This window comes from Maylandia zebra, linkage group LG3 (assembly GCF_041146795.1).
Source record: "Maylandia zebra isolate NMK-2024a linkage group LG3, Mzebra_GT3a, whole genome shotgun sequence".
Classification (NCBI taxonomy): Eukaryota; Metazoa; Chordata; class Actinopteri; order Cichliformes; family Cichlidae; genus Maylandia; species Maylandia zebra.
Genome location: NC_135169.1, coordinates 9321684 through 9465862, shown reverse-complemented (window position 1 = coordinate 9465862; position 144179 = coordinate 9321684). Strand labels below are relative to the sequence as shown.

General features: G+C 43.5%; 4 protein-coding genes and 1 long non-coding RNA gene across 6 annotated transcripts; 2 read left to right on the top strand and 3 right to left on the bottom strand.

Moving 5' to 3' along the window:
• Nucleotides 1-3207: 3207 nt before the first annotated feature.
• LOC105940969 (uncharacterized) lies at nt 3208-10474 on the bottom strand. Its single transcript, XM_024800652.2, has 5 exons — nt 4295-10474; nt 3638-3698; nt 3490-3540; nt 3357-3402; nt 3208-3272 (listed from the first exon to the last, which is right to left on the bottom strand). Exon 1 carries the CDS (start codon nt 10472-10474, stop codon nt 4661-4663), a length of 5814 nt encoding a protein of 1937 aa, XP_024656420.2. The 3' UTR covers nt 3208-3272; nt 3357-3402; nt 3490-3540; nt 3638-3698; nt 4295-4660.
• A 1604-nt stretch (nt 10475-12078) lies between these two features.
• Nucleotides 12079-13241, bottom strand: LOC143414595 (uncharacterized). The gene is made up of 4 exons (XR_013095237.1): nt 13029-13241; nt 12854-12931; nt 12470-12635; nt 12079-12376 (listed from the first exon to the last, which is right to left on the bottom strand). It is a non-coding gene; the product is annotated as an uncharacterized LOC143414595 (long non-coding RNA).
• Nucleotides 13242-19023: 5782 nt separating this feature from the next.
• Nucleotides 19024-28303, top strand: LOC112429867 (uncharacterized). The gene is made up of 7 exons (XM_024800017.2): nt 19024-19175; nt 20169-20634; nt 24006-24482; nt 24569-24962; nt 25128-25202; nt 25308-25382; nt 25519-28303. The coding sequence occupies exons 2-7, from the start codon at nt 20191-20193 to the stop codon at nt 26427-26429; spliced, it is 2376 nt and encodes a 791-aa protein (XP_024655785.2). The 5' UTR covers nt 19024-19175; nt 20169-20190; the 3' UTR covers nt 26430-28303.
• A 3868-nt stretch (nt 28304-32171) lies between these two features.
• atp1b2a (ATPase Na+/K+ transporting subunit beta 2a) lies at nt 32172-46136 on the top strand. Of its 2 annotated transcripts, XM_024800014.2 has the most exons (9): nt 32172-32523; nt 42927-43055; nt 43154-43258; nt 43355-43434; nt 43518-43643; nt 43826-43885; nt 43968-43994; nt 44151-44246; nt 44345-46136. In XM_024800014.2, exons 1-9 carry the CDS (start codon nt 32418-32420, stop codon nt 44507-44509), a joined length of 894 nt encoding a protein of 297 aa, XP_024655782.1. In that variant the 5' UTR covers nt 32172-32417; the 3' UTR covers nt 44510-46136. The 2 variants fall into 2 exon arrangements, with proteins under 2 accessions (XP_024655782.1, XP_024655781.1); XM_024800013.2 differs by lacking the exon at nt 43968-43994 and having other exon boundaries at nt 32292-32523.
• Nucleotides 46137-90692: 44556 nt separating this feature from the next.
• On the bottom strand, nt 90693-137284 carry LOC112431891 (alpha-2-macroglobulin). The gene is made up of 36 exons (XM_076879295.1): nt 137157-137284; nt 136897-137077; nt 136646-136799; nt 132660-132712; nt 132534-132554; nt 131818-131983; nt 131659-131743; nt 131413-131563; nt 127437-127554; nt 127234-127343; nt 126970-127137; nt 126508-126735; nt 123409-123472; nt 123169-123314; nt 120781-120930; nt 119910-120053; nt 119680-119803; nt 119436-119577; nt 117250-117475; nt 116632-116758; nt 115611-115732; nt 115474-115525; nt 115165-115248; nt 98998-99174; nt 98672-98747; nt 97614-97770; nt 96961-97035; nt 93204-93366; nt 92946-93133; nt 92212-92424; nt 91594-91715; nt 91393-91483; nt 91238-91306; nt 91052-91157; nt 90862-90906; nt 90693-90759 (listed from the first exon to the last, which is right to left on the bottom strand). Exons 1-35 carry the CDS (start codon nt 137234-137236, stop codon nt 90869-90871), a joined length of 4371 nt encoding a protein of 1456 aa, XP_076735410.1. The 5' UTR covers nt 137237-137284; the 3' UTR covers nt 90693-90759; nt 90862-90868.
• Between the last annotated feature and the right edge of the window lie 6895 nt (nt 137285-144179).

Sequence of the window (144179 nt, the reverse complement as noted above, 5' to 3'; positions counted from 1 at the left end):
TGCTGCTCTGAGACTGAGAGAACTAATAGTGCTGCCTGTTGTGCAGTTTACAAAACACGTTATTCATGGTTACATACAGTTTTAGACTGATGTGGGCCAAAGCCTAGCATAGCCTGTAACGTCATTATGACGGACACATTTTATGAGTGAGCTTGAGTTTAAGTGACTCTATGAAAAATACTTTCTTATATCCAGGTTCTTCCTTTTGGCTGCCATCCTCCTCTCCTCCTCGCAGCGCAGGTTTGCCGCTGCTAAAAATAAGGAGAGTTCCCTGAAAGCACAAGAGCACCTGGCTGCAGCCACTGTGGAGCTCCACAGTAACCGGAAACACGTAACTTCAGTTAAATCGACTTTGACAGCGAAAACTAAATTGCGTTTTTGTTACTATTGATGCTGCTGAGAAATAAAAATGGTTTTAAGTGGGGGGTTTTTTAACACTCTGGGTTTGTTCAAAAAAATTCACCATCCCCTAAATTGTTCGTGGCCAAAAGTGTACAGTGGTCCCTCGCTATAACGCGGCGCACCTTCCGCGACACTTGCTGTTTCGCTGATTTATTTATTTGTTTTACAGTACATCGTGTTGTGCGTTCTGATTGCTGTAGACCATTGTCAATCAATCTAGTCCAGTGTCTCCTGTACAGGAGTGGTCCCTAATAGGCCCACGGACCGGTCCCGGTCCGTGAGTCCTTTGGTACCGTTCCGCGAGAGTTGATCCTCCGATGTGAAATGTATGGTTGTAGTTGTGTGTCTTATTTTGAAAGAACTACTTACGCGTTACCATAGCGACCAGAGAGCATTAAAAAGCAGAGAGGAGAATGTCACTGTCATTGTTGTTGGCGCACAGCTCAAGTTACGTTTATTATTATATTAACAAAATACCACAGTTTCTTTTTTTAATTCTTTTGTTGTATTTATCCGCGACACCTTAAAGGTCGTTCCCTGAAAATATTGTCTGACATTAAAGTGGTCTGTGGTGCAAAAAAGGTTGGGGACTCCTGCTGTACAGTACAGAATGCGTTTAGCTTGTCGAATTTACATAAATCTTCGATCGCTAGCAGTGTAACTCTGAAGTGCTGTACTGTATGTTTGTAAGTTTTCTCCCAAACAAACACAACAATGCCGACGAAACGTTTTGCACCCTCAAATGCACCTTTAGGTTTCATTCCATAATACTGGACTTATGTTTCTACGAAGGTTTGAACTCTAAGAGTGTTTAAACAAAAGAGAAAAGTGTGAAAATGTTCATGCCTGTCTGAGAAAAGTGTATAAAGCATGTAGTGAGGGGTTTTACAGTCTTAACATCTGTAATAATTGTAAAAAATAAAGTTGGCTACTTCATGGATTTCACCTACTGCGGGTTATTTTTAGAACGTAACACCAGCGATAAACGAGGGACTGCTGTATTATTAATAGTAGAGTCTGGGACATCTAATTGATTAACATCAACATTGATTATTATGGACTATTATTTTTGTTCAAGGAGAGCCAAAAATATAAAACTCTCTCAGCTTGTTTGTTGCCAAAAATGGCCACTTTTTGTGTATGTTCACAAAATGCTGTAAAATGTGTATTTATTAAAACATTTATCTACTTTTACCGACGTGACTCTTTAAAATAGCACCAGTCCTTTTCATCAAAATCAAAATTGTATCTAAATTTTTTACTCTTTATAGCCAGTTAGGTTATATATTACCATTAACTTTTCAGATAAAACGGTGATAAAGTCCTAATGTTTTCATGAAACTTCCTTTTTTTTTCCCCATCTGAGCATCGGGGAAAAGGCTGTCTTGCAATTGTTGAGGTCACTAGTGTGTGCCCCATTTCTTCCAGGATCACTCTCTTTATAGGTTTTAGTGGACTCCTAGTACTGCGAAGTGGTTTCATGGTACAAAGGCTTGTATTCCAAGAGCTGGGAGACTGTAGAAATGAGCAGTGATGCCCTTCCTACCATCTTTCCAGAAAAATAAGTGATCTGGAAGCTGTTAGGCTGACTTACAGCAGCAGCACTTTCTGCACCTGCAGAAACTCCAGGACACATTTACTAACGGTGTTTGTTGCTGTATGTGCAGCTTTGAATTTTTTAATAATATATATTTTGTTAATATTTCGGCTATGGTGTCTTGTTATGAAATGTACAAGAGTAAAAGTGTTTTTAGCAGGTGCTTCAAAGCTAAGTTTGACTGGGAAACTCAAAGCTCAACAGTCTGTATCTTGCAAATACATATTTGTGTGGCAATGTCATGCACAACACACACAACTATTAGATCCTTAAGATCAAAACCGTGTCATTGTTTTGGTCCACTGCAGTGCAGTAGTCAAAAAAAAAAGAATAAGTGAAGTGTCCACAGATGGCCAGGATAGAGCCCAGAGTGTTAATGTTTAAAATGTATAAAAATATTATTGATTACAATTCTTTACTATTAATATCAACCATATGCTTTTTATTTTGAAATTACAAGTTTAAAAAAAATGCTGTTACATTTAATGCTGTTACACTGTAATCCTTTATTATAAGTATGGACACAGAATCAAGTGAACAACATTTTGAAATAAGTTTAATTGGAATTTTGTACTACGCAAAAAACAAAAAAAACAACAACAACGACATATTAAACAAACAAACACAGCCAGTGCCTTCATTTGTCCATTACATGTCAAACATAGCACTGACCCTTAGCCCCTGCTCATCAGCACATGCTTTCAAAAAGAGCTCCATGTCCTCTGCAAACTGAAAAACAAAGAGGAACAAGTCCCTTGCTCCAGTGTCTTCTTCCTCTGACATGTCTCTTAAGACCCTCTGCTGGTCCCCTGGATTTAAGGACAGATATTTGGGCATTGTTACGTGTCCACGGAAAAGTGCCTTATTTTGGACAACCCACTGCACAGCAGGACGCAGATCTTCAACAACTGCTGGCTCCTGTGTCAGGCAAACGGGGATGAAAACATAGTTATTTCTCTGTTGCAGAACAGTTTTTAACAGTTATTCAAATGTCACTAACCATGTAATTACTGTTTAAAGTGAATACTGACCTGACTGACTTCCTGGAACTTTTTCAGTCTGACAATGGGCACGTGTTGTCCTTCAAGCACAGCTTTGGCTTCCTCTCTCCAGTGTGCAAAGCTTGCCAGAGCTTAACAGAAATTGTTGATATTGTTAAGGTGTGTAAACTTTGACACAACATAAAACAGAAGTCAAAATATAAATACCTCCTGAGATCAAAGTTCTCCATCAACAGCAAGCACCACCATTTACACAAGTAGGGCATGTCTGACTGTAAAATATTAATATGAAACATATTTAACAACTTTCAAAAGATTCAAGACTCCATTGCTGTGAAAGTAAATAGAATACTTACTACAGTATAGTCAATATGGTGCATCCAGTGCCACGTACAGAGCAGACTATTTGGAAGAAAAAATAAAAATGTCATTTGTTTAGAAGCTTAAATTAGCTTCTGTATGAATCTCAAGAAGAGAAGAGAAAATTACCATCAGCATGAAGATCCCACAGTCAACTCCATAGTCTTGGCTTGGAAAACCCTGTATTACATTGAAAATAAAGGCTCGTTAATAAAATCCCTTAAAAGAAGACTAGTGTAATTCATATCATTCACCATACACTTAAACTAGCACATACCTTCAAGTCAAAGCTCTTTTTTTCTGACCACTGCCCGGGAATGATCTTCACTGCAAGATTCCTTTTTTTTTTAAAGACAGTTACATTCACAAGTTAACAGATGTCATGATGATGGGTGTGAAATGTTTATTGCTAATAGCACCAACTGTAACTACAGGCCTTAGGAACACGACCTCAACAAAACAGCATAACAAAATGAAAAAGTACAGTCACATGCTCACAGTTGGTCAAAATAAAGCATTTACAGCTTTAAGTTAAGGTTGGCATATTTTATAAACTCATTTTTAATGGTCTTTTATGTTAAACTAGAACATTTGAAGACCCTATTTATGTCTGAAACTCATCTAAAGACAGCATCACTGACTTGATCATAATGTGAAGATGAGAAATAGAATAAAATGTTGAAGCATCATTATGCTGCCCTCACGACACGTGACCCTGTGAGGTTAGACAGCTAGCGAACAAACAGAAGAGGTCTTCCACACAAGGCTTGACTTTCTTGTTTTTATATAACTAGAATATGAGAAAAAATGAAAATGAATCGCTGGTTAACACACATCTTAATAACAACTTGCCGATTAGCCTAGCTTAACATGTACATTACATCAGCATACAGTTCGCTCCATAACGACTGTCTCTACACATGTCAATACTCACAAAGACGAACATTTTCCAAGGTGCGAACGTGTAGAGCACTCTTAGCGTGAACATGAACTAGTCCCTATTTAATAACTGCCGGAGCACTTTTTCACGACATCATAAGCGAAAGGGTACATCAAAGATAGGTTAGTGAACAGGACGCTCCCTCGCTCCATTTCCGCACATAGGATACAAAGATCTCTTGTGGAAATGATGTCTCACTCTGAGCTTATTTATCACTCTGCTTATGTGGCTCAATCAGCACACACACCAACCGCTGACTTTTGACTCAAGGGCATAACACTCCCCGCTTGATATACACACATTATATCACAATAAACATCAATACAACATATTCAAACATCATCTAGCATTGAAGAATATTCATTCAGTCTCTGCAAGCAAAACAACAATCTCTGAAACTGGTCTGAGAAACATTTTAACAGTCCCATCTTTTACAGTCCGCACTTCCACTTTTCGGACCTTCTTGTCGCTGCTGGGGAATGTTTTTACTATTAGTCCCATGGGCCATTCGTTCCTGCTGGCTTGGGGGTCCTTTAGCAGGACCACATCTCCTATTTTGACATTAGGTCTAGTCTCTGTCCATTTTGCACGACCTTGTAAGGTGGATAAATACTCTCCCTTCCACCTTTTCCAAAAAGTGTCAGCGAGGAGTTGAACATGTTTCCATTGTTTCCCAAACAGCTGCCCTGATGAGAAGTTCCCAAGTGGGGCGGACACAGCACTCATCTTCTGCGTTAGTAGCACTGCTGGAGTGAGTACTGCAGGACTGTCAGGGTCGGTGGATATGGGAACAAGAGGCCTTGCATTAATAATTGCCATCACCTCGGCCATGAAGGTACACAACACTTCATGAGTAAGACGTGTTTGTTCAGTTCGTAACAACATTGCATCCAGAATGCGCCTGGCAACGCCTATAAGGCGCTCCCACGAGCCTCCCATATGAGACGCATGAGGGGGATTGAAAGTCCAAACGCACCCTCTCTCTTGCAGGTACTTTCCTACTGCTTTGTTTCCTGAGTTTAGGTCTAATTCCTTACAAGCGCCCACAAAATTCGTGCCTCTGTCCGAGCGCAGAAACTTGGCCGGGCCCCGAATAGAGAAGAGCCTTCTTAATGCATTGATAAAACTATCAGCAGACATAGTCTCTATCAGTTCGATATGCACAGCCCTAGTTGACATGCATGTGAATAACACAGCCCAACGTTTGTTCTGGGAACAACCACCTCTTGTACGACGCGTCACAATAGTCCATGGCCCAAATACATCTAGGCCTACAGTGGTAAAGGGTGGTTCAGGGGTGACTCGGTCTGCAGGCAAGTCTGCCATTTTCTGGATCTGCATTTTGCCTCGCAACTTGCGACATGTGACACACCGATGAATGACAGATGACACAAGCCGCTTCCCTCCAATTATCCAGTACCCAGCACCACGGATAGCTCCTTCAGTTATGTGTCTTCCTTGATGAGCCACTCGTTCATGATAGTGAGTTACAATTAGCATGGCGATGTGGCTGGTAGATGGGATAATCAGAGGGTGCTTTTCATTCTCTGTGAGATCGGCAGCGGAAAGACGTCCACCGACTCGTAAGAGACTGTCTTTGTCCACTACAGGATTGAGCTTTTTGAGTGCATCAAATATGCCACTGACCTTCCTTCCTTTTTTAATGTTTTCAAGCGTCCCTTTGTAAGCTTCTTGTTGGACGGCTCGAATAATGACTGCTTGGGCTCGGGTGAGTTCTTGGACGCTCGGTGTCTCACTGAAACCTTTCCATCCCCTTTGTCCACTTGTCTTTTGTGCAAAGGATGTAACTACATGAATGAGTCTGGCTATGACTCTGCAAAGAGTGATCCAGTTTGAGTACTTTTTGAAACGGTCAGAACCCAACTGTGGCTCTGCTACAGTAGTTTTCATTACTTTTATTTCCGGATGTATCTCTCTGTCTTTTTCAGGTTCGATGAGCGTGAAAGGACCACTGTGTGGTTCTGTGTGTGGGTCAGAGTACAGAAAGGGTGGACCTGAGAACCAGGTACTGTTCTGCAGGTCTGCTGCTGGAATGAACCGAGTGGCCTGGTCAGCTGGATTTAACTCACTTGGTACATAATGCCATTGACTCGGATGGGTGGATGCTCTAATGCGCGTAACCCTGTTGGCAACATACATGTAGAATCGTCTGGAGGTGTTGTGTATGTACCCCAACACAATCCTACTGTCTGTGTAAAAAGTCACATTGTCTACTTTAATGTCTAACTCGTCTCTGATGAGCTCAAACATTTCCACCGCGAGCACAGCAGCACATAGTTCCAGGCGTGGTACAGTGTGTGCGGGGCGGGGTGCGAGTTTAGACTTCCCCATCACAAACCCAGTATGACACTGTCCTTCACTGTCAACTGTACGCAGATAGACTACTGCACCTATAGCGACAGTGGAGGCATCACAGAAAATGCAAAGTTCTTTCACTTTCGTTGTGCTTAACGTACCTGGGCTGTAGCACCTTGGTATTTGGAGGTTCTCAAGGGCTTGCAAAGAGTCTTTCCATAAGTCCCACCTCTCCTGTTTCTCAGGGGGTAAGAGTGTGTCCCAGTCTTTTCCATCAGATGACAGTTCCCTGAGTAATGCTTTGCCCTGCATTATTATGGGAGCAGCAAATCCCAAAGGGTCATAGAGGCTATTAACTGTCGACAATACTCCCCTCCGTGTGAATGGTTTGCTCTCATTTGACACCTGGTAAGTGAAGCTGTCAGATTGTAGGTTCCAACAGAGTCCCAAGCTTCTCTGAACTGGAAGAGGGTCTACTCCTAGGTCTAAATCTTTCAGGTCCTTTGCACGATCCTCAACATGGAAAGCTTCCATGACTTGACTGCAGTTTGATGCCACCTTGTGGAGGCGCAAGTTAGACTCTGCCAACATGTTTTGCGTTCTTGTGAGCAGGTTGATTGCTTCCTCTGGCGTGGCGACTGATGTGAGACCATCGTCAACATAAAACTGACGCTCAACAAACTGTCTTGCATCAGATCCGTGTTCTCGTTCTCCCTGCTGTGCTGCCTGTCTCATGCAGTAGATGGCAACAGCAGGTGACGGGCTGTTTCCAAACACGTGGACCTTCATTCTAAACTCAACTATGCTCTTTGTAATGTCATTGTCCTCATACCACAGATAACGGAGATAATCTCTGTGGTCTTCGCGCACAACGAAGCAGTAAAACATTTGCTGCACATCGGCTGTCAGGGCTATGGGCTCTTTGCGGAAGCGCAACAGCACTCCCAATAGGGAGTTGTTCAAATCAGGTCCGCCAAGAAGCACTTGATTGAGCGAAATTCCATCACATTCTGCACTTGAATCAAACACGATTCGTATTTGTTGTGGCTTCTGTGGGTGGTATACCCCAAACGTGGGCAGATACCAATGTTCTTTATTTAGTGGCAGAGGAGGGGCAGGCTCGGCTTGGTCGTTATCCAACATTTTCTGCATGAATTGGATGTAGTGATCTTTCATTTCTGGTCTCTTTTCCAAAGTCTTTCGGAGAGAGCAGAGGCGTTTTAGGGCTTGTTCTCTGTTGTCAGGGAGCCTCCTTCTCTGTGAGCGAAAGGGTAAAGGTGCAACCCAGCTGTTCTCTTGGTTTTGATAAACTTCACTGTCCATTATTGTCAGGAATGCTCTGTCGTCGATAGACATGGCTTGTTTGTTATCACCCTCAGATCTAACAAACACAGAGTGTCCCAAATCATCTGTGATGCAGGTTGCATTCATAGTGACCCCATAATTCTCTTTAACGTGAATTGTGTTTGGGCAAGGCTCAAAATAGGATGCACGTCCATTATCTAAGGTGTGTGTTTTATAGACATTGACCTCTGACTGACTGTGCGCTTTTCCTAAACACACCTCCCCCACAATAACCCAACCCAGGTCTAGCCTTTGGGCGTATGGTGCATCATTGGGTCCGTTGATTTGCTCACGTACCTTATGGACCCTGATGACGTCCCTTCCAAGGAGTAAAAGGATTGGGGCGTGGTGGTCGACAGGTGGGATGTTATCTGTCACTGGAAGAAGATGTGGGTGATGCTGGGCAATCTCTGGAGAGGGTATTTCAGATCTATTGTCCGGCACAGAGTCACATTCAATTAAAGGGGGTAGCTGGATGTTGACTTCTCCATCCAAAGACTCGAGGAAGAAGTTTACGGCTCTCCTACCTGAGGTTTGTTCTCTGCCAGAGCAAGTCTTTAAGGTGTATGGAGTGGGTTTGGCATTGATTTTGAAAAGGCTGAAAAACTCTGACTTAACCAGTGACCTGTTGGACTGATCATCTATTACTGCATACATTTTTATAGCTCTCTCTTTTTGGCCTGCGGGATACACTTTGACCAAACTGATCTTAGAACATGAACGTGGGCTATCACCTTGGCCACATACCTCTGTGCACTTCGACTCGACTGAAGGTGAGCTCTCGATTTGCTCTTCATTGTCGTTGTTTCCTGGTGTAGTACTCTTAGGGGCAAGAGTAGGACCAGGATGCATTGCAGATAAGTGTTTAAGGCTGTCACATTCAATACACTTAACCATTGCTTTACAGTTTTTTGCAATGTGTTGGACAGACCCACAGCATCTGTAGCATATGTGGTGCTCTTTGAGATAGGCTTGTCTTTCTTCAATAGTTTTGTCTCTAAAGAGCTGTGGTTTTTTGTGGATTGGGCACTGGCGGTCCGGTTCCTCCATTTTCTTTGGACTGAGATTATTCTGGTCCGACTCTGCCGTAATGTCCATTTTGTGTGCTGACACAGTAGGTTTGCGACTATAAGACCTCAGTTTTTCTGTTGGGGGAGAAGGGACATGGGTGTTGGCCTTGGACATAGCAAAGCTTGGGTCATTCCTCATTTTCGCTTGCCGCTGGACAAATTGTGTGAAAACTGAGAAAGGAGGAAATGACACACTATGAGTGTCCTTGTACTGTGTTCCTACAGTTGTCCACTTTTCCTGTAGGTTGAAGGGAAGTTTTTCCACTATTTGCCTGACTCCTCTAGCTGTGTCCAGGTAAGCAAGTCCTGGGAGTGCACCATCTTGTTTAGCACACTGTGGCTCCAATAAGATGTCACTAAGTTCCTGCAGCTTAACATTGTCTTTGTTTGTGAGTTTGGGAAAGTCCTCTACCTTTTTTAAGAGTGCGTCCTCAATAGCCTCAGGTGAGCCGTAGCACTCTTCAAGGCGTTGCCAGACCATCTTCGCACCTGCAGCAGGATTGAGGGTGTGTACAGCACGAATGCGCTTAGCCTGTTCGGATGATGTTGGACCCAACCATTTTGTTAGCAAGTCTAATTCCTCTCTTGGAGACAAATTTAGGTCTTTGGTTGCGCTGATGAATGAGGTTTTCCATGCCCAATAGTTTTCAGGTTTGTCATCAAATTGCAAAAGACCTGTGCTGACTAGTTCTTTGCGAATTAGGTATTTTGCAAACTGTTGCATTTCACTTGATTCAGGTACACAGTTGTTAAGGTTGGGGGTGTGCTTTGTGGAGTTGGACCAGTACGTGTCGACTACACCAGTGTTCACTGTTTGCTCCTGTTTCCTTTCTCTATTTACAGGTGGTGTTTTCGTCTGAGTGTTGGTTATAAAAGGATTAGTTATTTGTGTACTGTCTTGTGCATCTACTTCATTGCAATTTCCTTTAGGAGGCTGTGCTGAGTCGTGCTGAGTGTCTGGGTAGAGTAACTCACATTGTTGTTGAACATATTCGTTAGTGCGGTGCACTGTACTGATGGGCTCAGCTTCCTCACAAAGTTCTCCGTAGAGCTCCCCGCTCTGAATCTCTGCTTCTTCATAGGCTGAGGCCTCTGCTTCAGCTGCGGCTATTGCTTTTTGGCACTGGAGGACATGTAGATGAGCATCCAGTTCAGCTCTCTGTTTCATTGCATTAGCTTCCTTTTCAGCGAAGGCCAGTTGAGCTCGTGCTGCTTGAGCTTTGGCGTAGGCCCTTGCAGCTGCAGAAGCTATTGATGAGGATGTCCGTTGAGAACGCCTTGTCGAGGTTCTGGATTGCTGCGACTTGGTGTCGAATGGTTGAGACCGTTGCTGCGTTGTAGCTGGTTGAGTGGCAACGTCTGGTTGCTGTTCACCACCGGCTGCTTCGTCTAGCTCTTCAGCAGCGTAGTCTTTTAGGTAATTTCTTCCTGAGCGTAGACTCATGTTGCTTAAAGTAGCTCTGTATGTTTGAACCCGCTGAGTAGGCGTCTTTTCCTTCGTCTTTTTACTATGCTGCCCTCACGACACGTGACCCTGTGAGGTTAGACAGCTAGCGAACAAATAGAAGAGGTCTTCCACACAAGGCTTGACTTTCTTGTTTTTATATAACTAGAACATGAGAAAAAATGAAAATGAATCGCTGGTTAACACACATCTTAATAACAACTTGCCGATTAGCCTAGCTTAACATGTACATTACATCAGCATACAGTTCGCTCCATGTAAACACACATAACGACTGTCTCTACACATGTCAATACTCACAAAGACGAACATTTTCCAAGGTGCGAACGTGTAGAGCACTCTTAGCGTGAACATGAACTAGTCCCTATTTAATAACTGCCGGAGCACTTTTTCACGACATCATAAGCGAAAGGGTACATCAAAGATAGGTTAGTGAACAGGACGCTCCCTCGCTCCATTTCCGCACATAGGATACAAAGATCTCTTGTGGAAATGATGTCTCACTCTGAGCTTATTTATCACTCTGCTTATGTGGCTCAATCAGCACACACACCAACCGCTGACTTTTGACTCAAGGGCATAACAATCATGCTGATATATCCATCCATCCATCCATCCATCCATTCGCTTCCGCTTATCCTTTTCAGGGTCGCTGGAGCCTATCCCAGCTGTCATAGGGCGAGAGGCGGGGTACACCCTGGACAGGTCGCCAGTCTGTCGCAGGGCCAACACACAGGGACAGACAACCATTCACACTCACATTCACACCTAGTGACAATTTGGATTATCCAATTAACCTATCCCCACAAGCTGCATGTCTTTGTACGGTGGGAGGAAGCCGGAGTACCCGGAGAGAACCCACGCAAACACGGGGAGAACATGCAAACTCCACACAGAAACTTGCTGATATAGTTTATAAAAAAAGCATGTGAGTGTACTGTATGTGTGAACACTCAAGATCAGCAGAACATGATCTGGGATGCACTTAACCTGGAACACTGAACAGGTTCCTGAAAACTCCGGAACAAACCAAAAATGCTTATAAAAATGTGACCTCAAAAGTGAAACATATTGTTGGCCACCAAATCCTGCCTTGGTGTTTATTGGGTCAAGAAAGAGGATTTCTCTTTGAGGTGGCTTCAGTACCTAAAAGACAGTTAGCCATGACTTCAAACCTGAAAACAATGTCATTGCAAGCGATCACAATCAAAGACTTTTGAAACTGCGTCATAAAAGCTTGAATACATCTCAGACACATAGAAAAATTCTAACAGTTTGTACGTGTCAAAAAACAAGACTTACACACAACTGGAAATGACCAGGTGTCCAGAGAGGGAGAACTATGATGTCCATCCTCTGAGCATCAGTCTGAAACAGAATTGTTTTTTAAGTATCCTGTATATGAACTCTCACCAAAGTTATAAAAAAAAATCATTTGGATTACTTGCTTGTTTCTTTAAAGGACGGTACACTTACAGGAAAGGACTGCAATGGATCACAGCCATAGGGTGCAAGCCAAGTCCGGGTGACATACAGATTTTCTATGTAAATGCTTATCCCCTAGAATGTAAACAAAAACATTTAAAACAACAACTCTCTAAATTAAAGCTTGACAATCATCATATACAACATACAGTACCTTTGACTGGACAATTTTAGTGATAAGCTCAAAACAGCCATTTCCAATCTGAAACAGAAAAAATCATGAAAAAAATGAATGTACACTTTATTATTTCATATTCATAGAAAAAAAATACTTACAGTCGATTCCATTTGTTTGTTTAAACCCAGTGTCCAAAAGTCTGCCCGCATGAGGCATCCAGAAGACGTTTCAACAATCAGCTCATCTTTGGGTCTGCTGATGTCCAGAACATAGTTGAGCTAAAAAAACAGAGAGGTGTCATAGACTGTGGATGACCAAATCAGATAAGCACTAAAAGTTGCACTTTGCAACATCTGAAAACTTTAACATACAAGCTGTTGTTGGCCAGGGTGCGGTACAAAACACCACAATGAACGGCTGGCCAAAATGTTCTCAGGCTTTGTCAGAGCTTCGCACGGTGGTCCACACAGGTCAGGAAAAGTTGCATCTGTTGAGACCTTCTGTTGGCTTTCTTGTTGTCAACTCTTTCCTGAGGTCCTATAGGGATTTTAACAGGTTTCAGACAAAACACTACATAGAATGCACATTAAATGCATACAAATGCAAGAAAAATAAGCACTATCTATAGAAGGAAATTCATTTGAAACAGCATGTAACAAATTCGTTTATGAGCCATCAACTACAACAAGATAATGAATGCAAGATTATTATTTCACCTATATATGACAATCACTATTCAAAATAAGAAATTTTACCAGTGTCACCAGACATTGAAGGTGCTGGGTTCAACACCGTTTCAGTGATTTCTCTGGGTTTATTGCACACCTGTGGGGCTAGGTACACAAAGAAAAGAATATACTCACAGATAGGAACAAACCTAACATGTAAACAATGGTAGCGTTCTGGTCATGAGACAATGCATGTACTTACCTACAACAGCTTGACCCAGTGCCGACAATGAGATATTGATCTGTGTGTTTCTCTGCCATGGAGCACGATGAAAAAACATTAAAACAAGAAGGAATGTTGTTGTAACGCAAAAAAAGTGGCAACATGATCATTGTACGAAAACTAGATGATTCCTAGAATTATGAAATCACTAACGGCAAATTTATTTAAGAAAGACTCTGTCCCAACCTTTGCGATCAACCTGCAAGACTTCCACGGTATCCATGCGTGTTTACGGCTACTGTGGAGGTCACGTGTTTCCGGTTAGTGTGGAGGTCACGTGTATCCGGTTACTGTGGAGCTCCACAGAGGCTGTCACTACCCGATCCGTACAAAAGGAGCGTTCCTAAAGGAGGGTTATGCAATAATAGACGGTAAAAGGATCGATCTGTGAGATGCACTTGAAGAAGTCACTACAAGTTAACCAAAAAATGTGGGTATGTATGTGTATATATGTTTATATATACATATCTGTTAAAAATACACAAATAAAAAATAGGAGAGGGTCAAAAAGCAAAGTCGTAGTTAAATGTGAGCTATCCAGAGCTAAAATTGCCGCATATATAAAGGGGTAGTACTGTGATAGGGTCGGAGTACTGTTATGATTACATAGGTAGGACACTAGGCTTATTCCTCCTTCAAGCACTTTTTTTTCTTCTAGTAAGTGCCAAGGAAGCCGTTACTGTTCTTGTTTTGTATTTTGTTCTTGCGTTTTTGTTTTTGTTTTTTCTTTATCTTATAGATGGCTGTTCTATTAAGTTCCTTAAATGTTCGAGGCCTAAAAAACAATGTCAAACGTAAGGCCATGTTTTTATTCTGCAAGGAAATTAAGGCAAACATTTTGTTTTTACAAGAAACACATTCTGGTAAGGAAGAGGAAACATTTTGGAAACATCAATGGGGAGATAGTATTCTTTATTCACATGGTACTACTCACTCAGCAGGAGTTATGATCTTATTCAACAAATTTGCAGGGAGAGTTATTGATCATAAAAGCGACGGAATGGGGCATTGGATCATGGTGTTGGTAGAAGTCTGTGAACAGAAAATTATTCTTATTAACGTGTATGGATACAATAACAGGTCGCTAAATAGAAATATGATGTCTAACTTAAGTAAATTAATTGCAAAGTGGAGTACTACATATGGTTCTACCCAGGTAATAACTGGAGGCGATTTTAACCTGGCTCCTAACTCATGGCTTGACAGACAACCACAAAGAGGAAATCAACCAGAACACGATAGCATTATTTGTGACTTTTGTACGACAACCAATATGATCGATTATTGGAGGATGACAAACCCAAATACGAAGAAATATACTTGGTTTAGTCCATCAAATAAAAACGTATGTTCAAGATTAGATTATTGGCTTGTCTCCCAAACAGTATCATCATATGTTACGAAATGTGAGACCCAGTCAACCCCACTTACTGATCATTGTCTGACAAGTCTCTTATTATCTCTACGTAAACAACAAAGATCTGACAACATATGGAAATTTAACAATAGTTTATTACAAAACGAAGACTTTTGTAAACAAGTTAAAAAACTTAAATCAGAAATTAACTATATGAGCATGACTAATGTCAGTAAATGGGAATGGTTTAAATATAGTGTGAAACAATTAGCTATAGAAACGGGAAAGAAAGTGTCTGCCCTACGCGTATGTGAACAGAAAAATCTAATTGAACAAATTCATTTATTATGTGGTAAACCCTGTATGACTGCGGAAGAGTCAGAACGCTTACAATCTTTACAAAATAAGCTAGATGAGGTGTACTTGATTAAAGCTAAAGGAGCATATGTAAGGTCTAGAGCCAAGTGGATTGAACATGGAGAAAAAAATTCATCTTATTTCTATAGTCTAGAGAAGCGTAGACAAACAAAGAAAAAAATAACTAAATTGAGTAAGGATGGTACTATAATTGAGGAACCAAACAAAATAAGTGAGGAAATTAACATGTTCTATAGTAATCTGTATAAATCAAGAACTGAAAAAGAAAATGCAGATATCTTTTTTGATATGATTAAAGATCAGGTTAAAAAATTGGAAGAGGATGATAAAACATGGTTAGAAGAAGATTTGAAAATATCCGAATTAGATACAGCTCTAAAACAAATGAAAAATGGAAAATCGCCTGGAATTGATGGTCTAACGATTGAATTTTATAAAACCTTTTGGCAAGACATTAAAGATTTGTTATTTAATGGCTTTTTGGATTGTTTAAAAAATGAAGAACTATCCCCAACAACGAAAACAGGATTAATAACCTTATTACCCAAACCAAACAAAGATTTACAAATGCTAGACAATTGGAGACCCATAACACTTTTATGTAACGACTACAAATTATTAGCCTTAGTATATGCAAATAGGCTTAAAAGCGTCTTAACCAAATTGATTGATGAGTGCCAATCAGCGTTTATTAAAGGAAGGCAGATTCATAATAACATAAGATTAATATTAGATATGATTGACTATCGATCCTTTATTAATTCAGAAAGTTTAATACTATTTATTGACTTTTTTAAAGCATTTGATTCAATAGACCATAATTTTTTATTTAGATCTTTAGAACTTTTTGGATTTGGAAACAAATTTTGCAAAGTGATCAAACTGTTCTACAAGCAAATTTATAGTTATGTTTCGCTCAATCCAGGCATAACATCTAGGATAGACATATTCTGTGGAATTCGACAGGGTTGCCCAATTTCTCCAAAATTATTTATTCTTTGCACTCAATTAATGGCTTACCTCATTGTGAACCATTCAGACATCGAAGGAATAAACATTTTTGATATTGAACTGAAAATAAGTCAGTTTGCAGATGACACAGTAATATTTTTAAAGGATAAATCAATACTCAAGAAAGCATTGAATGTCATTTCAATTTTTTCTAAAGCTTCAGGCTTGTGTCTGAACCTAAAGAAGTGTGAACTTTTGCCACTTTATGATTGTTTGGAAAATAGCATGAGGACGATTCCAGTGAAAAATGAAGTTAAGTATCTAGGCATCTATTTAGACAAAGACATCAACACTAGAGAATCAAAAAACCTAAAAGACAAAATTGATGGCATGTCCAAAACACTAAATCATTGGTTGACGAGAGATATTACAATTTTTGGACGCAATCTATTATCCAAATCAGAGGGCGTCTCAAAGATGGTTTATCCAGCATATTCACTATACATTACCCCGAAAAGCATTAAAAAGATTAACTCTATAATCTATCAATTCATTTGGCGCAATAAAACACATTACATTAAAAAATCACAACTTGTCAAAGATTACGCTAAAGGTGGTATAAAGTCAATTGATTTTCAATCAATGGTTGGAGTATTTAAAATAAACTGGATAAAAGCCTTCCTCTTGAAACCTGACTCCATATGGTTCCATATCCCAAAAAATATTTTCAAAAAGGTGGGAGGGTTGGATTTTCTCCTGAAATGTGGTTTTGATATATTGAAGTTGCCTGTGAAACTGTCAGAATATCATAAGCAGGTCTTGTCTTATTGGAAGATGGTGTTTGCCCATAACTTTTCACCACATTGCTCCACCTTGTGGAATAACAGAACAATTACAATTAATAAGAAGTCATTGTTTGTTGAAGAGTGGTTTGAAAAAAACATAATCTTTATAACAGACTTACTTGATGAAAGGGGTCAGTTTCTCTCAGTGGGTGTTTTTAATGCGAAGTTTAACATTCAGTGTTCCCTTAGAGAATATGACAAGGTTTGTAAGGCAATCCCCTTACCTCTGTTGAGTTTGATTCAAGGTTATTTGTATTACTCTAAGGCACAAATTTGTCTACCTTCTTTACATCTAAACCAGATTCCTTTGACGGATAAAAACTGTAATAATAAAACCATGAACAAGATATTTAAAAACAAATTATTTCACGACTTTAACAGTAACACAAAACTAAAAGGGAGTAATGTTAAAATAACGAACAAATATACGCACTTTTTAAAATGGCCTATCCCCCCCAAAGTCAAAGAAATGCAATTTAAAATAATTAATGGATATTACCCAGCAGCTGAAATGCTTAAAAAAAGGTTTGGGTTTGAGGTAGAGCCATGTGGATTTTGTTCACAAAATGCGGAAAGTATTGATCATTTGTTTTTTTCCTGCTCAGTAACAACTGACTTTTGGCAAGATTTAGTAGACTGGTTGAGTATAAGAATAGATGGGATGACCCCACTGACTCTAACACAAGTTTTATATAATAATGGTGATCCATCTAAGGAACTGTCCATGCTACACAAGGTGGTGATAATTATGGGCAAATACCACATACACAAATGCAAATGGAAAAGTAAAAGACCTTCCCTAACTGTATTGAAAATTGAACTAAAATCTTTTTTGTCATCTTTAGAATTACTGAGGGATTCATGTAAAGAGGCTGCTTTGATATGCGACAATGGGACTCAATCTCTATCCTTTTAATGATTGTGTTTTTGGTGTACTAAGTAAGCCACATGTATGTTAAAGTGTTCACAGAAAGGAAACTGTTATATGTCATAAGAATGGCCTTCATATATATATTTATGTTTATGTATATGTGTTTGTTTTTTTTTGGTTTGTTTGTTTGTTTGTTTTTTCTGTTCTTGCTTTTAGTTTTCTCCTATTTCGTTTGGTTTCTTATTCAACCTTTTCAAGATGTTGTTGCACTAATGTTGTCTCCCAACGAGAGATTGTAATATGTGCATAAATTTAATTAAAGTATGAAAAAAAAAATAAATCTGTTGTCTTCCGGTATTTTCTCCGTAAGCGACCTTTCCTCGACCAATGAGATGAGCGGTAATCTGAATTGTCATACTCGAATTGTCATAAGTGTGCTGTCAGCTCATTGGTCACAAAGCAGGAGAGGGGCTGGGAATTATGTTTTCCAACAAAGCGTTAATTCCATAAACATTTATAGACTACTTTTGATTCTCACTGTATTACGGGACAAAGTGCGTCCCTTATTAGCTCAATACGGGACGATTACGTTTTTAAAGGGATGGTTGGCAACCCTAGCCGGAATTTTATATTCATGCTAGCGTTCACGGCGTTAACTACACATTTAAAGCGTCTAACAAAAACAGGCACAATGATGACAATAACTGAACTAAAATCACAATCAGAAACATCAGGTTGGCTAAATATACATTATATGTGTGTTTTACAGTGTTAGAAAGAAATGACACCCACCTCTCCCACAGGGGAATTGTAGAAAAGGGGCAAGGCCAAGGGGTACACTGTATTTATAGGGTTACACCAAGGAAGAAGAAGAACAATGAGGAGGGGCTCAGATAAGGAATATAACTACAGGCTTGGAGGTCCTAACAGTCAGGTATGAAGAACACATTTTGTGTAATTATAACAATGTGTAATTTATGACACAGCAATCTGTCTCTAATATTTAATGAAATGTGCTGAAGATGCTAATAATTAGTCAATTTTGTGTTAAACTAGTCTTTAATATGTTGTAAAAACTTTGAATCTCATGCAGATTTTCACATCAGTGTGCTTTATAATGTGCTAATAATGAAAATGACGCAGGGCCCTGAACACATCATGTGTTAACGCCTTCACTCAGAGCCTGCAGTGACCACAGAAAGTGTGCAGCTGATAAATGAGGGTCCACGTCCTCATGCAGACTGACAACAAGAACAGGGTTCATGAAGATAACAGGCAGCTTCAACAACGTCACATGTCATACAGCATCTCTAATCACAGCCTCAGAGGCCACAAAGCGAAGCAGACAGGTGCATCCAGGTGTAACCACCGCTAAAGTTCACATTTATCAGTGTTTACCTTTGTGTTTGTTCATGATTAGTGCAGCCGCCCTGTTAACTGAGCGTGCTCTCATCATTTTAATGCTGTGGTGCTTCAGTACAGACCAGTCATATAACACAGTGGTACAGGGAGACTCCTCTGTGTTTGTCTGACAGAAGAACATCAGCTTCATCCATCACAGACTCGAGGCTGGACCGCCTGACTTTAACAGGAATCTGTAGCCTCAGTGCTCCACGCCAGCAGGTGGCGCCAACGCGCCGGGATCACGCCCTTTCACCTCCGACAGCGAAGAAGAAGTGGTGGAGTAAAAGAAGAAGAAGGGAGCGCAGAGCTGGAGTTAGCAGGTGAGGAGTGTCCCGGTTCTGTACTCTCACTTGACGGTTCTGGTCGTGTTTGCGGTTTGGTCCGGTTCCCAGCAGCGCTCGGTTCCGGTTCTGGTTAGCTGCAGCTAGCTGCTCGTTAGCTCTCCGTGCTAACAGCTGCGTTAGCCTGTGTGCTGCTAGCTGTTAGCACCAGGCTGTCGTAAATAAGCTTCCATTATCGGACAGAGACGCCTGTCAGTCACACCTGAGCGTGGCGTGACTGCAGCCCGGTCACTGCACAGGTGAGAGCACCTGTCACACCTGCAGGCTGATGACGGCTGGCAGGGTCAGTGTGAGAGGCTGTTTGTTCTGGTCCTGATCAGGAGGTGGTTCCTCAAGGTGCTTCTGATGTTGGGGTAGATCAGTGTGTCAGCCTCTATAATCCAGATGTTTGTCACATGTGGATTCCAGCTGTAGAAGTGTGTGTGTTTGTGTGTCAGCGGGGAGCTGGTTCTGATTGGTCCAGGTGTTCTCCTCACAGTCACGTTAAGTGTGGAGGAGGCCTCGTGTTCATGTTGACTCCACCACAGCCTGAGGGCCCTGCAGGACCCTCTGATGCAGACACGTGTGCACCTTTAACCCTGCGATGGTTCCTCGGAGGATCACGCTCAGTGGCTCAGGTGAAGGATCCACAACACCTGCTGCTCCTCCTCCATGTTTAGAGTAGGAAGCTGAATACAGATGTTTCCACACTGTGGAGCATCTGAAGTGCAGATGTTTGAAACACGCTTTCTTGTACTTTAGACAGAAAATGTCGAGCATCGAAGTCGTCCTCACTAGAACCTGTGACTCACACACTGCCCCGCCATAAAGGAAATGCCTATACTGATGTGGTGTGCAGGTGTGGCTGCCTCCATTATGAAGACGAGAGTCCTCAAAAACACAGAGTTACAAAGAGTCCCTGAACTACGTGTTCCTGCTGAGGGACTGCAGGTGGAGCTCACAGCTAAAGCTGCTTCTTTGTTTTATCATCAGGGTGTCATCGAGGTCTGTTGCCATGGAGGACCATGCTGACGTTGCCATGGAGAACAAGACAGAGGTCCCAGCCTCCGACGCCCCGTCCTCTCCTGACAAAGAGCCGGCAAAGCCCGCTGCGCGTCAAGCACACCGCCGCACCTTAGGGAGGAGGGGCCAGAGAGCAAAAAGGCGGGGTCATATAGAGAAAAAGCGGGGTCAGAAATCGAAGAGGCGGGGCCAGGAGGACAAGAAGGAGGGCGTGACGGTGAAGAGGACGTGGAGCGGCGGGAAGCGCCGTTGGGACAAGAAGCATTACTGCGTGTTCTGCCGACGGCCACAGGTGAAGATCGCACGCCACCTGCTGAGGAAGCATGCTGACGAACAGGAAGTACTGGCTGCCAGCACCCTGCCGACAGGCTCCAAAGAACGCCACCTGCTGCTGGAGCACCTGCGCTGCCGAGGCAACTATCTACACAACATCGAGGTCAGTTTGTGTGTTTTACCGGTGTGTCAGCTACCGGTCAGTTTACCTGTTTCTTTCAGGTGCCTTTAGTTGTTACCTGTGCAACTAAATTAATGTACATTTGTCATGGCCATGGACTCCTGCCGTATCGAGGAGGAGAGATTCCAGAGTCTACGATGTCAGTTAATTAGGAACTGCCTTTTTCAGCTAAGAAATATCTCCAAACTGCAAACATTGTTTTCTAAATGTGAGTTAGACATGATTCTTCATGCTTCTATGTCTTCTCTCTTAGATCACTGTAAGTCTTTGTCTTTGAGCAAAAACAATGGTGACCGTCTCCAGCCAAGACACGTAAAAGAGCATTACGTTAGGGGTTCACATCAATTCTAGCTTGAATAACACGATATCGATTCGTTAAAATCCTGAATCGATTTTGGCTGAAACACATATTTGATCTGTTCTGACGGATCAGAACCAGTGAGATGTCGGCTTTCTCACGAACACGCCATCAGGTGAGAAAGCCGACAGCCCACTGATTGTGAGGCGCTGACGGGTGCGCGCTTTGTGTTTACGTCTTTTTTTGTGTTCGATTCTCAAGATGCAGTTTAAGTCAACTTTGGTTGGAGAGACAAAACCATCAAGAAAAGAAGATCCAAACTATGCTTCACATAAACATCGTCATGAATTCCCTCTTTGGGGACTTTGGCTGTTTTGCTGCCACCACGATAAAATCCCACTTCATGCACAGCTCTCTCTCTGTGTTGAAGAACAGTTTCCCATCTAAAAATCAGTTTTCTGCTTTATTCACTTGCTTATTACGCACAAGACTCATTTCTGCTGTTCAATACTGAAGAAATGTAAACTTCTTAAAATTCCAAAACTCCTGGCTGTGTCTGTAATCGTCTGTAACTTTGCTCTGCTGCACGTCAGCAGCATCAGGTAATGTTCACATGTTGATTCGTGACTTTCTTTCATTTTTGATCTACTGCAGAATATTTTTAACTGCTATAAAATCTCAGGCCAGAAAGTCACCTTCATGTTCTTCTGTTTTATCCTCAGGTTCTTTGACACAAAGACATCTGCTGTGATAAAGTCTCACATATATTTTATAGATATAAAAATGGTTATGTACTGATAAACAATCAGAATTATAATTTTTCTGACTGTCTGAGGCAAAAAATCAAATCGTGGATCGAATCGAATCAGGACCTTGTGACTCAGAATCAAATTGATTCTAGAAATCAGTGATGACACCCAGCCCTACAGTACACCAGTGTCACACTCATTACACTGGCTACATCTTAGAATTCATTTTAAAACCTGCCCTTTACAGCTCTGAATCATGTCCTGTCCATATTACTGATCTTTTAGAGCCTCACACTCCCTCGCGCAGCCTCAACCTGTTGGTATGTTTAAACCTGAGGGGACAGATCTGAGCGGCGTCCCCAGGTTGTGCAGTTCTCTGGATTCCCTGGATTGTATTTATTCTTTTAAACATCATCTTAAGACTAATTTGTTTAGACTAGCTGAGTATTTGATTGTGCTGTTTTATGTTTATCTGTTTTATATTATTCTGAAGCACTATGTGGTTTTTGTCCTGTGAAGAGTGCTATAAATCAATGAAGTAAGTAAACCAGGTGGTGGACAGCAGAGGGGGAGGGGCCCATCAGGCTGAAGGATCAGGGTTTGTTAGTCCGTGGTACCTCAGAGGCAGCCAACAGGTACAGGCCAAATGAGACGTGGCTCAGGCTGAAGGTAAACCTCAGGTGTGGGAGCAGTTTGGAGAGGTTTGGACAAAGCGTGATTCAGGAGGAGAAAGCAGTGCTCCACCTGCACTGTGTGTAGTTTAGGTGGAGTGCTGCTGATCAGCTGAGGACAAAATCAGACAGTGGAAGGAAACTGTAACAGTATTTCATTCAGCATGAATAACTGTCTGACTGCATCATTTTCTCATCAGAGAAATGTAAAGTGTACTCAAAGTGTAAAAGCAGCATTTCTGCGCCTCTGCTTCCTTACACCGCTGCATATTTGTTTCAGTCTGAGACACTCACTGCAGTCGTGACAAGGACCAAATCCACCTGAAAAGTAAAAGGATTTGGCCCTGTTCACAATGTCAGAGTTTTAAGGCTCAATCAATAGATTTCGAGACTGTTCACGTTGCTCTTTTTTAAAATTATTATTATTTTGCTAGCTATCAAACTCACAGGATAAATGATTGAAATGCAATAAAGCAACACTACTACAGCAGCAGTAATGTGAGTTACCTCCCTCAAGTGGAAGCTTTAAACGTTACAGCCCGATACAGGGGCGGATCTGCAGGGGCGGATCTACAGGGGCGGATCTACAGGGGCGGATCTGCAGGGGCGGATCTACAGGGGTGGATCTGCAGGGGTGGCGGCAGCAAGCGAGAGACAGGTTTTGAGATGTGGAAGATTTGTGATGCTTAGTGTGGAGTGTATAGTTAGCGTGTTGTGCAGTTGTTGTTGTGTGTCAGTGAGGGCACTAATGAATGTCACAAAGGCAGATTGCAGTGTAAAGACTGTCTCCACTGTCCACCTGCTGTGGTCGGGCCTGCAGGTTTTTCCCTGTGGTGGCTCCTCTGTCTGCTGGTGGACAGACACATTTTCTTTACTGACACAAATAATTATTGGGGCATCTTATTGTTAACTGGTTTTAGTTATAGTATTTTTCAGTAGTATTTTTAAGTGATTGTACAAAAAACAGCCTGCCAGATGCAGTGGGTGCATTTTTAGATAAATAGTTGTATATAACTTTGTTGTTTAAAATATAAGTTTTCAAAATGTGCAAGTTGTATTTGCAAGTTATGAAAATAATTTTATGGTTTTTACAGTTAAAAAGAAACTGCTACTAGGATTTTATGTTTTTGTGTGATTTCAGGTCAGTTGTGTTACTACAGTTTGTCAGTGAACACATATCTGTAAATTCAGACACGTGAGACTGAGCTGAAGAGAATGATACCAAACAAGGCAAAAAACATTTGAAGGTGAAACACAAGCTTTCTCTGAAAGGTGCCTCTCCTCTCCCTTAGAGATGGGGACTCCTGGTGAGGTGTTCTGGGCATGTCCCATCAGAAGACCCAGGACACAGTGGGGAGATTATGGGTGGGAATGTCTTGGTGGTTCCCAGGGCCAACTGGAGGAAGTAGCCAGGGAGAGGGAGGTCTGGGCTTGCCCCCAAGACTCGGCCCCAGATAAGCAGAACAAAATGAATCAATGGATGTATTTATAGCAGGAAGTCACATAAACAGTTGCCTCAAGCTTTATAGTTTAACTTAAAGATGCTACAATAACACCTGTGTTTACCTGTCTGTTACCGGTGAGGTTTTCTGTTCCTTACAGGTACATTTACTCCGCCTCCCTGTGTGTCCTCAGGTGATCCGGCAGGGCACTGGTGAGATTGTGCCATGGCGTCAGCCCTCTGAGGATGTGGATGCGAGGAACTACCTGCCGTGCCCATTGTGTCTTGGATTTTTCCTTCGTGCTGACCTGTGGAAGCATCAGGTGTCGTGTCGCAAGAAGCTCGCCATCAACCCGTCCAAAGCCGAGGCGAACGCTGACCCCGCCAACGACGCCACCTCTGGTTCCACAAGTAAGTTGCCCTGTGATGTCACCAGAGAGGACATACCTGAGGATTCCCTTGGTGAGACTGCAGAGACCGGGACCAAACAGCTTATGACCTCTGACCCAAGTGTCGATCAGAACACGACCTCTGACCCCGCTGTGAACCGAGCCAGGAAACGGACCAGAGTGCAGGCAGCAGCGTCGCGGCTCCTGCCGATCTCCAGTGGAGCGTCTGAGAGCTGCAGTGAAATCCTGCATCGCATGAACCAAGATAATGTGTCTTACGAGGTCAGCTCACCTGTCTGTCTGTGCACCTAACACTGTCTGCACTCTCTGACCTTTCTCTGTGGTAACTGGCTCCTCTCTGCCTCCAGGTGAAGTCTGATTGGCTGATCTGTAAGTATGGCAACAAGCTGATGGGGAACCAGGATAGTGGTCAGAGGAGGTACGACTACGTAAGCCAGAAGCTCCGGGAACTTGGCAGGTTGCTCCTGGCCGCTAAATCCCTTGACTCCGGCGTCCAGAGCCTGCAGGACCTGCTGGCCCCAGGTCGCCTCAGCCTGGCGCTGTCCGCGGCCAGGAAGGCAGCGGGAAACAGGTGGAGCCGCCCTCCACTGGCGGTGAAAACAACACTAAAGACAGTCTGTGAGATTGCTATTGGAGAGAGCCTGCAGGACGGAGACTGGGAGGCTGCTGCCAAGACCACCGACTTCTACCACATGCTGGGCCGGGAGTGGGACAACTTGGGCCTGCAGAACCCAGATCCAGGTGAGACCACAGTCCAGCCCCTCCTGCTTAGTTTAGCATCTTCAGTAACGTCCAGTAATGTTTGGGTTAGGAAGAACCAGGATGTGACTGTAGTTTTGGATTTTCAGCTAGAGAAGTTTGGATCCCAAAGTTTGTGTTACTGACCCAGTTTTTCTCCTTTTCCAGCTGCTACAGATGGAGGAACTAAACCAAAGAAACGACCTGTCCAGATAAGACTGGACAACGACCTCAGACAAGAAGGTGAGTCCACACCTCGCCGCAGGTTTGGATCAGTTCCCGAACTTCTAACTTTATAGAACCAGTTGTTGGAGCTGTTTACCTATCTGTGCCCACCTTTGTTCACAGTTCTGTCAAAGAGCTCTAACAAACCAGTGACCTCTGCGATTCCACCTGAAGCCAGAATGCAAACATCTGTCTCAGGTGAGTCCACCTGGATTCATGTTACTACTTTGACTTTAGCAGATTAGTCTCATCGTGCTCCAATCCAAAACAAATTTCCCACGTGTGGGACTAATAAAGGTTATCTTATCTTATCTTAATTCTGTTGGTTTTTCAGTCCCTGTGGCTCCCAGGAAGGTCCGACGGCGGCCATGGTCCTCTGCAGAGAAGGAGGCCATCTGGAGGCAATTAGGAGTCCATGTTCTGGTCCAGTCCGTACCAGGTAAGGAGGTCTGTCAGCGCTGTCTGGACTTAGAACCAGTCCTCAGGGGGCGGCACTGGAAGGACATCAAGAACCAGGTTCACAACCAAATCCAGAGCCAAAAGAAGCAGCAGTTCCACGCTCAGATGGAACTCGAGAAGAACCAGGATCACCAAGACCAGCTCCAGAACCAGAAAAAGCCAGAGCAGCAGCAGTACCAGCCTCCAGTCGATGAACAGGGAAAAGACCACCGTCTGAACCAGAAGAAACCACCATACCAGTCCCAGATGGACCAACATGATCCGGATATTTCTCGGAATCAGAAGAGATCACAATACCACATCAGCATACACCACCAGGCCCAGGATAGCATCCAGAACCAGAAGAAACAACAGGAGCACGCCCAGCTGGATCACCAGGACTATCTACACAACCACAAGAAGCAGCTGTGTACCCCTAGAGTGGACCACCAGGACCACAGCCAGGTCCATAAGAAGCAGCTGTATCAGATGGACCAGCAGGCCCAGCCCCTGCAGACCCTGGACCAGGAAACGTCTCTTCTAACCATCACAACCTACAGACCTGATGGGTCAAATCGAGCTCCTGGACATTTGCTGCTTGAGCGGGAGCACAACATTACAACCTACCCAGTTCTGCACAGACCACCGGGACCTCACATGGACCAGCTGCTGCCCAGAATAGACTGGGCCGAGGATGCTCCAGCCCCGAACTATCCTATCAGCAGGCCACTGGGCAGGACCCTGCTACAGGATGTGCCCCCAGGAGGACCACCCTCTGACCCACAGTCGGGACATGTACACTTCTGACCGGTCCAGGTCTAGAGGACTTAATGATAGGTTGGCCCTTCTCAAAGGGTGCATATCAGATTTGGTAGTAAAAAGACCTGCTTTTATGATAACACATGTAAACCTTTCTTAGAAGGTCCTTGGATTTCCTGTGTGAAATTAGTATTTGCCTCCTACAGGACTATATACCCTATACTATATACCCCCCCCTCCCCCGTATGTTCTGGCAATTCCAATGGGTCTGGTTCTGATATGTCAGTCTGGTCAGGAGATGAACCTGGATCCTGGTTGAGGTGCTGTTAGATAGGTGAAACAGTTCAGCTGTGATGTACCTGAGTTATACCGACTACGTGCCAGTGCCTGATCTTATTATAAAAGGCGGGTACCAAAAACCAAAACCAGCACCTTAGTGGTCCAGTGTTGGCCTTTGATGTTACCTGTTCTGGGAGGAGCTCCTGCTGAAAGATCACAGATGGTAGGGTCAGTCGTCAGATACTGTCTTCCATAATCAGAATTTGCCCCAAATGTATCTTCATAGGAAGATTCATATGAAGCAGCCCACAGCTCTACGTCTTAAACCTGTAGAACGGTGGGCTGGTTCTCTGAAGACGCTGAGGCAGAACCAGCTCTGTGTGAAAGAGCAAATGAAGGGATCAAGGCCCTTTGCCCTCATTTAACCATAAAGGTGTTTAAAGTTCTCTGTATGTTTAGTGTATGGTTCTCCTCACACTCCTCTGTGTGATGAGCACTGGGGCACAACCCCTGACAGAGAGGCCAAACAGGTGGTTCTAAACGGTTCCTGCAGGTCCCTGGGAGTCCTGGTCTGTGGTGGTCCTGTGATGGTACCACTGCATCCTAAAAATAGCAAGTTGTCATGTCACAGGCTTATTCCAGAAAGGATGACATTCATTTTGACCTCAGTATTCTACACACAGTACTGAAGAAGCTTCTCGGATGAGAGGTGAAACGTCTTCAAGTAACTTAAAGAAGTCCAGACGCTTTTCTTTGCAAGCTCCTTTGACTACACACAGTACTCCAAATCAAAATTCTTAAATGTTTATTAAAACATTTAAGAGAAAAATATAACACATGCACAGGTATTCTCAGCCTTTGTTAAAATATGTTGTTCAAGCACTTTTTGTCCGCAGTTACAGAAGATCAGTGTTGGGCAGGGTTTTAATAGTTTTGCACGCACACATCAATGAAAACTAAACACACTTTTGCTATAAAGTCAGTTAATTTTAGTTTTGTGAACACTCATTACAGTTGTAGTTATTTTCCTTTTTATTTTTATTTCCGCTAACGAAAATGTTTTTTCACTTCTAGTTTTCGTTAACGATAATGACCTTGGTGTTGGGAAGGTTACTTTTAAAACGTATTCCATTACAGATTACAGATTACATGCCCCAAAATGTATTTTGTAACATATTCCATTACGTAGCTCAATGAGAGTAACGTATTCTGAATACTTTGGATTACTTAATATATTATCATGCTTTTTACAACTATGTGAATGTACTATTGCTGTGTGATTTATTACTATTACTGAAGGTCCGCGACTATTTACGGATGAGAAGTAAAAAAGAGCCGCTAGGTGCTAAAAAATAAAGCTTAGACTCAGACGTTAGAACAGGCTTCTCCCCGCAGCACGCCGTGTAATAAATACTCACAAAGAAAACGGCAGTCGTTACAACTTATGTCTAAAAATGCATCATTTCACGCATCGTTAAAACACTCGACTCCGGGTAAAGGACGCGCAGCTGGAAACACTTCACGCAAGTCGAGCTGCCCGAGATTCACAGAATTTACAGAAAATGTTACATTTTTGTGATTTATATCCTTATCGGACGATAGAATTCTTATATCGGGATATGAGATTTTGGTCATATCACACATATCTGTCGGCTCGTAGCCAAAAAAATAGCTTTACTTTGTTGTGTGGGTCAACTTTTCTTGCGAGAGACAGAGAGAGGCGTTGAAAGGCTGCTCCAACGGAACTTATTGTTTTCGGAGGAAAACACGAACACGGTGTACAGTCGAGTCTTAATAGCTTACTTACAACTGGGCTCGTCAGGCACTCTTCTTGGCTGCAGTGGTTATTATTATATTTACATGCTTCCAGCTCCCGTTTTTGCTCGATGACAGCTCGTACCTTTCCTTTTTCTCCCTCCTCGCTCACAGACACATAACGTGTATGGCAGTCCATTCTCCCTGCAACACGGACTACACTGCCCATGATGCTACATTCTTTAGAGCTATGCTTGTAGCATTCTGCCTGTTAGCTTAGCACAACAACAACAACAACGAAAAGGCGCTCTCTCACCCAGGAAACACACAGTCGCAGAGAGAGAGAGAGCGTCGCCCTGTAACCATGGCAACCGTAACGCTGCCGCCTGGAACAAAAGAACGTAGCTGTCAAACAAAACCCAAACAGTCCTGACCCGCGACAAAATGAAACAGGAAAGTACCGCAGTGTAATCCATTTATTTCAACAAAGTAACTGTATTCTAAATACCACCTTTTTAAACGGTACCTGTAACGGAATACAGTTACTCATATTCGGTATTGTAAATACGTAACGGCGGTACATGTATGCCGTTACTCCCCAACACTGCAGAAGATGAACCTTCGCCCAAGCTCGATGTCCAGCACACTTTTGGACCAGGTTATGTCTCATTCGTCTTTTCCTTCAGAGAGTCCTTCACAGGCCTTTGGGCAAACTCCAGGCAGGCTGTCGTAGCTGGTTTCCTTTAGCACCTACTCGCCTGAGCCCGCCTCTGTTTGTGTCGTGCTCTATTACATTTGAGTTTCACCTCAATATGTGTGGGGTTGTCATGGGAACACAACCAACATCCCATGTGTCTATGTGCCACAAACACAATGGATGACATTGAGGCGATGGTATACCCGCTGCTTGGTCTGTGGGTGTTTGTCAGACTCGAGCACCATGATGTCAGTTTGTAGGTAACCCTTGTTGCCGAGTTTCAGAAATGCCAGGTTTCATCTAACTCGTGATTCATCTAATGACACCGCTGGCTGGCCAATCGGGGGCTTTTGATGTCACATTTTTAGACTGACTCTGCTCGGTTGGAAAGCCAGGCCAGCATTTGCTAAAAAAGTACCTGGTACCAGGTACTACTCCCTGATGGAAAACCCTAGAAACTAGGTTGAGCTCAGCCGAGTAGGTACTAGATGAGAGGCGCAGAAGATTGCCCAGATTGCAGACATTACTGACAGACGATCAGTGTGCACAGCTAAACAAACATGAGTGTCGGGGCTGTGAGTACTTGTGTCCATCTTATACTTTAACATGGACAGTCAGCTGACTGTGCAGAGGTGAAAATGAATGTCATGGAATAAAGCTGTAACGTGACAACACGAGGAACACTGAATGCTTCCAGGATGATGTGCAGAGATCATCTATGATGTTTCTGTGTCTCCTGCTCGTCTCCCTTTAATCTGTCTTCATCCACCCCTCAGTGTTCCTGCTGTCCTCTCAACGTCTTGATGTCCCTGCAGCTCCACTTTATCACCACTAGATGGCAGACTTCTCCCTGTTTCTGGTCCCTGTTAGAGGATAAGAACATGTTCCAGTCCAGACTGCAAGCTGCTGCTTTTTCCTCCACATGTCACATTTCTGATGTCCTGTAGAGTCGCTGATCCACAGGTGATCGATCCACAGCTGTGTCCTGCAGGAGGAGCACCAGCTCAGACACTGGATGGCAGCAGGAGGCTCTGTGTGTGTTTAATGTGTAATAAAAGTGTCTGTAACTGTCCTGTGATGGAGCCCTGTCACGCTCGGTCCTTTTATTTCATTATATCTGTTTCAATAAACGCGTCCCCGCTCTGTGACGGTTCAGACTCGTGTTCTTCAGGAGCTGTAACTGTTAAGAGTTAAAGGTCCCACCTGCACAGGTTAGGATGGCGTGCGGAGCACATGGAGACACAGAGGCTTTTATTTATGCACAGGAAACAGAATTGTGTTATTCATTATGATGATGATGGTGTGGCATTAAGAAACATGCAGAATAATCATGATAAGACCAAGTTTCCACAGAGACGAGGTCTGAGTTTGGACCTCAGCACGGCTGTGATAGAAGAAAGTTGGGCTTAAGTCACTGCAGCATAAACACATCATAAATAAACCGTGTTAATAAAGCAGAACACGAGGACCTGTCTGCTCTACTGTGAAGTCGATCTGCAGGTTCAAACACACCTGAGCTACTCCCAGAGAGGATCCAGCCAATCATGTTTCTGGTTTGTGATTGGCTGAGCGGTCGACAGCCGCCGTGGTTAAACCGACTCGGTCTGTCTGGACTTGCATCATCCTCTCAGCTGTCACACTGTTTCAAGCTAGTGCACCACTGCAAGCTTAGCTATCGATCACTGATACCAATGCTGATACTTCTAACTTATGTAGGGCAGGCGGTGAGTCGTGACATCATCATCATTTTACCAGTTCTGAACACATTTTAATGATCGCTCAACAACTGGGACTTCACCTTTCCACAGTAGTTACCACAACAAAACGCACCCTTCAGCTTTTATTTTGAAAGTTTTTCTGGGAGATGTTCCTGTCTCTGAAAGACTTTGGTTCAGCTTCTGTTGTTTAAATGCGCTGCAGGCTGCAAAGACACGTTTAACACATTTCACTGGTCTTCGTGCTGAACGTAGAGGATAGAAACACAGTATTGCAGTAGCATTGATCCCACACCAGCGTGGTATCAATGCTATGGATATGTGGATCGATCCGCCTGCTCTAACCAGCATGATGTTTCATAAACACTTAGACATACTCTGTTTCAGCTCTGTCATGTTTACTGAGCAGAGTGCATGATGGGATACAGCACTCAGGTGGCCGTGAGATTTGAAACTGGACAGACTACAGTGATACTGGTGGAGGCTCTGCAGTCACTGGGAGATCCAGCTGTTTATCTGATCCAGTCATATGGTGATAACATGTTTGCTTTAAAGATAAAGCTTTCATCCTGCAGCTACATCCTACGTCTAGACTGGACTGCTGCACTTCTCTCTGGTTGGGCCTTCAACACCCGTCTCTCCATCGCTTCCAGTCAGTCCACAGTGCTGCTGCAGGTGCTAAAACACCACTGCAGTTTGGCTGATTTATGTTTAAGATTTGTTTTTACGTTTGTAAATGTTATTTTGTCTTTGCTTCAAATACATCACAGTTGCTCTTTGGTCCCATAGCTGGCGTACTGCACTGGATCACACTGTACGAACTGTTACTCAGATACTTTAAAGAAATAAGACAACATTTTAAAAACACTTTTTGTCAGAGACTTAATCATTTTTGACTGTAAGCTGAACACTGAATACAATCTACGGCAAACATCTACAAACTGAGTAAAGCCAGTGTCGCAGTGGAACTACATTAAATACATCACACTTCAGTAAAGTCGTAGTGTTTAGAAGAAAAACTACAATTTCAGTTTGGATGAATCTGGGTTTGTTATTGCTGATGACATCAGCTGCTCTGTGATTTACAAGTACAAACAAATATGTAGTCAGCATCATCATAACTAACACATGTATGTATGAACCTGTAGTATTTGTACACAGTGTGTGTAGTGTGTCAGTATAATTATATACTAACCTGTGGTACTTGTACTGTTACTGTCATTTCCTCGGGGATTACTAAATATTCTGATTACAGTTCTCGGGTGTTTCTAATAAACTGGCCGTGCGTGATGACGTCTTCTCAGTCGATCAGCTGCTGGTTATGGTACACGTGAGTGACGTCACGGTCACGTTCCCCCTCGCGGTCTGGTCTATGATGTCACGGTCTGTCAATCCCGCAGAGGGCGGGGTCTCCTTGCGCCGCGATTGGCGAGCCGGGCGGTGACGTCAGCGGGCGCTGAAGGGGAGGGGTTTATCCCGGAGAGCGAGTGTCCGCGCGCTCCGTCAGCCGCATCCTCGTCATCAGGGACTTGGAGAGCCTCCATCATCACCTCGTCTTTCATCACCTCCATCACCTCCGTCAGCTCCATCATGTCCGGCTCTAAGGAGGACGACCGGAAGGGCTCGAGTGAGTGGCGGGATTTCTTCTGGAACCCGAGGACGCACGAGCTGCTGGGCCGGACCGCCGCCAGCTGGGGTCAGTACCACGGTATCCGTGCGCGTCTCCGCGAATCGGTTTGTGTGTTCACGGTATCTGTGAACGCGCACAGCTGATTATTGATTACTGATCGATCACGCGGATCGATCGTGCTAACGGTCCGTTTATCAGCCACACGCTGATCATTGATTGAGCAGAGGGCAGCCGGTTAATCGATAACTAAAGCTGTGCTTTCCAAACTGTGGGGCGGGACCCTCGGGGCAGACAGGATGTTTTAGCTCTGAACTGATGTATTGATTATAATCAATGAGTATTGGAGCTTTGTTAGCAGAGGGCTTACCTGTGAACACCTGCTGAGGACAGCACTAACACACCTGAGCTCCTGATGTCAGCAGGGTGCTCCCACCTGTCCAGGTGTACCTGCCTGTCACAGGTGGGTTGTTAGAGTCGTCCTGTTGTCTGCTCCTGGGCTCACTCACAGCAGAGATCACACACAGAGAGCTTTAGTTTCTGACATTGTTTAAGATGAGACCGTTCATATGTTTATAGCACCACAGAACTCTGCACCTCGCCTCCTTTGTCTCTCCACACGTGGGGAGGAGGTGCTGTGAATCTCATTGTACATGCTTACACTGCCTGAGCGTCTGCTTACCTGGATGCATCCAGGTGATCGTCCCAGGCTGTTTCTGATTGGATGAAAGCTCTGTTGGTCTGCACCTCGGCTTAAATCTGGTTTGTCTCAGACTGAGTCAGCTGCACCTGAAGAGGTGTGTTTGAGGTCAGGAACAGCTGTTTCCAGCTGTTTCCAGGTGTGTCTGTGAGCTCAGAGCTCCATCCTCAGGTGATCTGTTCCACGGTCCAATCAGCTCGCTGTGTCACAGGTGGACTCAGAGATCAATACAGTCACAGACTTCAGTTACTGATAGTCGATGTGATCAAACATCAGGAGGAACGTCTGTCTGATTCTGTTACAATGAAGGCTGATAACTGATCACAGCTGATCAATAACCCTGATCAGCTCTGATCGCTCTCATGACGACCAATACTGAAGCAGTGATGTTGGCAGCCTCTCTCTCTCTGAGTGAGAGTGATGCTTGCTCGCCCTCTGACAGCCATGTCCTGTATGAAGGTCATTCTTTAATGTGTGTGTGTGTTCAGAGTACCATCCAATCAAACTCGTCTGCTTAATCCAGATTAAGACACACTCACTCTCTCACACACACACGGGCAGATATGTTAGTGTGCTCCTGAGGACTCTTAAAGGGACAGTACAACATGTCACTGACTCAGATGGAGGTTGTAGTCACTCTACTGGTCACATGACCATAGGGGGTGGAGACAAAACATCCAGAATCAGGCTGTTAGATCACAGTGAGGTCGCGTTTTTTCAGGAGGGAGCTCAGGAGACGTTCTTGTTAAAATGATCTTCAGCTGGTCCTTGAGGGGGTACCAGTGTTATAGAAGGTTCTAGATTATTCTGAAGGGGAACAAGGTGTGTTTGGACAGAGCTGATGGAGTTCCTGTGGAAGGTCTGTAGGAAGGACGGAGGGGTGGTAGAGCTCTGGGTGGAACCAGTCACCTCAGCTTTATTCACACAGTGAATCAGTGTTCACAGCAGTGACAGTGTTTCTCTGAGCTCCTGTCAGAGGTCAGAGGTCACAGTGAAGAAACACGTCTGCAAGACGTGCACACAGCTCTGCTGTCACTTCAACATAAATGAAGACAGAAAACTAAACAGCAGTGACGTTTGCAGGGTTACTGAAGTTGGGCTAGCCGGTAGATAAAACTTCCCTTCATGTCTAACATTTTCGACATGAAGGGAAGTTTAGAAATCGGCCTGTAATGTGAAAGAGCGTTGGGGTCAGAGTGGCTTTTCTTCATAACTGGTTGCACAACTGCGTGTTTGAAGACAAGGAAGAGTTCATCAAAAGTAAGATACAGGGTCCAATAGTAATCAGAGCTTCCTTAATAATGCGGGAAGGAAGAATGTCATGCAGCGTACTGCAGCTTCTCAAACGATCAATTATTTCTTTTAAAGTTGAAAAGGATACGGGCTCAAACTGTTGAAAAGCCATAGAGCATTCAGACTGCCAGCAGATATGGCGCCCTTAGTGCTGAGATCTTATCTATAAAGTAATTTCAGAACCTTTCACAGAGAGCTGGGGAGCATCCCTCTGAGCAGCAGAGCAGGGATTAGAAGATTTGAAATATTAGTAATAATTTCTGACAGAAATGAAGCTTTTGCAGTTTGGACAGTCTTCTGATATTTTGATCGGCAGTTATGCAGGATGTCCAGGGACACCTGGAGTTTGTCTTTTTTACATCTCCTCTCAGCTCGGCGACATTCCTGCCAGAGAGCGCGAGTGGATTCATTCAGCCATGGTTGGTAATTGGCCTTCAGCGTTAAGTCCTTAATGGAGCCACAATGTCTGAAATCGAGGAGCATGTTGAAATAAAGGAGTTAGCAAGTTCATCAACCGATATAGCTGTATTACAGTAGATATCATAAAAAGTAGAGTTAGTAACGGCCGCGGAGAAGCTGGTGATCCGTACATCCGTAATGCACACGTCCAGACTGGATGACAATACCAGATCAAGCGTGTGGCCTTTAACTGGCACTAGAAGGCATGAGCACATCACCCCTGTCCTCGCTAACTTACACTGGCTTCCCGTCAAATATCGCATTGGTTTCAGAATCCTTCTGCTCACTTGTAAAATTCTAACTAACGTGGCCCCTAGCTACCTAACTGATCCGCTTGATCTGTACAACCCAAGGCGAGCACTGAGATCCTCCAGCCAACTGCTCCTAATGCAACCAAGGTCTCGTTTAACAACCAGAGGTGACCGTGCTTTTGCCATTGCTGCTCCTGGACTCTGGAATAATCTCCCAGTCAAAATCCATACATCGGAATCAATTCAATCCTTCAAATCACGCTTGAAACCACACTTGTTTAAATTAGCTTTGAATTTCATTCGGTCTGCACTACACCAACTAAATGCAATTTTAAGTATCATTGTACTATTTGTTTCTTGTTCTGGCCGCATTGCGGTTTTATTGTGAAGCACTTTGATGTACACTAGTCGTTTAAATGTGCTGTAGAAATACATTTTGACTTGACTATATAATGATGTGCTTTTGATCGCTAGCGACACAGCTATGTTAGCATAACACAGTGAAGCTGGAGGATGAACGCTAACCTTTTTCCACTCAATAACAGTTAGAATGAGGGCTCTCGATGGTTAGAGACAAATGCAATCGCATGGCAGGATGCTGTAAACGGACCAAACTTCAGTCAGGAGAACAACTGAGATAATCCATCCACAATACGAGGTTAGTCATTAATATACTGTAACAACATGGGAATAGAGCAGCTGTGAGAGAATTCAACATTAATGAATTAATGGTACAGAAGTGCAGGAAGCGCAGTTTTTGGCTTTCCTCATGTTCCGAAACGTGAACATAATTTGCAGATGATATTGCTTGCAGCCGCTGCAATGCTTTCAATCAAAACAGGTGCAGCTAGATGACACCATCAACATGCTCTATCGTGGTAGAGCGGTATAGTCAAAATCTACTGTTGGAAAGTTGAAAGGCTGTCCCAACTTTTCTGTTTTGGAGGCAGTGAACGCAGCGTACAGTCGAGTTTTAATAGCTCTGCACTGGCTGCAGTGGTTTCTTTCAGAGTCACGTTTATCGGTGTGTGTGCAAACACATACAAGGAATTTGGTTCCGGTCGATGGTGTCTCTGAAGCACCACAGTGTAAAACACAACAACATGTAAACGGCACCAACAAAATAATAATTCTATATACATAAAAAACAGGATTACGGAAATGAATACCACAGAGTGTATAATGTAGAATAGAATAGAATAGAATTCAACTTTATTGTCATTGCACATGCACAGGTACAGGGCAACGAAATGCAGTTTGCATCCATCCAGAAGTGCTTTAGTGATATAGATATATTACAATATATATTAGCAATAATATAGATATGCAAGTATATTACAGAAATGGGTCTATTATGTTATAATGTACACGGTATGAAGTATGTTGTGAATATTCTATAACTATAAGTATGTACAGGCTGTAGTGAGTACAAGCTATGTACAGGATATGAACAGGATATAAATATGAAAAACTATACAGAATATGAAATAAATAACTTTACAGAATCTGAGATATACAGCTATACAGAAATGGGAACTATGCAAGTTGTAAACAGTTGTAGGGTTAAAGATTATCGAATGTACAGAATGATTATTTACACAGAGCTATACAGTAGTGCAGTTAAGATAAGTGAGGGTGTAGATAGTTTCTACAGAGGCTATATAAAGTGCTAGTGGTTGTGAGTGGTGGTTCAGTCCATGTTATTATTGTGTTTGAGGGTACAGTTGTCCATTGTGGGTGTGTGTATGTTCAGTCCATGAGTTTAACGTGGGTCAGATGTCAGGAGGCAGAGTTCAGGAGTCTGACAGCTGTGGGGAAGAAGCTGTTCCGGTACCTGGTGGTCTTAGTCCGGAGGCTCCTGTGGCGCCTCCCAGAGGGCAGGAGGGTGAAGAGTCCATGTGATGGGTGACTGGGGTCTTTGATGATTTTCCCAGCCCTTTTCAGACACCGCTTCCTGTAGATGTCTTTTATGGCAGGAAGTGGTGCTCCGGCGATGCGCTGGGCAGTTTTCACGACCCTCTGCAACGCCTTCCGGTCCGAGGCAGAGCAGTTCCCGTACCAGACTGTTATACAGTTGGTCAGGATGCTCTCGATGGTGCAGCGATAGAAGTTCACCAGGATGTCTGAGGACAGGTGGTTCTTCCTCAGAGTCCTCAAGAAGAAGAGGCGCTGGTGAGCCTTCTTGACCAGCTTGGAGCAGTTGGTCGTCCAGGTGAGATCCTCGGAGATGTGGACTCCCAGGAACTTGAAGCTGCTCACACGCTCCACAGCCGTCCCCTTAATGTGGATGGGTGGATGTGGGTCAGCATTCCTCCTGTAGTCCACGATGAGCTCCTTGGTCTTCTCGGTGTTAAGCAGCAGGTTGTTTCTGTCGCACCACTCAGCCAGACGATCCACCTCCTCCCTGTAGGCGGCCTCATCGTTGTCACTGATGAGGCCAATCACCGTGGTGTCATCTGCAAACTTAATGATGGTGTTGGAACCATCAGCAGGTCTGCAGTCGTGGGTGAAGAGGGAGTAGAGGAAAGGGCTCATCACACAGCCTTGTGGTACACCGGTGTTCATTGTGATGGTAGATGAGCAGCGGTTATCCAGCCGGACATGTTGGGGGCGGTTGGTCAGGAAGTCCAGTAACCATTTGCAGATGAGGGAACTGATACCCAGTTCCCTCATATAATGTACATATAATGTACAATTATATCTAGCAATGTGAAGCAGTGTGACAGGTCAACTGTTTAGGAGGGAGACACCATACCAGACTATGATGGACAGACTCAATGACTGCAGTGTATTTACAAGCTTCCCTCTTCCGCTTTTTCATGGGTGGCACCTTGTACTTTTCACTCTCTTTTTTCCCCCTCCCTCGCGCTCACACACACATAATGGAAAGAGCAGTGCCACTCATTCTCCCTCCCTACACTACCCATGAGTAGGGATGGGTTGAGTAGGGATGAGTGCCATGATGGCACCGGATACCGGTTCTGACATAAACGGTAGTAACCAGAGCGAAAAGCAGCGCACATTTCGGTGCTTTATTTCGGTGCTTTTTTTTTCCTGAGATGTCATACACTTTAGATTCTAGCCAATCATTTTACGTTTCCGAGGATAGTAGGCGGGGCCAGGTACGTACGTTCTTTTAGAGCAGAGCTACAGATTAAAAATGCCCAAGGCGAAGCGGTCAAAAGTCTGGCTGTACTTCACAGCAAAAGATGCAAACTCAGCAGCAACAAGTGCTTTAAGCTGATACTGTGACACTGTCAAAGGAGGTAACACCTCAAATCCGATGAAACACCTGGCGACGCATAGCGTTTGTTTTTTTTGTTTTTTTTAAAGCCGAGAAATGCACCGTATTTGATAGCTTGCTGCGAGACCTCACACCGAGCACATCTACTGCGGGTGTGGTGCCTGTTATCGGACCCGGAGTTAGCAACATCCCCCAAAAACCCGAAGAGGAGAGTCCTGGCCCCTAGCCCTGCCAGTGTAGCAGAAATGATGAGGATGATGGCAGCAGCAGCCGTTCTTCTCTGCGTGAGTAGCTTAATGTTGTTCGAGTGTAATTTACGTTGAGCTACATGCGGCTGTCTTCTTGTTTGATGGCAGATACTCCCTTCACCCTGGACAAAAAGGCTAAAATGACCAAAGAAAAAGTGGAAAACAGTTAAACATGAGAGGTTTTTGGACAAAGTTTGTGTGTTTTCCATTGTTTAAGCTTCCAGCCAAGAGTGATACCATATATGCCCTATAGCTGCAGAAAAGGCTAACATTGTTATCTTTTTACAAAAAACCAGCTGAACATGAGAGGTTTTTGGACCAATTTTGTGTTCTCCATTCTTTAAGCACCGGTTTGAGCACCGTTTAAGCACTGGCACCGTTTTAAAAGTACCGGTTTGGCACCGGTATCGGATAAAACCTAAACGATACCCATCCCTACCCATGAGGCTACATTCTTTAGTGCTATGCCTGTAAAACTCTGCTCATATTAAATCATTTTTTGAATAATTTTAAAAATGTTTCTTCACGTCAATATGTGAGCCGCAAGTGGGGATGACATGGACTGCAGGTGACCTGCAGGCCACAAGTTTGAGACCCCTGGCCTAAGGAAAGCATGTATAATGTAAACAGAATTGGTCCTAGCACTGAACCCTGTGGAACACCATAGTTGACCTTGTGTCTACAAGTCACTAGGGCTGGGCGATATGACCCAAAATTCATATCTCGATATTTTTTAGCTGGATGGCGATATAAGATATATATCTCGATATTTTTTTTAAAGCCATAAGTTAATAACAAAAAGAGAGTTCTTAGTCGCACTGTGTCCCAGATGTCACACGGGCACTTTTATTTACATACAGCGTAGATGTACATGAAGAAATTACTCAAAAATAAAATATCAGCATTTATTAAATAATCATGGTCCATAAATAAAAGAAAACAATGTTGTTTTTGTGCATAACAAAAAACTCACAATTGTGCAGTCAAAATGTAAACTAATAGACGCTGAGCAGAATAACAAAGAGACAGATTTCACAGCTGCACCACGTCTCTGAACAGGTGCCATTTGTGGTCCTTATACACACACAGTACGTATCACTCCGCGAGGCTCCTCCCCGGTAGCCGTAATCCTCTGACAATCCATCAAGCGGTGCAGCTCCGTAGCTTAGCAAAGTCATATTAGAACATTTTTGACAGATTGCTGAGCGCTGTGTTCCACATAAAATCGGTTCGCGGTCAGTAAGAACAACCAGAATTCATACATAAGGCGCACTGTCGAGTTTTGAGAAAATGAAAGGATTTTAGGCCGTGCAGCCCCTCCGGGCTGCATGTCGTTAGCGCGGTTAGCTCGTTAGCGCGGTTAGCTCGCTAACACGTTGACGCCGTCCAGCCCCACGCACGGGGCGATCCGCGGTAACTCGCTAACGGAGATTTTCCGCTTTCATCTTGTCATTGCCTGCAGGTGAAGCTATGGGGGAGGCGGAGTTGTGTTCAGTGAAGGAGAGGCGAGGCCGAGTAACGTTGCGTAGAGACAAAAGTGGACGAAAGAGAGGCAAACCTGCGGCTCCACAAGTATAATTATAACGTAACATAGACTATATCGATATAAACGATATTGTCACATCTTATATCTCGTATGAAAATATATCGATATTTTTAAAAAACTCGATATATCGCCCAGCCCTACAAGTCACCAATTTATCCAGACAAATATAACACGGACAGCACTGCCTTAAATCTAACAAGGTAGTACAGAGCTCTTAATGAAACATTAGAAAGCTTATCAGACCAAAATAACTGCACAACCTGGCTCAAAGGATGTGGCAAGGAAGAGAGAGACCACACAAAGGCTTAATATGCTATAAGATATTTTAATGGAACAAAGTAAAGAAACCTAAAAACAGATTAAGTGGTGCGACATCCATGGCTGAATGCACCATGTCAGGATAAGTTCTCGATCACCCAGGGAAGCATAAGGAGCGAAGAAGGAGACCTGGATGTTCAGTCAGAGTTTCTTTATAACACACTGGGGACTGGCCTACTAAGGTGTGCTGCATCTGAAACTGGGTCAGCTCCACCAACTAGACACCTGAAAGAGACAGGCGACAGGAAAGCAAGGCTAGCCCACTGGCTGTCGCAGTGAACAGGTAAAACCTCTGTTGGAGTCGCATTCAGGTAGCTGTACAGGGCGTTGACGATGACAACAGTGGGTAGATTATATCCTTAAACTCAGCTCTGCACTTTCAGAAAGACATTTACTGTGATGAAATCAGTGATGGGGGACATACAGGACAGTGAGGACCTGTTTGTTCTCCACCAGTTCTCTGCCACTATATCAGAGCTCTAGACTAACTTTTTGCCAGGGTTGCACCAGTGCGCCGAAATTTTTCAACCGCATCGCTTAACACCGCAGTTTTACATTTGCACTTTTTAGGGGGGGGGAATTGAAGTCCATACAGACAATATTGATTTGTAAATTATTAACTAACAAACTTGTGCTTAAAGTGCTTTGTCAATATTGTAGAAAATGTTAAACTTAATCATCACATCGCCTTCTCTGACGACCTGTTTGCTGCGGTCTGCTGCTGAAAGGCAGTGGGGAGAGGGGACACTTGGGCATTTATTGCAGCATATAATGTGTTTCCTGGATACACTGCTGCTTTTTCAGCATTCAAAGATTGATGGCACTGTGTCAGAGCTGGCTATGAATTTCAGACGGATCAGGCCTTAACAAAAAAGTTATCAATCCTTCTTTTCATCTTTTCTTATTACCCACAGCTACATCCACTCTCTCGGGCCTAGGCTGCTCACTAGGGCTGGGTATCATCACTGATTTCTATAATCCATTCGATTCCGGTTTTCAAAGTCCCGGTTTGATTCAACTTAGCCTCAGACAGTCAGAAATATTATAATTCTGATCATTTATCAGTACTGATACATGTGATGTGATACATCACAGCAGATGCCTTTGAGTGAAAGTAACTGAGAATAAAACACAGAAAAACATGAAGGAGATTTTCCTGGTCTGGCTTTTTATAGCAGATAACCTTAAAAATATTCTACAATGTTCTGCAATTTTGCACAATTTTAAGAAGTTTACATTTCTTCAGTATTGAACAGCAGAAATTAGGCTTTCTTGGCCGAGGTCATTTAAGTGAAAAAAGAAAAAGACAGCAGCCACAGCGCTGTGAACAACGGTACACTGGTGGGTAATAAGCGAATGAATGATGCTGAAAACAGATTTGAGACGGGAAACTGTTCCTGAAGTACACACAGAGAGCTGTGCAGGAAGTGTGATTTTTATCATGGTGGAAGCAAAACAGCAAAAGTCAGAGGGAATTCATGACGACATTGATCAAATGTGAAGCGCAGTTTGTTGCTTCTTTTGCTGCTGGCTCGGTGGATTTTGGTTGGAGAGACAAAACCTCTGCAGCTCAGAATCAGCACAAAAAGACGTAATCACAGCGCGGACCGGACGCATCAGAACCGCTAAGCTCCGACAGCGTGTCCGTCTACGGGCCGTCGGGTGAGAAAGCCGAGAAAGACAAAGTTGATTCTGATGCGTCCACTCTGTGTTCACGTCTTTGTGTGGAATCCATTAATGAATCGATATCGCTTTATTCAAGCTACTCACCTCTCTCTTCCACCTGCACTTTCAACTGGACCACGGCCAATCAGAGAGGTCCCGCCCCTGACTATCTCTGATTGGTCTAGTCCACGATAGGGGCATAATGTGTGTCTGTTGTTGACCACACGGAGAGTTGCAGAGATTCTTTTTTTTGTTACCCGAACAGTTGGTCGCACAGGTGCAACCAAACGTTTATTTTAGTCGCACCACTGAAAAATTTGGTCGCATTTGCGACTAAATTGGTCGCACTCTAGAGCCCTGCACTCTAGCATCAGGGTCACCTGCAAGTGTTCCCAGGTGTGGATGAGGACGTTTCGTCTGATGAGGAAATGAAGTGAGCGTGTGATTCTCTCACCTCTGTCTTCTCTTAGTGGTTGGATGATGGCGGCGAGCTTGAGTCTGCCATAGATATTGTCATGTGACCATCAGAGCCCCTCTGAGGTCAGCTGGAATCAGACGATGGATGAAGAGGAACAGAGGCTGAGCAGATTACAGTACCTCCCCCTCCCCCTCACACCGATGACCTACTTCAGTATGAATCGAGGGGTGGGGGAGGGGCTAAGCACAAGAGGATTATAAAGATGACATTAGAGGAGGGAACGGGGGAGGGGCATGCTGTGCTCTGAGTAACCATCACCTCCCTCCACAGGGCTGATCCTGCTCTTCTACCTGATCTTCTACCTGTGTCTGGCGGGCATGTTCGCCTTCACCATGTATATCCTGCTGCTCACACTCGACGACTACAAGCCCACCTGGCAGGACCGGCTGGCCACTCCAGGTGAGGACACACCCACAACAGAGAGGGGCGCGGTTTATCAACAGAGGCTCATGAGGCTCAGCTGTGATTGATTAGCGCTGACCTGCTTCCTGTTTCAGGGATGATGATTCGCCCAAAGGGAAACCAGCTGGAGATCACCTTCTCCACCTCAGACACCGAGAGCTGGGACGGCTTCATCCACAATCTCAACTCCTTCCTGTCCCGTAAGAGCCCCGCCTCTTTAACCACTTATCAATATAACTGAAAGGTTACCTGCCCGATTACCTGTCACACCTGTGTCTGCACCTGTGTGTCTGCAGCGTACAACGACAGCTATCAGGTTCAGACCAACGATGAATGCACACCTGACGAGTACTTCATCCAAGAGGACAGCGGAGAGGTACGCCTGTCTGACCTACACCTGTCTGTTTGACCCACACCTGTCTGCCTCACCTACACCTGTCTGACCTGCTCTCTCTGCAGGTGAGGAACAATCCCAAACGTTCCTGTCAGTTCAATCGGACGATGTTGGAGGAGTGTTCGGGGGTTTTGGATCGTTTCTATGGTTACGACAAAGGACAGCCCTGCATCCTCATCAAACTGAACCGGGTATGACCTCTGACCCCCATGTTAAGCCCAGTTACACTCTAGTGTTACTGCAATGAAAATGATTTTGCCAGAGGAGGAAGTGCTTCCTGTCTGTAGGTTTCAGAAAGCGGCCAATCAAAAGAGACTTTTAACCTCAAACCCTCCAATGACATTCTCACGAGCTGTTCTTCTACCTGCTGCAGGTGATCGGGATGTTACCGGGGAAGGAAAGACAGTCTCCTTATGTCACCTGTGCAGCAAAGGTCTGTAAACCTGTCTGTCTGTAAACCTGTCTGTCTGTCTGTGAACCTGTCTTCATCTCACCTGTGTCGTCTCCATCCTCAGAGGTACAGAGTGGGTGAAAATGAGTGGGTAAGACCAGCAGACGAGGAAGTAGATCATGATAGAGTCCCTTAGTGCCTCCATCACAGAATCACAGCAGAGTTACGTGTTAGTAACCTCCAGTTACAGGTTATTGAAGCGTATTGACGACCAATCAGAAGTATTGATCAGTGTGTTTGTGTGCAGAGGGAGGACAGCGACAAGATCGGACCTCTGGCTTATTATCCTCCTAATGGGACCTTCAACCTCATGTACTACCCGTACTACGGCAAGAAGGCCCAGGTACTCGCTCAGTATTCACTCAGTGCACACTCATGTACATGTTCAGTACACACAGAGTACTGTACTAATACTGACATGCGATGTGTTTACTGTCTCAGGTGAACTACACTCAGCCTCTAGTGGCCGTGAAGTTCCTGAACGCCTCTCTGAACACAGACATCAACGTGGAGTGTAAAGTGACCTCCAACACGCTCGCCGCCGGCAGTGACAGGGACAAGTTCGCCGGACGCGTCTCCTTCAAACTCCGAATCAACGACAAATAGACACACACACTGACACAGACACACACGCACACACAAACACACACAAACACGTGAAAGCTGCACTCATCCAGATGTTTCCACTTCCTGTCACAGCCTCACACTGACCAGCTGTATTTTATATTTCCATGTTGTGTTCACTGACCATGATGACGATGCGTTCACTGACCAGGGTCATGATGCGTTTACTGACCATAATCATGATGCATTCAGTGACCATGATGATGACGATGCGTTCACTGACCAGGGTCATGATGCATTCACTGACCAGGGTCATGATGCGTTTACTGACCATAATCATGATGCATTCACTGACCATGATGACGATGCGTTCACTGACCAGGGTCATGATGCATTCACTGACCAGGGTCATGATGCGTTTACTGACCATAATCATGATGCATTCACTGACCAGGGTCATGATGCGTTTACTGACCATAATCATGATGCATTCACTGACCATGATGACGATGCGTTCACTGACCAGGGTCATGATGCATTCACTGACCAGGGTCATGATGCGTTTACTGACCATAATCATGATGCATTCACTGACCATGATCGCGATGCGTTCACTGACTGTTTAAAGTGTCTGTTTCTCAGTGGATTCCCTGGTAGTTGTAAACACACAGTTTCTTTCTCTGATAGGACCCCTCGGTGCAGCTTTAACTCAGACATACCCACCCTCAAACCGACCAATCCGCACGCACACATAGTCTGATGTCACTGCCACTGGAGGCCGGTGACAGGCCAGTGTTCACCTCCATGGTGGATCAGTCTGCATGAATCAAAGAGAGAATTATTGATCCCTTAATGTACACTTTATTGATTGTTTATTTATTTGTTTGTTTACGACGTGTTTGTTTACACTGACATTCTTTAACTAAAGTCAGAGATGAGACATGTGAACACAGAAACACTCTGACATCGACCAATCACAGTAATTAATGACCTCATAGTCAGGTGACTGATCAATCAGCCAGTCTGGAGTCAGTTCTCAATTCTCTGATAATGAACCACATCTTCTACATCATTCCCAGTCCAGAAACCACAAACCAGTTCACTAACTGGTTTGTCTTATCGGCCATGATAAATGTCTCCTCGTTTGTTGCCACGGAAACAGCTGAACTCACAGCCAATCGGAAGCTAGCTTTAGTTTCCATTCCCGCAGCTTTAGTGTGATGATGTCACCTCGTTTCTTCTTTTCCTTTTTGTGTGGCTGCAGCTGATTGGCTCCTTAGTTAGAAAATCAATTAGTGCTCACCTGGGTGAGTTAGGTTAGTTAGTTAACGAGGTAGGAAGTCGTTAATGTTTGCTTTTGTTTGTTATTTATTTGTTTGTATGTGTGTTTCTGTTTCCACCATGGGGCTGAGCATGACAACACACACACACACACACACACACACACAGTCAGTGTCCTCAGCTCCGTCGGGGAAACACCCCCACTTACCTGTACTCCTGTCCACCAATTGTCTTCCTTTAAAGAAAGGGCCTGGCCAATCAGAGGTTCCCGCTGTATGATGTCATCTACTGCTACCTGCTTGTAACTGGTTGATTTCTCCTGCCTGAAAATGTCCTTGTGTTCAAACAGCGAATAAAAAAAAGCAAGAAATTAAACAACAAAAAACTACTTATGTGTATTTCATTGGGGGGGGCGGGGGGTCTCCTGGATGCAGTGAACACATCACTGCATCACCTGTGCAGTGATGTGTTCCTGAGGATGTTGTCATGGAGACGAGCATCTTCCCGGAGGATGGGTGAGTTTTCTGTCAGTGCTGAGACTGTTTCATGTGTTTTACATAAGAGCCTCAGTTATATAAGAGCACGAGTTATAGACAGAGGTGAGCCGTGAGCCCTCTGCTGGTCACAGCCATGCATTACAACCAGACGGCCCATAATAACTACATGTCACTGTGACCAACACTGCCACCTGCTGACAACCCTGCAGTACTGCGTCTTCACAAACAACAAACACTTTGATATATCCATGGTTACCATGACTGTGTGGCCCAAAACCTGAAGTTGACAGGGTAACCACACATCCTGTAGTCAAACAGGTTACATGAACAGCTACTTGTAGTGGGTTATTAAAGGTGAGCCACAATTTGTTCACAGAGTCAGATCACAAAACAAGTTTGGCAGTCGAGCGATGATGCAAAGATACTCAGTAAACAAAACTATTTTAACAATCTCCATGGAGACGGGGACAGTGACGACTAGGGGAGGGAAGGTCCATTTCCACGACATCAGGACAGCTACAGTATCTGAAGCTTGGATCAAACACAGAATAACTCATGGAGCCATTATCAACGAAGGGCAGGGATAGCTCAGTAGGTAGAGTGGTGGCCCCATGATCGGAAGATCAGGGGTTCGATTCCCCTGAACAGCTACCCTGAGGTACCCCTGAGCAAGGTACCGTCCCTACACACTGCTCCCCGGGCACCCAGTGGCTGCCCACTGCTTCACTGAGTGAATGGGTTAAATGCAGAGAGGGATTTTCCCCACGGGGATCAATAAAGTACACTTTCTTCTTTCGAAACAACCTGGTCGTTTGCGAACAGTTTATTAAGTTCAACTTCACAAATCCAATAATTTTGACTGCCTTCTTTTCTGTTCGAATTTCTAAAACTACACGTACCATCTGTCTAGCTCTTCAATAAACCTTAAATACCTGCAGGACTCTGTTAATGTCTAGCTCCGTGCTGGGATGTTTCCTGGAGTCTGTGGAGGTGGTTGGTGAGAGGAGGATGTTAGTAAAGCTGACATCCATCATGAACAACCCACATCACCCACTGCATGAGTCTGTGAGTGGGCTGAGCAGCTCCTTTAGTCAGAGACTGAAACACCCTCGCTGCAGGAAGGAGCGCTTTGGCAGATCATTCATCCCAACAGCAGTTAGACTCTATAACTCCTCAATCACGATGTCATAAGTCACTGGACACTGTGAACATCCACGGTCACCACTTCATGCATAATGGACCTTCATGTGTACGGACATGTGCAGGTATACATGTCTGTATATGTATACATGTGTATATTTAGTGTGTACATGTCTATACATAGGAATAGTAGTGGTACAATAGTTATGTTAAGCTATATAGTTTATGTCCTGCATATTTCCAACCATATCCATAATCACATACTGTGTATGTATCTTATCTTATCTTATATCAATCACTCAAACTGTACCTGTAATACAAATAAAAGTACAGGTAGTGGAACTCCTGGTTGCTATTACAAAAGTAATATAGAGAGAAACATGTTGATTCTGCATTTGGGACTGAACATTAATCATGCTTCTGGTATTAAAGGTATTAATATTAATGGGATTAATGGGATTACACAGCTTTAACTCAAATGACAGATGACTGTTTAAGATGTGGTTGGAGTGGTACTGATGGATGTAACTGATGACAATTTATTGTTAAAAACCATTTTAGAATCTGATGGTTTAATCAGTTTGCATGGTTATGGACGAGGAGTTATGGATGACTTTTGTTCCCTGTGTCTCCTTTGTTAGATCACAGGTGTTGAACTCCAGGCCTCCAGGGCTGGTGTCCTGCAGGTTTTAGACGTGTCCTTGATCCATCAACATGTCTTGAAGTTCTCCAAAGGCCTGGTAATGAACTAATCATTTGATTCAGGTGTGTAGAGAGCGTGAGATCTAAAACCTGCAGGACACCGGGCCTCCAGGCCCTGAGTTAGATTATGTTCAGCTGTGTTCCCTCCTATGTTCTGGTCCCTCGTTTGCCCTCCTGTGTATTTATGTCTTCGCCTCCCTCGTTGTTGTTTTTCCCTGTATGTTTAGTTTACATTCCTGTATGCAGTATCTCCAGCACTCGGGCAGTAAGGCTGTTTTTGAGTTCAAGTCCTGTCTGCGAGTCTGCATAGGGTCCAATCTTGCCTGCTTCACAGCCACTTCATGACAATATCAATGGCCTTTTTACCTGGATAAATAAAGGATTAATAACCTAACACTGAGGAAGGGTTAATATAGTCTTAGATTCTCAGGTGCAATCAGTAGTTAAATGGATATTACACATATTTTGAAAGTGTCTCACCCTCATAAAACATTTGGTTCCAATTACACTGTGAATCTAGTTTTAAAGGTTTCTATTGAACGTGTGTTTGTTGGTCCACGAGACCAGGCTGTAATCTTTCACAGTAAATTATCCTGGACAGAACATGTTATTATGATTACTACTAGAACGTACAATGATGTTGATGTGCGAAGGTTTTGACCCAAATGATATTTTAAGGTAAAGATCCAAAGAAAACAGACTAAAAACACAGGAAGAAACCTGCAGCAGATCCAGGCTCGTGGAGGGGCGGGGCCATAGTGAGCAGATGGTGGTTCCCAGTTTGTGACTGTTGGTGTCACACCACATGTAACACTGGGGCTCTCACTTGGTGTTGGCTCTCTCTGCGTTAGAGTGTCCCTTCCTGTTCCTGTTACAACACACAGTGGTGTTTTTGTGTAGCTTGCCTGCATTGCAATTTAATTAAAAACTTATAGAGAACTTCTTATTTCATATCCTCACGTGCTTCATCCAACGCAAACCTGCTGTTTACTCACTTGATCTTACTTTATCTTTATCGTTAATTATATTTAGCTTAGCTTAGCTTTTAGCTGACATGTAGGATATTTGTAGCTCTGGGGGCCAGGATCACTGAACCGGAGACTCGGTGTTGCAGGCCTAAAAACCTGATAGCCAGGCCTGTGTAGCCCGTGCAGCCGAAGGTAACATAGGCCCTGTTAGCTGTCCCCCAACAGACTGTCCCGAACATCCGGCGAAACAGGACAGCTGATGACAGTGAGGAGCAAACATAGTCTTAAACAGAAGCCCCTGGTAATAATAATGTAACGTGAGGGTTCACTAGATGGTTGGGAATCTCTCTGAATAATTAGGAACAGCAAGACGGAGACGGATAACTTTTTAGCAGCCTCTTTACTTTTTGCACACCGCAACAACAACCCACACTTCCTGTGTGCCGCCCTCATGAATACTTCACTGGCCTCTCAGAAGCCAGGAAATCTTATACTCAGATCAAAACAGGGAAAACAACCAGGTAGATATAACACATACTTATTACTTGTTTGAACATGCATGTCTAAACATTCAAACATGTAAACATGTAAATATCAAAACACGTAACCACCAAATAGCTACATAACTAGCTTTATAACCTTTGTAAACACCTCTTTGTATATCAAATTAGATTTAAATTTACTTCTACACTTTACATTTTCTTCCCCCCCTCACATAAGAAACGTCCCCGTTTCCCTACAGAAAAGGAAAAAAAAAAAACCAACAGGCTGCGAGCAAAGGGGACAACAATAAAACAACAGCAAAACCAAAAACAAGTTCAGTTCAAAACATAGTCCTTGAGGTATCTGGGAGGCACAACTTGACGTCTCCCACATCGCCGTGAAACACCAGATACTCGATGAGGAGTTGAAGGGACAATGTCTGTTTGGTGTATCACCACATGGCCAGAGGGGGAAGTCGTTACAGTCTCAGACCGAGGAGAAGGGGACAAAGGAGAGTGGGAATGGGGTCGTGACTGGTTTAGAGGTGGTGGCTGACAAACCTGAGGGTCTGATGAGGTTGCAGGGCTGCGGCCCTGAACATTCCAGCTCCCTTCAGCTGCAGATTTTGAAGCTGTGAAGGGCAACGCACCTGATAATGCAGTCAACTGTGGAATCTGGGGCTGTACAGGTATGTCACCAGCAGGTGAGTTGGTTCCACCTTTAGGGACAGGTGATTTGTACGGCCTGAGACGATTGTAGTGAACAATTTGAGTCTTGTCTGATTGGTCCAGGAGGTAGCGAATCCTGTACGTGACACCAGGGTTTTCTCCATCTGTTCCAAGGCACTCCAATATCTCAAAGGGGCCCTTCCAATGTGGAGCAAGTTTCTGCTTTGCTGTAGTGGGGTCATTTAACCACACCAAGTCACCCGGAACATAAGGAGTGTGTTTGATGCCCCTATCGTACAATTGTTTCTGCTGGTTGTGGGCACAATCTCTGTTCCATGCAGCAGTGCTGAAGGCAGACTGAAGTCTCTGAGTCAACTGGGTGATGTAGTCAGCAGGAGAAACAGAAGTAGATGATGCTGACATGTTGGTAGGCAACAGCATATTAGCAGGCATCCGTGCCTCATGTCCATGTGTGAGAAAAAATGGCGTAAACCCCGTGGTAGAGTGAGGACTGGTGTTGTAAGCCAAAGCAACTTGATTGAGGCAGTCATCCCATTCGCCAGGCTGCTGAAGGAGTAACTTAGCTAACTGGTCAATAAGTGTTCGATTGAACCTCTCGACCATCCCGTCGCATTGAGGGTGATATGGGCTGGTCCGTGTCTTCTGGATGCCTAGCAGCTGACACAGATGTTTCACCAGGTCAGATTCAAACTGACGTCCTTGGTCCGTGTGTAGCATTTCAGGGACGCCGTGCTGACAGATGAAGTTGTCAAACAGGCATTTTGCAACTGTTGTGGCACGTTGGTCTGCGATAGCATAGAGATTGACATATTTCGAGAAATAGTCTTGAACAACAAGCACGTACCTGTTGCCACGACTCGTAATGGGGAGTTCAAGTATGTCAGCTGCCACCTTTTGAAATGGCTCCGCAGCAACAATTGTTTTCATTGGAGCTCTGTGATGAGGTGTGGGATTCCATCTGGCATCACATGGAGTGCATTTTGTGCACCATATTCTGATGTCACGTGAAATGAATGGCCAGTAATATAGCTGCTGAGCACGTTTCAGGACCTTATCTGCTGATAGGTGACCGGACACTGGGTTGCCATGCAGCAGCTGTAGGACAGTGTCTTTTAAAGATTCAGGAACAACCAACTGATGCAACACTGACTTTTGGGACGGGTTGAAAGCTTTACGACAGAGTAAGCCATTATGAAAGGTAAGTCTAGAGTACTCATGCCATAGCACTTTTTCCTGAGGTGGGCATTTTTTCATACGCCAGTAGGGTGGTTTCTGACCCTTAGCTTTCCAGCCAATGACTTCTGACAGTACAGGATCTTTTTGTTGTTCACTTTTGAGATCATCTTCAGGCAGCTCAAGCACAAATGTGGATGAAACAGATAGCGCTGCACACTGCAGTCGTGGATCAGGAAAGTCATTGCACGGAATGTGTTTTTGGTCAGTACTGCAGGGACTATGGTTGGGCGGGCCTGCAGGACCTACGCACCTCTCTTCAGGTTTCAAGGTAGCAGAAGCAGTGCAGACTGTGTCCTGCTCCACGGTTTCACCAGTGACAGGGCGACGTGACAGTGCGTCCGCATTGAGGTGGCGGTGGCCATCTTTATGAATCACAGTCCACTCAAAAGGATCAAGTTCAAGAGCCCAGCGAGCACGGCGACCAGTTCTATCACTGTCAATGGGTATTTTCCGAAGACCCAGGAGGGGCTTGTGATCCGTGACAATAACAAATGGCTGCTTGTAGAGGTAGTGCCGAAAATGTCTAACTGCCCAAACAATGGCCCAGAGTTCTCGATCATAAGTCGACCACTTTCTTTCTGCCTTTGTAAGTGCATGGCTAGCATAGGCAATGACTTTCTCTTGCTGTCCCTGTTTTTGAGCTAGTACACTGCCAATAGCTGTGCTAGAAGCATCAGTATACAGAGAAAATGGCAATGTGAAGTCAGGGAATGAAACCACTGGAGGGTTTGAGAGGGCATGTTTCAGATACATGAATGCATCCTGGCACTGAGAAGTCCATTGAAAAGTTCCATGCTTCTCAGTGAGAGCATGTAGGGGGACACTGTGGTGCGCAAAGTTTTGAATGAACTTGCGATAATATGAACAAAGTCCAAGGAATGACCTTACTTCTGTCGCTGTTTGTGGAATAGGCCAGGCTTGCACACTGTTCACATTTCTGGGGTCAGGCTGGATGCCATGTTTTGATACAATGTGGCCCAGAAATTGTACCTGATCTTTGGCAAAACAGCATTTTGAGAGGTTTAGCTTTAAGCCACTTGCCTGGAATCTGCCGAAAATTTCTTCCAGATGCTGGAGATGTTCTGCGAAAGAGCGGCTGTAAATGAGGACATCATCCAAATACACTAAGCAGGTTTTCCAGGGAAGGCCACGAAGTACCATCTCCATTAACCGCTGACATGTGGCTGGAGCGTTTGTGAGTCCCATGGGCATAACAGTGAAGTGGTAAAGTCCACTGCCGGTTGTGAAAGCAGTTTTCTCACGATCCTTCTCTTCCAGTTCAACCTGCCAATAGCCATGTTGAAGGTCCATTGTGGAGAACCAGGCAGAACCTGACTGCGCATCCAGTGCATCATCAACCCTGGGAAGAGGATGAGAGTCTTTGATTGTCACTGCATTGAGTTTCCTATAGTCGAGACAGAAACGCCACGTACCATTTTTCTTTCGCACCAGAACAACTGGGGCGGCCCATGGGCTGTAGCTTTCTTCGATGACACCTGCCTTTAAAAGGTTGTCAACTTGAGTCTGTATTTCAGCTCTCTGGTCAGGTGTCACTCTATAGGCTCTTTGTTTAATCGGTGTAGCATCACCTGTGTGAATATGATGCTTAATTATGCCCGTGTGACCTCTGTCCTCTGAGTGCTTACTGAAGATTCCTGAATACTTCTGGAGAAGTGATTTCAGGGACTGAACCTGGGAGTGTGACACGTTTGTTTCATCTATTTCTACCGGCAGAGTTGAATCATACACAGGTGAAGTAGCACAACATGTCTGCTCCAGTGGGATGATATCAACAGATGAGCCTGAATGAAACTCACCAAGATGCTGTCCAGGGTACAGTTCGATTTCATCACTGGAGGGATTAAGCATTCGAACCACTGTAGTACCATTCTGAACTTCACTGAGAGTGTGAGCCACAACAATGTCACATGTTGGATTAGGGATCAAGACACCATAGTAGTCTGTTGGAACAGGAGAAGCCGGTGTGGCTGCTGACACACAGGCTGTGATCAGAGTTTCGCTCATAGCTGGAATTTTGGTTGGCGCTAACACAGAAACATTACAGCAGGCAGCCACCTCATGTCCTTTGGGCAACAGGGGAATTTTCATGTCCCACAGTTGCAGCACTTTGTTTTTGAGATCAAGAAGAGCATGGTGCCTCTGCAGAAAATCCCAACCTAGAATGACTGGCTGGTAAGCACCTCTGAGGACTTCAAAGTCCTGCTGCCATACCTGAGTCCCAAGCCTAATACCAACGGTTAACTTGCCTAAGATTTCCAGACGTTCTCCATTGACCGAACGAGCTGGCACAGAGGATGCTACCATAGGCCGTTTTTTCAAAGCTGGATGAGCGTTTCGAAAATCTTCACTCACAAGGGAGACAAAGGAACCAGAGTCAATTAGAGCACACACTTCAATGCCCTCGACAATAGCCAAGACGTTAGAGGAGACTGATCCATCAGATTCTGAGGGGAACTGGGGGATGTGGTTTTGGGGCCCTGATACTGTAGCTGATGTTTGCCCCTCAACAGCAGCTAATGAAAGTTTCCCTGTGGGCCGGAGGTGAAATGTGCAGGCCTTTCCGGGGACTGGAAATGAACACTGGTCCTACTGTAGGATGCAGCATCTCTAACTCTACGTGGAGCAGGACTGGGACTGCGTCGGTATCTGTTATTGTCAGGGTAATTGTACCTGGAATACTGGGGGGACTGTTGGGAATGGTATGTGCGTTGATCGTGTTTCTCACATTTGTCCCACTCATTGAACCTCTGGGGAACAGGGGAAGAAGGACGTTCACGGTGGGACTCTGGATCACGATGATAACGCCTCTCAGGCGAGCAATAGTCTCTGGAATGTTGTCTGGCATGATAAGGCGACGGGGACGCACTGCGGGTGCTGTACTGAACATTGGAAGAGGAGGATCTATCACGACTGGAGTCCAAACGTTGGGCAAGGTAACTCTGTTTCTCCCGTAACTGCTGTACTTCATGTTTCAGGCTGGTTACAGTAAGCGTGAGCTCCTCAACCGCTTGAAGAAGTTTAGCATCAGTAGGCTGAGGACGTATCATAGCAACCTGTTCTGAAGACGGAATATGAGAGGATCCTGCAGCTGTAAGTTGCAATGCTGCCCGTGCTCTCTCGCAACGGCTGGCAATGCGCAGGGCTCCGTCGAGATCCTCTGCACCCATCTCATGAATCTTAGATTGCAAGGTGGGTCCAACCCAGCAACAAAACGGCGAAATTTTTCACCTTCCAAGGCATTGTAGTCATAGTTAGGGAAAGCTTCAAGCACAAGACGGGTAATATCCGCGCTGTACACATCTAAACTTTCACCCGGTTTCCGGGGGCGAGCATTCACATGTGTCTGGAAGAATGGCAGAGAATATTTTGGACCGAAAACCTCTTTCAGCTTATCCTTCACTAGATCATAGTCTTTCTGGGCTGATGAAGGCAAACTGTCCCAGTACAAAAATGCAGCATCTGCTAGACGAGTAGGCAGAACAGAGGACATCACAGTTGGCAAATCTACCTCAGGTGGAGTCATAGCTTGCACTGCCACTTCAAAGCGACGAGACCAACAAGATTCAGTCCCATCTCCTTTAAAAACAGGTGGAAGATCTATTGTCAGGGCACTGGAAACGGTATGGTGGGCGGGAGCAGCAACAGTCCGTATTGCATCCACTGACCTCGAATGTGGCACAGGAGAAGAGCGCAGCTCATGCACAGATTCACTGTCGTCAGCCGACATGTTCCCAACAAATATCCAGCTCAAAAAAAAATCACAAAAATCACAAAAACAGAGAGAAAAGCTGCAACAATCCTTACTATCTCCAAAAATTATTACTGTTATTATTTTCAGTTCATCAGCTGTTCACAGAGAGGGATAAATCCCAGCGGGGAAAAAAAAACGATCTTATCCGCAGCTTGGGAGTAAAACTCACCAAATACACAGATCCATCAAGAAAATAAATCCCACCGCTGCCACCAGATGTAACGTGAGGGTTCACTAGATGGTTGGGAATCTCTCTGAATAATTAGGAACAGCAAGACGGAGACGGATAACTTTTTAGCAGCCTCTTTACTTTTTGCACACCGCAACAACAACCCACACTTCCTGTGTGCCGCCCTCATGAATACTTCACTGGCCTCTCAGAAGCCAGGAAATCTTATACTCAGATCAAAACAGGGAAAACAACCAGGTAGATATAACACATACTTATTACTTGTTTGAACATGCATGTCTAAACATTCAAACATGTAAACATGTAAATATCAAAACACGTAACCACCAAATAGCTACATAACTAGCTTTATAACCTTTGTAAACACCTCTTTGTATATCAAATTAGATTTAAATTTACTTCTACACTTTACAATAATAATGGATTGCATTTATAAAGCGCTTTTTGGGACCCCTCAAAGCGCTTTACAATACCACTATTCATTCACTCTCACATTCACACAGTGGTGGAGGCAGCTACAGTTGTAGCCGCTTTTTGCAGATGTGTGAAACAGCCAGAGAGCATCAGCCTGTCAGTGATGAAGTGTTTCATCCACTGACAGATCAGTAACTCTGGAGCTCCATCAGCTGGATTGAAAGGGTTAACCAGAGCTGGATGAGTGTGTGTGGATGGCTGCAGAGTCAGCGTGTCCTCTCTGAGCTTCATGGAGCTGTGAGAGGGACAGCTGGGACACTTTAGGAAGGACCTCTGTGAGCCGGACACACAGCTGACGTGACAACAGGAAGTGATGAAACCGGAGCCCGAGGCATCTCTCTGCTGCTAAGACCGCACGCCTTCAGTTGAAATCCAGACACTGAAGACGGCTCCTCTGCTCCTCCTCCTCGGTGAGTCCTTCACTCAGTTATTGGATCAGAGTGTGAGACGAAACACAGCTGACCTCTGAGCAGGTCCTGTTGGAGGGTTTCAGTGGTCACTTTGTGTTACAGCACAGCTGACAGTAAACAGTCCTTCATGTGCTCTGACTCCATGGATGGAAACAGATTCTGTGACGTGAAGATCATGTGAGTCGTTGGCTGACGTCTGTGTGTGTTTCACACAGTGCCGAGGCTTTCATCCTCCTTAATGAGCACAGTCTCCTTCCAATCCAACAACCTATTCAGAAGTGTGTCCCACTGAGGTGATCGGCCTCCCCTCCCCTTCGTTCCAGGACTACTCTGAAAGTGGTCACGTACAAGCAGTGTTGGGACTAATGCGTTATTAAGTAACGCGTTACAGTAACTGCGTTATTATTGTGGTAACGAGCACGGTAACTAGTTATTATGCCAAAATCAGGAACGCGTTAGTCGTTCCTGGGATTTAGATAGGCTCGTTACTCGTTACTTCGTGTGGTGGCATCGCGGAGCTTCCACAGATTCAGTAACATTAGCAGGTGGTGGAGGCAGCAGGTGGATGAAGGAAAGGGGAGGCAGGAGCAGAGACCCGAGGTGGCCGCAGGTCCGAGTGTGAACTGAACTTCAGGTAAGAAGTTCTGACCTGCAGTCTCTCTGGGTCAGATATAAACCAAGTTTAGGTGGAGTTTATTTTCGTTATTCTGACTTTTTCCGTACTGCGTGCTAGCTAGCATGACGTAGTTTCTATACAGCTGGGTGGTGCTATGAAGTTAATGATGTTGAACTTTATTTTGTTCATAAGTTATTAGAGTTGCCAACCGTCCCGTCTGGTATTCAGAGAAAATATTACGCGTTTCTTATTGAGGTGAAAAGGAACAGTTAGTCCTGTAATTCAGCTGCAATGAAAAAGACACAAAGCTGGATTTATTCTGTCTTTGCTGCACAGCTGCCTCTTCTTCTCTCATTCTCCCCCCTCCCTCTCCTGTTGCTACTTCAATCATGAAACTGATCAATGATCAGCTGATCGGCTTTTCTCTCTTGTTTGTTTATCGCTCACTTTGCGCCAGAAAGAGGAAACCAGCAGATGTCGCGCTAAACAACAGCAGCACGTTTAAGCTTGATCAGCTGTTGTTAGAATTTATTTAATATTAATTTCTAGTATCAGCTGATGTTTGCTGGAGCCACAGCTGTAAAGCTGCTGGTCATGATGGTTTGGATATGTGGTGAGAGGGAAACATGAGGATGAAACCAGGAGATGTCCTTACTGAACCATCAGAGCTGTGATGGAGAAACAGGTTTACCTTTTAGGTGACATGGATGAGTTGAAGTTATGAACTGTTTCTGAGAGACAAATAACACCAGGATCCTTTTTTTAACGTAGCTGACAGCTGGTAACTGTGCAGGGGCGGGTCTAGCAAAGTGTTGCCAGGGGGGCAGGTAGGGCATTAACAGGGAGAGGGGGGCACAAAGACATACTTTCTTATTCTGATTTAAAATGTCTCACTTTTATTAAATAATTATCTGAGTCTTACAACAAACGATTGATAGATTGATGCATATATACCATCAGAACAGTGAACATCACTGTCACAACAGCGTTTGTTTTCATTCAAAGGCTTTATGATTTTTCCTATAATGGTGGGCCAGTCTCTAGTCAAAATGTCCGGGCCAATTTTCTGTCCCAGTCCAGCTCTGTATGCAGCTCATCTGCAGTCTGGTGTTACCAACATCTTCCTATTCAGAAGGCAGAATTTCCGAGTTCTGAGTACAATCAAAGCACCACGACTGCAGTTTTTGTGTTGGATGTAAAAGGCGCACATGACGCTGTGACGTAGGCTAGAATCATGGCAGCAGTCAACAACGATCCAGGCGTGGGATTTCTCTCGTGGAAATATGCACATTATCTTTTCCTTTATATTGGTAGGTGGCACAGTGCACTGTGGCAAGTAAGCAAGCTAGAAGACTGGCAAAGTTATGGAAGCAACGCATTAACAAGAGAATTCTGAGTAAAACCAAAGTTACTTTCCCTAGTAACTAGTTACTTTGAAAGTAACGAGTAACTTGAAGTAACTGAGTTACTTTTGAGAGAAGTAACTAGTAATGTAACTAAGTTATTATTTTAAAGTAACTTACCCAACACTGCGTACAAGGACTCACATAGAAATGAGAGAAAGATCCATGGAGCATGTCCAAAGTAAAACCTGGAAAGATGATCATAAACAGAACTGTTGTTCAAGAACACTTTAAAAAACGATACAAAAGTCTTGCTTCATGATAAAAAACTATAAAAAATACGAGGGGTGGCTTTTGCACAATGCTGAAAATAAATAAATTAGTAACTGACATGAATTAACATCAGCTAATCATTGAATATCAACTGTGAGACTTGTGATCATCGGACGTCTTTTCACAAAACCGCCAGAGGCCGAGTACCAAAACTGAACCCACGTGCAATTCAATGCAATTCAATTCAATTTTATTTATATAGCGCCAAATCACAACAAAAGTCGCCTCAAGGCGCTTCATAGATACAGAGAAAAACCCAACAATCATATGACCCCCAATGAGCAGCACTTTGGCGACAGTGGGAAGGAAAAACTCCCTTTTAACAGGAAGAAACCTCCAGCAGAACCAGGCTCAGGGAGGGGCGGGGCCATCTGCTGTGATTGGTTGGGGTGAGAGAAGGAAGCCGTTGAAACTTCCTTCTCTCACCTTGTGGACTTGGTGGCGCTGTCACTTGGTGTTCGCTCGCTCTGTGGTAGAGTATCACTTCCTGTTCCTGCTGAAACACAGTGGTGTTTCTGAGTAGCTTATTTGCTTAGCAATTTAATTAACAACTTTTAAATACATTCTTCTTTCATAGTATAATCTTCACGTGCTTCATCCGAAGCACACTTTCTGTGTACTCACTACCTAATCTATAGCCAAAGTATTCACTCACTGTCTCTGTACTGTCTCGCTAGCCTAGCTTAGCTCGTAGCCGACTCATTAGCACCATGGCTACTTCAGCTGTCCCTCCTGCACTTTCTTGCTCATTGTGTCAGATGTTTAGTTACTTCTCGGCCTCCTTTAGCAGTAATGAAATCTGTAACAAATGTAAAATATTTGCAGCTCTGGAGGCCAGGATTACTGAATTGGAGACTCGGCTTCGCACCCTTCATTCACCCGTAGCTAGCCAGGCCCCTGTAGCTGGTGCAGCCGAAGATAGCGTAGGCCCCGCTAGCTGTTCCCCGGCAGACCCCAAGAAGCTGGGGAAAGAGGGCGGCTTACTTACAAGCTTGCAGGTGGGGGTTGCGTGGAGGGGGGAGGCAGGAGAGGTCCAGGTGGGTGCTGCATGCAATGCAGGGAGGCAGGCAGGAGAGAATGGCAGTTCCAAAACGGAGAGGGATTACCGGCGGCAGCAAACTGGTATCCAGGAGAGCTTGGTAGGTGGTTTTCAGAGGCTGACGAGAAAAACAGAGGAGATACGGTTAATACACACGATGAGTCACCAGGGAACGGACACGAGGCCGAGAACTGACTAAAGTTGGCAGATAATCTGGCGAAGACCAGTTGAGTGCGCCGGTCATAAATACTGCTGGTATGATTGCCATCAAGTGAGGAAAGACTCCACCCAGTGGGGAGGAGCCGATGCTGTGGAAAACCACCCAGACCACGACAACCTCAGTACCACATGGAAGCTTCTGTCAGACATCATAGAGGCTCATGTGAGGCTGTGTGGCAGTCAGGAAGTGTACTTAAATGCAGACACTTGTGCACAGAAAATAAACTTAGAACGGAAGCTTTATTTGCTGGAAAAACGTCCTTTATAACATAAACTCACTTAAAAACAAATCTAAAAACTTGATTATAAAACTAGGAGGAAAACACTGGGAAACTAGAAACGCAGAACTAAAACTGAAACCAGAAACACAGAGAGGCTTACAGCACATGGGGAGGTACGACGTGGCTAAAATACACAAGGGAGTAACGAGGGGATGAAACACAGCAGGGGCCCGTTCTTCGTACGTCGCTTACTACATCCAAGATCAAATGACACATCCAAGATCAAACCATCGCGCTAACCGTGAGCTCGCTAATCCGGTTCTCCGAACACACCTGTTGTTGACGATTAGTACAGCTGGACGCAGTAATGTGACATCACTGGGTGTCGTAAAAGGGGCTACGCATCGATAGTAGAAACATTGATCGGCAACCCTCTGATTGGTCGGCGAAAAGTGTCGAAGGGGCGCGCTCGGTATTTTCCGGCAGCAGAGCAAGAACTCCTGAGTGAGGGATTTCAGGAGTTTCAGAGTTTAATCAGAACGCAAGGGAACACTGCAAAGGCTGCAAAAGCAAGGAGAGAGGGCTGGCAGGAAGTTGCTGACAAATTAAACTCGTAAGTAATTTAATAATAACAATAATAATGGATTGGGTTTATATAGCGCTTTTCAAGGCACCCAAAGCGCATGACAATACCACTATTCAGTCACTTTATTATTTATTTATAGATTTATTATATTACACTATATTATCCAATATTATATTACATTATATTATATTGTCATATTATATCCCCTTTCACATTAGAGCCACAACAGGACCCACTAGAACATGGGAACAAGTAAAAGTGAAATATAAGAATATTTTACAGAATGGTAATATTTATCACTTATATTGCTTTTCGTCTCTTGCAAAGAGACCCTGAAATAATCTGTTTGTTTGTTCATAACAGCAACCAAGAAAAGGGCGGAGCAAAAAAAGACAGGTGGTGGTCCTGCACCCCCTCGTCAACAAGTTGGTTAAGTGAATAATACCCTCACGGGAATATCGATATCTCTCTATGAGCACACTGTCGCGCTGAGCTAAAGGATCCTGTCTGTCCCGCAATATACGCTGGATTCTGAGGACTCTCCTTATCAATCTTGCACCTTCCACAATGGGTGGCTCGCGTATACGGACAGGACATGGCTGTGACAGACTTCCCAAATCCACCTTCGCTTTTATAGCCGTGGTCTCTCATCTTGATTACACGAAGTAATTTACAATTGCTACTCTGAATCATGAATTACATCTGTAATAATCACATACATGTAATAGAATGTTAATAGTACATTTCCCTTTTTTAGGAAATGACCTGTATGTATCTGTGTGACATCAATAAATGGATCAGGTGCTGCATTATCTTTAGTTACATTGATGTTATTTATTTGTGGTGAAACAGTGGTGGGATATCGCTGTTGCTTTCGTGTAAATGACGCGGACATACCTGCGTGGCCGCGATCTAATCCTGTTTACATAAAGTGAACCTGCTCCCGAGCAGGTTTACGCTTACGGCTCTGTTGCTATGACAGCAAGTCCCGGATGAGCTTCGGGGAACCGACTGATCCAGGATCACGCGAAATCGTCAACAATCTAATCCAGCTAACTTACTTAGCGAGGTACGAAGAACGGGCCCCAGGACAGCACAGTTGGGAGTTATCAAACATAACAAGTCACAGAGGAAGCTAAAACTGAAAACACTAGCATAGCACACGAGACTTTCAAAGTAAAACAGGAAACAGGAGACATTCACAAAGACGCAGACTTGACACTGAGACATAGAGACATGACTGACTGGGGAGACAGAGCGAACACAGTAAAAAAGTATCAGAGACCTAAATCCTGGGAACTAAGAATATAACACAAGCAGAACACAATAAAGAGAACCAAACCATGAATAACACCAATCAGAAAATATAAGTGAACCAACAAACACAAAACCCTGGGTCACAGAGCTGTGACAAAGATGAACAGCCACATGGCTCAATACATGAGCACAGAAGGTAAATGGCAGGAATACCAGAGGGTAAAAAACCCCATCAGCCACTGGTAGACAGACTCACAGCTGTAAGGCAAAGCCGTGACTCACTGCCCACACATGGATCCTGGAATACTTAGAACTGTATCAACAGGACCCTAAGAGCCTTCATCAGGAGTCACCAGCACAGCAGCATTTGCTATAGCATGTATCTACTGGGGTAGCTACATGCTATAAGTGTGTGTCTAATCTGTACATATGTATAATCTGGGGTAATTAGTTCATACGTGATATAGGACATAAGGCACGTAGTGGGATTTGTGCTCTCACTAGTATTAGATTATACTGTAAGTGTTGAACTGGTAACTAATGGCTCTTAAAGACTTTCTTCTTCATGTCTCTCTCTGATAACATCTCTGATCTTTAAATCATGTGAGGGAATCAAAGCTTTGTGTGTCTGGGTCATGTGACGTTACGTGTTTGTCTTCATCAGCTCAACTTCACAGTGAGCGATTGCCGAGTTGGCGTCGCTGGTTTCGCTGGCCATTTGGACAAAGATGACTCCTTTCCTTCGGTGAGAAATCGAAGAGTTTGAGGGGTCTGTTAGTCCGAATGAAGAACGAGGAGCTGATGGGTGAGGAGACGACGTGAAGCTCACACTTCCACTCTGACAAGATCATGTGTGTTTCTGCTGCTCAGTGAAGCTCATTGATGGTCTGAGAAGACAAGCTTGAAGATGTTTGTTCTTCCTTTTGTGAGATTATAATATTATTTTATGCCATGTTAGACCCCTAATTAAAGATTGTGAATTATTATGTAGTTTTAGTTTGCATTATTCTCCTGAATTAGAAGAAGTTGATAACTATTGCATTTGTTAAACTGATTTGCATTAAAGTAGACTGCTGATTTATTGTGAATGAATGATATTGTTTTATGATGTTATAAGAAATACTGTTCGCAGAAAGTCATCGTCTTATTTGTCTGATTAGGAGAGAACATGCTGGAGTTTTCTGCCCCATCTCAGCAGGAGCAGATAAACAGGGAGCCAAGGTCGTAGCTTAGGCGCTGTGTGAGAGAAGGCATGTGAAATGTTTAGGCTTTATGATAAGGTGGAGACACCAGAGGCTATATAGCACAATTCAACAACAAGGTGATTCAAAGTGCTTTACAGAGACATTAGACATTAGAAACAAAAACAAATAAAAAGCATGATTTAAAATGATTAAAACAAACTAACTAACTAAACACACACATTTCACACCTGTTCGCGTGATCTGAACCCTTATCGTAAGGGGAGCTACCAGTCCTTCTGTGGACGAGCTACTTTCTATTTTAAATTCCCTGAATTTAAAATACTCTCTAGACCCAGTCTAGACCCAGCTGGGGAGCTACCCAGAGCTCTAATCCCACACCTGTTCGCGCGAATAGAAGGAAAACTGAAGATCAAAAATCCAAACTGCAGCAGCAAGAAACAAAAGAATCAGACCAAACAGCTCAGCCTGACAAAGACTTAAGAGGAAAATGAGACACAGGTGAGAAGGGTCAAACCAATCCAATCAGAGCACGAGAAACGTTCATTCACATTAAAGTTTTATTAAATATTATTTACATCCATGTCTGCAGTTTGTTTTCATGGCTGCATAATATTTGGGACCCAGCAGTGATGTATTTCACACATGAATAGTTTTCTTGAAACCAGAATAAACTGGTTTCCAACTATAGTCTGTGAAAACATTCCAGTCTGTGACTTCGTATGAGACATTAAAATGAATGCTAAAGCAGAGCCGAGGTTCAAATTCCCATCAGAACACAAGCAAACATGTCAGAGTGGAGAGAGTGGGCTGTTACTGTGAACACACTCAGTCACACCATGGCTGGATCCCAATTCAGGGTCTGCAGCCTTAAAGTACGCAGCCTCAACGATCCTCAAGGGCCGCGTACTCAAAGAGCGCTAAGGCCGGAAGTGCGAGGCTTGTGTAATGGCACGGTCTAGCCTCCGTCGCGCTGCCCAGGTTGCCTAGCAACTATGAGACTAACAGCTGGAAACATTTCATACATATTTGACAGAAATGAAGGAGAGCATATTTTGTTCATTTGTTTCTACATGAGCTTTGATTTGATGAGTATCTGAGGCTGAGACCACAGGACTGTAAACATGATTGTTGGGCTTCATTTCTGTGCTGAACAGTCATTTAAGATTAGCTAGTAAAGAACAATTAGCTGATGTTGTTCATGAGACTGAAATCATCTCACTGTGGTGATGTAAGTGTAATATGGCCAATATTATAGTTAATATTTCAATCATTATTAGTTATTACAGCAATGAATGACTGTTTCAAATACTGAGCTTCAGTAAAGATTCAAGCTGCATTTATTTATATTTCCTGTCACCTTAAATCTTCACTCAAAGACAGGTTTCTTTGACACTGCAATATATAAATGTATTATATATAAGAGAAAAATATTGTTCTTTTAATAATAATAATAATGGATTGCATTTTTAAAGCACTTTTCGGGACCCTCAAAGCGCTTTACAATACCACTATTCATTCACTCTCACATTCATACACTTGTGAAGGCAGCTACAGTTGCAGCCACAGCTGCACACAGCTCTAGTAATATGTTGGCATTACTAGATTTCTCTCAGTGCTTACTTTAAATATCCATTAAAATCATCACATCTCTGTAGCATTAAGGTCAACTATTGAACGGCGTATATTTTAAAGGCTTTAAAACCAAGCTAGTACAAACATCGCTAATGTCACATAACTTTGCCGACATGTGACCAACAGGAATGTTTTAATGTTCTTCGTTATTAAACATTTGCACATAAATAAGTGACATAATATTCAGTACTTACTTTTAAAAGTTTACTCTTCGGCCGCTCCTGTTCAGCAAATTTTTTTTTTTTCGGCAAAATTATCCACACACCACCGCGCTATGCATTCTGGGATATGTTGGGCCACGAAGTCTACACCGCCACATCCTTAAAATTCAGGGAAATGAAAGACGCATTTGAGGGCCGCATTTCGAGCAGCCTTTGAATTGGGACAGCCTTCGTTGTGTCGCTGTGACGTAATCGGCCTTAAAACGCGGCCTTTAAGGCTGCAGACCCTGAATTGGGATACAGCCCTTGACTGCATGTTGAAGTGGCAACCCCTGACCCCACGCAAGTAAATTTAAGTAAATGTAAGTGTTTGGAAAAATGTACTTCTAAAAGTACTTTTATTGCACTACGTTCATTCACTCATGAGCTGCTGTAACATGAATCAAATGGCTGAATTTTCACTGATCAGTGGTCTTTGATCAATGTTCATGAGACTTTGCATAATTAAGATTAAGGAACTGACCTACCAGCCCATTGTTCCTTCAGTGGGCTGGTTTCAGTCTAATGCAGATGTCCTGTTTATAAGATTGAAACCTGCAGTCAGCTGAGACTGAAGAAGTCATCTGGATGATGATGAAACGTTTCTCCCACTGAAAACGTCCAGATGAACAGAGTCAACCTTTGGAGATGATCCAAGTTACCTTCTTAGATAACTTTATTCAATAGTATTTTATTTATATAGGACTAGTTTTACTATGATGTGTTCTATCTTTAAATGTTAGAAAAAGAAATGGATTTGACAGACATAACAATTTAAGACTTCAAGCTGTTAAGTCCACAGTGTGTACGTTGCAGTTCTCCCAAAAGTGTTTCTTAATAAGTTATTTTCTCCAGAGTTAGTATAGACGTCAGTCCATTGAGTCACTGAGATAGTCCACATATTGTTTTGATCTTTCCCCATATGGAAAAGAAATAGTAAAAACTTATAAGTGATTACTCATGAAAGTGGCCACTTTCTCATTACTTTCATACATTGTTTTAGTAAGTATCCAAAACATACAAGTTTCATTATATAATTTTTTAAGGGATCTTATATCTGTTTTCACTCTTATATGCTTTTCATACAAGTTTCACACAAGACAGATACAAACTTTATAAGAGTTATATATATCTTTTCCACATGGGATACATCGCTTGGCTTCCAAAAGTCCGATTGTTAACAGAGCTCTAATGTTTGCAGCAGGTACAAAATTGTTTGGGTATACATTTAACTTAGATAGGTTGGGATCAAGTGGAATCACATCAGAAATGATTTGGCTTAACAATTTTTTTACCTTTTCCCAAAAGACTTTCACATGTGGGCACTCCCATATGCTATGAAACAAAGAGCCCCTATCCACTCAGGTGTCTGGGATGTTTGGGTTAAAATGATGCAATTTTGAGGGGGTAATATACTGTCCTTTTAACCATTTATATCGAAGTAGTTTAGATTGTACATTGATTATCTGACTCTGGACCAAGGAGCATAATTTATACCACTCATCATCAGAGATATCCATTTGCAAATCATTTCTCCATGCCTCTAAATAGGCTGTTTGATTGTCCCTTTTTTGCCAAGAATTGGCATGGCAGGTGCCACTCACGTTCACTTCATTGTCCACTCCTCTAAAGAAAAGATCTGTAACTGGGCAGTGTCAGATGCATCCGTGCTTTCATCCCAGACTAACGAAAAAAAAGTCAAACTCCACTGCTTTTGCCTCTGTCTCTTAATATCAGATGAAACACTACAGTGGAGCCAGGCAAACATTGGCAAACTCTTGCTTCTTCTCAGGACAAATTGTCTCCACCATTTTCATCACTAAGTCTTTAATGAATTCACCCTCGGAAAAAGGTTTGCAATGCTTGGCAATCAGCGTTGACACCTCGTAGCTTGCCTTTGTGGCATTTTCATTTGACTCACGGGCTGTTGTGAAACAGCACTGCTGTGCTGTTAAAAAAGCTTCCAGTTGATTCAGTTTTTCATCACATTCCTTCCCAGTTAGCTTGTCGTAGTTAGCATGTTTCGTTTGCTACTGCCTCTTAATATTGAATTCCTTGAAAACAGCCACAGTCTTTTGGCAAATTAGGCAGACATAGTTGTTTTGTATTTCAGTGAAAAAATTCAACAATTTCCACTTGTCCTGGAAGTGGCGGCTCTCGCTCCCAACTTTCCTTTTTGTAGTTACACTTGTCTTTTTAGGAATGGCATTAACCCTTTAAGACCTACCACAGAACAAGCCCACCAGACCTCATCTTTACATTTTTACATACTGCAGTGCCATTTTTTGGAGTATTTCAACTTACTATACATCAATACAACCCTTATATCCCAAATTTTAATAATATGTGTGTAACAAATACCTAGTAACTATAGAAATTGCTAAAAAAAAAAAAAAAGTGCAATTAACCACAAACAAATTGCAAAACGTTTTTTGTTTTTCACATATTTTTCTTGATACAAAAATATCAAAGCTACATTGTAAAAAAATTGTAAATGAAAAAAGCTGCACAAAGTCCTTTCAAACTACATAAAATTTATTTGGAGTATATTCATGAATTCATTTTTGAGATACAATCATTTTTATAAACAGTAGTAAAAAACAAAAATCAATAAAGTGCATATTGGGCACAATTTAACAACATGGCAATAAAAATACAACATCAAAATGAACTATTTATAATAGTACAATACAATAATAGTACTTATAAGTGTCACAGGAATTTATATACAGAAAGGCACAGTCAAATATTGCTGTTCAGTAGCCCCAGTGGAGCATAACCAAAAATAAATAACTTCATATTTTGCACAATTTGGCAACATGACAATAATTTAAAAAAAAAGTAGTTTACAATAGTGCAGTAAAAGCTCTAAGTGTCACGTTACCTTTTAGACATGGAAAAACAGTCAAATATTATTCTTCAGCAGCAGTAGTGGAGGTGTGATAGGCCCTGTGACAGTTCCTGTCCACAATGACGCACAGAGCCACTTTGCATGCCTCACACTTGAAGGGTGTGCACTTCCCACACAGCCTGCACTTCCGGTGCCCCTTTGTGGCTTTGTTTTGACCAGATGCCCCTTCAACAATGGCAACTGGGATGTGTTGGTAGCTCTTCGTTCCTGATTGTGAGGACACCCCACAGAGTTCAGCGACCAACCGCTCCTGGAAATCCTGGTGCGTCATTGGCCGCTGCTCCAGTCTGCCACAGAGCTCCTTGCTGACCAAGTAGCTGTTTGTGACAGCAATGTCTATAAAGTGGTGCAGCACTGTCACATACCACTTCCTGCTCTTTCTCCATGAAGAATAAGAGCCAATTAGCTGGTCTGACAGGTCAGCTCCTCCCATAAAGCGGTTGTAGTCCTTTACAGCTGATGGCACTGGCACCTCAATTGCTCTGTGTTGTCCTTCAACCTTGCACATCCTTTTCACAGTGTCTCCTGAGAAGGCACTGTGCAGAGTTGAGCACACACTCACCTCCCTTGTGTCCATCCACTTGATAAAAATGAGAGAGCCCTCTCTGATCCACCTGATTGTCCCTCATGGAGATTTTTTTGTCAGGGTGTTAAGTTTGGTTTTTGGGACTCCAACTCTAGTGTCCCGAAACGTCCCACATGCTCCAAACCCATCATGAGGGTGGTGAAATAGTGCTGGGCTGTAGGGATGGGTATTGATAAGATTTTAACGATTCCGATTCCATTTTCGATTCTGTTTAACGATTCGATTCTTTGTCGATTCTCTTATCGATGCTTTTTTAAAAAGGAGAACACTAAAGTCGATTAGCTCAGAACTTTGTTTTATATCTTCTCTTTGAACAAGATAGAAATTTAGGAGTAACATGGCCTTACAAACCCAGCAGTGAGATCTTAAGAGATCCAGCCTACGGCTCTTCAATGGGGTGTCACAGGGTCCCCAGGAAAAAAAATTGTAAATGTAAAATAATAAAATAAATATTCTTCTGTAGCAATAACAAAGTATAACATAAATTATTCTGTAGCAATTACACGGTAAATGACGCTCCGCAACGTGGTGACGTCATTCGGGGCGACTGGAATCGATAAGGGAATCGTTTGCAAAAATGGCAAACGATTCCAAGGAATTGAAACAGTGGGAACCGGTTCTCAACAAGAACCAGGTTTCGATACCCATCCCTAGCTGGGCTTGTATAAAAGTTATCACAATAACTTTGTTGGCTTGCTTTTTATGTATTGGTTCAGGGCAACTCTGGCTTTAGTGGAAACCATGCGCTCATCCACAGAGAGGTTTTGCTGTGGGTGGTATACAGCTTTGCAGGCTACACGTAAACTGTCATACAGTAGCCTGTGCAGGCAGTCATAATCTGTGGTTCCTTTTTTCCTGTCATTGCGAGTGTGTTCTGCAGGGTCACTCATATGAATATTCCAAGTGATGGTGAGGAACCGGTCTCTGGTCATGACCTCAGAGGGATATTGCACATATAAAATCGGAGTCACGCGCTAAAAGTCACTCATTTTAGGCAGCTTTAGAAACCCCATGTAGAGTGTTATGCCAATGGTACAGTTCAGCCTCTGGGAGATCAGTCCATGTGAATTTTTTGCCTGCAGCAATATTTTTAGCTGCATTTTTGTTTGTGTTGACACACAGTGTTTTATAGCAGCATGGTCAAAGTATATCTTGAATAGTTCAGATGGCGATGGACTGTCCACACATTCTGAAAATGGCAGCTGCATCACCAGAGAGTGACCTGGAGCGCTTGCCTCTTTTTGCCGGAGGACAACTCCAACTCCTTCCTCTCCCTCTACTTCCCTCCAGTAGAGGCTGCTTCAGTTGAGCAAGAGACTTCAGTTCCCTCCTCTTCAACATTATCAACACCATACGCAAAATAAATTACACCGTGTGTTCAGTTTGTATAGCACGAGAGTAATATAATGGTGCGTAATTCGGGCAAAAAAGTTTTGCGGTGCAAAATTCCACTTTTGCACAGCAAACGTAATTTTTCCTACATTTCTCTACCATATAAAACATGATTTTATTTCAAACAATATACATACTTGTCTTGGCAAGGGTCAATCCCTTCAATGAAGTCGGCCTCATCCTCACTGTCGGCAGAATCAGGATCCGACAAATGGCCAGAAACACCGTATTCAGGAGGGGCGATCAGATCCAAAGCTTCACGCAATGTGAGGTATTTGGTGTGTCCGGATTGTCGCTGCATAATAATGTAATGGGTGGATGTGTTTGAGTGTGTAGAAAGTGTGTGTTGTGTGTTTTGTACAAGTGTATGTTTCTAGAAAAAGCATTGCGATATTACGGGTGAGTGAGAGAAAAAACTAAATTTCCCGGGGAAATTCCTGTCACTTCCTGTTGTTGTTGGACCGGCCCACGTAATAGGTCACGCTGACAACATGATGAGGCGCAATCAAACGTAGGAAGTGACGTGAACAGCTGATCAGATCGATAAAGAGTCTGCATCGGGATTATATTGTTTTTTTTTATTTGTTCACTTTTTATATGATTTCTGCAAACATATTAGAGGAAGGAAACATCACTCTGGGAAAAGCCGCATGTGTGATGTGTAAGTACAACTCCTCCAGTTTCATATGCAAAGAAAATTATTGTTCTACCAGGATTTAAAAATAGTTACGCAAATCGGAGCGTGGCCTCTCGGCCCTAAAGGGTTAACAGATAACACAGATTGTTAAAGACAAATTTAATTAATACTAAAATTTTAAAGGTGAGGTTCACATATAATACAATGAAACTCTTTATTACACTCAACAAAAATATAAACGCAACACCTTTGTTACTGCTCCCATTCCCCCTCTTTATTAGATTAAAAAGGGGATAGGCCCTGGTTTCTGTACCAATTTGGTGTCAGATCATGACATGAAATAACACTATTTATGTATTTATATACAGCAGGGGTCACAAACTCGCAGCCCGCTTCTGGCCCACCTCACCTCTACTTGTGGCTCGAATATCGATGTGAAGAAATATTTTTTTTAAATTATTATATGAAAAAGGATTTAATACGATGCCAGAGTGTTACAGGCATGGCCCTTTAAGACTGTAGCCTCACGGGCGGTGAAGTCTTTGCTGCAGGTGTGGGACCGCCCCTCCAAATCAAATCAAATCAAATCACTTTTATTGTCACGTCACATGTGCAGGCACACTGGCACAGCACATGCGAGTGAAATTCTTGTGTGCGAGCCCCACAAGCAACAGAGATGTGCAAACACAACAACACAAACGAGCAAAATACAAGAATGGCTACATCTGAAACTAATAAATATATGTACAATATATAATAGTGTATGCATTTCTGGATGTGTATACTAAATATTATCCTACGTGTGTGTGTGTGTGTGTGTGTGTGTGTGTGTGTGTGTGTGTGTGTGTGTGTGTGTGTGAGCGTGAGGGAGGGAGAAAAAGGAGAAAAGTATGAGGTGCTACCGAGCAGAAAAGGGAGCATGTAAATATAAAAATAACCACAGCAGCCAAAAACAGTGCCTGATGAGTCCAGTAAGCTATTGAGACTCGACTGTACACTGTGTTCGTGTTTTCCTCCAAAACAATAAAGTTCTGCTGGAGCTGTGCTAACTTACATATGACAAATGAAACTGAAAGGCTTCAGATAGTTAAGAGTGAGAAAAAAATTGCGTTCATGTTTGCAATTTTGTCTTGTTACACAAGATTTGGAATTAAATAAAACAAAACACTACATTTTAGGAAATATTAGTGGGTGTTTTCGTGTTTGTTTTTTGTACTACTTGGACACTAAAGTGGCCCTCCAATGAAATGATAGTGCCAGAAGTGGCCCGCGGCTCATTTGAGTTTGAGACCCCTGATATACAGTATATATATTGTTATATTTAAAAAGAGGTCATTTTAATCTACACAATGTCATCTATGTCTCTTTATCCAAACACCGCTGGGTGTTAAACATAGAAATTCAGAAATATGAAAGACTTATGTCAGATTGGCCAATCGAATCAATACAATTTAGATATCACAGCTTTTGTTGAACAGTAATAGGTAATAAAAAAATAATAAATAATAAAATCTCTGACTAAATATGTGTAAGATGATTCTTCTTCCCCCTTTTTTCACAATTGCAAATGTCAGCACTTTATTGTTGTTTTCAAATAACGATTCTACGAAATTTCTGGAGAGATATTTAGAGTAAATATAAACTCACGGTTTAACGCCTCTAAATAAACACAAAATGTTACAAACGTATTAACATATTATTTTCCGAATGTACCTTTGTCTAAAAGATTTTTCTACAGAAACATAAATGCGTGACTGAGCATAGGTCACACTGATACACTGACCAAGTTTACCTGGAAACTCGCATCATCCCTCTATGTGAGCTGCGCCTGCACTAAAGTCACGGGGGCTCCGACAGCATGATGAGAAAAAAAACAGTTATGTTGCCGGACTGAGACACTTATCTTAATTACGACAAATGACAAACACTGCACAAAAGATGGAAAAACTGTGGCTGATAAAATCCCGCACAAATGGTTTTAACTAAATCACTCACCACTGAGCTCAAAACTTTTTCATAAACGTTTAAAAAGAAATGAGGGAGGTTACAGCCCATCGGAATATATCACTGATATATTTTTTTAATACGGTAAAAGATGTGGTTAGTCAAAGTTGCAAAGTAACACATCCGTGAAGGCTAGGAAAGTGACCTCGTGCTAGCAGTCCACTTCGTGCCATTTTGCGTAAAAATACAATATTATCATTACAGTGATAATTATAAGTCTAATTTTGACATATCATACTGTTAAGAACTCTTACTCAAAACTGCTATAGCTAAGCATGTGTGCCCTGCACGTGGCACAGACTATGGGGGGGAGTGTACAATCATTGAAATAAGAATGCTTTCATCAGTTAAATCTATTCGATTTCTTGATTTTTCATACATTTCATGCAAACATTTTTGTTTAATCTGCTCAACAAACTATTGCTTAATTTTGTTTAGATTTCGTTTTTAATGAGTAATAATTACTAATACTTTCCTATTAGATACTAATTAACCCCAATCACAGTTTGTACAGTGTTGAAATACTCGTGGTTTAGCCCGAATCAGTGATTTGAATCTAGAATTGACCATTAGTAGCAGACCCCTTATTAAGATATTAAATCAGTTCTGATAATTGTTGCTGCTCCTCTAAATGATCACAGTGTCATTACTCTCTACGTATAAACAAAGAAGTGCATTCAAGCAAATATTGGAAATTTAACTCCAGTCTAGTAAAAAGTAAGAATTACTTTTAAAAATTGTAGGCGCTAGTTCATGAAATTATTAACTCTGAAGAAATAACAACACCAATCAAGAAGTGGGAGTTCTTAAAATATGAAATATGCCAGGTTTTCTATTGTTACATTGTTCTTTTAATCACTGTTCCCTCCGGCAATTGATTATATCTTATGTGCCTAAAAGATGATAATAATAAGTAAAAACAAGAACAACAGGTTAAACCACCAGTCTAATACCGCAACCTGTTGATAGAAAGGCGCCATAACTGCTACAGTATCATTGTTTAGAAATCTTTTGAAACTCTGAGATTAAAGAATGTACATTTCCAGCAAATGCACCAAGAGTATGCATTTATTCACATAAATATAATGGCACATCAGTGGGTCTTATACCCAGTAACATCCAAAAAAAATCTATAATGTCATTAATGCTCCAACATTCAAGATTCTTTATTTATTCTTTATTCTTTATTTGTCATGTGCATAGTTATACAAGTACAACACGCAGTGAAATGTGTCCTGATACGCTACCCGACTGTGCAAAAAGAGAGAGAGTATTATAAACCGTTAGTGAATATATACAAAGAGAACATTATGTGCAGTAAATCAGTGAATTGCATACATTATATAAATAAAATAAAACAATCTGGAAATTTACAGTTTGAAATCTGAGGAATCTGATGGAGAGAACAAACACAATCCAGCTGCAGTTATTGATCCATCATCTGTTCATTGATTGACACTTTGATGATGACTCCTGACATGATGAAGATGGTTGAATGTGTGCTGCTTTGTTTTCATGAATCCCATTAAAAACACACTTACACTTCCTCAGACCTGGTCTCAACCATCGGACTCCAGCAGGCTCCACCCTGAAAGGAGGAGGGGGGTCAGAGCAGCACAGTCAGCATGCACACATGGACATTACATGGCTCTCACACACACACTGTTACACACTGATAAAGGAACAGTCCAACATTTTCGCAAAGACACTTCAATCGATGGATCAAACTGCTGATGATTTGGACTGATCCTGGATCTGTCAGTACACCACTGTACTGAATGCAGAAGCTGGAACAGTTTATTGCTGGGACGGATTGAAGTCCTTCAATATCTGAGCTGCTCTTGACCAGCATCTCCTGCTGTAAATGTTCTGTAGGAGGGGAGAGCAGTCCTGCAGCCACGTTCTGCAATACGGATCACTCTCTGAAGAGCTTTTTCATCCTTAACACAGCTGTTCCCATACCAGGATGTGATGTTTTGTGTGAGGATGCTCTCCACAGCGCCTGTATAGAAAATCCTGAGGATCACTTGAGAGACCCTGAACCTCCTCAGTTGTCGTAGGTGATACAGGCGCTGCCTAGCCTTTTTGGTCTGGACCTGAATGTGGGCAGCCCATGTCAGGTCTGAGGAGATGTGGACACCAAGATACTTGAAGGACTGCACCCTCTCCACTGGAGCTCCATTGATGATAATGGGCTTGTAGTCTCTGTGCTGACCAGTGTTGGTCAAGTTACTTGAAAAAAGTAATCAGTAACTAATTACTGATTACTCCCCCAAAAAAGTAATCCCGTTACTTTACTGATTACTTATTTTCAAAAGTAATTAATTACTTAGTTACTTAGTTACTTAGTTACTTTTTAAAAACACGATTTACAACCTGAAGAGGTGATAAAGTGATAGATCTTTCAGCCCAATTCGACTTTTTCTACATAATCCATCATACAAAATGTAATCAAATGGAAAAGTCTCTTTTTAAAACTTGTTTTATCAGTTTTAATCTTTTAACTTTATGCATCAAGCAAAACATTTAATTATATGCAACATTCTCTGACTTGAATAAATTAGTTTAACATTTAAACCTATTTTCTACACATTCCAGCACATAAAATAAAATATTTTTTGTGTTTTCACTCACTCTTTCAAACAGATGCAAGTAAAACACAGCAGAAAATAAATAAAGTCAAAGACTCAGCGGTCCTTTTGCTCTATTTTCACCTGTAAAGCAGGAGCAGGGTAGGCGGAGGGTTATCCTGGTGCAGGTGTGCTGCGGTCAGTTGAAGAATCCGCGCGAGTGTCTCTGTGAGTTTCCCATCACGTCGTAGGTACTCGGTGCTTGCTCGGAAGTTTAGGGGTTTTTTTCGCTGTAAAAAGAAGTTTTCTCCCCACGCACGATGGACGCTAATGTTTTTGTCACTTTTTAACGCGTTACTGCCCATCTCTGGTGCTGACCCCTTCTGAAGTCCACCACCAGCTCCTTGGTCTTGCTGACGTTCAGCTGGAGGTGGTTGTCCTGGCACCACGATGCCAGATTCTTCACTTCATCCATGTAGGCCGCCTCATCGTTGTTGGAGATGGCACCCAACACCACTGTGTCGTCAGCAAACTTCACAATGGTGTTGGAGCCATGGGTGGCCACACAGTCTGAAGTGTAGAGGGAGTAGAGCAGTGGCGAGAGGACACATCCCTGAGGTGCTCCTGTGTTGATGGTGATGCTGTCGGAGAAGCACCTGCCCACCCTCACCAGCTGAGTTCTACCAGTGAGGAAGTCCAACACCCATGCACACAGACTGCTGTTGAATCCTAGATCCCTGAGCTTTGTGAACAGTCTACCGGGCACTATTGTGTTAAACGCTGAACTGTAATCAACAAACAGCAATCTCGCATAGTTACCCTGTTTCTTGTCCACAGCTGAGGGTGGTGTGCAGGACGTGGGTGATGGCATCCTCTGTGGATCTGTTGGGTCAGTAGGTGAACTGGAGCGGATCTGTGGTGTTTGGAATGGGAGGAGATGATGTTCTTCAACAGCCGCTTGAACACCTTCATTATCACCAAAGTCAGTGCAACTGGCAGGTAGTCCTTCAGGCATGAAGGCTTGGGCACAGGGATGATGGTGGATCTCTTGAAGCATGTGGGGACCACAGACTTCGCCAGGGACTCGTTGAAAAAGGAAGTGAGCACACCTGCTAGCTGGTCAGCACAGCAACGCAGCAGATGACCAGTGATGCCATCTGGCCCCGGTGCTTTCCTTGTGCTCACTCTCCTCATTGCCGCTCAGACGTCGTGCTCCACGATGCTGATCGCTGGTCCCTTGCTGATTATGTCACCGTCCTCAGTTGTCAGGGAGTAGTTAGCATTAGCCGCCTGGCTAACCTCGAAACAGGCGTAGAACGCATTCAGCTCATTGGTGAATGCAGAGTCAGCGTTGATTGGCGCAGTGTCCCTGGCTTTATAATCCATGATTGTGCATAGTCCATGGCAAGATGGGCGTTGAAGGTGGCAGTCCTGGCGTTCACTGCACAGCGCGACTCTCGCAGTGGGGATGATCCCCTCCGCTAGCATGTTAACGAAGCTTACTGCTACTTCCGTAAACTTGTTGATGTCGACTGTGCATGCCCTGAACATGTCCCAGTCTACGTCATTGGGCGGGTCGTGTAGCGTAGCTTCTGATTAGACAGACCAGCGTTTCACCTGACTACCTCATCCCTACGTATGTTTTGTTATACTGAAGAATGAGTAAGATGGCGTTGTGGTCAGACTTTCCAAAACCTGGTTGTGAAACAGTTTTGTAGCGCTGCTTGTATGGCGTGTAGGTCCAAGATTCTGTCTGGCCACTGGGCATTGCCATTATGTGTTGCATCCTTCTCCCATGTGCTCTTGTGCTGTCCTCATACTGTTCCCTTGCCACTGAGAGTACATTCACCATCTTACAATGCTGTGATTGCAGCCATTCCCCAACTCTCTGTCACAATCAGTGACCATGAGTGCCATTCACAATTTGCATATTAATGATCCTAAACTGAGCTCACAGTCCATTGTTTATTCCGTGGTGCTAGTTTTATGCAAATGTACTCTTTATAAGACTGGGGAAACCTGCAGTCAGCTGAGACTGAAGAACTCACTTGGATGAGTGATGAAACTTTTCTCCCACTGAAAACGTTCAGATGAACAGAATCAACCTTTTGGGATTTTCTTACCTGAATGATTAAGCATGCTTTAAAATGTTTCTGTTAAAAAACATGTGTGAACACATCTTTCTCCCAGCAGAATTATTGAAGTGAAACTTTAGCGTTCTGCTGGTGCTACACATCACAAAACGTGTTCTCTCATTAACAGATGTCTGTGCTGTCACTTATTATGAAAATGGACATAACCTGGGTTCAAGCGTCCTCTTTTTCCTTCATCTTTGTTAATTACCATAGATCGTAGTGACCACAAAAGATGTGTCATATAATCCCCATAAAAACAGCATTTTTTATAGAAATGATTATAATACAGATAATTGTCATGTTGAAGAAAAGAAGGAGAGTAGCTCACAAACCCAAAAGGTGGTGGTAATAAACAAATGTTTATTGGTAAAAAGGACATTTACTTGATAAAAAGACCACACTGTGAAAACAAGTGAAAAAGCTGATTTATGAAGTTTCACACTCTATTTTTACCAAGATGTTTGTGTAGGTTGTCAGTCAGCCAGGTCATGGTAATCTAAGGAATTTAAAAAGAAAGCGACCCTTTAATTTACATGGAGACATGGAGCTGCTATTTTTATAATCATCATTGGTCTGTTCAAAGTTAAAAATCCAACAGAGCTGCTCCTAACGCTTAAATTTACCATTCAGATCACAGTCTGAAAAACAAGTAGGTCAAATAGTAATATCCCTAATGGGTCCAACATGTAATTAATTCCAGTTTGTATGAATTCCAACCGAATACCAGAATTCATACTTGATAAAAAAGATGAAATATTAATACCTAATTAAAAAATACGCACTAGGGGGAGACGGGGACGGAATGAGCAAAGCTGCCAGTTATGGAGGGTTTTTCACAAAGACATGCACATGTACAAACACACGTAGACATACAATTGTCTTCTTAAGTAAGCTGCTAGTCATATTCTTTTTAGGCTTCTTGGGCAGTTCATTGATCTCCGATCCTCTGTATACACAAGACCCAGAATTAATTTTTGGATCAACTGAAGGATTTTCAGGGAGATATTGCACAACTGCAAAAATTAAATTGAGCCTGATCAAAGAATTGAACTCTTTAAAAAAAAAAAAAGGGGGGGGGGGGGGACTGTAAATGTTAAAAACAAATCATGACCTGGAGGACTGAAAATCCTCACAGAGCAGCCTGTTGTAGATGTATCAGTCAGTCAGCTGTGATTGAACTCTGTCTGCAGTCACTCCATCCATCTCTCTGTCTTCAGGTCCTGAGGATGTTGACTATGGTCAGGTGGTCATCAAAAGCAAGAAAAAAGCTGGCAAGAGAACAGGTAACCATAGTAATCACTACACTGACACAGCATGGCACTCACTCAATTAAATTAAGTTTTATTTATACAGCGCCAAATCACAACAGCAGTCACCTCAAGGTGCTTTATATTGTAAGGTAGATCCTACAATAATACATACAGAGAAAAACCCAACAATCATATGACCCCCTATGAGCAAGCACTTTGGCGACAGTGGGAAGGAAAAACTCCCTTCTAACAGGAAAAAACCTCTGGCAGAACCAGGCTCAGGGAGGGGCGGGGCCATCTGTTGTGACCAGTTGGGTGAGGGTTAAGGTTACTTTATTTATACCTGAAGGTAAATTTGCGTTACAGAAAAATGATAGCATCTGGCTTCACAAACACAGACATGGTAAAACCTGACAAACACATATTCAGTAATTAAACAAAATAAATCAAATCAAATTTTTACAGACCAATTTGCAATTCTCATCAAAGTTCAGTTTTTCATTGATTATGGTCCCAAGTTATTTATATGATTGCACTTATTCTATTTTCTGAATGATAATAAGGGTGATAAACACACCCTTGGGGAGAACCTGTGGAGGAGAAGACTGGGTCAGACAGAACCCCATTTATTCTCACTCTTTGTGACCTGTCAGTTAAAAAATCTAAAATCCAGCCCAGCAGATTGTTCTTGATTTCAAACTGTGCTAAAAGTCTTTGAATTAAAATATGGGGCTGTATTGTATTAAAAGCAGAAGAAAAAATGATAGATGAAAAGAAGTCTTGCAAAAGTCCCTTTGCTCTCTAGATGTTTGAGAATCAGATTAAGTAGAGTCAAAAGCACATCCTCCACTCCTCTGTTGGGCGTGTATGCAAATTGCATTGTTGTTTTCTCAGGTGTCCTTTGGCCTGTACCAACATAGAGCAGAGCAGCTATCTGAACGCTACCCCAACAGAGGTTGATTACCTTGCTAATAATTTACCTCCTCACTTCATCTGACTCTGGATACTTTGAAAAATAGTGCCTCAAATCAGAAGTACTTGACTCCCTGGTATAATTCTCAATCACGTGTAACAGTCACAGTGGTGTGGTGTCTCTTTAATGCAACCTAAGTCAAGGGTTTATGATGCCATTAGTATGCGCCACTGCCCTCTATGTGATTACGGGAACAATGTGCTTGCACACAAGTGCATGGAGAGAGACGGACTTTATATGTTTTACCTCTCCAGAAACTTTTGCATGAACACTGTGTGTCATGTTTGATAAGCAGCAGTCGTTCAACCGGGCCTTGTATGGTTGTTGAAGAGAATGTGCATTAAAGGATACGCTGTGGAATTCCCAGTACCAGTGTGATTGTGTGTTCTTCCTACTATCCTGCTAAGTTCTCTACCACCTCCTCTCAACCACTGAACACAACCCAACATTACAAAAGGTACATCTTCTCTTGGACCTCAGTGTGCAGTCTCTTTGAGCAGCTGATGATTTATACATTAAAAGGTACATCGCGGCAAAGTGGATGTCTGCCATACTTCGTGGAAACAGACCACGCTGGCCTAGACGCAGACGTCGGGCGGATCACTGGATCATTAATATAGTGTATATTTCAAACGAATTCATTATTGATTCTCGCTGGCTTAACAGTTCTCATTAGGAAGCTGTTTTTAAGTGAATTTGACTTGAAAAGGTGATACTCATACACAGTTATTCATAAGTTTAGATGTATTTTGCAGCTAAACATTTTTGGTTTGGGGTGTTTACTTCTTCTACCTCCGTGTTTCAAAGCGAGATGAAACATTTACTGCTAAAATTAAGAATTCACATGCTTTGGATATTTTTGTGTGATCAGAACTAAATTTGATTTCAGCACAACTGTTAGATTTGGGTCTTAATAAGTGTGTATTATGCCTACTCATCCTGACTTGACTGACGTGTGTGATGATATAGATTTTATGTTACACCCAAACCGACTTACTGCCAGACATAGTACTGCTGACCTTGGGCATAAAGTGCAAAGTCTACAAGCAGAGGTTGATATGCTTCAGCAGTGCCTTCATGAGTCTTTGGACCTCCAGAGGAATATTTTGGAGCAGTGGACTCAACAAAAAAGACCAGTCCCAAAAGTACCAGCTGCCCAGATTACTCACCCTTTTCCTCGGGCACCTGGCCCCACGCAGCCCACCAGGGACCTGTCCCAATCCCAGTCAGATTATCTGGAGCTAAATAATACAACCAGAGTCCTTGCTGCAGCATTTCACCAAGCTAAATTAGAGCCCACTGTGTTCGCTAATGATGGCAGTCTTCACCCAGAAGAATGGCTACAATCAGTTAATGCTTAAAAACCTCGTTAGACTGAGCAAATGCCCAAATCCTCAGAGAACTACCACACTTCCTAGCTAAGGAACCAAGGAAGTGGTTTAGTGTGCTCGGTCCTCATATATCGACTTACGCTAAGTTTTGTGAACTTATCAAGACTATGTTTCTGCCTGCTGACAACCAGGAGCACATTTTGAAAGGCATCATGAACCGTTTCCAGCATCCCGAAGAGCCTCTGCCAACGTTTGTTGCCCATATGCCGAGTGAATTCAGGAGACTGAGGAGCCCACCATCTGAACAGGAGCAAAGCTCATCTGTAAACATGCAGTGGAGAAGTACAGAGTAGCGCTGTACAGGATGCCTGTAAGGTCAGTAATTGACCTAGTGTTGTGTGCCCATGAGCTGCATTCTGTTCTCGGCACCAGCCTTTCACAGCCTTCCCGATTTCAGCTGAAAAACGGAGCTGAGGGAGTTGTTTTAAATGTTCCATGCCTGGTGTTACATCTCGCACATACACTAACTGTTCCACTGATTTTCAGGGAGCTCAACATTCTCCCAGGTCGGCTCCGGAGCTTCCCCAAACGCTGCCTCCTGATCACCATCCAGTAGCTCAGCCTGCAGATCCAGATGGAACTGACCCTGTCAGGGAGACAAAACCAGCTGGCAGGAGGCAGGGGAACTTCAGGGGGGGGAGAGTGTTTCACAGGGGCAACCCTCCCCCCAGTCAATAAGTCAGCTCTCATTGCCTATGTCACACCCAAGTGTGACACCTGTGCTCAATCACGTTGAAGATGGAACTTCGCAATCATCGTGGAACACCCCTCTCAGAGTTAAAGTGAACCTTAATGGGCAGCTCTGGATGCCACACTAGATAAAGGTGCATCTCTTTCAGCAGTAAATGCAGACCTGTTACCTGAAAAAAACAAAATCAGTCATTAAAGAATCCGTGGGATTCTCCACCCATAAGACTGGCCAGTGGCACTAACTGCAGTCCATTAGGAATAACCTGGTTAACCATTGGATTCATGGGCAAGCGAGTCTATCAGCGGTTTGTGATAGTGCAGGACCTGTCATCCCCCTTTGTTCTTGGGATGGACTTTATGACTCGCACTTCACTAACAATACATGTCCCAACAAGAACTGTACTTATGGACGATAACCCCCCATGTCTTGATGAACTCTGTGAAAATGGCTTTGTGGAAGCTGATTTTGATTGTGGAACAATGACTCTGCAGGAAACTCAGCAGCTCTCTGTCCATGACAAGGCTGCAGAAGCTAACTTGGATTCTGTGGAGTGAGAAAGACTGTTAGAGTTGTTAGAAAGTTACAGCGACCTGTTTGACGGCCACCTTGGTTGCACTTCTCTGTCAGAACATGTCATTGTAACTGAGGATGCAAAGCCTGTTAACTTGCCACCATACCGCACCTCACCAGCTAAAAAGCAAATCGTAGAAGAGCAAGTGGAAAAAATGCTACAGGATAACATCATCGAACCTGCATCAGGACTATGGGCAGCTCCCGTGGTGATTGTGAACAAACCCCCAGCAAACCACGGTTCTGTGTTGACTTCCGTCGAATAAAAAAAGCTGACCGTGATAGATTCTTACCCACTCCTACGAATGGATGAATCACTGGACTCTTTGTCGAGAGGGAAGATTCTCACAACACTAGACCTCGCTCGAGGTTACTGGCAGGTCCCCATTGCTGAAGAAGCTAAACCAAAGACTGCTTTTATCACGCACTGTGGCCTGTTTCAGTTCAGAGTCCTTACTTTTGGCCTGTGTAATGCCCCTGCAACTTTTCAGCGGCTTATGAACAATGTTCTAGCTGGCCTGATTTATAAGTCCTTCGCGGTGTATCTAGATGATATAGTTGTCGCATCACCAACCTTTGAGCAACACCTGCTTGACCTAAAACAGGTCATTGGTAGGCTTAAGTCAGGCTTAATTTAGGCTTAAACATGATAAATAAGTCAGTTAGATAACTTCAAAATGTTATTATTTGACTTTTTTCAGTATTTTATTTGTTCCTGAGTAAATCGGTTTGCCTGAGATTAAAGTTATAGTTTTACACAGCTGAATAAACGTCAAACAGAAAACTGATTAAAAAGAAGTGTGAGATGGTAGAGAATTTACGCCAGTGTCCTGTTATATTTTAGATAGTAAGGAGCAGACGGTTGAGTTTATCAAACTCCACCAAGACAGCGGTGATGCAAATATGAAGGCTAGACCGTGCAATTTCACAGCCTCGCACTTCCGGCCTTCTCAGTCTTTGGAGGACCCGGCCCACGTAGACCATAAAGGCCGGTCTACGTGGGCCGCTGCTTTTACTTTGGGATACATAATAATCAGCACTGACTCAGAGGTGTGTGTATCCACGAATCCCTCTGTGTGTGTGTGTGTATATGTGTGTGTTGTACACCGTAATTTCTGCAGAGGCCTGTAAGTGGAGCGAGGAGCACCACTGAGCTAAGCTGGAAGATATAAACATGTGAAACACACATACAGGTGTGCGATACTCTAATCCTGTGTGTGTGTTACAGAGCAGTCAGCTGATCCATGTGCTGTGTACTCATCAGTCAGAGCAGGTAACATTCACACACAGGAGTTTTTAAATAAAGGTCAGAGGTGAACAGCTGACATCAGTGATGTTTGTCTCTGAACAGGAAGCTGAGGACACACTCGGTCTGATGGACGACTTTCATCCTTCACTCTGCTCCTCTTTCAGAGCCTGCTGAGGCATCATCAGTTATTCCTGAATCTTCATTAGACAGTGGTGATCATGGAGGAGAAAGGTTCTACTTTAAGTATTAGTTTTGCTCTTTTCATTCTTCTGCAAACATGTGAATGACTTTAAAGGACCCATATATATGTATTAAAGGAAGGACCTGCGTTTAATAAAAGTTTGTTTAAAACATCCCAGATGTGACTGTGTCTGTTAAATCTGACTGCCTGAATGATTTGATAATCATTTGATTGTTGGGTTTTTACCTGTATGTATTATTGTAGGGTCTACCTTACAATATAAAGCACCTTTAGCCGACTGTTGTTGTGATTTGGTGCTATATAAATAAAATTGATTTGAATTGAGTACTTGAGCATGCTGGTTGATATTGTAACAGTTGGTGAAATGTTAGTATTTGTAATGATAATGTAATTAACGCATTTTATTTTGAATGTTTTATTTTTATGTTGAGTATGTTAACATTTTCCTATTTGCATACCAGATTGGTGTACAGTTAATTTGACACATGGAAAATAACCGGTTAATTAAGGTAAGGGCAGAGGTCACTTCCTGTTTTGGGAAGTAAAGTCAGAGAAGCTGCTCATAGTGACGGTCTGGCCGTGCGAATGTCAAAGAAGAAATAACAAGTCCTAAGTTCTAAAAACACCGGTTTGTCTACTTGCAGGCCAAAGTGGTATGTTTGTTTATATTTTGTGAATTTTATATTGCAATATGTTTTAATGCTGAAATATAATTTCCTTGTACACCTGTATTTACCAGTTCCATAGTGTACCTGTGTACGTTAAGAGAAGCACAGTAAACATCAGTAAAGAAGAACTCTCGTGTCTCTCGTGTCATGATTCGGCTGTGTGCAGGCTGGATGAGGACCCAATCGCAAACTCACAGAGGCAGGAATGAACTCAAAATTCACAGCTTTATTGCTGGAGAGCAGAACCATACAAATTAAACCAGGAAACTATAACGTGGATCATTTTCCATCTTAACCCTCTGCGGTCGATGGAAGCGTCGACACGTCAAAATCACATGACCAATTTAAGACGACACAGCCACAAGATAGTGATGGGATTTCTGCCTCTTTTTGGAGAACTGGCTCTTTCGGCTCGGCTCATTAAAAAGAGCCGGCTCTTTCAGCTCCCAACCGGCTCTTCAGGTTGTTTTGTTGGTCGAAAGTAACGGACTTCAGACTACATACCAGTTCTTGAATTGTGTCGATGGGCCACGTAAAACCAGAGTTATGATAAAAAATACACATAATGTTTTTTTCTGAACAAAACAGCGGCGTTTACAGCAGGAAGAAGGTAAAAACGTTGTTTTCTACAGACAGCGCTAGCAAACACTCTCTGCTTGCGCGTGAAAAAATGAAAAAGAAAAAACCCTCCTTCCCCATTGGTGTTAGAGTTTACCATGTCAGCCAATCAAAAAATGTTTTGTTGCTTTAATTAATTTATTATCAACAACAACATAAAATCATGCACAAAAGAAATTACTAATGTAAAAAAACAAAGTGGATTTATTTATATGTTTACATATAAATATATGTGGTGGCCCCTAGAGATAAAGCAGTGGCAGAGTAAAACTAAACACGATGAACACAGGAACACCAGACCTCTTCAACATAAAACAGGAAACATAAGACGCAGACATGAAACACATGAAGGGGAAGGGAGACTTGACATGGGCGGAAGACACAAGGGGAATCTAATAACGAAGAACTAGAACAACCTAGGCATGATAAAAAATGAACTTAGAAAACCTGAAGGGCTTAAACATAAACTAAAACTCAAAACGCTGGGTCAAAAGACCTGGATCGTGACATCGCGTGTATGTGTACAAGCCTGCCCTAAACACATCAGGGTTACTAAATGGACAATCAGTGACTTCCTGACCCCATCTTTTTTTTACAGAGCCGGATCTTTCGGCTCCCAACAGGCTGTTTTGTTCCTTTAATTAATTTATTATTAACAACAATATATAATATATAATATAAAATTATGCACAGAAGGAATAACTAATGTAAAAAAAGTGGTTTTATTTATATACCTTTATATATAAATATATGCGGTGGCCCCTAGAGACAAAACACGTACAAACTCCAAAACACATTTCTAACGTTAACTGAACTTCCAAAGCAGAGCTACTAGATCACTTAAATTACACAATTGAAAGCATGTGTGTGTTGTTTGTGTCTTTATACACAAGCACTCATATGTATTCAAATAATTCAAAGAAAATGTTCATTTACCTGTTACTACCACACACCAAAACCGGTCGTTGGTACTTCCTTGCTTGTGTAGCCACTAGGTAACAAAAGCTCAACACTGCCCCCTAGCATCCTGGAGCACTTCTGTTGTCTTTTGTACGTGTTTTGAGTTTTTATGTGCTTCTGAGTTTTTAAGTGTTTTGGAGTTTTTATGTGTTTTGGAGTTTGTACGTGTTTTGTCTCTAGGGTACTGTAAATATACTTTTATTTATTCACTCCATATAAAATGTAATAAATAAATCATATAATACAAAAACCAACTATTTAAATTTCAACTTTTAACTATTTAAATTTTCAGCTTTTTCCTTTTAAACAAATTTAAAGTGAAACAACACAAAACACTGCAAACCACAACACAATTAAATATAAATTAAACTATGAAAACAAAAAGAAGATGCACATTCTCTGCATGAATAAACTTTCTGAATCCTTTATCATCTGCAACTGAAAATAGTTGTGGATGATTACTATACCTTTCTGATGTGACGTTGTTGTCTCTCTTTCTCTCTCTCTCCCTCCCGCTCTGTTCCTGTGCTACTGGGAGTGTAACTACCGCCCCTCCCCCCTCTGCCCAGCGCAAAGCACACGGCTCGAGAAAGAAAAGAAAACCTACACTGGTGTCGTTCACTTCAAAGAGCCTGTATGTAAAGCATGTAAAGTCAATGGAAAGGTGCGCTGACCCGCGATTGCGGCTCCCGCGAAAATTCGGAAGCAGATTTGCGTCGCGAAAACGCGAAAACGCGCGTGAGTGTAGGGCGTTTCAGGCGTTTGACTCGCGAAAAAAACCACGCGCGTGAGTTTATGTGTTGCATTTTGTGCATACACGCGTTTCGCGTCCCCCGCTCGAGTTGGAAAAATCTGAACTCCAGCATAAAATCGCGCCGCGACAACCAATCAGGAGCCTGGTGACATGGCTGTTACCTAGTTCAAAGGGGCAGATCCAGCCAAAGCCCTTTATTCTTCAATAGAAGGAAGGCTAATCAATGCCGTAGCAAACAACCCGGAGCCGTACGACACCAGCTGCCTTCTGGACCGAGACAGGAATATAAAGGACCGAGCTTGGAGGAAGATATGTGAAGAGATCGGGCAACCTGGTAAGTTCATTCATTTCTCTTAAGTTTTCTCTAAAGTTTTCACTGACCCGGGGAAGCCGCACAAAAGCTAGCAAGCCACCGCTATTTTCCCACTGATGTACAAATACCGTTCTGCTTTTAGGCATGTTGTCATTTAAGAATATATTTTATTGTTTATTAATAAACAGCACACAGTGGTCCCGCTGTTCATCCGTCACTGCCTCTTTTTTTTGATTTCCTTTTTTCTGCACCGTACAGCATTGCATTCTGCAGCCTGATTGACAAATCTCCTCCGTGTCGTGTCTCCTGCGCTTGTCAAATTTATCATGTTTGGGTTTGATAACCATCACGTCCAATAGAAAACAGCACAAAAACACCCATAACTATGAGCCTCATTCGGAAATAGACACCTGCACCGCGAGGGAAAAAGGCGCACGAAAGTGGCAGGCAGATGAAGACAAACCGCGGCATATTAATACTTTTACGTTTTGCAATCTACAAAGGTTTGCACTTTGAGAATCAATTGTGAGAACTGTGACCAATGTTCATGTGTGTGTGTGTGGGGAAAAAAGTGTATAAAGTGCGTGGCCAGGGGCTAGTTATTCTGAGAACCCCTGATTATATCCTGTTTTTTTGTTTTTTTTTTCAATGTTGAAATTAAAATCTAGTAGCAGCCTTCTCATTTCTTTGTGTTTTGTGCTGTTTTACAGGCCCACAGGGGAGGACGGCTCCGAGGCAGATGAGGGGCGGGTCCCAGGACGGTCCATCGGCGCTGGAGCTGGCCATCCTGGTGTCCCTGAAGAGTCCACACCAGTCTCCAATTGTGCATTTCCTCCTCAGCCTTGTTCCTGCTCTGGAGAGCAGCTGGTCGTTTTTATTCCTGTCTCTCTGTAAATACTTATATTTTATATATTTATGTTTAATGTTTTTCTGTTTGAGAATTCTAATATTATTTCAAATAAATTTTTATAAAGACTAATGTCTCAGTTCTACTACACAGCAAATGTTGGCACACGACTTGACACATATCGAATTTATTTCATATTATACTAATGACAAAATATACTGATACAGTGGGATGCAAAAGTTTGGGCAACCTTGTTAATAGACATCATTTTCCTGTATAAATCGTTGGTTGTTACAATAAAAAATGTCAGTTAAATATATCATACAGGAGACACATCACTAGTGTGCGCTGCGTGTGGTGTAGGCGTGTGCATGTGTGCCCCGGTCACAGCTCCTTTCAGCATGGCCGGAGGTAAGTCACTGCCACGTTGCTGTCAGCTAATTAAAGTTTGTTCAGACCCCTAGCTGCAATGTGAAGATAGTCGCACCGCCGTGTAATTATATAATATATATAATATATATAATAATGATTATTTGGTAATTTGGGATACATGATTTTTGTTCCACTTCTCACGTGTGCACCACTTTGTGTTGGTCTTTCATGTGGAAGTCCAATAAAATTGATTCATGTTTGTGACTGTAATGTGACAAAATGTGGGAAAGTTCAAGGGGGCCGAATACTTTTGCAATCCACTGTATGAATGATAAATGGTCCTCATGAGGAGACGAGGACATGGAGGAGGCAGCAGCTCTTAGAGCTGAAAGAACAACAGCAGCTTAGTGAATGAAACAGCAGCTGCAGTAGTAGCAGCAAGCAGGTGAATTCTGTACATTAATATGAATAGACATCTGACTATTTTACAGGATAGACAATATAAACATATTTAAAATTAAAGGAATTTGGAATGTACATTGTGCCTGGGTTTAGAGTGTCTGGAAGAGAGTCCTGTCTCAGTCAGTTATAGATGATGTGAGAGCTTTGTCATAAACAGGACGAGCTGTTAATGTCATAGAATTGTCAGCTGTATGAAAAAGGCTTATAGTTACTTAATGGCAAACGTTCAAACTGAACTAAACAGTCACAGATTCATGTAGTGACTGTGTGCACAACGTTACAATTAATAATGATACATTTGTTCCAACAGCCTCTATGAAACTGATCTTTGTATTTTTCCATGTAACACAGTGGAGTATGAAACATGTACACTAGGGCTGTGCGACATGACCAAAATCTCATGTCCCGATATAAGAATTCTATCGTCCGGTAACGATATAAATCACAAAAATGTAACATTTTCTGTAAATTCTGTGAATCTCGGGCAGCTCGACTTGCGTGAAGTGTTTCCAGCTGCGCGTCATGTAGCTGGAGTCGAGTGTTTTAACCGATGCTGAAACGATACATTTTAGACATGTTGTAACGGCCGCCGTTTTCTTTGTGAGTATTTATTACACGGCGTGCTGCGGGGAAAAGCCTGTTCTAACGTTTGAGTTTAAGCTTTATTTTTCAGCACCTGGCAGCTCTTTTTTACTTCTCATGCGTAAGTAATCTGCTCTTTCACGTGATTTAGTTTATTTTGAAAAGTCTCAAAAGGATCTTGAGCTTTATTGTGAAAGGTTTATGTGGAACATGAACAAGCGGACTGGCGATGGTGTTACCGTCGTTGTTGCTAACCACAACGCATAAAAACAGGCGCTTGTCCATCGGTAGTGTGGTTATATTAAATATAAGAGAAAGAGAGAACTTCTAGAAATTAATAATAACTACAGTGACATCAAAACCATGAACAAATGTTGCCGTAAACAGTTTATTTTGCGACACCACGAAACAAACGATAGCGTAAAATGAAACGATAGACGTTTTTATATCGTCATCAGATATATATCGTTATATTGAACAGCCCTAATGCCCACAGTTTAATAAAACTGTAAAATGATAAAAATGTTTTACAAACAGACTAATTTGTTAGCACAGCCTGTTAGGAGCAGCCATTTACTTGTAGTGCTGAGTATAAATGTACTTGTACCATTAGATGTTATTTGAATGACATCATTGTGTACTTTTAGTTTCATGTACAGTTAGCATTTATGGTTGGCTTTTGTATCCTGTACACTGTTAAAGGTGTGATGTTGTTCCACTGTCACAAACACACCTACATGAAGTACACAAGTGAAAGAGCTTTGTTGGATTCCACAGACACACTCTGTATGTTAAAGGCTCTCACACACACACAGACACACACACACACACACACACAGACACACACACGCACGCACGCACATGCACGCACACACACACACAGACAGACACGCACACACACATACGCACGCACATGCACGCACACACACACACAGACACACACGCACACACACATACGCACACGCACGCACACACACACACACACACACACGTACAGACACACACACACGCACACACACACACGCACAGACACACACACACGCACAGACACACACACACGCACGCACACACACACAGACACACACACACGTACAGACACACACACACGTACAGACACACACACACGTACAGACACACACACACGCACACACACAGACACACAGACACACACACACGCGTACAGACACACACACGCACACACACACAGACACACACACACACACAGACACTCACACACACTCACACACACACGTTTCTGTCTGTATTTCCGTGGACGTCACTTGACAGCTGTCACTGAATGTCTCCCACGAGCACGTTTAGCTTTTTTAATGTTTTGCCCACTTGTTGCCCACTTGTTGCCCACTTGTTGCCCACTTGTTGCCCACTTGTTGCCCACTTGTTGCCCACTTGTTGCCCACTTGCACCTTTTTGTTTTTGTCTAAACCTGCACAAAGACAGAAATGCAGCATGAGGCCAGTTTCAGCGGTGCATTCACAGCACTATATTTTCCATTCTGCCGATTATTAATAATGAAGCCTGTTATTAAAGAAGCACTAATAATACTGGAGCTGTTAACACACACGCTTACACACATGTGAGCAGAAAAAGTATCTTTATTCAAATGCAGGTTTAAACCTCAGGACCAGCCACAGCTTCTTCAAACTGTGAGACGAAGAATACAAGTTAGTAAAAGCTCAAAGTTCTTTGCATTGATGCTGTGAACATGAACGTGTGTGAAAGGTGTGTGTTGTTACAGCTTCGTACCTGCAGCTCACGAGACAAACATGTATTGGGTCTCAGCCTGGTCACCTGACAGAAACATGGTAGAAAAACATGAACGTGTCATTTCTCTGAGTCACTGATGGAAACATCAGCTTGTATGAACTGTTCAGTCTGATGGATCCTCTGAAGTGTGTCAGTGTGCTGTTGGAGTAAAGCTTAGTTAGACTTGGACCTGGTTGGTAGTAGTCATAGATCTTGACCACGGCTGGCTTCAGGTTGTCCACTGGGAGCTCCTGGATGATCTCTAAGCTGTGGTTGATGGGTGTGTCCTTTGATAACTGGACGAGACAGAAACAATCGCAGACACAGTTTGTACCAAAGATCATCATCTGGTGTCCCCACGGTGACTTTCACTTACCTCCTCTAAGTACACCAGAACGTGATCCTCCTTTTGCTCAACACGACTCACCAGGAGGCCACGTTTGAGCTGTGAGGAGATGACATCATTTTATTATTATCCTCACAATTATCACATGAGATGCACTCGTTGGTAGAATCTGTCTAATTACTCACACTCTTCAAAGACTCGGGGTCTGGGGAAAATCCAGAGAGCATTTTGATGTCCAGGATCACCATGTTTGTAGTTTCCTCCTTTCCACTGTACCTGTGTTTGAACAGTGTGATTATACTGACCTGTGTGCACACTTGCTTTTCATCTACCAGCAGTTCCTCCACACGGGTAAAGAGCGCTCCTCTCACCTGTCACATACTTACAGTGATTGTATTTGCACAGTGAATTTGGGTCTAGCAGATTCACTGGTGTTGACCTCTAGATGGACTCTCACACTGAGAGTGGTGACATCAGCAGGTGTTGGGATGTTGTAGGTGGCAGAAATCTGGGAAACACACTTGGGTCACGTGTGGAACAGAACTAATCACACCTCAATGCACCCTGCTGTCACTGTTCTACACCATGACACATATTAGCACACATACTTTTATAGTCATACCTATATGTCTATATTCATCTTAATATGAGCATCTCTGTTATATCTACACTCATTTTATACGACTGATTGATGTTTGTTGTATATTTGCTGCTATGACAACTCAGTTTCCCTCTGGGATTAATAGTTTCCCTGATTCTGATACAGACAGAAAGTTCATTTGTTTTTGCTCAGTTCTCCAATTTAGTTTAAAATAGCATTGTACTCTCTACAGTTATTACTGCCAGGTCTAATGTCTTTATTGTGTATGACAATACATGTGCAAGATGAGCTTTATTACATGTGACAATGCTAATGCTCTCTGAAGTTGTATAAGGAAAAAGAAAAAGAAGAAACCCTTTCTCTGACATCAACCAGGAGCTTCTCACGTGATGCTGTCACTGACCTGCACTGAAGCACATGCAGTGCCCTTCACCTCCAGCCTGTATTTTCCTGACACGTCCTGCAGCGCCTCCTCCTGGTAGAGCAGTTTGTTGCCCTGATTTACATCAAACGTCAGCTGACTGCTGGGAGCCTGAACTGTCACTGTGCTCCAACCTTCAGCACTGAACACCAGAGTGGAGTAGAGAGCCAGAGCCTGAAGAGCCACCACCGTGTCCTACAGGATGGATTCATTGTGGTTAACACACACAGCATATGTCTCCATATTTCATGGGCTTAAGCGGAATAGACATTAAGTTAAAACGGCCTGTGTCACTTTGAGACCCTCTCACAAAAGAGATCCTTAATCTCAAGTTTTCCAAAGTTCACTTCCTGGTTAAATAAACGTTAAACAGGTTAAAATATCTTTAACTGAGAATTATCAAAGTATAGAAATTACAGGTATAAACTCGCAGGTGATCTGTTATTTACAGGCTGTTACGTGTAGTTGGTACAGAAGTCTGAGGTAACATTGCTATTCTGTTAAAACAATGAATTTTTAGACAAAACTTGTCATGTTCTAACTAACTATGTTCTAATTATTCTAACTAAAGAATAAAACTTCTCTGCCTGGCTAAAACAAATCTGTTTTACATATCTGATAGAAAACTGAAAGCTTCAGTATTATTTCTTCTGTCCCTGGTTTTGTCTAAGACTGTACTCAAAGATGAGCTTCATGCTGTTCGGGTGGTGTCGTACCTGAGTGGAGGAGAAGCCTCCGTAATAGTTCTGCTGCCCAGTCAGCCACCTGATAATACCAGAGGCATATCCCAGATCCTCAGCAGTCGGGGAGGCGCTGAGTTTGGCCAACAGCACATAAGAACTGATCTCCACTGACAGGGAGGCTGATGTTTCTGCTGCTGTCTGAGACCAGTAGAGGAAACCTCCTACAAACACAATAACAGTCACAGTGATGCTAATGAAGCCTGAATGATGTCCTGCTAAAGGATGGCTCACCTTCCCTCACTGCAACTGTGTCTAAGTGCTGCAGAAGGTGAGCTCGGGTCTCCACGTCTCCTGCCAGAGTGAACACATAGGCCAGCAGAGCTGTAGTGTAGGTGTTGCTCAGGTCACTGAGAGACTCCTTGAGACAAGCCAGGCTCTGGATCATCACAGGATCCTTTAAAAGATCAAAACAAAGAACTTCAATGGACAAACAGAAACCTTCTTTCATTAAACCCAGTGTGAGAAGAATAGGAGGCAGAGTTCCTGATTCAGTCACTCAAAACACCAGCGTGATAATAGAAAACACAGCAATTAGAGGAAAGTACAGATCAAGCAAAGACTGGAGCAATCTGCTAGTAGAATTTACAATATAAAGAACATATTGAAAAAACACTGTACAGGTTGGGTGGTGATACCAGTCCTTGCTGGTGAGAGTTCAGGTATGTGGATGACACCTGGGTGAAAATCAATTCTCAGGACGTTCCACAATTCACAGATCACATTAACTCGGTGGAACGACACATCAAATTCACCAGGGAGGATATGAAAAGTGTCAGGTTAGTCTTTTTAGACTGTGAGATTTCCATCAGGAATGGAGGACATTTAAAAGCTGATGTGTACCGTAAACCTAAGCTCCAGCCGATCCAGGAGAGAAGGACAACTGCTGCCTAAGTGAAAACCTGTAGTGATCCCGTATGTGTCAGGAGTATCAGAACAGCTGAGGCACATTTTTTTCTAAACACTGTGTCTCTGTGGCTTTTAAACCCCAAAACACGCTGCGCCAAAAACTGCTCCACCCCGACACAAACAGAGTAACATAGTGTACGGTGTTAAGTTCCAGGAGGATTGCCAGGATCTATACATCGGGGAAATCGAACCACCTCTTGCTAAGAGGATGGCACAACACAGAAGAGCCACCTCGTCAGGCCAGGACTCTGCAGTCTATTCACACCTACAGGCCAGTGGACACTCTTTCAATGATGAGGATGTAACATCCTGGACAGGGAGGAACGCTGGTTTGAGTGTAGGGTCAAGGAGGCCATTTACTGTACGTGAAAAAGGAAAGACCATCTCTGAATCGAGGAGGGGGCATAAGGGTACATCTGTCACCATCTTACAATGCTGTGATTGCAGCCATTCCCCAACTCTCTGTGAATGGTACTGATGGCCATTGATCAGTGGTCCTTGATCGGTGGTCTTTGATCATTTGTCTTTGATCAGTGGTTGTTGATCAATGGTCATGAGAATTTGCATAATTATGATTAAGGAACTGACCTCCCAGCCCATTGTTCCTTCAGTGGTGCTGGTTTCAGTCATTATGCAAATGTACTGTTTATAAGATTGAAACCTGCAGTCAGCTGAGCCTGAAGACGTCACTTGGATGAGTGACGAAACGTTTCTCCCACTGAAAACATCCAGATGAACAGAATCAACTTTTTGGGGTATATGTAATATATATATTAGATTGTATATTATATTGTTGGTTTATACACTTTTGTGTATGTATTTATATATGCATACCAGCTCGGACGTCGCCCGGATCAACTATTGGAACAAGAAGGCATTGGTGGGCAAGAGATGAAAATAGGGCCTTGTTGGAATGCTACTATACAAGTAACCCTGGCAGAAGGGGTTACATGAATAGGATGAGGGACCTATGGAATACCCAGCACCCACACTGACAGCGAAACAACTAATAGCTCAGTGTTCCAACATTCGAAAGAAGGGTATTGCTCTCACAGCTAGAGATTGTCGAAGTGCAACACAAATGCTACGGCAAGGGGGAGCCAGGACGCCAGGCCAGGGGGGGAGATGTCATCACCGCCACCCGAGATTTGTACCAAACCCCAAGTGCTATAGTGCGAGAGGAAGTGACCTGAAAGATAGGATCATGGCAAAACTTGAAAACTGGATTCCCCATAGCTGGTTACCAAGATGTGAAGATCTGCTAGATGATGTAAATGCGATACCTACAGCCACGATTATCGAAACTAACAAGCTGATGTACAGTACAGCAGCAGTGATCAGAGAGATGCTTGGCTACAGGTTGAACAGCTACAAGAAGGAGACTAGAGGCTAAGATCAAAGAGGGAGGTTAACCAACTTTCGGAGCTGCAGAAAGGTGTGACAAAGACGGTGCCCAAGAAGAAGTTTAGCAAGCTGTCCATGGAAACTGCCAAACAACGACTAACAGCCTTGGCCAGCACCTTGCCATACACTAGTATGGCTCACGTCTACTGGTGGAAGAAGCTGACTGCACTCCATGAGTGTCTGGCAGCACAAATGAACCAGCTGTTAGTTGACGAGAGACACCCAGAATGGCTAACTGTAGGGCGGACAGTCCTGAAGGGATCGGTCCCATCGGTCCCATCCAACTACTGACCAATAACCTGCCTCAGTACCACATGGAAGCTCCTGTCAGGCATCATAGTGGCTAAGATGAAGAGACACATGTTCCTGTGCCCCACTCATTGGCAAGAATACCAGAGGTGCAAAACACCAGCTACTTGTAACAATCAGCCGAGACTGCCTGGATTGATTACAAGAGGGTCTATGCCTTAATGCCCCACAGCTGTATCTTGGAATGCCTAGACCTGTACAAGATCAACAGGACTTTAAGAACCTTCATCAAGAACTCAATGGGAATGTGGCGTATAACACTAGAGGCCAATTTCAAGCCCATAGCACAATCATCATCTATCAAGGAGATGCTCTGTCCCTACGGATACTGACTACGGGATGAAGCAGCTGTCAGCCATCTCCTGTATGACATCATACGTGGATACGTGGATATGTGGATGACATCAAGCTGTATGCCAAGAGTGAACGAGACATCGATTCACTGATCCACACCACCAGGATATACAGCAACGGCATTGGAATATCGTTCGGACTGGAGAAATGTAGTCGGATGACAACAAAGAGAGGAAAGGTAGGCGGAACTTAGGGAATCTAACTAAGGCAACATTGCAGACATAGAGGACAGCTACAACTACTTGGAGATCCAACAGGAAAATGGAAACCACAAAGAGGCTGCTGGGAAAGCTGCTACCACCAAGTACCTGCAGAGGGTCAGGCAAATCCTGAGGAGTCAGCTGAATGTTAGAACAGGATCCGGCCTATCAAAACCTACGCCCCGCCCGTCATCAGGTACCCTGCTGGGATAATAAGCTGGCAAAAGGAGGAGATAGAAGCCACTGACATCAAGACAAGAAAGTTCCTAACCATGCATGGAGGGTTTCACCCCAAGTCCCGCATGCTAAATGGAAGGAAGGAGGCCAGGGACTGGTGAGTGTCAGCACCACATTCCAAGATGAAACAACGAATATTCACGAGTACGAGGAAGATGGCCCCAACTGACAGCGTGGTCAGTGAATACCTCAGGCAGCAGAAACCCAAGAAAGAGGAGGAAGGCGAGGAACCATCATGGAAGGACAGGCCCCTGCACAGTATGTACCACCGGCAGATAGAGGAAGTAGATGATACCCAGAAATCCTACCAGTGGCTGAAAAAAGCTGGACTGAAAGACAGCACAGAGGTACTAATCATAGCAGCACAGCAACAAGCTCTGAGTACAAGATCCATAGAGGCTGGGGTCTATCACACCAGGCAAGACCCCAGGTGCAGGCTGTGTAAAGATGCCCCAGAGACAATCCAGCACATACCAGCAGGGTGCTAGACTGCTGGTTAAACCTAACTCCATGGCTCAGCAGCTCAAACTCTACTCCTTTTTTTGTTGAATACCTTGATATTCTTTGAGTCTACTCACATGTTGGGATGTATTCATTTCCAAGAAGGCAGCAGTAACGTACGCACTGAGAGTCACTTCATCAGATACACCACCCTGTCAACAGAAGACATCATAGACACTTTATCATCAGTGCACCAACATTCAGGGATATGAAGTCATGAAAATGATTTTCAGCTGCATGTGGTTTTAGTATCATCAGTGTCTTCATGCATGTTCAAACATCCAGCTAAAGAGATGAACAGGAAGTTGATTTTGTTCATCTGGACATTGTATTTCCAGTGAGATGGATGTTTCTTCACCTCGGGTTTCCTCAACCTTATAAACAGTTTGTGTAGTCATCTACTAATCAGAAGGTTGGTGGTTTGATTCCCCGCTGCTCCAGCCTGCATGCCAAATATTTGTGGGCAATATACTCATCCCAAGTTGGTCTCTAGTGCATACTTTGTATTTAGTATAAATATGTGTGAATGCTAGATAGAAAGCAGTGCTGGTGTGAATGGAACAAGATGAATGGAAATTATTTCTTAAATAAAATAATAGAATATACTGATGTGAGCTATTACAGTATGTAGTACAGTGTTTTCCATGTATGCATGACATTATTAATAAAATTTGTTAAATCCAGACTGGAGGCTGTTTCCACAGTCTAACAGCGAAGAACTGCAGGTTACCTTCATTCCGTTGTGGAAGAGTTTCCCAGACTTTTCAAAACAGCCATTTTCTTGTTGTTTATGTTGCAGCCAGGTCTTAGACTCTTCGATCTTTCTGGGATCAATAAAGATGAAAGACTGAGCTTTGGCAAAACTTCTTACCACAAACGCAGTCAGCCTGACAGAAAGAAAACAACACTTACACGTCTTACAACGATGGAAATGTTTGGCTGTGAGGTCACATTAAGAGAAAGAAATACTGATCATTTTGAAAATAAAGTTGAAATTTCAAGATTAAATTTGAAAATGTATTTTGAGACAAAAGCAGAAATGTGGATATCATAGTTATTTCAGGACAAACTGCCACGGTTGCTTTAACCTCTGAATTAGTGAAATCGTACTTCAGACTCAGTTTTAGTAACAAGGAAGGAACTGATGTCATTGTAGCAATAAAAACAGCGTGGCAGTAAGTATAAGTACACCAAAAAGCAGAAAGTGGTGCAGAAAGCTGCATGTGGTTAGATTTGTATAAAAGGAAATGGCTGCTAATGTACAGATGCAAGGATACCGATGGTTCCACGCTCGTGGAATAAAGAGGATCTATGCTGTATCACAAGACCACTGATTTATTTCACTACATCTACTCAAGGCATTTTATACAGGGTATAGCAATCGTTTGAAACAACAATCATTTCAACTGTTTTCTTAGATTTGAATTAGACTTTTTTCACAAAACAGTATTAAGACTTTATTATTGAAATAGTATTTAGACTTTTTCTTAAAGTAAAATAACTTTAAGCTTTAAAATTTGACTTTATTCTAATAATGATCAATAACATTGTTATGTGGCTCTAATACTCCTTCCTACCTACTAAATTACACAGTATTAACCAAAAGGTATTGTTAATGTTGGCTTAGTCAAAGGATTAAATGGAGAATTATTTTAAGTATTAGAGGTAGACATGTTTATGTTATTAATGGGTAGTCAAACTTCAAGAAACGTCTTCTGTTTGGTGGGACATTTAAAAACCAGTGTAACCTCTCTGGTTTGTGACATGTTTGATCAGTGATGTTCTCACCAAGTGTTTCCTGGTCCTGTTCCAAATGTGGTGTAAGCACCGTCAGCACTTTTGTAGTTGAGCTGTCTTTGGTATCCTGTAACAACAGGGACACCATGATCGAGACATTGTTGCTATGGTGATGATTGGACTCCAATTGTTTATGGATCTGCATGTGTACATCGAGATTTGGGAAATTCAATGACTCTTGCTGACAGATGAGGAAAATGACGCATTTGACCAAAAGCTGTGGCTAATGTTCTGCCTCCTGTCGGCTTGTTTCTTGAACCGTGTGTGTTGAAGTGATTCAAATGATTTCCTTCTTAGAGGAAACAATAAAAACTTGCCACTGGTGAGGAAGTTAGTAGCTTTTTCCATGATGGCTGCCGTGAGCTGCTGTGTGCCTTTCAGGTAGTGGAGGATGTAGATGTTGGGGGCCAGGAGAGCCATGTTCTGCTCCCCACATCCATACGGCATCTGCAGCAATCCATCCAGGTTCTTCAGAGCCCGGCCGAGGATGTCACCTGATCAAAAACACTGATTCACTAAAACTAACAAAACTAGCGTAAAACAACTTTGTATTATTGGGCAGAGATAACCTGAATACTTCAATATGCAATTTTAAATGATGATTTCATTTAGTGAGCGAAAAAACATCCAAACTGAAAATCGTAGATTGACTGTGATTAACCAAATATTTCTGGGAAGACTGAGTTTCATTTCACCAACCAGACCCAGGCCTGATTAAGGCCAGACCTGCTGGATCAAGAAATCACTCAAGTACAATCTGTTTGACAAAGGGAAGCAGGCTAAAAGACGTCCAGAAGAAACACGTCGTTGCCATGACCAAAAGAAATTCAAAAATAGGCGAGAAGTCTTGAGATCTATCAGTTTGGACAGGATTAAAAACTATTTCTACAGCTTTGGAGCGCCAGTGCACCATGTTGGAACCCATTATCCACAAACTGAGAAAACTAGAAAAGATGTGGCCGAAATTACCCCATCGCACATCGACGACTCACCGAAAAAGTCAAGCGAATCCCAACAACACCCAGAACTGAAGGCCTTGCCTTCCTCTGTAAAGGTCAGAGTTTACGATTCAACAATACAAAGGAGACGGGGCAAAAACAGCATTCATGGACAAAACCACTGCTGACCAAGAAGAACACAAAAGCTTATCTCACATTTGCCAAAAAACATCTCCAAGCTCCACAAGATATTTGGGAGAATATTTTATGGACTGAAGAGAAAACGTTTTGACTTTTGTTGCATTTGGCTTAAAAGTGACGCATCATTTCATAGAAAGAAGACCTGATGAGACCTGGTGCCAGGAGAATAACCTCCTCCTAAACATCAGCAAGACTAAGGAGCTGATCGTGGACTTCACTACAAAGCAGGCGAGGAATTACAAACCCCTCATCATCAGTGGCACGCCAGGTATCGGACAGTTTCCGATACCTGGGTGTCCACATCACTCAGGACCTGTCATGGTCCTGCCACATCAACTCCCTGGTTAAGAAAGCCCGTCAGCGTCTCTTCTTCCTCAGAAGACTTAGAGACTTCCATCTGCCACTCAAGGTGCTCAAGAACTTCTACTCCTGCACCATCGAGAGCGTCCTGACGGCAAACATCTGCACCTGGTTTGGGAACAGCACCAAGCAGGACAGACGAGATCTGCAAAGAGTGGTGCGCTCAGCCAAACGCATCATTCAATCAGAGCTCCCTGACCTGCTGTCCATCTACACCAAGCGGTGCAAGTCCAAAGCTAGGAAGATTATGATGGACCTCTCCCATCCCAACAATGGACTCTTCTCACTGTTGAGGTCTGGGAAGCGCTTCCGCTCCCTTAAGGCCAAAACAGAGAGAATGAGGAGGAGCTTCTTCCCCCAGGCTATTCGGGCCCTGAACCAGGTGTAGGACTGGACTCTCCCAAACACGTCACTATAAGACTGGACTCTCACACACATCACCACACGCACCACCACACATTTCCTATAATCCTATAATTCCTATAATTTATAATCTTTATAACCTTTATAATCTCTTCTGCTATTTGCACATTCTTTACTGTAAATTTCTAAGTTAATTTGTAAATTCTGTAGTAAACTGTAAATTGTAAATATTGTAAAACTTTTCTTCTGTCATTTAATGGTCGGGCATTGTACAGCTACAAGCATTTCACCCCCCAATGTCATACTGTGGATGGTTGTGTGTGTGACAAATAAAATTTGAATTTGATGCTCTGGGGCTGTGTGGCGTAGGTTTGTCTGCAGCTCAGCTGCAGGGGAGGGGTGGGGCATTGGGTTCAGGTGGTTAGTGACGGAGGAGTCTGGTTAAGGCAGCTGGTGCCCAGTGTTAAATCATGCCTTTGCTGTTTCAGTAGCTCGCCATGACCTGGAGGGAAGAACTCTCTACCAGGAGAATGTCCAGCTATCAGTTTGTGCCTTAAATCTAAAACTTGGGCATTTAACCTTCTGGGGTCAGGGTATAATTGGCCGTTTTTGACTACTTTTGATTTTACCTCTATATCTCACCTTTAAAAACTGTTTATCTTGGCTTGTTTGGTATCGTTACTTTCAGCACAGCTTTAAATATCTGAAACTTGAGTTATTTTTCATTTTGGTATACTATATTAGCACAGTTGATCTAAATTCAGACAAAAATGTCAAAATCCGAGTAGAAAAAAGTTACATTTTTTACTGTAAAACCCACAAACATGTTTAACGAATCATTTTCATAACTTGAAATGCAAATACTCATTCTTGGCGGTGACCTCAACCTTGGACTAAATGAAGAAATGGATAGGCTCAACACAACAGGAACTCAGCGCAATTGGCAGTCCACAAATATAATCAAACAGTATATGAGCGACTTTGGCCTTCGCGATGCATGGCGCTCCCTTCACCCCAACAGTAACGAATATACTTTCTTCTCGCATGTTCATCACTCTTACTCTCGTCTGGATTATTTTTTGGTCAGCAGCTCACTGCTGAGTGACATTTCAGACACTGAGATTCATCCTATAGCTGTCAGTGATCATGCTCCTGTATCTGTAACACTAATGCACAAGAATAATACTACGCCAAGTAAAAACTGGAGATTTAATACATCACTGCTTAAAGATGAAGACTTTATTAAATATTTTAAAAAGGAATGGACTTCATACTTAGACTTTAATGACACTCCCGGAATATCTGCTTCTGTTCTATGGGAAGCAGGGAAAGCTGTGATGAGAGGTAAAATAATTTCTTTCTCATCACACAAAAAGAAAGAAGAAAACAAAAACATTCAGGAATTAGAAAAAACCATCAAATCACTAGAAGAAGCCTACGCGTGCAACCAAGATCAGGAAACATTGAACAAAATATGCAAGACAAAACTAGAATTAAATGAAACTATTAATAAAAAAAAACACAATTCCTTATACAAAGACTTCGCTTGCAGAATTTTGAACACAGTAACAAATCAGGTCGATTTCTAGCTAACCAGTTAAAAATAAATAAAGAAAAAACAACTATATGTGCTGCTAAAGATTTATCGGGGAACACAATATATGACCCTGGAAGAATAAACAACATTTTTAGGGATTTCTACAAAACTTTATACTCACCACAAATAAACCCATCTAAAAATGAAATTGATTGGTTTCTTGACAACGTAAATCTCCCAAAATTACTAGACAGTCAAGCAATGGAACTGGATTCGCCACTGACACCAAGTGAATTCCAGGAAGCCCTGATAAGTATGCCCAATAATAAGGCTCCAGGTCCAGACGGCTTCCCTGCAGAATTCTACAAAGAATTCTGGACAATTCTGGCACCAGTATTCCACGGAATGATGCAGGAAATCGAGGAAAATGGCAGACTACCACCAAATACCAATACCAAATACCAATACCAAAAGGATGCAAGATGGCGCCGAGTATGGCAGCCTCGTCGCGAGCTCCCCCAAGCAACGGCTTTCTTCTGTGCTTAATTTTACTTTTCCTTTATTTTTTCACGAGCAGCACTTGTATCCTTGTGTACGACCGACAAACCTTACTGGACATAAAAGACGGTCTTTCTTATAACTTTCCGGAGTTCAAGTTTTGCAACACGGACGCTCCGTTTGCAGACCCTCCATTCATCTCACCTGAGACGCCTTTGTTCTCTGTCCCTGGAGGCCGCAAACGCCGACGCAGAGGGAGAAGATCTGGCGTTCTGGTTCGACTGAGACGGCGCACTTACAGACCACCGTTACCCAGTTTATTACTGGCTAATGTGCAGTCTCTGGGGAACAAGCTGTGCGAGCTTCGGGCACGGATCTCATTCCAGCGAGAGATGCGGGACTGCTGCGTGATCTGCCTCACAGAAACCTGGCTATCGGACAAGGTACCGGACTCCGCAATACAACTGCCGGGGTTCTCTGTGCACCGCGCGGACAGGTCACAGGATCTTACTGGGAAAAGCAGAGGTGGTGGTGTATGTTTCATGATCAACAACAGCTGGCGTGATTATGCAAACGTGCACCCGGTCAAATCCTTCTGCTCACCGGACCTGGAGTACCTGATGATTAAGTGCCGGCCATTCTGGCTACCGAGGGAATTTACAGCAGTGATTATTACGGCTGTTTACATTCCCCCACAAGCGGATACTGACCGAGCACTCAGGGAACTGTACAGCGCGATCAGCAGTGAGGAAACCGCACACCCAGAGGCAGCGTTTATCACAGCCGGAGACTTTAATAAGGGAAACCTGAAGAAAGTCTCACCAAAACTACATCAACACATCCCTTTTAACACACGTGGGAACCGCCTTCTCGACCACTGTTACACCTCTTTCCGGGATGCGTACAAAGCCCTCCCCCGCGCCCCATTCGGCCAATCAGATCACTGCTCCATCCTGCTCCTGCCCGCCTACAGGCAGAAGCTGAAACAGGAAGCTCCAACCCGGAGGGCGGTGCACTGTTGGACGGACCAATCGGAGTCTGCGCTGCGGGACTGTTTTGATCACGTGGACTGGGAAATGTTTCACGTAGCCGCTAAAGACATTGATGAATACACAGACTCAGTCTGTGGATTTATCAGGAAATGCGTGGAAGATGTCATCCCATCCAGAACAGTTAAATCCTTCCCAAATCAAAAACCCTGGATTAACGGAGATGTTCGCGCGGCACTGGCGGCACGGAACACCGCTTTTGCCTCCGCGAACACATCGGACTACAAACACGCACATTACCAACTCCGGAAGACGATCAAAGCAGCCAAACGTGAGTACAGGGACAGGGTGGAGCAACAGTTTGACAACCCTCGGAGTATGTGGCAGGGACTAAACACGATCACAGACTTTAGAGGGAAAACCAGCACACCGCAGACCACGGCCTCTCTGTGCGAGGATCTAAACGTATTCTACGCTAGATTCGACACAGCGAACACCACGAGACCGGACAGTGTGCGCACCGCGGATGACGTCAGTGCGCACACTGTGTCTGAGGAGGATGTGCGGAGGTGCTTCAGGAAGGTGAACGCGCGCAAAGCTACTGGTCCGGACGGGATTCCCGGCCGCGTCCTCAAGTCATGCGCGGCTCAGCTGGCTGGAGTGTTCACACACATCTTCAACCTTTCCCTCTCTCTGTCTGTAGTCCCTTCCTGCTTCAAAATGGCCACCATCGTCCCTGTACCCAAATCCTCCACCATCTCCTCATTGAACGACTGGCGACCTGTAGCCCTGACCCCCATCGTGAGCAAATGCTTCGAGAAACTGGTCAGGGACTTCATCTGCTCTGCACTACCCGACTCACTGGACCCTCTACAGTTTGCATACCGCCACAACAGGTCCACTGATGATGCCATAGCCCTGACACTACACACTGCCCTGTCACACCTGGAGAAGAGAGACACGTATGTGAGGATGCTGTTTGTAGATTACAGCTCAGCATTCAATACCATCGTTCCCTCGAAGCTGGACAGGAAACTGCAGGATCTAGGACTGAGCAGCTCCCTCTGCAGCTGGATCCTTAGCTTCCTGTCTGACAGACGCCAAGTGGTCAGACAGGGCAGCATCACCTCATCCCCCATCACACTGAACACTGGTGCTCCACAGGGGTGTGTACTGAGCCCTCTCCTGTACTCACTCTACACCTACGACTGCACAGCCACTAACAACTCCAACATCATTGTGAAGTTTGCGGACGACACTACAGTGGTGGGTCTTATCACCAACGGTGATGAGACTGCTTACAGGGAGGAGGTCAGCGCCCTGACCCACTGGTGTCAAGACAACCATCTCACCCTCAACGTCGCAAAGACAAAGGAGTTGATAGTGGACTTCCGGAGGTGCAGAGAAGTACACACCCCCATCACCATCAACGGCGCTGCTGTGGAGAGAGTGAGCAGCTTCCGGTTCCTTGGAGTACATCTGGCTGAGGATCTTACGTGGTCAGTACACACAAACAAAACAGTGAAGAAGGCGCAGCAGCGCCTCTTCTTTCTCAGGAGACTGAAAAGATTCGGCATGAGCCCCAGCATCCTCAGGACCTTCTATCACTGTGCCATTGAGAGTATCCTCACTGGATGCATCACCACCTGGTATGGCAACAGCACCGCCTACAACTGCAAAGCTCTCCAGCGAGTAGTGCGGTGCTCTGAACGGAAAATTGGAGGTGAGCTTCCCTCCCTCCAAGACATCTACAGGAAGCGCTGCCTGAGGAAAGCGGGGAGGATCATCAAGGACTCCAGTCACCCCAGCCATAAACTGTTCAGACTGCTTCCATCAGGAAGGAGGATCTGCAGCATCCGGTCCCGTACCAGCAGACTGAGAGACAGCTTCTTCCATCAGGCCATCAGACTGCTGAACACTTCATAGACACCTCAGCTTCACTACTCGAACTTCAACACTATGCACTCCACACTGTATATAAATGCCACTTGTTTTGCACATATTCAACTCTGTATATTTTTATATAATTTATTTATTATTATTATTTTATTTTTTTTACTATTTAATTTGTAAAAATGTGTATACACACACACACACACACACACACACACACACACGCACACACGTAGGATAATATTTAGTATACACATCCAGAAATGCATACACTATTATATATTGTACATATATTTATTAGTTCAGATGTAGCCATTCTTGTATTTTGCTCGTTTGTGTTGTTGTGTTTGTCTGTTGCTTGTGGGGCTCGCACACAAGAATTTCACTCGCATGTGCTGTGCCAGTGTGCCTGCACATGCGATGTGACAATAAAGTGATTTGATTTGATTTTGATTTGATTTGAAATATGAACTCTGCCAACATTAGTCTCCTGCTAAAACCAGACAAAGACCCTTTATTTCCCTCAAGCTATCGTCCAATTTCTCTTTTAAATGTAGACCTTAAAATAATCTGCAAAGCTCTCTCAAAGAGATTAGAGAAAATAACCCCCCTCTTAATTCACCCTGACCAAACTGGTTTCATAAAAGGTCGGCACTCCTCAACAAACACTCGTAGATTACTTAATTTAATAGACTACTCATACCATAAAAACATTGAAACCATAATATTATATCTAGATGCAGAAAAAGCATTTGACAGAGTTAACTGGAAATTTTTATTCGCAACTTTACACAAATTTGGTTTTGGAAACTCTTTTATAAACTGGATAAGAATATTATACAATTCCCCAACAGTTCGTATCAGAACAAATGACCAGACATCCTCCAGCTTCTGTCTCCTGAGGGGCACCAGACAGGGATGCCCACTCTCCCCTTCACTTTTTGCAATTTTTATCGAACCTCTAGCAGCAGCATTTAGACAGGCTACAACAATTAAGGGCATAAAATGTAAGAACATAGAACATAAAATCAGTCTCTATGCGGATGATGTGTTGCTTTTTCTGCAAAACACACAAACCAACCTCTCTGAGGTAATTACTCTAATAAACTGGTTTTCAAGAGTTTCAGATTATTCAATTAACTAGCCAAAATCTACAGTTCTCCCCATTAACTGCTCCTTCCATAATTCTTCCTCTGCCCCACTGCAATCAGGAAATATTAAGTATTTAGGTATTAATGTTTCTCCTAAGCTTTCAGACTTAACTAAATTAAATCACATCCCACTTCTAAAGAAAGTAGAAGGCGATCTGACTAGATGGAAATCTTTACCCATATCACTCATGGGAAGGGTCGCCACTATAAAAATGATGATCTTGCCAAAAATAAATTACTTATTTTTGATGATCCCTAACAAACCATCACACGATTGGTTCAGATCTCTGGATTCATATATTTCCAAATTCCTTTGGAAAGATAAACCCCCGCGTATCAGCTTAAAAACGCTACAAAGAACCAAGGATAGAGGAGGATTAGATCTGCCTAATTTTCACCAATACTTCTTAGCCAACAGGCTTCAGTTCATCTCAGAATGGTCAAAACATACCTTCTTAGATGAGCCCTGGCTAGATGTTGAACAGGCACTATGCAAGGATCTAGAGATTTCAGACCTACCATTTATTAGCTCAAACATCAAAAGACATGAATGCTTTAAAAGTATCAACATCAGCTTTTCTCTGACAGCATGGTGGGAGTTTCTAAAAATAACGGAGTCTTCACTAATCCCATGCAAACGTACTCCTATCTGGAATAACCCTGACATATTACAAAACAATAATATGATTAACTTCCCAGAATGGAGTTGTAAAGGAATTAAATACTTAGAACATATATTGGAGGGAACAGAATTGATCCCATTTGACAGACTAGTTGCACAATATGGGATCAACAAGAAAATTTTTTTAGAATATCAACAAATTAAATCCATTATAAAAAAGAAATTTAACCTCAGTCAAGTTGAATTACAAACACCACCAAGTGCGGCACATTTCCTTACTCTTAAATCCCCCAAATTATTATCTAAAATATACAGAACACTTTCTAAATTAGATGAATCAATATCCCTTCCTATTGCAAAGTGGGAAGCAGATTTATCAGTCAGTTTAGACCAAAACCTCTGGTCTCAGGTATGCTTAAAAACTTTCAAATTGATTAAAAATCCCAGTCTGCAATTAATACAATACAAAATACTACATAGAGTGCACTATACAGGTCATTGGATGTTCAAGATGGGCTTTACATCTTCCAACAACTGCTCACACTGTCAAAGCAATACACCAGACAATTACATCCACGCTCTTTGGTTCTGTCCACCAGTGCAGAAGTTTTGGCACGACTTATCAAAGTGCCTGAAATGTAACATTCCAACTTCCCCCTTAGTGTGTTTGTTGGGCAGCTTAGATAATGTCACTTCAGAAAAGAATATAGCCCATATGGTTCTCACTGCCCTATGCATAGCCAAGAAAACTGTCCTCATGAACTGGAAAAATAAAAACAATCTTAATTCTAACCAATATAGAAATTATCTATTAGATTACATTAGTCTTGATACAGCCTCTGCCACCACATCAGATCAATTGCTCTGGGCTCCATCACCTAGTGGGGGTGGGGGGTCATAGTTTGGTCCCACCTTCAATGTTGTGATTGGTGTGGGGGCAGGGACAGGCTTAGGGCGTCGGGGGGTTCCCCGGAGGCATCTTCCTTGGGGGGCTCAACCCGGGGTAGCGGTCATGTCCGGTTGGGGGCTCTTTTCTGACCATTTCCTCGCGGCTGCGTGCAGCGGGGCTAGGGGAGGGTCTGTGATGATGGACGTGGGTTACTGACCTGGTAGCCTGTCTGCCCCTGGGTGGGTCCGGGATGGGCGTGAGGGTCTGGGGGCGCTCCATCTCTGGGCCGGGGCCCTGGCTGGGCCTCGGGGCCTTGGGTCCTGGTTTGTGTGTTGCCGGGTTTGTGGGCGGGTGGGTGCATGGGAGCCCATCCCTGGCGCAGGGTGCCGCCGGTGTGTCGAGTCGCCTGTGGGGCTCTTCAACCGGTGGGGGAGATTGTTACACCTTGCAGGAGCTTTCCTCCCCTCAGGAACTCTCTGCAGGAGGGGGAGATACAGGAGAGGTGGAGGAAGATCTCAGCCTGGGTGTCTATTGTCTCATGTAGTCTGGAAGACGAGTGGATGGTGGGGTGGGTGCAGTTTTCTCTGTGGTGGGGTTGGGTGGATTGTCCCGGGCTCTGTGGGGCCGGGGGGCGCTGCTGCGCTGGGCCCCGGTCTGGATGGGCCTGGGCCCCCTTTTCCCTGGCGGGTCGCGGAGTGTGGGAGTGCCTACTGGGGTCAGCGGGGGAGCTGGCCCCAGGGAGGGGTCACTGCCCCTCCCTTCCTTCCCTCCCCATCTCCAGCTGCCTCCCTCTTCCCGCTCCACCACAACCACACACACATGCAGGGCCTTGGAGTAGGGGTATGTCACCAGGATGCAGAGGAGGCTACCCCCCCCCCCCCCCCTGTCCCCTTCTGGCTGCCTCTGCCTCAATTTTATCCCACAACTTAGACATTCACATTACTCACACCCTCATTACACATACATATAGGATCTTGGGGGTGGGCACAATACACGGAGTCCAAGTTACCATCAGGGTGTACACCTCACCCCTGGCATCGTTGCCCACCTCTCAATTTTAAATACACGTAGACATTGAGGGCTAGCAGGAGGGACCATGCGCTTACCTGCTGCTCTGTGGCAGGTAGCTCCATGCCCTCCTGGGTTTTAATTGCACCTTAGAACACACATGCGTCAACACTACTATGAGCGGGTGGAGGGAGGTTTGGAGTCTTCTCTCACCCCCGTTCTCTGCGGCCTGCTGGAGCAGGGGGGCTAGGAGGAGTTGGCCGTCTGGCTGCGGTCTGGGGTGTGGGGCCTCCCTGCTGCTGCGGAGTCGGGGCGGTCTGCCTCTCCCCACCGCAGGGAAAAGGGTAACACCACCTGGGTCTGGGTGCAGTTCCCCCCTCCAGGGGCAAGGGTACCTAGACCCGGTTTGTAGAGTACGCTTGGGGAGTGTGATCGTGTGTACAGCGTCTCTTTATGTTTGTCTCCACGTTGGTTGAGTTTGAAGTGCACATGAGAGCATGAGGGTGGGAATGGATGTTTGTGTCTGTGTGTGCCTGTATGTTTGTATCTATATGTCAGGTTGGGTATCAGACGCCACCTCTCTGGGGACATCTCGGGCCTTCCAAGGTTTGGAGGCCTATCTCCACCCACCACCACTTCCCCTGCCAGTGGCGTACTCCCTCAGGTGTCGGTGCGTTGGTGGTTCTTTGTGTCTGGGGATGGGCGTCCGGGTACACGCCGGCTCACTCCTTGGCGGCCGCTTATCGGGGCCTGGAACCTGGGGCTCGCTCGGACCACTTCGGAGGTTGGGTGCCCCCGGCCTCTCGGCCTGGGGCTCGGTCACTCAGGCACAGCTGGCTGCCGGCGGAGCCCATGGGCGCGTCACTGCAACTCCCCCTGGCTTCTGCTCCGCGGCTGCTGAATGAGCCCTCATCTGGGACTCTCCTCAGCTCTTACTGGAACAGTGGCGCGGCTGCCCCTCTGTGGGTCTTCCTTGGTCTCTTGTGTTCTGGGGGCCTCTGGATGTCTGGAGTTTTGATCTCCTCCATACCCGCTTGATACCATAAAGGACAGGGCTGTGGCTCCCCACACTCCCTAACAGATCATTACATGGAGAAACCTTTGGAATGCAAGCATGCTGATCCACACAGGTATGCACACAGGTGTACACATGGGTATTCACAGACGCGGACTACAGCTTTCTTGGCTGCTGCCTCAAAGCACACTGTGCGCTGTCTATCTTGCGTGCTGAACAATATCGTCTATTATTTAGTAACTATTGATATCTATGACTAGCTAGTTTATTGTGATGGTGCTTTTTTTTTCTATTATTATGTTGCTCTTTGTTGTTTGCTGTCTCCTCTGTTTGTTTTTTTTTCTCCATACAGGTGACCCAGGAGTTGTTTTTTTTTGTTGTTTGTTTTTTTTCTCTCTTCCCCCCCTTCTCACCGTCTCTTCTCCCCTTTGGTTTTCTTTCTTTCTCTCCCCCTCTTTCTTTCATTCTTTCCCCCTGTCCTATTAAAAAAAAAAAAAAAAGACAAAGGATGAACTGAAGCTCCGCCATCACGTGATGTCACATGCTGCTGTTTCTGATGTCACTTAAAAAAAAGAAAAAAAAGAAATGCAAATAGATAGAATAAAATTATGGGGCCCGGCCGGGCACAGCCCGAAGAGGAGACATGGGCCCATCCTCCCGCAGGCCCACCACCCGCAGGAGGCGCCATAGGGGTCGGGTGCATTGTGAGCCGGGTGGCGGCCAGGAGCGGAGGCCCTGGCGGACCGACCCCCGGCTGCCAAGACTGGCAATAGGGACATGGAATGTCACCTCTCTGGTGGGGAAGGAGCCTGAGTTGGTGCGTGAGGTTGAGAGGTACCGGCTAGATATAGTTGGGCTCGCCTCTACGCATTGTCTGGGCTCTGGAACCAGTCTCCTGGAGAGGGGCTGGACTCTGTCTCAGTCTGGAGTTGCCCCTGGTGAGAGGCGGCGGGCTGGGGTGGGTATTCTTATATCCCCTCGGCTTGCTGCCGGTACGTTGGGGTTTTTCCCGGTGGACGAGAGGGTTTGTTCCCTGCGCCTTAGGGTCGGGGAACGGGTCCTGACTATCATCTGCGCTTATGCGCCGAGTGGCAGTTCGGAGTACCCAGCCTTCTTAGAGTCCCTGGGGGGGGGTGCTGGAAGGTGCTCCACCTGGAGACTCTGTTGTCCTGCTGGGAGACTTCAACGCTCACGTGGGTAACGACAGCGAGACCTGGAGGGGCGTGATTGGGAGGAACGGCCTCCCTGATCTGAACCCGAGCGGTGCTTTGTTATTGGACTTCTGTGCTAATCACAGTTTGGCCATAACGAACACCCTGTTCGAACATAAGAGTGTCCATAAGTGCACGTGGCACCAGGATGCTCTAGGCCGTAGGTCGATGATCGATTTTGTAATCGTATCACCAGACCTGCGACCATATGTTCTGGACACTCGGGTAAAGAGAGGGGCTGAGCTGTCAACTGATCACCACCTGGTGGTGAGTTGGATCAGGTGGCGGGGGAGGACGCTGGACAGACCTGGTGCACCTAAACGCGTAGTGAGGGTGTGCTGGGAACGTCTAACAGAGGCCCCAGTCCGCGAGATCTTCAACGCACACCTCCGGCAGAGCTTCAACAGCATTCCGAGGGAGACTGGGGACATTGAGTCCGAATGGACCATGTTCAGCGTCTCCATTGCCGAAGCTGCTGCATTGAGCTGCGGCCGCAAGGTGGTTGGTGCCTGCCGTGGTGGTAATCCCCGAACCAAATGGTGGACACCAGAGGTGAAGGGAGCCACCAGGCTGAAGAAGGAGGCCTATCGGGCTTGGTTAGCCTGTGGGACTCCGGAGGCAGCCGACAGGTATCGACAGGCCAAGCGGAATGCGGCTCGGGCAGTGGCTGAAGCAAAAACTCGGGTGTGGGAGGAGTTCGGAGAGGCCATGGAAAAAGACTTTCGGACTGCCTCGAAGAGATTCTGGCAAACCGTTAGGCGTCTCAGGAGGGGAAAGCGGTGCTCTACCTGCACTGTGTATAGTGCTGGCGGAGCGCTGTTGACGTCGACTGAGAAAATTGTCGGGCGGTGGAAGGAATACTTCGAGGACCTCCTTAATCCCACTGACACGTCTTCCGAGGAGGAAGCAGAGTCTGGGGATGAGGGGTATGACCCGCCAATTTCCGGGGGCGAGGTCACTAAGGCAGTTAAACAACTCCTTGGTGGCAGAGCCCCTGGTGTTGATGAGGTCCGCCCCGAGTTCCTGAAGGCTCTGGACGTTGTAGGGCTGTCTTGGTTGACACGTCTCTGCAATGTTGCGTGGAGATCAGGGGCAGTACCTGTGGACTGGCAGACCGGGGTGGTGGTCCCCATCTTCAAGAAGGGGGACCGGAGGGTGTGTTCCAACTACAGGGGGATCACACTCCTCAGCCTCCCCGGGAAAGTCTATGCCAGGGTGCTGGAGAGGAGAGTTCGTCCGCTAGTCGAACCTCGGATACAGGAGGAACAATGCGGTTTTCGTCCTGGTCGCGGAACATTGGACCAGCTCTTTATCCTCTCGAGGATACTTGAGGGTGCATGGGAGTTTGCCCAACCAGTCTACATGTGTTTTGTGGACCTGGAGAAGGCATTCGACCGTGTCCCTCGGGGCGTCCTGTGGGCGGTGTTGCGCGAGTATGGGGTGTCTGGCCCATTGCTACGGGCCATTCAATCCCTATACAACCGTTGCAAGAGCTTGGTTCGCATTGCCGGCAATAAGTCGGACTCGTTCCCGGTGGGTGATGGGCTCCGCCAGGGCTGCCCTTTGTCTCCGGTTCTGTTCATAATTTTTATGGACAGGATTTCTAGGCGCAGCCAAGTGGCGGAGGGCTTTCGCTTTGGTGGCCTCAGAATCTCATCTCTGATTTTTGCGGATGATGTGGTTCTGTTGGCTTCATCGGGTGAGGGCCTCCAGCTCGCACTGGAACGGTTCGCAGCCGAGTGTAACGCAGCGGGAATGAGGATCAGCACCTCCAAATCTGAGGCCATGGTTCTCAGCCGGAAAAGGGTGGAGTGCCCACTCCGGGTCGGGGATGAGTTCCTGCCCCAAGTGGAGGAGTTCAAGTATCTCGGGGTCTTGTTCGCGAGTGATGGGAGAAGGGAGCTGGAGATCGACAGACGGATTGGGGCTGCGGCTGCAGTAATGCGGACGCTGCACCGGTCAGTCGTGGTGAAGAGGGAGCTGAGTGTAAAAGCGAAGCTCTCAATTTACCGGTCGATCTACGTCCCTACCCTCACCTATGGCCACGAGCTGTGGGTAGTGACCGAAAGAACGAGATCGCGGATACAAGCGGCGGAAATGAGCTTCCTCCGAAGGGTGGCTGGCCTCTCCCTTAGAGATAGGGTGAGAAGTTCGGCCATCCGGGAGGGGCTTAGAGTAGAGCAGCTGCTGCTCCACATCGAAAGGAGCCAGCTGAGGTGGTTCGGGCATCTGGCAAGGATGCCCCCTGGGCGCCTCCTGGGCGAGGTGTTCCAGGCATGTCCCACCGGGAGGAGGCCCCGGGGCAGACCCAGGACACGCTGGAGAGATTATATCTCTCGGCTGGCCTGGGAACGCCTTGGTATTCCCCCGGACAAGCTGGAGGAGGTGGCTGGGGAGAGGGAGGTCTGGACCTCTTTGCTTAGGCTGCTACCCCCGCGACCCGACCTCGGATAAGCGGATGAAGATGGATGGATGGATGGATGGATAGAATAAAATTATGCACAAATTTTGCACACAACAAAGTTATATGGTACTATTTACCTAAAAATGCAGCCCAGGCCTCAGGCGTTTTTTACATAACCATTTAAATCTATTTACAGAACAATCAGGTGTGCTGCATCAAATAAGAAGGAACACAAATGATTTGTGTTCAGTATAAGACAGAGGAGAACAGCACAGGCCTAAAGCAGGTCTGACAGCAGGAGGAGCATCAGTCCAGTTTTCCATGTGGGAACAGCGTTTACACTGGAATCTGCCTTTGACGGCGTTTTTGGAGCAAATGTGACATTCAGCAGTATAACTGACACACAATACAACACAATAACTACACAACACACTAACTACAGCCTCCAAACGTCACTAATGTGTGACATATGAAAACTCTCTCTCTCTCTCTCTTTTGCTCGCTTTCCATCACTACTAAAAATGCCGTTCTTCCTAAATAACCAAGCGTCACATGTTGCCATATCATTTTTTGATTGGCTGACATGGTAAACTCTAACACCAATAGGGAAGGAGTGTTTTTTATTTTTATTTTTTCACGCGCAAGCAGAGAGTGTTTGCTAGCGCTGTCTGTAGAAAACAACGTTTTTACCTTCTTCCTGCTGTAAACGCCGCTGTTTTGTTCAGAAAAAAACATTATGTGTATTTTTTATCATAACTCATAACAATTCAAGAACTGGTATATAGTCTGAAGTCCGTTACTTTCGACCAACAAAACAACCTGAAGAGCCGGTTGGGAGCTGAAAAAGCCGGCTCTTTTTAATGCGCCGAGCCGAAAGAGCCGGTTCTCCAACAAGAGAAAGAAATCCCCTCACTATCTTGTGGCTGTGTCGTCTTAAATTGGTCATGTGATTTTGACGTGTCGGCGCATACGTCGACCGCAGAGGGTTAAGATGGAAAATGATCCAGGACGCCAGAAAGTGGTCGAGTCAAAATCTGGACTTAAATCCTACTGACATGATTCTGCATGACCAGAACGATTGCGCTGGAAAAGCCTCTGGTGTGACTGGGCCAAAACTCAGCGTTTCAAAAACACTTATGACTAAAGCTAGACTGCAGTTCTTCCTGCACAGAATGGCACCAACAGCCTTTTTGGGGTCCATTTCTTTTTCACACAAGGCCAGGAAGACGTGGGTCTATCTATAAATGAAATCATCTTTTAAAAGCTGAATACGGTTTTTACTTTTACTTGAACATGACGTCTCTTTTATTTTCTGTTGTTTTCGTAATTTGCATTTTTAACAAAGCTTTAACATGCCATATTTTATTTGGCTGAATCAAAATTGAGATGAAATGATGAGGTTTACCCAGGACTGATACAGAAGTGCGGGCAGATCCTTCTATCACATTCTCAGGCAGATGTATCTCTGCTTCCTCCGTCAGCGGGCTTCCTGTGTACAGACACAACAAACGTCCAATCAGGAAGTCACGACTACAACAGAGTTACTGTTCAAAGTCACCAGGTGGCCTGATCTTCAGCACATATCGTTACATTTTGTGAAAGTAAAAGATGAAAATTTGGCACATTTTATGTACACAGTGCACTCCACTGCTAATTTAGGTCATTTGTTTGCTGACATTATTTAACTGGTGTTGCTGATGGACATCACACTGACCTTTTGGACAAAGAAGCCAGTTGTACGTCTTTGTCGTCTCACTTCCCTCGGCCTGAGGAAAAGTATCTTTAAAATGAGTAACAATTTAAATTTTATGAGTAAAAATGTTTTTCTCGTCTCGTATTTATGACACTGACCTTCACTATGAGAGATTTGGTGACCACGTCGATGCGACCTCTGTCTGGTACGCTCACAACCTCATTATCGCATGACACATGGGACGCTACGGCCTCAGCAGACACAGTCACATTCACAGCCCCTAAAAGCAGCAGCACAGGTCACCTTCTTTGTCTCTCCATTAAAATAAAGGTTACCGAGGTTATTTTACAGATTTTGTAGAAACTAGAAGGAAATGTGTTGGGACAAAAGGAGGCGGTTAACTGTGATCACACTAGATCTACATCTAGATTTAATGTTGGTTCTAAATCGAAGGTAAGATCAATTACAATTGGAAATTTTACTGCATCAGGCATGAAAAACATGAGCTGAAAAAACAGTCCAAAATGATGTCAGGGTTGCTGCTGAGTCCTGCTGGAGGCCAAAGTACTGCAAATCATAAGATCCAATTAAGGTTAAGAAGAAATCATTTGCATGGCAATGCAACTGCAAACAGTCTGTTCTACTGATACTGACCAAGGGAAGCATGCATAATGAATTGAAAGGAAGGTTTCAAAATGACTTGTAATTGGCTAAGACAGCTGCATTAAGTAAAGCATGAGGATGGAGGCAGCTGCTGCCCTCAGACTGGAGGTATAGACGTTCTGCCCCACTCCCTACAACCCCCACGTTTAGCCTTCCAAACACAGGGGTTATATTCTGGATTTGCAGCTGCATTTGACTGTCTACATGTCCTAGCTCTACACTGCACACTCACTGTCGTCTAATGCAAACACAGCTTTCTAAATTCCATGAATATAGCTTATTGGGTCTCAGATTCTCTCATTAACTTATATTTCAGCAGTATTTCTCACATAGTGTTTTTATAATTGCTCTTTATTGTTTTAATCTCATTTATTCTATTTAGCCATCTTATGTGGATTCTTTTTAAGTCACTTCCTGAGAGTTCACTTCCTGCTTCTGGGTGCTGCACTTGGGTCGTACTCAGCCTGCCACACAGCGCTTTCCTGGCAGTGTGGAGGACCAAAGCCTGATCCTCACCTAAGGCTGTTGGGATCATGGTCCACCTGAGGGTCTTGCGCTCGTTGGCACACAAACAGGATGTGTACAGATCACCAGAGAGAGGCGTGAGGGTGTAATCTGAGGACGGCCCAGGAGTGACAGTAACCTGTACGAGGAACACAGACATGGCTACATTTAAACCTGAGTTCAAATGTGAACACATTTTTAAGCATCTAAACAAATGCACAAGTTTGATGTTATGAACTCATGATCAAAGTAGACCTTCATTTTACTTGGATACTTTAATTACTCCCTTCCTAATCGTTTCCCTCCATCTGTTTTCTTACAGCCTCCACACTAAACTCTGTTCTACAAGGTGCATGAGCGCACAAAGAAAGCTAGAGGAGGGCTGGTAGTGTAAAGACATGTGATTGGGCAATCCTGGTGTCAGTGCTTGCAGGTGAGCTTGCAGGTGTTGGTGAGCAGGGGCCCTTCAAGAACGGCCTGCATCCTGCATGGTTATATTGCCAAAGAAAAGATATTTTCTATTGTATTTTAATAACTATGATATAAATTTTGCTTAGAAAGTCATGTTTTCAGTATGGCTTTCCTTGGCTATGAACAGACATGTATCTAAACACTTTAATCATTCATTACCATGATGCAGCTGGTCAGGTAGTTAAAGACAGTCGCCCTCAGTTCAAAGTGCTCCCCCCGGATGATGGAGTAGGGCATGGTGAGTTCAAGGAAGAAAGGTTGGAAGACTTTCATTTCTTTACGAGGAGCCAAACCAAAACCCTGAGAGGACAAACAGAAAGCCTCCGTCTCCCAGGTGGTGATGGTGTCTGGGACAGTCAGGGACACGCCCCTTTTTCCATCGTCTCTGAAGCAGCAGATACACACAAACATATTGTGTAACATAATCAAACATGTTTTTATGTCTGTAAATTACTTGTATAACAGTGTAGTTACATCCTGCAGTGTGAATTACTTGTTTATGTTGCATTGACAAAGTAAAAGAGCTCCACGTTGCTGATGACAGTGAAATAATATATCCCACCAAACTTTAAATATGACAAAACATCAGCCTGAAGCATCAAAACATGCTCAAGAAAAAACTCACAATTATTCTATTTTCATGTTCATCATGTGTGAAAAGACACAGCAGAAAGTTCACACGGGTTTCTAAACTTTTTAAAATGTAATATGCACCAGATCTCTTCACAACAGATAAAGTGGGGCAAAAAAGTATTTAGTCAGCCACCGATTGTGCAAGTTCCCCCACTTAAAATGATGACAGAGGTCAGTAATTTGCACCAGAGGTACACTTCAACTGTGAGAGACAGAATGTGAAAAAAAATCCATGAATTCACATGGTAGGATTTGTAAAGAATTTATTCGTAAATCAGGGTTGAAAATAAGTATTTGGTCACCTCAAACATGGAAAATCTCTGGCCCTCACAGACCTGTAACGTCTTCTGTAAGACGCTTTTCTGTCCCCCACTCGTTACCTGTATGAATGGCACCTGTTTGAACTCATCATCTGTATAAAAGACACCTGTCCACAGCCTCAAACAGTCAGACTCCAAACTCCGCCATGGCCAAGACCAAAGAGCTTTGGAAGGACACCAGGAAAAGTATTGTAGACCTGCACCAGACTGGGAAGAGTGAATCTACAATAGGCAAGCAGCTTGGTGTGAAAAAATCAACTGTGGGAGCAATCATCAGAAAATGGAAGACATACAAGACCACTGATAATCTCCCACGATCTGGGGCTCCACGCAAGATCTCATCCCGTGGGGTCAAAATGATCATGAGAACGGTGAGCAAAGATCTCAGAACCACACGGGGGGACCTGGTGAATGACCTGCAGAGAGCTGGGACCAAAGTAACAAAGGTCACCATCAGTAACACACTACAACGGCAGGGAATCAAATCCCGCAGTGCCAGACGTGTTCCGCTGCTGAAGCCAGTGCATGTCCAGGCCCGTCTGAAGTTTGCCAGAGAGCACATGGATGATACAGCAGAGGATTGGGAGAATGTCATGTGGTCAGATGAAACCAAAGTAGAACTTTTTGGTATAAACTCAACTCGTCGTGTTTGGAGGACGAAGAATACTGAGTTGCATCCCAAGACCACCATACCTACTGTGAAGCATGGGGGTGGAAACATCATGCTATGGGGCTGTTTTTCTGCCAAGGGGACAGGACGACTGATCCGTGTTAAGGACAGAATGAATGGGGCCATGTATCGTGAGATTTTGAGCCAAAACCTCCTTCCATCAGTGAAAACTTTGAAGATGAAACGAGGCTGGGTCTTCCAACATGACAATGATCCAAAACACACCGCCCGGGCAACAAAGGAGTGGCTCCGTAAGAAGCATTTGAAAGTCCTGGAGTGGCCTAGCCAGTCTCCAGACCTCAACCCCATAGAAAATCTGTGGTGGGAGTTGAAAGTCCGTGTTGCTCGGCGACAGCCCCAAAACATCACTGCTCTCGAGAAGATCTGCATGGAGGAATGGGCCAAAATAGCAGCTACTGTGTGTGCAAACCTGGTAAAGACCTATAGTAAACGTTTGACCTCTGTTATTGCCAACAAAGGTTATGTTACAAAGTATTGAGTTGTATTTTTGTTATTGACCAAATACTTATTTTCCACCCTGATTTACCAATAAATTCTTTACAAATCCTACCATGTGGATTCATGGATATTTTGTTCACATTCTGTCTCTCACAGTTGAAGTGTACCTCTGGTGCAAATTACTGACCTCTGTCATCATTTTAGGTGGGGGAACTTGCACAATCGGTGGCTGACTAAATACTTTTTTGCCCCACTGTACTTACCCAACTTCCACCAGATCCCAGATCCACGTCTCAGGGAAGAAAGAGCGAGCTGTCTCTATTGGTGGAGGAAGCTGCCCAGCAAATCCCAGACCAGGACCAGGAGAATATCCAATACCTGGAGCTGGACCCATACCTGTATTTACTAGTGTAAGAAAAAAAAAGGAAAATAATTACCGGTTTTCTTTTTGGTGAATACAAAGAAAATTTGTATCAAAAACACAATGCAAACAAGCAAATGATTCACCTTGGTAGCCAGGATGACAGCCATCATGGTAGAAAACTGGGCCATCACGGTATACTTTTCCTTTTAACTTGACGCATGAAGGCAATCGAAAAACCAAGTTTGTCGCCATCTTCAGTCCGACTTTCTACATATTTCAGCAGCACACAAAGGTCAGCAAAAACTGGTGCAACAACAAAAACTATTGTATTTACGTTATGTTTGACGGACTCACAGGTATACTTGTATTTTACCTGGAAAACTGCATAGGCGTCATTTTGCTCTTGACTGGGGTACGGCAAAACATATCTTTTTGGTCTCACATTAAGGCATTCTGTAGCATCATCAACCTCATACGGGATACCTGAGGATTTCTTGAGTGGGAGCAAGTCAAATATCTGAAAAGAAAAGTGCAGATCAACAAAAGCTCCAAACATTTTTAGTCCTATGAAGTTTTGACTGATCTATCATGATCATGGTCACATTTGGTCCACATAATTGTAAACTCTTAAATGAAGTACTGGTGTAAATATTAGAACCGATTAGGTTCAAATGAACTGCTAGTTTACCTTAGAAGGGTTCTTAAAAGATAAATAAATAAAAATGATGAAGTCAGCAGTAAGCCTCCACAGATATGAGGTGTTGTAGTTGAGGGATCTTACAGAAGTTGTACAATTTCTCTATAAACTGTTCGTTCTTAGTGACTTATATGGTAAGTGTTCTCCATTTGAAGCTGTCTCTGTAGCTCCTTTAACTCACCAAGTCTCACTTTTTCCAGGTTTTGCTGTATGTTTAACATTAACAAATACTCGTTTATTTGAGCAGTTTTGAGCAGTGTAAAGTTAAAGTCTTCTCAATAAAGTAGACACTGACTGGCAGGTGATGCATTTACCTGACTGTCATCACAGAGACATGCATTTGTAACCTTGTATTTTTTATACCAGTTTGCTTTAAGACAAACTCAGCATTTGACTGTTTAAAACAGTTCAATGTACGACTGCCCAAAGAATACTTATCAGGACACAAGTACCGGAGTGAAGGCCTGAGCTGCTGGTAACTCTTGACACTACGGGCTCTGGAAATAAGGGATGTGTCCACCTCACTGGTGTTAATATCAGCAGTTACCTTATCTGCATCCAGAGTCTTCCCAGGCTCCTTGATGAGAACGCTCTTGTCGATGGCGCTCACACCACACAGAGAACGTGGCAGGGCCGTCACCTGCATGTTGGTCTCTTCACCTGGGACGGCTGAAGACGGTGAAAACTCCACTGACACCTGACACACACAAAACACCCGTAGAAGTTTAGTGACTGTGATAACTCCCCACGCACTTCTGGCTAAATGAGCTGCTTCACTGTGGTGAGTGACAAATCATGAGTCCCATGAGATGGCTGTAGCCCACGTTGGACACTGTATGAACACTGTGTCAGTGTTAGATAGGTAGGACTTGCATCATCATTGAAAAAGGTGCTTGTATAAATGGGAGTGAGCGGGTCATGAGGTCATATAAAGAAGCAATTTGAGTCCTAAGGTAGAGTAGAAACAGCTGTGCAACAACCAGTCCACAACAACCAGTATACAGTGGGGCAAAAAAGTATTTAGTCAGCCACCGATTGTGCAAGTTCCCCCACTTAAAATGATGACAGAGGTCAGTAATTTGCACCAGAGGTACACTTCAACTGTGAGAGACAGAATGTGAAAAAAAATCCATGAATTCACATGGTAGGATTTGTAAAGAATTTATTGGTAAATCAGGGTGGAAAATAAGTATTTGGTCACCTCAAACATGGAAAATCTCTGGCTCTCACAGACCTGTAACGTCTTCTGTAAGAAGCTTTTCTGTCCCCCACTCGTTACCTGTATGAATGGCACCTGTTTGAACTCATCATCTGTATAAAAGACACCTGTCCACAGCCTCAAACAGTCAGACTCCAAACTCCGCCATGGCCAAGATCAAAGAGCTTTGGAAGGACACCAGGAAAAGTATTGTAGACCTGCACCAGACTGGGAAGAGTGAATCTACAATAGGCAAGCAGCTTGGTGTGAAAAAATCAACTGTGGGAGCAATCATCAGAAAATGGAAGACATACAAGACCACTGATAATCTCCCACGATCTGGGGCTCCACGCAAGATCTCATCCCGTGGGGTCAAAATGATCATGAGAACGGTGAGCAAAGATCCCAGAACCACACGGGGGGACCTGGTGAATGACCTGCAGAGAGCTGGGACCAAAGTAACAAAGGTCACCATCAGTAACACACTACAACGGCAGGGAATCAAATCCCGCAGTGCCAGACGTGTTCCGCTGCTGAAGCCAGTGCATGTCCAGGCCCGTCTGAAGTTTGCCAGAGAGCACATGGATGATACAGCAGAGGATTGGGAGAATGTCATGTGGTCAGATGAAACCAAAGTAGAACTTTTTGGTATAAACTCAACTCGTCGTGTTTGGAGGAAGAAGAATACTGAGTTGCATCCCAAGAACACCATACCTACTGTGAAGCATGGGGGTGGAAACATCATGCTATGGGGCTGTTTTTCTGCCAAGGGGACAGGACGACTGATCCGTGTTAAGGACAGAATGAATGGGGCCATGTATCGTGAGATTTTGAGCCAAAACCTCCTTCCATCAGTGAGAACTTTGAAGATGAAACGAGGCTGGGTCTTCCAACATGACAATGATCCAAAACACACCGCCCGGGCAACAAAGGAGTGGCTCCGTAAGAAGCATTTGAAAGTCCTGGAGTGGCCTAGCCAGTCTCCAGACCTCAACCCCATAGAAAATCTGTGGTGGGAGTTGAAAGTCCGTGTTGCTCGGCGACAGCCCCAAAACATCACTGCTCTCGAGAAGATCTGCATGGAGGAATGGGCCAAAATAGCAGCTACTGTGTGTGCAAACCTGGTAAAGACCTATAGTAAACGTTTGACCTCTGTTATTGCCAACAAAGGTTATGTTACAAAGTATTGAGTTGTATTTTTGTTATTGACCAAATACTTATTTTCCACCCTGATTTACGAATAAATTCTTTACAAATCCTACCATGTGAATTCATGGATTTTTTTTTCACATTCTGTCTCTCACAGTTGAAGTGTACCTCTGGTGCAAATTACTGACCTCTGTCATCATTTTAGGTGGGGGAACTTGCACAATCGGTGGCTGACTGTACAACGCATCCACTTAACACACTGTTTGCTGCTACAGCTACACATGTTTCTTTTCCAACTATTTATGAGTGACTTATGTATGTATATATATGTATATATTGTACTATTCTTAGTTAGTGTATTGTCTGTCTTGTCTTAATGTTGGTTTAAAATGGAGCACTGTAACAAAAAATAATTTCCCCCAGGGATCAATAAAGTATTCTGATTCTGATTCTGACTAAATACTTTGTTGCCCCACTGTATGCTAGAAATCCTCAGGTCATTTAGCCAACTGAAGATGACTTTGATTTGAACGACATGGCATGACTGCAGACACCAAACACACAGCACACCTCTAGAATTTCACTCACCTTGTTGCTGAAGCATTTTTCAGTAGAGAAGTCAGCACTGTGGGCAATTACATCCTCACTTGGCAGGATGGCATAAGCCACAACCTGGAACTCTGGAGCCATCTCAGGAGACACTCTGACTTTAAAGGACACCTGGCCCTCATTCACTGAAACACAGGTCCAAACATGCATCCACAGATCAACAAAACAGACCAACGTCAATGCTTGGCTGTGGCATTTGTGGAAATATGGGAATTTTACCTGATCTATCTTGCACTTCAACCTGTGTTTGTCCTTGAATGGTGACAGCTCCTCTGGACAACACCTGGAAGACAGAAATCATTTAGAAACAAGAATGAACTAGCACTGATATCTGTGGACATCACTACCAGTGAAAGGTTTTGACACCTTAATTCAATGTGTTTGAATTAAAAGGTTAAGAGACATCCAGATTCAAGGGAAGCAAATTTGGATGTCATCAGCATAACAATGAAAGGGAATGTTGTATTTCCTAAATATAGGAATAAAAATAAAAAAGGCAGCGTGTATGAGGAGAATAGAGCTGGAACCCAAACAGAGCCCTGTGGCACGCCACAACACACAGGGGCAGAGGAAGAGGGGCATTGCCCAATAGCAACAGAACATGAGTTCTCTGACAGGTATGATTTAAACCATGATAAAACTGAGCCTTTAAGACCAACAACGTGTTTGAGTCTCCATAAGAGAATGTTGTGATCAACTGTGTCAAAGGCAGCAGTCAGATCTAAAAGGACTAAAACAACAGAACAACCTGAGTCTACAGTTATAAGAAGATCATTAAAAGCTCGTAAAAGTGCAGTCTCAGGACAAGATTTAAAACCAGACTGGAATGCTTCACAAATGCCACAAACATCTAAAAAGGTCGGACGTTGCTTGAGAACAACTTTTGCCAAAATTGCGGACATAAAAGAGAGTTTAGAAACTGGCCTGAAGTTAGAAAGAACATTAGGATCAAGATTTTTCTTCTTAATGATGCCTCTGATGTCTTTTTTGTTGTGAGATTTGAAGATTCGTGTGCTGAGAAGTTTTTTCTGTTCTCAAACCGATCTCCCTTTAAGGGCTCAGTCTGGGTGGGTCTTTTTTCTCCTCGTATTTCCTCGTGTAAAATGGTAAATGGCCTGTATTTGTATAGCGCTTTTACCAGTCCACTAAGGACCCCAAAGCGCTTTTCACATTCAGTCATCCGCCCATTCACACAATAGTGGAGGCAAACTACAGTTGTAGCCAAAGCTGCCCTGGGGCGCACTGACAGAAGCGAGCCTGCTATGTTGCGCCATCGGCCACTCTTGAATACTGTTCAGTTAATACTAATTTATATTAGTTGATATAAGGACAAAGATAATGTAAATATGGTTATTTTTTTCATGTTATTTTAATGGCTTTATGTTACTTAAGAGAACTGCAATCTATACATCACTGATTGGCTAGCAAGCCTTTTGTGGGATGGATTAGTGGTGTCCTGGGCGGGTCATTTTTCTCCTCATCTTTCCTCGTGTATTGTGTATTTCCACTGTTCTACCTCATCTGACCTGTCGTCCCCATGTGATGTTTGTGCAATGTATGTGTAACATAGTTAAATAGAGTTGAAGTTAAATCCCGCTAAATGGGACATTGGCGCCACCTACTGTTGAAAAAGTCACCCTGCAACATTCACAAAGGGCAAGGGATTCTGGGTAATCCTAAGAATAATGGAGGATTCCTGCGAGGTAAGGAATGCGCAAATGTCATGGGGAGGAAAAATCATATCGTAGGCTGTTAAAGTAATACTGTCTGACCCGATTATTTTTGTTGTTTATACATCATTTGTTGCGGGTCATTTCTCCAGTCTTTATGTCGAACTGAGTGCACGTTTATGTGAGATTTCTTTATTGGGAGGAGAGGAAACAAAATGGGAGCATAGTTAGCTAACTCTGTTGTTGCTTTCTCGTTTAGATTTTGTGCTGATTGCCCACGACATTAAAAAGTACAGTGGCTGGGAAGTGCAAAGCGCAACAAATTAAAAAACGGCAACAAACTAAAAAACAGCAACAAATTAAAAATCCACAACAAATTAAAAATCCAAAACAAATTAAAAATTCACAACAAATTAAAAATTCACAACAAATTAAAAAACCGCAACAAATTAAAAATCCTTGACGGAAAGGGATTGTCTGAAATACCGGAAGTGACACAACGAATAGCCTAATAGGGCTTTTGGAGAGTGATGTCACGAGAGAGGGGCGTGGCCAGGATTTTTGGTTTAGACGCCATGTTTCTGGGCCGAACAAAGCGCTAGGGAAAGAGGAGCGAAAGTACACGGATAACACCAGCTATAGTTCGTACTTGCTGTGCGGTCGGTTGTAAAGTTAGATCGCACGACCGGCAAGGGAATAAGGTTGAAAATGGTTTATCTTTTCATTCTTTCCCCACCTGGAAGCAACATGAGGCAGCTCATGTATCGGAGGTATTTCAGACAATCCCTTTCCGTCAAGGATTTTTAATTTGTTGTGGTTTTTTAATTTGTTCCTTTTTTTAAATTTGTTGTGGATTTTCAATTTGTTGTGGATTTTTAATTTGTTGCCGTTTTTTAATTTGTTGCCGTTTTTTAATTTGTTGCCGTTTTTTAATTTGTTGCTGTTTTTTAATTTGTTGCGCTTTGCACTTCCCAGCCACCGTAAAAAAGAGAGCATTCTGCCTTTTTGTTGTGAATGCAGACCAGAGAAGACACTACACAGAGGTCACATATGTATGGCTGGAAGGGTAAGATGGCGCTGGAGTGCTGGCCGCCTTTAACCCAATTTCCTTCTGGACCAATAAAGGTCATCAGTCAATCAGTCAAAAGTGCAGGGGACACAGGTAAAGCACAATAACTATAATGAGGGCTAGAATACAAACAACTTTAACTGAGAGCAGAACCCAGATGACTAAAACTAAGAAGGCCTAAGAATTTAAATACTTAACAGAGAGAGAAAACTAGGGATATCATGAACAAAGGACCAAACACTGAGGCTAATTACTAAGCTGACAGAAAATGATGAGGGACAAAGCACAGGGACCAGACCTGAAGTCTGTGGAACCAGCTTCCACTTTGGTTTCAGGAGACAGACGCCCTCAGAGTTTTACCTTTAGGCTTTTTCCTTTTTGCTAAAGCATATAGTTTGGGCTGGATCAGTATTTATGCTGAAATAGATCGAAGCTGCTGGATTCTCATGATGGACTGAAAGTTTCTTCTTCAATCATGATGGGCATTACAACAGTACTTTTTTAGCAAACATACTAAAGGTCTGGCCATGGTAAACTTTGTAGTTATGCCATAAAGTGACAAGCTGAGAGATAACTCACCAGATAAATGACATCCACAGACCCCGGAGACTCTCCCACTATAGTGTAGTTGACTGATACGTCTTCTTCTGCATCACAGGGAAGTGATTTATCCTTCTTCTGTACCTCTAGAGAGCTGATTGTTTTAATATGAGGAGAAGACGGCTGGGACATGGATAATGTGTGAAATCCCCTGTCATAGTATGCAGTTTTGTATTGTTGGTTGCCCACTGTTGGTGTCAGGCTTGCCTAGTTGGGGATAGGAAACAAAAATTTAAAAACTTGATCTACAAATAACATTGGTCAACGAGGCTTTATAAGCAAGGCAAAGGTGGAGGAAGCTGAGTCATAAACTGTTTCAGGATTGCAGCTTACTACTGTGGGAGGTATTTGGACATGTGCAGCCTATCAGAAACCAATTGTGGCTTCATGCTGCTGTCATGGCTGCATTAAATTACACATTGTTTCCGTGTGTCAGCTCACATGGAGTTGGATATCCTGGTCAAAGTTATCAGTGCTGAAAGAAAATGAGGCCACACCGTTGCTGTCAGTTGTCAGATTTTGTAGTGAGCGTGGTTGCCATATTCGTCCCGTGAACAGGTAGACCGGTGCGTCACAAACTGGTGTATTATTGTGGTACACTGCTCTGACCTGTTGAAACACACAATGCTCTATCAATGGAAAATACAAACAATTTAAATGTGCTTTGTACGACAAACTGAGCTGAAAACAACATGTTAGGCTTACTTTTCCTTCCACATTAGATCCCCGTTCCCAAACCTTGGGCATGTTAATGAAAGACACTTTTCCAAGGACGTAAGAAATAGTGACTCTCTTCTCTTGAGGGAGTGAAACACCTGAATGTAAAAACTTTCATGTTACAATCCTGTGAATGCCTTTTTGGTTAAATACACATCGATGTGTCATTTTAAAGGAATAACACAACTTGCCTGTTCCCTCTTCTTCCACTTTGGCCCTGATATCCAGAAAATCATGAAGCATCCTTTGGTCCATTTTAGTAAAAATTGACATGTTGAAGGAAAAAGTTGTACAGCCAGTCTTGTCTGCCTGGAAAGAACAATAAAGAAAGAAAATCACTGATACAAGAATAAACCAAAATTAGAATCAAATCTCATTCACAGTCGAATCTATAAAATATATTAAATGTTCAAACTATGATATTTTATAGAGTCATGAAAAACTTGAGCTCATTTAGAATTTGATGAATTCTACGTGCATGAAAGCTGGTGCAACAACGGGACCAGAGGAGAACGCTCTACAGGGTGGGCCATTTCTATGGATACACCATAATAACATGGGAATGGTTGGTGATATTAAAGTCCTGTTTGTGGCACATTAGTATATGTGAGGGGGCAAACTCCTCAAGATGGGCGGTGACCATGGTGGCCATGTAGAAGTCGGCCATCTTGGATAGTCAAAGGAGCTTGCAAAGATCTTGGATACAACTTTTGTTTTTTCATTAGGGAGAGGGCCATGTGACACATGAAACTTATTGGTAATGTCACAAGAACAACAATGGTGTGCTTGGTTTCAACGTAACTTTATACATAAAAACATTTGTTTATAAAATAATAGAATATAATTTTATATTTATATTTCAATATCACAGTAATCTTCCAATTTAGAACTACAAGTTAAAAAAGAACTAACATAAATAAAATACACTTCTCCTAAATACTTCTAATTTATTTTCCCAAACCACACGGAGCTGCACTATAAGGACTAAAGACCCCGTATGCGGCCCCGGAGCCCGACACGGAACCAATGTATCAGCCAGAGGTCCCTTTACTATGGTTCGGAGCCGCTGACCTGTTTTATATACGCACGAAATAGTTTTCTATACGAGGTCGCTGCAAAAAGTGCAGCCTTACCTAATGTCCACCTACTGTTACTCATTTATATTAAGATCTAAAAATCTAGTTGGTGTTGGTGTGGAGAGTAACCTTCAGTAATCACACAGCAATAGTTCATTCATGTAGTTGTAAAAAGCAGGATAATATATTAAGTAATCCAAAGTATTCAGAATATGTTACTCTCATTGAGTAACGTAACGGAATATGTTACAAAATACATTTCGGGCATGTAATCTGTAGTTGAATACATTTTAAAAGTAACCTTCCCAACACTGGGCACATTGTTAAGCAGCCTGTAGCTAAAACACATCCTTTATTCCCATTTTGTCCTTTGAATCTAAAACAAACGCCAACAACAACAAATCATGAAAGCTTGCCGGAGCGAGTGCAGGCTGCATTTCCATTTGTGTTCGCATGTTTCATTAAACCACTGTAGCTATTTTCCATGTACATGCAACATATAAACAAATGAGGAGTGGCTCGATATTTTTTTAACTGTACCGCATCATGATGCCATAATGTGGCTTGACAACTACTAAAATACTGTATATATAGCTGTATGTACCAGTAACTTAGTAAATCAGTCAAAATTGTTAAAACTTTTAACAGAAGCTGAATCTTTTGATATCATCCTATTATATTGTCAGCAATGTTCCCTCTAAGCTGTTGCGCAATTGCGTACTGCTGGCACGGTCTCTGCGCACAGAAAATCTGAGTTGCGCACAAAGAAAACATCTAACCTGAATTGAAATTAAAATTAAAACTTCAACAATTCTGTTCTGCAGTGTTAGTCAGTCAGTGACTGGCTCTCGTATGGGATCAGAACGATGCCACCTTATCCCATAATCCAGCCAATGATGTGATATTAAAAGGATCCTCTGTGCCTTTTAAAAGTATGGTCATTTAAAAAATACTTAAATATACTTTTAGCAATGAAAAGGGAAAGCCCTGTTTGAAAATACACGAGCCAAAATGTGCACAAAAGTTACAGTGCACAGAGAGTGGTATAGCATCTGCAGACATATCCGAGTCTGGTCCGTAGTGGAGAAGAGCTAGCTGAGCACTGCTCCAACTTGGTTCTTTACTTCACCTGTGGCCAAGAGCTACAAAAATAAGATTAGATAACATATATGTGGCAGAAATGAGCTTCCTGAAAAGAGTATAGGCTCACTCTTAAGCCTCGATAATAATCTGTTGAGGACACAAACACAGACAGCTGGTGATACCAAGAAACCAAATAGTCATTCCTGTTATACTCATCTGAAGTTCGCTAGAAATTCATACGCAGCTAATCAACGTGGTTGATGACAGCGTCCTTATGTGCCCACACCGATGTTTTAGCAAAGCGGCTGATGTGGAGTGAAGCCACGTTAATGACAACGTGTCCAACCATTGGAGACGTGAGCAGGACAGACGGAACAGCTGACGGACAAAGTTTGGACTTTATACCAGTTTTTAAACTGTGTTGATCGGCCGCGTAAAACCAGAGTTATGATAAAATATCTGCAATGTTTGGTTTTCTTCTGAATACTGTCGTTGTTTATATTTACTGCAGGAAGAAACGTTTTATAAGAAGAAAGGCTTGAAAGCACTCTTCGCCTGTGAAAAACAAACCCCCCCACCCTTTCCTATTGGTCGAAAAATGTACCATGTCGACCAATCAAAAAATGATATGGCAAGTTGTTAAGAAACGGGGGAAGTTTTAGGAGTGACGGCGGAGATTTGAGATGTGAGAGATTTGCGACGTTTAGCGCATCTTGTGTAGTCAGTGTGTAGTAGGTGTGTAGTAGGTGTGTAGTAGGTGTGTAGTCAGTGTGTAGTCAGTGTGTAGTCAGTGTGTAGTAGGTGTGTAGTAGGTGTGTAGTAGGTGTGTAGTAGGTGTGTAGTAGGTGTGTAGTCAGTGTGTAGTCAGTGTGTAGTCAGTGTGTAGTGTTGTTGTTGTGTGTCAGAACAATGAGGCGACTGCTGAGTGTTACAGGTGTTACAGCAGTGATACATCTGCTGCTGTCAGGCCTGCAGGTATCAGGCTGTTGTTCTCCTTCATCTCATAGTGGACAGGAATTATTTTTTGCAGCGGCACAAATAATTTGTGTGGCATCAGATTTGATGCAGAACAGCTGATTGTTCTGTAAATAGTTTGAAATGTTCGTGTAAAAAAACAGCTTGGCTGCATTTTTAGGTAAACAGCTGCAAAAAATGTTGTTTATCAAAACTCAGTTACTTTTTTGAAGAAGTAACTATATAATTAACTGCCTAGCATTGGTCATTATTTACTGTATTTGCAGACAGAGTTACAGACTCTCTCCCAGACCACAGACTCAGAATACAAGTCAGAGCTTTATTTAAAGAAAGTTGTGTTTTCAAAATTGGAGTTCAAGTTATTTTTCCTTCCAACAGTGTTAACATGCTGCACAGGCCAATGACTACATTTTTGTTTTACATTTTCATTGTAAGTGGGCTGAAGCAGTTGATTAAAAGTCGTGTAACATAAATGTAAAAGCTGTAATTTGATTATTTTAATGACCACAGTGCACACGTCTGCTCACAGTGGTCCAAGGGATACTCAGGGAGTTTGTGTGTTCAGACACATGAAAATTAGAGGGGACATGTACGTGTATATTCATTCAGTTTGTTTAGGTGTCCCAGTCAGATCAGAGTATTTTTGAAGTTCTTAGATTTCCCACAGAAGTTGTATTCTTTTGTGTGACAGACAAAATGAGACACACCACTTGCTTTAGCCCTACCAGTAAAGCTAATCATCTAGCAGATATTAGAAACACCAACACAACCTATGCAGCCTTTTAGGCACAACAATAACCACTTCACTCCTTTGGAGCTGACACGTCCGTCCAAGAACGATGAGATATCACTAACAATTCAAATGCGTGGATGAAAGTATGAGACGATGAAATGTAGTGAAAAAAAGTAAAGAGGACACACGGCGCCAGTTCAGCTGGGTAGAGCAGGCAACCCGTTTGCTGTAATGCTAATGCAGGGGCCTGAATGTACCCAAAGTATCAGGGAAAAAAGAGAAATGAAGCCATAACTGTACCTGCTTTGTCTCTGTGTGGCAGGGCGCACTTATCTGCAATAGGGCCAAATCATCCTCACTGTGCACCGATATACCAAAACCTCTATACACATTAATAGGTCTGCACACATTGACTGTAACACGTCCTGGTACAGGCTGTCCATACGTGTACCTGTTTAAGAAAAAGAAGTAAACATTATGAGTGATTTGCTCTCCAAACTCCAGATTTTACAACACATAGTTTGTCCTGAAAGAACTTTTCCTTACTTTGCACACACTTTAGCTTCAATGTCTTCCTGCCCAATACTCACTTCTTCAGATATATTTACTGTCACATCAAATTTGGGTAAAACTGGGGGAAATATGAATGTCAGCATTTGCACTCCATTACAACAAAGAATTTAAGAATAAATAAGACTGACTTACCATATTTCTCCACTTTGAAGTTGTGAGATATTTTCCTCTCACCCATTGACACAATGATCTGGTACGGTCCCTCAGGGGCCTCAGCATCCAAGGAGTAAGAAAGCTGCAGTATTCTGCTATTGGATGTTTCATTTAGCCACTGTCCAATCCTGTTACTGTGAGGATCCTGTTAAATCAAATTACAGTGGCAGCTACTACACAGGTGTAAGTACAGTACCAACTAGATTCTTTATTTTCCTTTTCAACAACATTAGAGCTAAAACTGGACAATATAAATTTAGGGGGACATAAAGATGTCCTGTCTTCATCTGTAGCCAGCTTTGTCCCCTTCTAGATGTGAAGCACTTGTTTAAAAATGTTTAAAAAATTAAGTGATATAAAGAAACCTAAGCTGTAATGACAGGGAAGCTGTGGCTGTGTTTGTGGAGTAATTAAAGCAAAATTATTAATTTGATTTAATCACTGTCATTTTATTTTCACATGTGGGGCATCAAGTGACAGAACAGACCCCTGCACGGTGTGTATTACATACATGCAACCCACTTTGTCCAGTTTTTAAAGCTTGCACTGTCAGTAACTTGGAGTAATACTGCAGAAGCAGTGTGTATGCAAGCAGTGAGCAGGGAACCTTCAAGTCTGTCTGACTGCATGTGTTCAGTGTTGTGTTGATGCATTTGCAAGAGAAGGAAAAGCCTTTTCTAGAGGCGCCCTCTTACCTGAAGTTCAATGACATCATACTGAAAGAAAAAGGAAGAAAGACAGGTGGAGTTAAGAAACTGTTGTGTAAATCACTGCATCCAAATTGCAAACAGCATTATTAATAATACTGTTCAAAAACTCACCAGCTGATTGGCAGGTCGCATTTTATTATCCATCGCAACGACTCTGAAATTCACTTTGAGAAGAATTGAGAGGTTACCTCTGTTTCTCTCTTTGTACTTTAAAACAAAGTCACTGCAACTTATCAAACATGGATCTGATTGGTTACCCTGCACAGCAAGCCTAGACAGATCTCAGATAATGGACTGACATGTATGAGACATATGTATAGAATTTATTGAAATTGAACTGATATTGCTAATTTATATTTTAATTAATGACACATTTAATTTATTATTTAATTATGTATTTAATACATTTTGGCACCCGAGGCCCTCCATATTCTTCCCTCACGATTTTTTTTCTTTCTGCTTTCTGCAGAAAGCAGATCCTGCTGAGCACCGCTCCTACATCGGTGGGGGAGAGAGTCATAGGTTGGTGGTCTGGCGTCATGTCTGCTTTGGTTGTGGTTGTGGGGTTCCCTCGCTCAAAACGAGCATAAAAGTTGTTGAGCTCGTTTAGGAAGGGGACATCAGAGGATGCGGGGGAGGGTTTGGTGGTCCTGTAGTCTGTAATGGTCTGGAGTCCTTGCCACATGCGTCGGGGGTTGGAGTTGGAGAAGTGTTCTTCTACTTTCTTTTTGTAATGGTGTTTGGCTTTTTTGATGCCCTTCTTTAGATTAGCCCTGGCTGTGCTGTAGGCGTGTGCATCTCCTGACCTAAAGGCGGTGTTGCGGGCCTTCAGGAGGAGACGACCATCCCGGTTCATCCAAGGCTTCTGGTTGGAGTACATGGTGATCCGTTTCTGGGTGGTGACACTGTGGTTTCGGAGATGTAATCCAGTACATATGAGGCGTACTGGTCCAGGTCTGTGTGGGTGAACTTAATCCAGTCTGTGTTTTTAAATCTGTCCTGGAGCACTGCGTCTGTCCCCTCTGGCCACACTTTAATTGTCCTCACAGCAGGTTTCACACGTTGGATGAGTGGTGAATACCGAGGTGTGAGGAACAGGGAGAGATGGTCCGATTGTCCAATGTGGGGGAGGGGTGTGGCTTTGTAGGCTCCAGCCAGGTTGGAATACACATGGTCTAAAGTCTTGTCTCCTCTGGTGTGGCAGGAGACATGTTGGTGGAATCTGGGGAGGACTGTCTTTAAGTTGGTGTGGTTGAAGTCGCCAGCAACAATAAAAGCAGCCTCGGGGTGTTTATTCTGGTGTTTGTTAATGGCTGCAGAAAGTTACGCCTACAGGGAGGAGGTGGCTTGTCTGGCTGAGTGGTGCGACAGAGACAACCTGCTGCTTAACACAGAGAAGACCAAGGAGCTCATCTTGGACTACAGGAGGAATGCTGACCCACATCCACCCATCCACATTAAGGGGACGGCTGTGGAGCGTGTGAGCAGCTTCAAGTTCCTGGGAGTCCACATCTCCGAGGATCTCACCTGGACGACCAACTGCTCCAAGCTGGTCAAGAAGGCTCACCAGCGCCTCTTCTTCTTGAGGACTCTGAGGAAGAACCACCTGTCCTCAGACATCCTGGTGAACTTCTATCGCTGCACCATCGAGAGCATCCTGACCAACTGTATAACAGTCTGGTACGAGAACTGCTCTGCCTCGGACCGGAAGGCGTTGCAGAGGGTCGTGAAAACTGCCCAGCGCATCGCCGGAGCACCACTTCCTGCCATAAAAGACATCTACAGGAAGCGGTGTCTGAAAAGGGCTGGGAAAATCATCAAAGACCCCAGTCACCCATCACATGGACTCTTCACCCTCCTGCCCTCTGGGAGGCGCCACAGGAGCCTCCGGACTAAGACCACCAGGTACCGGAACAGCTTCTTCCCCACAGCTGTCAGACTCTTGAACTCTGCCTCCTGACATCTGACCCACGTTAAACTCATGGACTGAACATACACACCCCCACAATGGACAACTGTACCCTCAAACACACAATAATAACATGGACTGAACCACCACTCACAACCACTAGCACTTTATATAGCCTCTGTAGGAATTATATCTCACTTATCTTAACTGCACTACTGTATAGCTCTGTGTAAATAATCATTCTGTACATTCAATAATCTTTAATCCTACAACTGTTTACAACTTGCATAGTTCCCATTTCTGTATAGCTGTATATCTCAGATTTCTGTAAAGTTATTTATTTCATATTCTGTATAGTTTTTCATATTTATATCCTGTTCATAGCCTGTACATAGCTTGTACTCACTACAGCCTGTACATACTTATAGTTATAGAATATTCACAACATACTTCATACCGTGTACATTATAACATAATAGACCCATTTCTGTAATATACTTACATATCTATACTATTGCTAATATATATTGTAATATATCTATATCACTAAAGCACTTCTGGATGGATGCAAACTGCATTTCGTTGCCCTGTACCTGTGCATGTCCAATGACAATAAAGTTGAATTCTATTCTATTCTATTTTTGTACTTTGAATTCCAAAGCCATGTTTAAACATATTTATTTTATTGTGAAGTTTTAAAAATTAAAACCGTTAAACTTTCACATAAAAAGAATTTGACTCTGAAATAAACTAAGAGGCATTACTCAGACATGATTCATTTTGTGCTATCTGTCCCCGATTACAAAGTTAAGCTGAATTACTGTCTAATTCTCCATCACAGCAGCAGGTCTCAAAATGGAAAATATAATATGGCCTTTGCCCTTTGGGGGAAGTTGTGCACTCTGAGTATTCTGCATGTTTTATTTCTCATCACTGGGAAATAACTGCATACCATTCGCTGTCAGTAGCTGTCTTTTGCAATGTGAAGTTCGTCATTAGTGTGAGCTCAAATATGAAACTTGTGGGATTTTTTTTTCCTTTTGTTGTTTTTTTAAAATACCATATTTTTCTGACGATAAGGCGCACTGACGATGAACGCGTCTGAAACGGGTCTGTTTTTATACATAAGGCGTACTGGAATATAGGGCGCATAAAACGCCTTATAATTTATGCTATGTAACTTTGCACTGTCCACTTTCTGCTGTAACCAAACAAATTTCTGACGTGTGGGACTAATAAAGGTTATCTTATCTTATAATAATGACTAACCTGGTATTGTGGATGGATTATCTCATTTGTTCTCCTGACTGAAGTTTGGTCCATTTAAAGCATCTTTCCGTGTGATTGCATTCATCAAAAACCATCGGGACCGTTTATCGAATGGAAAAAATTTAGCGTTCATCCTCCAGCTTCACTGTGTTTATGGTATGCTAACATAGCTGTGTCGCTAGTGATAACGTAGCACATCATTACATACCAGCTAGCCCAACTTCGGTAATGTTGGAAGTGATAGCAGAGCTTTATGTTTTATTTCTATCCAGAAATCTCTCAGTCACAACATGCTATATTAGGTAGCTAGCAAAACAAGTGAGCTTACTTCCTGCTAACTTCTAACTCTGTTAAATTTAATAAATTATGTTTGCATGGATGCCTGGATGTTAAACTTAATTGTTACACCTGGTAAAGCAGCAAGGCTGATCATTTTATTAAAGATGAAAGAATTTAGACAGTTTTTAACTCTCAGTGATGCTGCAGTGTTCGTTTGACTTTAGGACTTGAACATACGGCATTTAGGACCCAGGCTTCTGACTCTTCTAGCCGTAATGCTCTGACAATCCATCAAGCTGTGCGGCTTCATACCTTACAAAAGGCGGATCAATTTTTGAGAAAAAGAAAGGATTAAGTGCGCATTATAGTCTGGAAAATGCGGTAGTTATGTTCAAAGATGGAGTTGGATTTCAAACTTCGAATAAACATCTCGGTCGATCGACCGTATTAAATATTAAATTAAATATCTTGAAAAAAATTTGCTATTTGAAGCAAACATTTCACATCAATCATTGCATGTGTGTCCAAATTTTGGACAATAAAACTTGTTACACAAATTGGAGATGGTGGAGCAGCTGGCTCATGATGTTGGAATTTGAATGAACTACATGTCTTATATAACATAACAGCACATTGTTACCTTTTTGTCCAGGGAGGTAGATGGGTTTGTCTGTTTGGATGAATGTGACGGGATCAGACGCTCGGATCATCACTTTTCTGACTTGTTTGGAGTAAAATGTGTCTCCTCGTACCTCCACCTGAAAATGTTGCACCTCCTTTTGTACCAAAGGAGCCTGAGACAGTGGGATATTTAGATAGTCATTAAAGCCAATAATGCTTACGATAACAACTAACAAACACACTTTGTGTGTGAAAGTGCTGGTTGCCAACCTCAAACTGAACACAGGTTTGAAAGGCCTCATTTGACGTATGCGTGAATAAGGTTGTGTTCTTCTCTCGGGACATCAAAGTGACAGTCATGACCAGAGTCCCACAGGGCTGTCGGAGAGTTGCACAGAATTTGGCCTCAGCTCCAGCTTCAATAACTGCAGGAATGGCCACCAGGTACTGGCTGCATACAGCATCACACATACAGCAGTTACTGCAGTGAACAACTCACACAGACAAAAACACGCTGAAGACAAACTCACGGTTCAGCCACCACTTGATCCACATGCATCCAGCTCAGGAGGACACACAGAGTGCAGCTCAGGATCCAGAGACGGTCCATGACTGGTTGTGATCGTTCTCAGTGTCAGCTTCGGCTAAATATCGGCTGATCGTCCCCACCCACATACACTGTAACAGCCACGTGTTTGAAACGCACTCATGTACTCTGATCTCCACAAAGTCAATCACTTACACATTTACAAAATACCAATCCTGCTTTCAGCAGTGAACACTAAACTATAGACAACAGTAAAGTTTGTCATTCAGTGTAAAACATTACAGTAACATACAGTGCTCCGAGGTGATGTTTCTAAATCAGCAGTATGTGTCCATGTTTGTCTTAACACCAGTGCTGGGATACACCCCTGTAGTGTGTAACTACTGACATTTTCTAAAATCACTGGGAGCTACAGTAGGTGTAACTCCCTGTAGCCAGCGTGGGATGTCTGACTGCCATGTTTTTGACCTTATTTTTCGGGAAAGACTAAACAAACGTTTGTGTAGTGATAACAGGCTCAAACACAACGGATGGATTCATCAGTGATGTCACAGACTGCTATATTTGCTTAAAAGACAAAAATCACAATGTTTCTGTCCAAATTAAAAATGAAACATGTTAAACAGCTTTTGTTGCACTTTAGTAAACAACACAGATCAAACTTCAGCCCACTGAAATAACTGCAGTGACAGTCACACTGCTGAGTGTGGAGGGATTTCTGGTCTGGTTTTTAAACTGTAACATTGCTGAGAATGAGTCATTATCTCTGACCCTCTGGACCCAGCAGTATTACCCCATGTTATTCTATTTGCCTTGTTTGATTTGCCTTTACGGGAAAAGGGTTTTTGTTTGTTCTGTCTCACTAAGGGGCTGTGGGGGGGGGGGGGGGGGGGGGGGGGCATGCTTTACACACATACAGATGTGTTAATCCATAAATGTTAATACAGTTTGTTAATACTTGTTAACAAATGCAGAAAATAGAGTCTTCTCCCACCCCCATTCTCTGCGGCCTGCTGGAGCGGGAGGGCTAGGAGGAGTTGGCCGTCCGACTGCGGTCTGGAGTGTGGGGCCTCCCTGCTGCTGCGGAGTCGGGGCGGTCTGCTTCTCCCCACCGCAGGGAAAAGGGTAACACCACCTGGGTCTGGGTGCAGTTCCCCCCTCCAGGGGCAAGGGTACCTAGACCCGGTTTGTAGAGTACGCTTGGGGAGTGTGATTGTGTGTACAGCGTCTCTTTATGTCTGTCTCCACGTTGGTTGAGTGTGGAGTGAGTGCACATGAGAGCATGAGGGGGGGAATGGATGTTTGTGTCTGTGTGTGACTGTATGTCTGTGTCTATATGTCAGGTTGGGTATCAGACACCACCTCTCTGGGGACACCTCATGCCCTCCAAGGTTTGGAGGCCTATCTCCACCCACCACCACTTCCCCTGCCGGTGGCGGACTCCCTCAGGTGTCGGTGCGTTGGTGGTTCTTTGTGTCTGGGGATGGGCGTCCAGGTACACACCGGCTCACTCCTTGGCGGCCGCTTATCGGGGCCTGGAACCTGGGGCTCGCTCGGACCACTTCGGAGGTGGGGTGCCCCCGGCCTCTCGGTCTGGGGCTCGGTCACTCAGGCACAGCTGGCTGCCGGCGGAGCTCACGGGCGCGTCACTGCAACTCCCCCTGGCTTCTGCTCCGCGGCTGCTGAGTGAACCCTCATCTGGGACTCTCCTCAGCTCTTGCTGGGACAGTGGCGCGGCTGCCCCTCTGTTGGTCTTCCATGGTCTCTTGTGTTCTGGGGGCCTCTGGATGTCTGGAGTTTTGATCTCCTCCATACCTGCTTCATACCCTGGAGGACGGGGCTGTGGCCCCCCCCCCACACTCCCTAGCAGATCGTTACATGGAGAAACCTTTGGAATGCAAGCATGCTGATCCACACAGGTATGCACACGGGTGTTCACTGCTCGTAGACTTAAATTACACCTTTCTTGGCTACTACTTCAAAGCACATCTGTCCTGCGTGCTGCACAACAACATTGAATATTTAGTATTTACTGCTGTTTATACTTAGCTAGATTAATGCGATGGTGTTGTGTTTAGTATGTTGCTTTGTTTTTTTTGTTTTTTTGCTTGTTTTCTATTCTTCTCTCAACAGGTGATCCAGGAGATTTTTATTTTTTTTCTCCCCCCCTTTCTCACTGTCCCTCTCCCCTTCTGTTTTTCCTTTCCTTCCTCTTTCTTTCTCCCTTTCCTATCCCTCACTGATGTCTGTCCCGTCTGTAACATCTGAAAATAAAATATAATAAATAATAAAAACAAAGATCGACCAAATGGACCAATACGGCAATGCCACGATGATCCATTTGGCAAAGTAAATCCATTGGGTATCCTTGTTGGTCTTCAGACAACAATTCTGATGGCTAAAGAACCAAATGGGACAGGCAAAAGGAAAAAAAACAAAAAAACAAATGCAGAAAATAAAGTTTGTTCAAAAACAGTTAACAGCACTGAACCCATGAAAGACTGAAGTATTACTGTGTTACCTCACTTATATGAGGAGCTGGAGCATTTCTTAGGCACAAATGCATAACCTTGTATGAGTGACTCTGGATTAAAACAATGACATACTTAGGTGCAGAGATAGGCAGTAACGTGTTACAAGTAATCTGATTACTGTTACTTTCCTATGCTGCGTTACTGCATTACTAAACCGTGTTTGTTTTTGAGAGTGTCTCATGACAATGACGTACAAGTTTGACGTCCATGGTAACAGACATGTGCAGATCAACAATGGATAATATATCGAGTGTGGGAGAGAGTAGGACCCAGCGTTTAGAGATTGGAAGTACTCACATTACTTTGAGTTTGATTCTATAAAAATTGACAAAAACATTAGAGTCCACTGTACACTCAAGAAAACTTCTTTCTACAGCGAAAAAGTAAACTTCAATCTGAGCGAGCACTGAGCACGCTGCCACAGGAATGTGACATTCACAGAGAAACCCCCGGATCCTCCCACTGACATGACTGCAACACTGGGCAAACCACCACTGGCCCCACTGCTGCTAAACAGGTGAAAATACATTTAAGCACATTAATTAATGCATCCATTTGAAAAAGTGAGTGTAGTAGTCAAAGACAGCTGCATATACTTTAATTTTGGCTTGATGCAATGTGCATAAAGTCAAAAGATTTAAACTAATAGAACAAGTTTTAAAAAGAGACTTTTTCATTTGATTACATTTTATACGATGGATTATGCAGAATCGCTAATTACTAGAGATGGCACGATACCACTTTTTTATGTCCGATACCGATATCATAAATTTGGATATCTGCCGATACCGATATGAATCCGATATAGTGTTTTTTAATCAACAAAACTGTTTTTTAAATATCTTGCTGCATTTTGTATAAGTTCATACTCAAGTTTAAAACAACAACTACACTAAAGCTATTCTGTTATACCTGTATGCAAAAAAAAATATTTCATAGTTCAGCAATACTGATCAATCTAATAAACTTAAACCTACACCATCCTCCCTATTCTGGTATTTTAAAGAGTACTTAGCGTAAATATTAAGCAACCTAACTAATAGGGTTCCAACTCCCAGCAACAACAAAAATAAATAAATAAAAAATAGGGAACCACCCCTCACGCTCCACCTCATGATGCTTAATCGACGTAATCAACCTTAATTTGATGCAGTGTGAAAAAAAATGCACAGAAATCAATTATTTTTCAAGAAATATTAAATAGATTCAACATCTTTCTTCAACAAAATTGCAGACTGCACAGATGGTACCTTCCCAAAGGAAAAAGTACTATAGCTTACTAGGGTATATATATTAGACTTAATAGTTACTATATACAGTAATGGACTTCGATACATTTTACATCAGATTAAAACTTTGGGCGTAAGATTCAGATAATTATTTAATAACAGCCAGACATTTTAAATGAGAATAAGAAAGAAAAGTATGTCTTTGTGCCCCCTTTTCCCTGTTAATGCCCTATCGGCCCCCCTGGCTAAACTTTGCTAGATCCGCCCCTGCACAGTTACCAGCGTCAGCTACGTAGAAAAAGATCCTGGTGTAGAAAGTAATATTAAATACATTCTAACAACAGCTTATCAAGCTTAAACGTGCTGCTGTTGTTCAGCCGCTGGTTTCCTCTTTCTGGTGCAAAGTGGGCCAAAAACAAACAAGAGAGACGGACTCTGTCACAATACGGCTGTTTGCAGGCAAGAGTAGGACCCAAACGCAAACTCACAGAGTCAAAAGGTAAACTCAAAAAACACAGCTTTATTGCTGGCGTGAAGTGGGACACGAAAAACAATACAAAATAAACTAAACTGGGAAAACTAAAGCACAAGGAGCCTCAGGGAAAAATCAGAAATATGAGATCAGGGCTACTTAGAAAACCAGGAAACGGGTCACTGGGCCAACTAAGAGGACTACCTGCATAGGTGGACAAAGAAACAGTGTTCTGGAATATTCCGCCCATGTGGTGGTGATAACTCTTAAATAGATAAAAAGAAAACCAAACATATCATGGAATATTTGCCTTGTGGCTGGAGTTACTCACAATGTGTGTTCGTGAATATGAATCTTTTACACAGAGAAGCATGTGTGAGGGGTGGAAACAGTAAAAAACACTGTTTAATTTTAGTAGACTGGAATGATTGGGCTGTGTGACGAGTGCAACTCATAGCCACATTAAGCGAGACTACGTGCATCATGGTGAATGCTTTGTGTGTGTGACTGTATTTGTATGTATGAACAGGCAACATGCATTTATACCAAAAATTAGTGTAGGGCACAAATTAGTTTAAAATGGCAGACATTCAGATTAAAAGGCCCCCTTGTGGGAGAAATGCATGCCTGCCCAGTAAAGGAGCAGCAGTACTTTAAGCTGATTATAGTGCCCCATTAAACAACATGAATCAGGATTTGAACATTCTTGCCAAACAACTGTGGAGTGTCTAAAATGGCAGTGCTGGCATTATCATCTGTTTTTAATGAGCTTATTCCAGAATAATGGACTTACTCTCACACAGAAGGCTGTATTTGTCATGGCTCGGCTGTGTGGCAGGCAGGATGAGGACCCAACCGCAAAACTCACAGACTCAGGGGATGAACTCAAAAAGCAGCTTTATTGCTGACAAAAGATAATAGGAGATACAAAACTAAACTGGGAAAAACTAAATACAAAGCTCACCAGGAAACACAGGGGAAATCACACACAGCATGAGGGAGAACGCGACACAGAGCTGAGGGAGACGCAGACATAAATACACAGAGGGTTAACGAGGGAAGTGGGAGCACACGGGGAACACAGGTGACACTGATAATCATAACAAGGCACGGCAGGAGTGAACACAACACTGATGGGAGACGGGCAAAGTAAAACAGGAAGTACAGAGGTTCAGACAGGAGGAGAGAGAGAGCACGGGCATAGTAGGCTGGGGAAACATGGAATGAAACACGAGGAGGGGAGACGAGGGCTCACAGATACATAGAGGGGCACACAGGGGATAAAAGTCACAAGGGGAAGTCAAATAAGGAATAACATAACAGGACAACTCAGGAAACATGGCCTAAATAAGGAACGAAATACAAAAATACAAGAAACTAAGAATACTGGGCCCACATGGCCCAGGACCATGACAGACTCGCGACAGAAAAGCCAATCAGCTGATCATTAAGCAGTTTCATGATTGAAGTAGCAGCAAGAAGAGGCAGTCGTTTGTTAAGCTTAACGCAGGAATGCTTTACAAACATTCAGAGATGGATGTACACACTTGCTTTACTTCTCTCGGGGATAACTTTGTCGGAGATTAAATGCCAGGTTGCTAGCGAAGCTCCAAATGCTATCCAGACCACCGACAGGTCCCGCATGCCACAGCCGCTCTATCACGTGATGCATACTGCTCCGACGTGCTAACGTTCTGAGGTGAGTTACGGCGTGTTGCAAGTTTTGTGAGGTGCTTTCGTGATATTTAATGGATCGGATTACATTTTTTATTTTTCTCCGATATCCAGTAATTTAGGTCAGTATCGGACCGATACCGATACGTAATATCAGATCGGTCCATCTCTACTAATTACCATTAGTAACTTGACCAACACTGCTTATGTGTATCTGACAGTTGTGGTGCTTAATAAGTACAAGTCCACTGTCCAATCTAGCTGTAATTTTGCAATAAAATTTCATTTCAGTGTTAAGCATGAAGTGCCATATATTTACAGGAGTTGACACAAATACCATAAAAGTAAAGGCAAAACATTTATTCTGTAAACAGTGTCAGGTTTTGATATAGGCGACATGGGTGGTTGCCCAGGCATCATGGGATCGGCAAAAAAAAGTTGCTCGCACCCATGCTGCCCCAACATCGTGCAAATGCATTTTGGGGATGGCATAGGCACCGATTGGTTTTCTATTGCCCATTTGCAAGGAGTAAGGGTGCCCTCCATTTACGAGGTGCGCCTGCTGCTTGGTGCAATTAATGCAATTAATCCAGTTGGAGCACAGAATGACTCAAAATCCCTGAAATGTCTTTGTCAACGCATTTTGAGCAGTTTGTCCATTCTGCGCTCCAGATGGGTTGATTGTGTTAAAAATTTTAATTGCGTCAATCGTTGTTGACAGCATTAACGTGTTAATTTTGACAGCTCGAAAACAAACACAAAAGATGAACATGTCATGATATATACTTAGAATTTGCACCGATGTGTTTTCTAAATTCTATCACACACATATACGGGAAAAGTGAGCGCAAGGGCCCTCAGTGCGTCTGCTGCTGCTGTGCTGAAGTCTCACACACTACCTGTAGAAAGGGGAGGGGGCGGGCTGCTTCTAAATAGTGCACATTTCATCCATAATGTTGTCAGTCCAAGCCAATTATGTTATAATTATTTTTCCTGAAGTGTCTGAAGGGTTAGGGTTAGGGGACCATCAGGTCCTCAGTTTAGAAAAAAAAAGAGAAAAGAAGACGAGAAATAAGCAGCAGATCCCGGTAAGCAGA

Bases quoted from the DNA above. Each gene is read 5' to 3' on its own strand.
- LOC112429867 (XM_024800017.2), top strand. From the start codon at position 20,191: ATGGAGGACCATGCTGACGTTGCCATGGAGAACAAGACAGAGGTCCCA. The intron at 20,635-24,005 runs GTCAGTTTGTGT...GTGTGTCCTCAG, and splicing joins ACTATCTACACAACATCGAG to GTGATCCGGCAGGGCACTGG. The intron at 24,963-25,127 runs GTGAGACCACAG...CTCCTTTTCCAG, and splicing joins CCTGCAGAACCCAGATCCAG to CTGCTACAGATGGAGGAACT.
- LOC112431891 (XM_076879295.1), bottom strand. From the start codon at position 137,236: ATGGACCGTCTCTGGATCCTGAGCTGCACTCTGTGTGTCCTCCTGAGC. The intron at 137,078-137,156 runs GTGAGTTTGTCT...TGCTGTATGCAG, and splicing joins GATCAAGTGGTGGCTGAACC to CCAGTACCTGGTGGCCATTC. The intron at 91,716-92,211 runs GTCAGTGACAGC...TGTGTTTCCCAG, and splicing joins CTGCATGTGCTTCAGTGCAG to ATTTCTGCCACCTACAACAT.
- atp1b2a (XM_024800014.2), top strand. From the start codon at position 32,418: ATGTCCGGCTCTAAGGAGGACGACCGGAAGGGCTCGAGTGAGTGGCGG. The intron at 43,259-43,354 runs GTAAGAGCCCCG...GTGTGTCTGCAG, and splicing joins TCTCAACTCCTTCCTGTCCC to CGTACAACGACAGCTATCAG. The intron at 44,247-44,344 runs GTACTCGCTCAG...TTACTGTCTCAG, and splicing joins ACTACGGCAAGAAGGCCCAG to GTGAACTACACTCAGCCTCT.
- LOC105940969 (XM_024800652.2), bottom strand. From the start codon at position 10,474: ATGAGTCTACGCTCAGGAAGAAATTACCTAAAAGACTACGCTGCTGAA.